Source organism: Sorex araneus, chromosome 2, assembly GCF_027595985.1.
Source record: "Sorex araneus isolate mSorAra2 chromosome 2, mSorAra2.pri, whole genome shotgun sequence".
Lineage (NCBI taxonomy): Eukaryota > Metazoa > Chordata > Mammalia > Eulipotyphla > Soricidae > Sorex > Sorex araneus.
In genome coordinates, this window is record NC_073303.1 from 280,706,078 (window position 1) to 280,850,256 (window position 144,179).

At 45.1% G+C, this 144,179-nt stretch overlaps 1 protein-coding gene across 2 annotated transcripts; it reads left to right on the forward strand.

The window, feature by feature from the left end:
* The first annotated feature begins 21,061 nt into the window (after positions 1 to 21,061).
* RYK (receptor like tyrosine kinase) lies at positions 21,062 to 103,699 on the forward strand. Of its 2 annotated transcripts, none has more exons than XM_055127231.1 (15): positions 21,062 to 21,308; positions 44,761 to 44,882; positions 57,820 to 57,919; positions 59,717 to 59,851; positions 62,824 to 62,877; positions 66,029 to 66,173; positions 75,646 to 75,746; positions 78,995 to 79,120; positions 81,668 to 81,754; positions 86,538 to 86,607; positions 89,905 to 90,037; positions 90,550 to 90,659; positions 90,817 to 90,976; positions 101,271 to 101,407; positions 102,641 to 103,699. In XM_055127231.1, the coding sequence occupies exons 1-15, from the start codon at positions 21,068 to 21,070 to the stop codon at positions 102,750 to 102,752; spliced, it is 1,833 nt and encodes a 610-aa protein (XP_054983206.1). In that variant the 5' UTR covers positions 21,062 to 21,067; the 3' UTR covers positions 102,753 to 103,699. The 2 variants fall into 2 exon arrangements, with proteins under 2 accessions (XP_054983206.1, XP_054983205.1); XM_055127230.1 differs by having other exon boundaries at positions 21,068 to 21,308; positions 78,986 to 79,120.
* Positions 103,700 to 144,179: the final 40,480 nt, after the last annotated feature.

The window sequence follows — 144,179 nt, forward strand, 5'->3', positions numbered from 1 at the left end:
ATCTGGAAAAGCTTGACAAAGTTAGTATAATACGTACTTCAGAAAATGGAATCATGCCTTCTTATAGAATTCAATGGTTTCATTGTATCCCATCTGTGTATCTGAAATATTGCAGCAACTCATCAAATGGCTCTGATCAGCAACATGGGAAGAAAAAGAAGGAGAAGACTAACTGTTCTCCACCCATTATAATGATATTACCATTCCTGACTGTTTGGTGTGTGTTATTCTTCCTGGGACACTGCCCCTCTCCTTCCCCAAGTTTATTCAACTGATCAAGTTGATCCTACCCCATTAATATCTTTCACTATGTCAGGCTTCCTGTTCGCATTTCACTGCCCTGCCCCATTCAATCCTCTCTCACCAAATCTAACTGGGAAAGTCACAGGGGCTGGTTTCTCAGCCTGGTTCTCTTCCCTCCTGTCCATCCTCTAGACCTTTACCAAAGTGGCCCAGTTGGCACATTTGTTTGACCGTGAGATCTCTTCTTGGCATACTTTCGTTTGAGAGCTGAATTATAATTGCAATTATAACTATAGCAGAGAGAGAGAGAGGGGGAGGCCGATATTAAAAATCCTAACAGACCGCAGCTGCAACTTCGCCCAAGGCATGCATTCCTCAGAGCACAAGGCTCCGTGGCGTAAAGCCCTGGGTGGAGGCAGACTGTGTGAACCAAAAGGAGCGCAACTCCTCTGCACGCCAACCAGCCTGCTTGGGGCTGAGAACGGAGGAAACCCCGGGGGGGGGGGTGTGCGGCATTTAGCTGATCAGTGATGTGCAGCATCTCAGAGCAGGGCTGGTGGGTGCGTGGCTGCCAGGCAATCGCCACTGTCGTCTCGAGATCTGGGCCATTCTGGGCTGTCCGAGCACCCCTCTACCCCGCTGTCCTTTTCCCCGTCACTTTTTTGTTGTTGTTTTTACTTTTTTTGGGTCATACCCATCAATGCTCAGGGGTTACTCCTGGCTCTGCACTCAGGAATCACTCCTGGCGGTGCTCAGGGGACCATATGGGATGCAGAGAATCGAACCTGGGGTCGACTACATGCAAGGCAAACACCCTCCCTGCTGTGCTATTGCTCCAGCCCCCCTTTCTTCGTGTCTCTAATGACATTCATTATGGGCTGGTACCTAGTCCAATTCCTGGCACTGAATGGTTCCCTAGCACTGCTGGTTGTGCACTGCCCCCACCCCTACCCCAACACTGTAGCACTGTAACACTGTCGCACTGGCACTGTCATCCCATTGTTCATCGATTTCCTCAAGCGGGCACCAGTAAGTCTCCATTGTGAGACTTGTTGTTACTGTTTTTGGCATATCGAATATGCCACGGGTAGCTTGCCAGGTTCTGCCGTGCGGATGGAATACTCTCGGTAGCTTGCCAGCTCTCCGAGAGGGATGGAGGAATAGACCCCGGGTCGGCTGTGTGCAAGGCAAACACCCTACCCGCTGTGCTATTGTTCCAGCCCCACCCCAACAATAAGAAAAAAATTATTACCACTCTAGTTGGCTTGAGACATAGGCTTGAGAGCAGAGAGGGGGTAATGGGCAGAGAACACCACTCCTAACCCAGAGAAGAAGGCTGGTCAGCTAGGAAAGAGTATCTGAAAAGATAAAAATAAAAATTGGCCCAACTGAGGTAGCAGGAGTACAGTACCACATTTGATGGGGTATAAAGTAGGAGGCAACTGATCTCGATCAAAATTTAAAAATATTAGCACACAAGGCTCAACCTGTAGACAACATGTTAGTAATCTCTTATACGAGAGCTTAATGTCTCTAGGGTGAGAGCCAACTATTTCCACACACTTTCCTCTAAGGAAACTTTTTTGGATCATTTTAAGCAGATTATTCATAACAAGTAATACAAAATAAATTATTTAGGATCTGCCTTTGGGGCAAGCTTGGATGGTTGGACGGTGGTGGAAAAATTTGAAATAATGGTGGTGGGAAGGTATAATCGTGGTAGGATTGGTGTTGGAATATTGAATGTAAAAAATTATTGTGAACAACTCTAGAAGAAAAATAAATAAATGACCCAAACGAAAGATTTTATTGGGGGAAAAAAAAGAGGAAAGCACCAGGAGTGGGGTGAGAGAAGCCAGGCCACTCTGCCCACATGTGTTCTTGAGAAAAGGGGGTCAGGTGGTTCCCCAGATGGAGCACAGCTCTGCCTGCGGGAACCCAGGAAAGACGCCAAGCGGAGCCTGTAGAAGCCCTGAGCATCTCCAAAGTGGCCCAAAGCCAGTAAAATAAAGGGGCTGGAGAGATGGTCCAGCAGGTATGGTGACTGACGGCCTTGCCTGCGGCTGTTGTGGGTTTGATCCTGGGACTCCCACGTGGTCCCCTGCACCCTGCACCCTACCAGGAGTGATCCCTGAGTGCAGAGCCAGGAGGAAATCCTGAGCACAGCCAGGTGTGGGCTCTGGCCCTTACAATAGAAGTGGTGCTCTGCAGGCCGGGGGGCATGCCCAGTGGCTCTCTGCCTGCCAAGCCTGGGGCTCTCTGTGAAGGCACTAGGATTCGGTATTGCTCAGGCCTCGCCAGTCCAGGGGTTACCAGGCCACCCTGATGGCACCAGGGTCTGGAGGCTGCACCCAGTGATGCTCAGGGGACCATGAGGTGCCGAGGACCCAAGCTGGGTCAGCTGTGTGCAAGGCCTGCTCCTTATCCCATACTCTCCAACCTCTCTCTGGCCCCTATTTTAAAAAATTATTGAAAAAGCTAAAGAGCATGGCACACCTAGCTCTACCTAACTAAGTAAAAGTACTTGAAAATAAAAGGGCAGTAATTAAAATAACTGAGTGAGACATTTTTCTACTCAATGTAGAAAGGAAAGAAAGAAGAAATTGGAGCTTGCAGAACCTAGCAACACAAGGTTTCTTGGTTTTGCAAACGCCCTGCCCGCTGTACTATTGCGCCAGCCCCTTTTTTCCCCTCTTTTAAGTTACCTTTTATTGGGGTTAACACTGGCTTCCCAAACTGGAAATGTTAATATGTTTTAGGAGCTCTGAATTCCAAAGATTGAGGGGAATTATGTTTTTTAATTTATTATTTTATTTTTTAATAATTTTTTAAATGGAATCACTGTTAGCTAGAACCTTACGGAGCTTTTCATGATTGAATCTCGGTCATACAGTATTCCAACAACCATTCGTCCACCAGTCTACATTTCCCAGCACCAGTGTCCCCAGTTTCCCTACCATTACCACCCCCCAGGCTGCCTCTATGACAGGCACTTTTCCTCTGTTTTTCTCCCTCTCTCCTTTTCCCTCTCACTCTCCCTCTCTCCTTCTCTCCCTCCCCCTCCCTCCTCTCTTCCTCCCCTTTTGGGGATTGTGGTTTGCAATACAGACACTGAAATATTATCTATATCCCTTTACCTACTTTTAACACTCATTTCTTTTCCAGTGTGATAATTTCTAACTATTACTGTCATACTGGCCCCTTTTCTATCTTAACTACTTACCTACCCTCAGGCCCACACACACTTTTGGTAGATTCCAACCATTGACCAGTCTTCCTAGCCCCTGTTTACCCTGACCTTGGGTATTAGTCTTCTATATATTTTTTTATGGTTATTGAACTTTTTGTTTTTGTTTGGGCTCTGTAATCAGAATTTTATTTTATTTTACTTTATTTTTGCTTTTTGGATCACACCCGGTGATGCACAGGGGTTACTCCTGGCTCTGCACTCAGGAATTACCCCTGGCGGTGCTCAGGGGACCATATGGGATGCTGGGAATCGAACCCGGGCCGGCCGTGTGCAGGGCAAACGCCCTACCCGCTGTGCTATTGCTCCAGCCCCTGTGATCAGAATTTTAAATAGAAATAGCTTTTAGCATTGATACTTATGCTAAGGATCTTGTCAGCAGTTGTGTTAGAGGAAGGTAGACATCTGCTAATGATCTTCAGTTTTTAACATTGTATTTAGAAAAGGAATGTGTTAATTAAATGTGTTAATTACAGCTAATTAAAGGTTTTTAATTTTTTTTGGTGGGTTGGACTTTTTGGGTCATACCTGGTGATGCTCAGGGGTTACTCCTGGCTCTGCACTCAGGAATTGCTCTTGTCATGCCCGGGGTACCATATGGGATGCCAGGGATCAAACCCGGGTGGTCTGCATGCAAGGGAAACACTTTCCCTGCTGCACTATGCTCAGCCCTGGCAGCTGTTAAAGTTGCTACTACCTTTAGTGAAACACACAGAAAGTGTAAATTCTGTGGGTCTTTTTTTTTTTTTTTGCTTTTTGGGTCACACCCAGCGATGCTCAAGGGGTTACTCCTGGCTTTGCACTCAGGAATTACTCCTGGCAGTGCTTGGGGGACCATATGGGATGCCGGGGATCGAACCTGGGTCGGCCGCGTGCAAGGCAAACGCCCTACCCACTGTGCTATCGCTCCGGCCCTCTGTGGGTCTTTTTTATATGATCTAATTTTAGAGATGCGGCAGCAATAATAACTAATGCAAGTGCCGTTATGATAAAGTATCTTGTAATCATTAAAATATTTACTTTGCAAAAAAGTTTTAAAAGTTTTAAAAAAGCTATAGAGATAGTGTAATGGTTTAAGTGCTTGCTTTGATTCCTGGTAACACATATGGGCAGGCCTCTGAGCACAGAGCCAGGAGTAAGCTGCTAAGCTGACCAGCTATATCCCAAAAGACAGAAACAAAAAAAAAAGGAAAGAAAAGAAATTGTAACTGTATTACATATCATTCTTTTTTGTGGGGGAGGGGGGCTGGAGATAGCACAGTGGGTAGGGCGTTTGCCTTGCACACGGCCGGCCCGGGTTCGATTCCTCCATCCCTCTCGGAGAGCTCAGCAAGTTACTAAGAGTATCTGCACGGCAGAGCCTGGCAAGCTACCTGTGGCATATTTGATATGCCAAAAACAGTAACAAGTCTCACAATGGAGACGTTACTTGTGCCCGCTTGAGCAAATCAATGAGCAACAGGATGACAGTGATACAGTTACAGTGTATTGTATGAACCTGATCAGAAGCAAAGGTAGTTTCAAATCAGTGACAGTTAAATTTTAAAGACTCTCCTCTCTCTCTCTCTCTCTCTCTCTCTCTCTCTCTCTCTCTCTCTCTCTCTCTCTCTCTCTCTCTCTCTCTCTCTCTCAGATTGTTCTCCATAGAACTTTTAAATCTTTCTCTCACCCTTTCCTATAATGCTAAGAAGAGTTCCTTTTAACCAGGAGCCAGTCACAGACGGAAGAACAAACTAAAGAAGTCTCGTTGAAGTGTTTTCGGAACCAGTCAGCGTGTGTGGAGATATCATCAGCCCTGACGTCAGCTGCCTGCCCCTGCCACTGCCCCCCGCCCCACGCCCTGCTCTGTCAGCCCAGGACTCTTTTCTGTTTGTGCTACTTCCGCCATCAGCTTTTAAAAAATTATTTTTTATTTTTTGCTTTTTTTGGTCACACCCAGCGGTGCTCAGGGATCACTCCTGGCTCTGCACTCAGGAATCACCCCTGGCCGTGCTCAGGGGATCATATGGGATGCTGGGAATCAAACCCGGGTCAGCCGCGTGCAAGGCAAATGCCCTACCCGCTGTGCTATTGCTCCAGCTTCAGCTTTTTTTTTTTTTTTAATGAGGGGAGGATACCCATATCTGGAAGTAGCTTGGGGGCTACTCCTGATTCTGTGCCCAGAAATTTTGATGCTGGGGATTGAACCAGGGTTGACCACATGCAAGGTAAAACCCTTAACCCCTGTACACTCTCTCCAGCTCCCACAGGCCCTTTTATTAAAAAAAAATTTTTTTTAAAGTTGAATCACCTTGAGATACACAACAACAAAGTGGTTCATGACTGAGTTTCGATCAGACAATGTCCCATCACCCATCCCTCCACCAGTGCACATTTCCCACCACCAATGTCCGCAGTTTCCCTCCTGCCTCCTCCCCACAATCTGCCTCTTTGGAAGGCACTTTTCTTCTCTCTTGCTCTCTTCCTTTCCCTCTCCCCCCATCTCTTTCTGTCTCTGTCTCTGTCTCTCTCTCCTTTCGGGTATTATGGTTTGCAATACAGGTACTGGAAGGCTCATCATGTTTGTCTCATTACCTACTTTCAACACGCAGTTCTTGTCTGGAGTGATTATTTCCAACTCCCACTAGCCCTTTTGCTTTTCAAACTTTCTTTTGGGGCCACACCTGGCTGTGCTCAGGAACCTCATGACATCGATGAAAGAACCCAGATCCTATACGCTCCAGCCCTTTGAGCTGATGCCCTGGCCCTTCCACTTTCTAGAGCCCCCAACTCCAGACAAAGATGGTTTTGGTGCCATAAAGCCACACCCTCATTTCCACCCTCTTATTAGCAAGGTTTTCCTGTTTTTGAACTTTTTTTGAACTGCTTTTCTTTGAACCCACTTCTGTCTCGAAAATACTGGCCTGTGCAGAACAAGCAACTCGACCTTGAATTCAGTAAGTTTTCTCACTAAGGCGGTGAGTTCAGAGCTGTTTCCTGCGGGCCAGCAGCTGGTGAGGTGCCAGTCTCCCACGCTTCGCTCCCAGGTCCTGCTGCAAAGCAGGTGCGATGCATCCTGTTGACAACTAGCGGCTGATCCCAGCCTGAAGGGCCAGGAACTGGGGCTGAGCGCGGGTCTGTCTCATGGCCACTCGGTCTTCTCTCCTTACTCCTGGATCAACTTTCCTGCCAGGGGAGGCATCTGGTTACTGATTCCAGTTTGACCAGTGGCTTTCCAGGAGCTAAATCAAAGCTGGGGCCAATCACCGAAGCCTAAGTGAAAACAGCGAGTCTTTCCATCTCATTCTGCAGGTTGGAAGAAATGCTCCAAGGAGGTACATACAGAGGGTCCTGGTGAGCAACCGAGCAGGTGGGATCCTCCCGTCCTGCCCAGGAGACAGCGGTGGGGCTGTCCCCAGGATAACACAGTCACTGGGCATTGGGACCAGAGAGGCAGAGGTTTGCCCTGGGGGTAAGCAGGTGGAGACGCCTCCTGACGAAAAGCAGGGGGACATAACCCCCACCCAGGGCTCCAGAGCCAACCCGAGAAGAAGGTGGTCAAGTCAGCAAACAGCAGCCACTGAGCAGCGAGGCTGAGGTGTGAGGGAGGGGAGGGAAGCAGAGATGTGCTGGAGTGGCTTAGCCTACGGCTTCTGGATGGTTTTAAGCTCATGGCACCAAATGAATAGAACCCAGTCCAGGCTCTGACACATTCCTGATGCTAAACCTATTGGCCGAGGCACCTCACCTATGCCTCTGCTTCCCGAGCTCTACAAGACAGAGTTCATTAATCCGAGCACCACAGGACTATTTAAGAATGGAATGAGATCATCTAAATAGAAATACTTAGCTCCGGGGGACAAAGAGATAGTATAAGGGTTAAGATGCTTACCCTGCATGCTGCCAGCCCAGGTTCCATCTCTGGCACCACATGTGGTCCTCCTTGCCCTGCCAGGAGTGCTCCCTTACCACAAAGTCAGGAGTAATCCCTGAGCACTGCTGGACATGATCCCAAACAAACCAAAATGAAACAAGAAAGAAAGCAAAGAAGAAAGAGAGAAAGAGAGAAAGAAAGGAAGAAAGAAAGAAAGAAAGAAAGAAAGAAAGAAAGAAAGAAAGAAAGAAAGAAAGGAAGGAAGGAAGGAAGGAAGAAAGAAAGAAAGGAAGGAAGGAAGGAAGAAAGGAAGAAAGAAAGAAAGGAAGGAAGGATGAAAGAAAGGAAGAAAGAAAGGAAGGAAGGAAGGAAGAAAAAAGAAAAGAAAGAAAGAAAGAAAGAAAGAGAAATAAAGGATGAAAGTAAAGAAAAGAAAAGAGAAAGAGAGAGAAAGAAAAAAAAAGGAAGGAAGGAAAGAAAGGAAGAAGGAAAGAAAGAAGGAAAGAAAAAACTTAGTGTGGTAATTAGATAAAAAAAAACCCTGAAGTATTAGAAAAAAATTATTACTATTACTATTTAAAATAAACGAGGCCTGACTGCAGTTCTTGGAGAATTTGTAAATTAAAATCAAATGTGTGGCAACATTTTAAATGAAAAAAGATGATTTGCAGAGCAAGATGCACATAGAGTGACTGGCACTCTGGCCAGTGTGCCCAGGGGGTGAGGCATGACACGACAAGCCCGGGTTCCTGAGCGGGCTCCCTTCCTCCCAGTCCGCTTCCAGGCACAGTGTTTTTGCTGGCATGCAGGCACGGGAGATGGGGTGGGGACTGGGGCGTCTGGAGCTGAGCTTTCAGCAAGCAGGGCCAACAGTTGCTTTCCTCGGGAAGCATATGCTCGTATGTGAGCGAATAACCAGACCCTCAGGAGATAATGGGAGCCAGGCCTCTTACTGTCGGAGAAGGGAACTGTGTGTAGGGAAAGAGGCAGGAATAGAACTGTGTGTAGGGAAAGAGGCAGGAATGGAACTGTGTGTAGGGAAAGAGGCAGGAATGGAACTGTGTGTAGGGAAAGAGGCAGGAATGGAACTGTGTGTAGGGAAAGAGGCAGGAATGGAACTGTGTGTAGGGAAAGAGGCAGGAATGGAACTGTGTGTAGGGAAAGAGGCAGGAATGGAACTGTGTGTAGGGAAAGAGGCAGGAATGGAACTGTGTATAGGGAAAGAGGCAGGAATGGTGTGTATAGAGACACACGTGTATGTCCTTGCTTTGCCTCCTGAGAGGGCCTAACACCAATTCCATGCACTATACCTAGCTTCCAAATCTTGGTTCCTAAAGATAGTATCCACTAAACAGAATAAGGTTTCCTAGGAAAAATGGCTGAAAAGTACAAGCGGAGGCAAGAATATTTTGTTCTTCCATAAAGTAAGAAAATGCTCAATGAAAGCTAAGAAAAACCTCTGAAGGATACAGGAATCAGCTGACGGGGCTTTCACTAGCCAAACTTCAAGCATTTTCTTTCGGTTTTGGGGCCACCCTGATGGTATTCAGGCTCTGTGCTCAGGGTCCCTGCCTGGCAGTGCTCAGAAGACAAAATGCTTGGTCTGGGATTCGAACCAATGTCACTGACTCAGCTGTATGCTAGGAGAGTGCTTTACCCTTTGTACTATCTCTCTAGACCTTAAAGGTTCTTTGAAAACCAAAAATATGTGGCTGCGGATGTGGCTCAGTGATAAAGTGATACTCTGCAAGCAAGGGACCTGAGTTGATTCTCTGAAAGGGTAGGGGTGGACAGGAGGGAGATATCTCAAAGGACTGGAAACCATACTTTGCATGCAGGGGGTGGGGGCATAGGTTTGATTCCTGGCAGCACCTGGTGCCCAGAGCACTGACAAGAGTGACCCCTGAGCAACAAGCTGGCAGTAGCCCCTAACTAGCAGGTGTGACCTTTCTCAAACAAGAAAAAATATATGTGCAATATATGAAATATTGAACATATAAAATGTATAATATTCTATATCTATATTATAAAGGGTTCAGGGATGCTCAGTAGACAAGCCCCTGCTTTGTAGACATCAGTGGCACATCTTCATATGCTTAGGGTGACTCTCATTCTTGTGGCACTACTATTTGGGGTCCCCAGTTCCATGACAAAATGTGCAATCTCTGGCCTACAGCAGCCAAAGCGTGTGCAAGAACAACTAAAGGATGTGTCAAGAGCAGAGACTGAGTGTAGGTAAACCCATGGGTGTATCCCCAATCTCTGTAGCATGAAATGAGAGGGAAGGAGAAAATTTAACCTAATTTTTATTTTTATTTACTTATTTATTTAAAAATACTTTTAATTTTATTTATTTATTTTTTGCTTTTTTTTTGGGGGGGGGGGGTCCCACCTGGAGATGCACAGGGGTTACTCCTGGCTCTGCACTCAGGAATCACCCTTGGCGGTGCTCAGGGGACCATATGGGATGCTGGGAATCGAACCCGGGTCAGCCGCATGCAAGGCAAATGCCCTACCCGCTGTGCTATTGCTCCAGCCCCTTAATCTAATTTTTAAAAAGGAACCTGATGTGCAGAAGCAGAATTCTGGCCACCTGGTTGAATGCCAACTACATATGGAAGTAAAAATGAAGTTAGAAAATCACCAATGGGCAATGCAAGTATCAGATAGAAGTTTGATGAGGAACAGAAGATTTATGTAATCTCAAAGGACGTCTTTCCAAATATCTTCTCAGTTAGAAAAGGAAATATATTTTAATGAGTGAATATGTTTACAAGCGAGGAAATGTATCTGAAAACACATTAACCAAGTGGTCATAGTTGATATCTGCAGTCATGGGTCCAACGAATATCAGACATTGAGAAGAATTCATCCTTTCCGTGGAATTCTTGCCAAAAGCGCATTACCTGAATCTAATCAGTAGAAAATAGGAGTTGACATACGGGGAAGACCTTTCTTCGAAATAACTGGTCAAGGGCAAGGTCAGATTAGAAAACTAAAACACCATAACAGATAAATGCAATGTGTAATCCTGGGTCAAGGAATAGTAGCTATAAAGGACTAGAAGCTACGCAGGACTTGACTGTTTGAATATGAGCTCTGGAAAGTACTGCTTGACTGAGAGATAGTACTGTAGATAAAGTACTTACTTTGCATGCGGCCAACCCAGGTTTGATCCCTAGCACCCCCTATGGTCCCTGAGTGCAGAGCCAGGAGTAAACCCTGAGCACAGCTGGGCATGGCCTCAAAACAAAAACAAAACAAAACAAAACTTTAGAAAACAACAGGGGCTGGAGCAATAGTACAGCGGGTAGGGCGTTTGCCTTGCACATCGCTGACCCAGGTTTGATTCCCAGCATCCCATATGGTCCCTCGAGCACCGCCAGGAGTAATTCCTGAGTACAAAAGCCAGGAGTCACCCCTGTGCATCACCGGGTGTGACCCAAAAAGAAAAAAAAAATAGAAAACAATAAAAAGTACTGTTGTTTAAAACTTTATTTTTATTTATTTATTTATTTATTTATTTTGCTTTTTGGGTCACAGATGCTCAGAAGTTACTCCTGGCCCTGCACTCAAGAATTACCCCTGGCTGTGCTCAGGGAACCATATGGGATACTGGGATCTGAATCCTGGTTGGCTGCGTTGCAAGACAAATGCCATACCCGCTGTGCTATTGCTCCAGTCCTATTTTCATTTATTTTTTATTTACATTTGTTTTGGTCACACTCACAGTGCTCAGGACTTTCTCCTGACTCTGTGATCAGGGATCACTCCTTGTGGGCTCAGGGAATATATGTGTGTCAGGGTTTTCTAACGTAAATATTCTATTGTCATTTTTTAGTCATTCTTCGTTTTGGCAGTCTAGTTCGTCCCTGAGATTTTATCAGCCTCTCCTTGCTCATCCTTCTTAACGCTGCCATATTGGGGGCTCTTTCGGTGTCAGGCAAATGAGGCCCATTGTTGTTACTGTTTTTGGCATATTGAATATGCCATGTGTAGCTTGCCAGGCTCTGCCATGCGGGTGGGGTATTCTCGGTAGCTTGCCAGTCTCTCCGAGAGGGATGGAGGCTTTTAGGGTGGCCTCCATTCGCCCTTACAGGTGTTCCCATGGTTCATACCATATTTGAAGCCCATCAAATATGGTGTGAAAATTATGGAAAATGGGTATTAAGTGTCCTATGCTGTGTCACGTGGGCACAAAGAAAACAGGATGAGAACGCTATTTGGGTATCCCAAAAAGGAATCCAAAGAGCCATGCTAGGAGTATCATGTTTCACTCAAGTGACAGAAGGAATCCGGAGTTCCGACCTCTGTCGATGATCAAGAATCAGGGACCCTGTCTTGTTTGCCAAAGCATCAAAAATCAGATGGGCCGGACACATAATGTGATTCAGAGAAGACCACTGGACTAGAGCTGTTACTGACTGGATTCCACAGGATGTCTAAAGACCACGTGGCCGCCACCAACGAGATGGTCAGATTTCTTCATCAAACCCTGAATGAACAATTTGAGGCTCTTACTGTTCCTGGAGCGAGCAGATTTCATTGGGCTACATTAGCACACGACAGGGACAAATGGAGATGCTACTGGCGCCTGCTCGATCAAATCGAGGGTCAATGGGATGACAAGTGATGCAAATGAAATATTCTATTAGCCATTCATGATCTGAATTCTGGCAAATGAGATGGATTTGAATATGGTACTCTGAGGGTAGAACAGAGGTGGGGGGGAGAGGGAGAGGGAAGGGGGGTAGAGAAGAGAGAGAGAGAGAAAGAGAGAGAGAGAGAGAGAGAGAGAGAGAGAGAGAGAGAGAGAGAGAGAGAGAGAGAGAACACCTGGGAACAATAAAGAAAATGGAACTGAGAATTTCCTGGATTTTTAAAAGATACCAGATTCAGGATCAGGAATCTCAGTAAGTTTCAAGACAGGTAAATGGAAAGATATTCACATTTACATATATCCCATGAAACTGAGAACACTGTTAAAATGTTCTCAAAAGAGTCATAGAGAAAAGACAGATACGTCAAAAGAGTGATTAGAGTTCTAGCTGACTCTGTGTGTGTGTGTGTTTGTGTGTGTGTGTGTGTGTGTTTTGGACCATATTGGTGGTGTTTGGGGGTTACTCCCAGCTCTGGGCTCAAAGATCACTCCCAGCAGTGCTTGGGAGACCATGTGGTGCCAGGGATTGAATTCAGGCCTCCCACGTGCAAAGCCTGCACTCAGCCCATTGAACTACCATTCCAGCCCATGACTTACTATTCCAAATCAATACTGAAAGGGACTTGGATGTGGTTAAAGTGGCGGAGCACAGGTCTTGCTCCTGCAAGATCCTGGATTCAATCCTTGGTACAACTGGATAGTGATCTCACAACCATTAAAATAAAAACCCAACGAAACATTGTAAACTGGAAACCAGAAGCCAGGTAAGGAAGTATTTTTTTGGGGGGCTTAGGGGACAAAATGGTCCCTTTTATAGAAAATCAGCAGATCCATGAAAAAATACTTGACAACTACTGTTCTATGTCTGTGATTGGTCTCGTGCTGGCAGTTGGTCTTTCTTACTCCATTCTGTTTTCTCTTCACCTTTAGCCAGCTCCTTGGCTTTCCTACTTCCTTTTCTTGAGGGGTGACCCCAAGCCTCCATTGCTAGCCTCTTGCCCCCGTGCCTGCCTGTCTTCACTGGGGCCCCTTAGAGCGGGCCAGGTTGAGTTTCCCTCCCCACCCTGAGCAGAGCCCCGGCAGCCGAAGACCTCTGGAACTCAGCCACAGCCATGCTCAAGACCCCTCTCCACACGTTCGGACGAGCCTCACGCATGAAGGAACCGGCAGAGGAACCCAGGTGTTCAGGACCCAGGGCTGATATCCCCATGCCTGCTCAGATCGGGACTAGGCCTCCTCCTCCTTCACCCAGACCCCCCATTTTCCAGTAGCTTGGCAGCCACACCCACAAACTGCCCCCGGAACCACGTAATCTCATCAACGGCCAAGATCCAGAGACTATAAAACCAAGCTCCTGGAAGCACATGGCTGAAAATGCAACCACGCAACCTCTTATAGCCTAGTTCTTTCTCTCAAAGAACCTGGCAAGCTACCGAGAGTTTCCTTCCATATGAGAAAGTCTGGCAAGCTCCCTGTGGCATATTCGTTTGCCAAAAACAGTAACAATGATGGGTCTCATCCCCTTGACCCTGAAAGAGCCTCCAATGTGGCACCATTGGGAAGGACAAGTAAAGAGGCTTCTAAAATCTCAGGGCTAAGATGAATGGAGACATTACTGAGACTGCTCGAGAAAATCGACCATCAACAGGATGATGATGATGATGATGATGATGATGATGATGATGATGATGATGATGATAATGATGTGCATATACATGCACTAGGAAAAATTCTTTTTTTCTTATTTCTGCATCATGTAACAATATGACGTACTCACTTTATATCAGTATTTAAGTATTGTTAAAGTCAGATCATAATATTTCAGCTACAGGCTATTAGGAAAAGAGTGAATACACTCAGGGCTTAGCCATCCTCAGCAAAGTGCAATTCTGTTGTCTACAGGACAATCGTATCATGATAAATAAAGCTATGACTTTGTTATTGTTTTTACTTAGCTTCAGTAGGGTTGAAGGAGAGGCATGTGGGAACCAAGTTTTAAGTGTTAAATATTCTTTATTTGATAATATACATGTCACACTAAAATACTTCTCATTAAGTGAAGATAACATTTTAATTACAATAACCTGTAATCAAACTGACATCATTAGTACCAAAAAGATATAGGGATTATTTCCAGCTCATTCTCAGCTTTTGCCTTTATGAGGCTAATGAACACAGTTTAAAATGCAGAGAGGAGCTGGAGTGATAGCACAGCGGGTAGGGCGTTTGCCTTGCACGCAGCCGACCCGGGTTTGATTCTCAGCATCCCATATGGTCCCCCAGCACCACCAGGAGTAATTCCTGAGTGCAGAGTCAGGAGTAACCCCTGTGCACTGCTGGGTGTGACCCAAAAAGTGGGGAAAAAAAAGAAATAAAACGCAGAGAAGTCTTCTTTTTTTCTACTCAGCAGTAAAGTGATTTCCTCAATATCAGATAAATGATATAATCAGTTGTAGAAATTTGGATAGAAACCAATCTCTCACAGATAGGAGATGGCATTCCCACCTCTGAAAAGGTGCATGTAACAACAGCTCAAGTCCAATCACCCCTTTTTGGAAGGGAAATAATTCCACCTGCGGCTCTGAAATTCTTTTTTATTTTCTTTTTGGGTCACACCAGGCAATGCTCAGGGGTTACTCCTGGCTTTGACTTAGGAATTAGTCCCCCCGGCAGTGCTCAGGGGACCATATGGGATGCTGGGAATTGAACCCGGGTCAGCCACATGCAAAGCAAATGCCCTACCTGCTGTCCAACCATCCAGCCCCTGCTCTGGAATTCTTATCAAAATTAAGAAAGCTGATCCTATTCACTCAATCACCAGCCAATCTTATTTAAGTCAGGACTTTCCAACATAGATATGCTATCAGCCATTCATGATTCGAATGCTGGTGGATGAAATGGGTTTGAATGGTACACGTGAAAAAGTCATGAGACATTTGTAACAAACTCATTAGCAACTATTTTGAGCTAAACTTCCAACTCTGCCCTTTCAGTATTCTTAATACTAGTAAAGATCATTTTTATTCCAGGGATGTACTTTTTGCAATTTTCTGAAATTCCAAGTTGGTGTAAGTGAGTTCAGGGCCTGCTCTATCTTTCTTCTAAGTGGACATTAAATCTTGCCCCCTAGTTTTATGCTTGCCTCCCTTCATAGTATGGCATCGTTTCTGGACAAAAAAAAACCACGTGTTTTTTTTTTTAAAAAAAAAACACGTTTTTTCCTTACCCTTCTCAATGGGCTTGAGTGATAGGACAGCGGGTAGGGCGTTTGCCTTGCATGTGGCCAACCCAGGTTTGATTCCTCCGTCCTTCTCAAAGGGCCCAGCAAGCTACTGAGAGCATCCCGCCTGCATGGTAGAGCCTGGTAAGCTCCCCATGGTGTATTCTATATGTCAAAAACAGTAACAACAAGTCTCACAATGGAGACGTTACTGGTGCCTGCTCGAGCAAATCGATGAACAACGGGATGACAGTGCTACAGTGCCACCCTTCTCAATATTACCATTTTAACTAATTAATTAATGGGGGTTGTTGGGTCACAACCAGTGGTGTTCTGGGCTATTTCTGGTTCTGTGCTAGGGAACCATATGTTGTGACAGGGATTTGAACCAGGGTGGCAGTTTATGCTACCCCATGCAAGGTGAGTGAGTGGCTTACCTCCTGTACTGTCTCAGGATCACCCACTAAAAAAAAAAATCTCTTCCATACATGTGACACTGAGGGTTACATGACAAGCCATGCACCATGCTCTTTAATAATGATAGTTACTTTTTAAAAAATTGCGGGGGGGGGCACTGGCAATGTTCAGAGGCTATTCTTAATACAGGGCGGGGATCATCCTTGGCTGTGTGCGGGGAACTATGTTGTGCCAGACTGAACTGGAGTCAGCCATAAATAAGACTAGTATATTAACTCTTGTACTACGGCTCGGGCCCTAACAGTCAATTTATTTAACCACCAGCTCCTCTGAGCTAAGAGATGCTGGAAGGGTGATTCCAGGAGAGATTAGCCTTTGAACTGGGAGGCTGTCCAGAAGAACAGGGCTAGAGACAGAGCACAGCAGGTGGGACACTTGCCTTGCATGAGACCGGCTGGGGTTTGATTCCCCGCACCCTTTGTAGTCCCCCAAGCACTGTCAGGAGTGATCCTTGAGCGGAGAGCCAGGAGTAACCTCCAAGCACTACCAGTGTGGCCCCAACTCAAAACTCAAATTTACCAGTAAGAAGTCACATTTACCAGTAAGAACCGTCATCCAAGTCAGCTGAGGGCCGCAACAGAACCTACAGCAGGAGTAAGGACAAATTCCCCCATAACCCCACCCTACCCCTTTTTTTCCCAAGAGACCAGACCAAGGTCTCCTCCCATGTACCTGGTTCTCGGGCCTCGTACTCACACCCTTGTCCCACCCTTCCTGGGCCTTTGGATCCTCACTGGACCACATACACCACCAGCTTTCCAGTTCTCCAGCCTCGAGAAAGCAATTTTGGGACTTGTTGGCCTCTATAATCATGTGAGCAGACTCTTAAAATAAATGTTCTCTCTCTATATTTATTGGTCTCTCTATAATTTCCTGGTCTGGTCTGTTTATCTCTCCAGAACTCTGACTAATATGATTGTTTACAACAACTTAGAATGTATTCAATACATACAGTAAATGGTATTTGGGACAAATGCCTCTCAATAAGGAAAAGATTAAACTGCATGATATGCCATATGTAACGATAAATTCCACATGGATTAAGGAGCTAATTTTTTTTTCTTTTTGGGTCACACCCAGCGATGCACAGGGGTTACTCCTGGCTCATGCATTCAGGAATTACTCCTGGCGGTGCTCAGGGGACCATATGGGATGCTGGGAATCAAACCCGGGTCAGCTGCATGCAAGGCAAATGCCCTATCTGCTGTGCTATCGCTTAAGGAGCTAATTTTTTAAAATATAAAAGCATGGCATAGTGGGGGGAAGGGTTTAATTGCAAAGCCTTTCTTAAGTTAGACACAAAATGCAGAAGATATCAAGAGGTTATTAGATTCATCTACTTTATGGGGGTTAAGGTCATTCTCTTGCATGTGGCCAACCCCTCCACCTTATATAGTCTCCTTATTTTCCTTTACCTTTTATAAAGAGGGATCCCTCGCTCCTGCCTGAGGCCATGGCTTACTCCCAATCTGGGTGGTAGGGACCAATTCCAGTGCCACGTTAAGACCTTATGTATAGGGTGACGGCTGCCTCATGGGCATGGTAGAACACTAGCATGCTGGCAGCGCAGGTGCTCGTGGCCGACCCCACCACTCCTACCCCCAACCCCCAGGCACTTTCCTGGGAAGACTTAGGTGGATCAGGCAGGAGGGCAGTAGGTCTCCATTGAGTCCACAACGTCCCTGGCTCTCCACTTACCCAACCAATATCACTTCATGCACTTTCCAGTTGACCTATGCTTGACTGGACAGGGAAAGAACCCCCCCCTCCTGCGATGGGTCAGGGGTTGTGAGATCTTTATGTCAGACCAACGAGAACTAATTTCTTCATAGGGCAGTTAAAGTGTGGGGAGTTTGACATTTTCATCTTAGTTAGACATTTGCAAAAGGTTGAGCGAGGAAACCGTGTGAACCCAGGGCCTGAGGTAGGAATGTTCCGGTACAGCAGGGAAACCGCAGTAGGGGAGGGTGGAAAGGTCACAAGGGAAGGGAGGATGGTGCAGGGGGTGACAGCTGCCTTGGAAAGGCTCTCTCGGGGAGCCTTTGGAGTCAGGGCATGACAAGGTCTGGCTGAGTTTAGCAGGGGCTCTGGCAGCTGGCAGCTGTGCACGGAAGAGACAGAAGGTGTAAGAGGCAAGCAGGGAGAGCAGAGGGATGACAACTACAGTAACCCAAGGGAGAGAGAACAGAGCCGAGAGTTTTATCTGCAGATGCCAGAACTACCTGGGAGGCTTGTGGTACCCTTTAGGGGGTGGGGGTAAGTGGGGAGGGACTCCCTAAATAAATAATGAAATGTGTAGACAGCATCTCTATGTATTTCAATCCCTTGAAACTGCTCCTTTTGTAGTATGGGGTGGGGTTCAGGAATTTGCTTTTCTTATTTTGTTTTTTGGACGCTACCTTGTGGTGCTAAGGGTTTTACTCCCGGCTCTGTGCTCAGAGATCACACCTGCTGGTGCTTGACGAATATATGGAATGCTAGGGCTTGAGCCTGCTGAACTATCTTGCTAGCCCAGGAAACTGCCGTCCTCCACGTTCCCTGATGCTGGTCACAGCCTGGCCTAGGAACTGCCTTTTGGGAGCCTTTGACTTTTGCTTTAAAGCTCTGATAAGACCACACATATTTATCCGCTGTCCTTAAGGGAGCCTCTTGCTCGGAATCCTGACCCAGAGTCAAGTGCTGAGATCAGGCATAAGCTTATTGAGGACCCGCTTATGCCAGGAAAGTTGCTTTATTTTTCTTTTCCCCAGGGGGTGGCATACTTAGCAATGTTTGCGAGCTGCTCCTGTGTGTGGGGGGGGGTGCAGAGGATCAAATCTGCGTCTCCCACATGGAAAGCATATGCTCAGCCTGTTGAGTTGTCACTCTCCGGCCTCTTTATTGGGAGAAGGGGGCACACCCAGGGTCGTTCAGGACTTAACTCCTAGCTCTGCACTCAGTCACTACTCCTGGCGGGCTCGGGGAATAAATGGGGCGCTGGGATGGAACCCAGGTTGGTGTCTTACAAGGCGAGACAGTACATGCTGTACTGTCACTCCAGCCCGTCTCTCCCATCTCTTGAGTGAAGTTCCTAAGGCTTCTGGAATCAGGAATACTTTATTAGTAATGGGTGCTGAAATTTACAAAAGTGGAGCTTAGAGGGTTAATAATAAGAACAACTGCATCCTATCTATTATTCCTGAGTGTCCCACCCTCACTCCTCCTCTGAATGGGGAAACCAAGGCTCGTGAGTTTAAGTAATTTTCCCAAGGTCGCTCAATGAACTAGAACCACAGCCCAGCCAGGCCTGACAGATAGCTCTGTGTCCTGTTCACATCAGATCGCCTCAAGTTGCTGACAAGAGATTCCCCAAGAAAACAGGGGCTGTGAGCCACCAAAACCACATTCCATCGCTTAAGAAACTTCCTGGCTGGGCAGATAACTCAAAGGGCTGGAGCGCACGCTGTGGGCTGCAAAGCGGGCTTACAAAATAATACTTTGCACACAATTGTGCAGCTTGGCTGACCGCAGGCACACCCCCTTCTCAGAACATCTTGCTACTCCGGGCAGAGGGCATGATGCCTACTGCGGGAAACCACATCGGGAAAATGTGCAGCAGAATCGGTACAACCGTGCAGCAAAGTCCCCGACAGCGCCACCTGCAAGCCACACACACTGTTCCCTGCTCTGAAGGCTCCAAGAGCCATCCCGGCTCAGATGCGCCCGCCCGCCCCGAGAGTATCAATAAATGTTTCTTACTTGCCTTTGGTAAATTTTTACCACTACTTACACCCCCCCCCCCCCCCCCACACACCTGCCAGATCCTTTACTTTTAGCTTTGTGGGCAGATTGGTGCGATTCCTGGCAGTGCCTGGTCCCCCAAACACTCAGGGAGTGACCCAAAGCATCCAGCTGGGAGTCACCCCCAGTACCACAGAGTGTGGTTCAAGAGTGAAAATTAGCAATAACCTCAAAAAAGCCAAAAGCCCTTTCTCTGGCTTGAGAGACTGGAGCACGCAGCCAGTTCCCAGCTCCAGGTCTGTCCGCAGAGCCCGGCCCTTTAATAACTTAGTAGCAGTGCCGCCTCTGATGTTTCTTCGTGCTGACTATCAAAGTTTCTGTCTGCTTGCAGGTGGGACGTTTTCCTTTGCCCTCACGCCCGGTCCAGCCTTCTCCTGATGGACGGGCTTGTAAGCTGGGGGATAGCTTATCTCTGATTGGAATTCAGCCCTGGGGAGTAAATCAAGTTCCAGGACTTGCAGCCCGCTCAGCCTCCCAGCTCAAGCTCCCCACAAGATAAAAATAGCCTCATTGCCAGGGCCTCCCCGCTGCGGGAGCAACTGCACAGGAGGGAGGCCTGGCTCTGCAGCTGCTTCTCAGGGTCTTGCCCAGGTCCCCGGTCCGCTGCCGCGAAGTGACCCGAGCGCCTGGGACTGGAGCAAATTTGACCATGAGGGTGGGTGGCTCGTGTAATCACATCCTGAGGCCAGAGGTCAAAGGCTGGGTGTATCCGGGATTCTTAACCTTTTTTGGGGGGTGGGGCGGGGGATAGATTTCCCCAAGTACACAGGAGACTCAGAAGTTTTTGCATATAATTGCAGATTACTGGCAGAGGGGTGTGTGTGTGTGTGTGTGTGGTGTGTGGGGGGGCGAGTGGGAGTGCTGTCAAAGCCTGGCCTGGACCCCAGGTTAATCACAGACCGACACACATGCATGCAGGGGAAAACGTATATTGGCTAAGAATAGGCTGCTGAAGTTTGCTAGGCAAGATCTTTTTTTGGGAAAATAAACATAGAGCGCGCAAATCCGCCGAACACAGAAATGGTAACGTCCGTCTCTCGCGCTGGGATAAAAGGCGATTTCTGTTTCTGCCTTTGCTCACTAAACAAAACGCAAGTTTTTTCTTTCTTCTTTTTTTTTTTCTAACAACTAGCGCGCGGCATCCTGGCATTTTATTTCCCTGCCTGTGGGAGCTCGCGGGGCTGCAGGCGCGGCCCGGGCGCGACTGCCAGCCCAGACTCTGCATTGGCGGGGCCGGAGCCTTGCAGACCTCGGGCCGGCCCACGCAGACCGGAGACGGCGCAGGCCGCCGGAGAGGGGGGGACCCCGGGTCGGGGGCGGGGGGCCCGCGCGCGCCGAGGCTCCGCCGAGCCAGCGCCGAGCCAGCCCGGCACGGCCCGCACCCCGGCGGGCTGGGCGTGCGTGCGCGGCCCCGCGGCGACGGGCGCGCGCACGGGCGCGCCCTCGCGGCCCGCCCCCCACAGAGGACGAGGCCGCGCGGCGGCGCGCTCGGGCGGGCTGAAGCGGCGCCATGAGCTGGGCGGCCGCCCCCGGCTCGGGGCTGTGAGGGGCTCGGGGCCGGGGGTGGGCGGCGGCGCGGCGGCGGCCATGCGCGGGGCTGCGCGGCCGGGGCCGCCGGGCCGGGGCCGCCTCCCGGGGAGCCGCGGCCTGAGGGCCCCGCCGCCGCGGCTGCTGCTGCTCCTGCTGGCGCTGCCGGCGCTGCTGCCCGCGCCCCGCGCCGCCGCCGCCGCCGCCGCCCCGGCCCCGCGGCCCCCCGCGCTGCAGTCGGCGGCCGCGGGGCCCAGCGTGAGCCTCTACCTGAGCGAGGACGAGGTGCGCCGGCTGCTCGGTGAGTGCGCGGCGCGCGCGGGCCCGGCCGCTTCCGGTCACTCGGGCTGCCCACGGCGCGCCGCTCCCCGCACCGCGTCCCTGCGCGTCGGGGTGGCCGCGGCCCGGGCCGCCGGCGGCCGTGCCGGCCGGGAGGTGTGGTCCCTGGGGCGGGGGGGGATTGTGGGGGTGGGTGGGGGTCAGCCCACCCGCACGCGAGCAGTGACCAGGGCTCTGGACCCCCCCGCCCCCCGGATCCCGGCTGCGGGGCCGGACCCAGCCCCCGCGGCTCTGCGCCCGTGCAGCTTCCCTGGCACGAGTTCTCGCCAGGTCCGTGCGAAGCGCTCCGGGGCCCGGAGTGTGGGGGGTTGCCCCCCCAAAAAAATGCACGTTTATGACCCGAAATTGCACGCTCCTGGCCGTGATTTCGATGCCCCCGGAAAGGCCACGCATCACCATGCACCTACTCTCTGATTTCATCCACCTCCTTCTTCTCTCCCCACCACCCCCATTTTTTTTTTTTTAACCCTTCTCAAAGTGCGGGGTTCAGAAGGTTCCGTTCGTGGCAGTCTCCAAATTTGGGAGCCCATCAGGGTGATGTAAGTGGGGACTGGATCTCCCGACTGTGGATTCCGGCTGCTCCTGCGTTTCTGGGCCGTCTGCGGCTCGGGATACCTGGCAAGGAAAGTTCGCTTCTCATTAGCTTTGTTGCCGTTCAGGGAGTCGATGTGGAAAAACGGTGGTGGGCTCTTGTGAGGACCTTGTGGGGCGGGAAAGGGTCCCCCCCACCAGTAGAGGAAGGTCTGATCGAAATGAGCCCCCAAATAGATTATTGAAGTGTTGCAGATGCTTGTATTCTATGTGCCAGCCACCCTCTCCCCCCCATCGTTTCGTCTGAGTTCTGGGGAGCATTTAAGTTGCTGAGGGGAAAAGTTCTTCTCTCGAGCACCCAATATCTGTCAGTTATACTTGGTTTTTTTAAAGTTGGTGAGGCTTCCTTGCCGTTTTCTGGAGGTCCACTCAGTGCTGGAAGGGAATGGCTTTTACTGTTCAACGTTGTTATTCCACTTGCATTTTGTAGTCCTGGGAATGTCAAGGCTTTCCCCTTTTTTGGTGGTGCTGGGGCGGGGGAGGTGCTTTGGGCCACTCGGGGAAGATGCTCAGGGGTTCCTCCAGGCTCTGCACTCAGGAGTCACTCCTGGTGGCGCTTGGGGGACCTTGCATGGGATGCCTGGGATCAAAGCTGGCTCTGTACCTCCTGTACTGTCTTTCCATCCTCCTGTACTGTCTTTCTAAATGCAATTTGCAGTTTAATTGAATTTAGTTTCTCCTAATTAAGATCCAGGGGGATTGGGTTGGTACTGGGACCATAGATGAAGGATTAGGAAGATGAAAATACTCACAAATGAACTCATAGCTCATTGATTTAAAAAATTATTAGTGTATAATGTATGGCTTTATGAAACTTTTTGCTTAAACACTTGTACATGTCATGACTTTGTTTACACGAAAGTGACACATTGAAGAAATTGGGGTGGGGGGCACTTATCTTGCAGGTGACCAACTGGGGCTTCACCCCTGGGACCACATAGGGTCCCCCAAGCCCCGCCAGGAGTGATCTTTGAGTGCAGAGCCAAGAGTAAGCCCTGAACCTGAGGCCTGGGGGCCCCCATCCCTCCTAGGAAATCAGCCAGAAGTAGGAGGAGGGAGATGAGGGAAAACCAGAGTCTGACATTGATTGAGTGCCTGCCCCGTACCTGCCCCAGCATGTTTTATGCACATTATTTCCTCTAATTTTCTTGTGACCCAGTGAGGTAGATATCATTATGCCCTTTGCAGAGATGGGGAATAGGAGATTTTTGAGTCACCTGTTTAAATCAGACAGTTTGCAATTTTTTTTTCCTCTTTGAATCAAAGTTTGTCATAGGCTGCAGGCAGCTTTTAAAATTGAAATGTTTTTTTTTCTTTGGTAATAGTATGGTGGAAAAAAATTACTGCTAATGAATGCTTGAAATGGTGTTTTTGTTACCTGATTGTTGAACAGCCAGTTTATTCCCCGGAACAGGTGGGAGGGGAAGGACTGCCCTCGCATCAGCCTAGTCCATCTCTGAGGAGAGGGCCCTCCAGCAGGGCTTTCTTGAAGGCGCAGCGAGTCAGGGCACCTGTTCCAGCGAGTCTCTCCACGGCCTCCGGCCAGAAGCAGGTCCTCTTCCTGTCTCCCTCCGACAGTCCGCTGGGAAAATACTTCTTAGCCACCGCTGGAGAAGGAGCAAGTGGGCAGAGGCCTGGCGGTCCCGTTTCCCCAGTACCTCTTCGAGAGTCTGAGACTTTTACATAGGCTTTGGAACGGTATTTTTGTGTTATTCGAGGTTTAAATACCTTCTTCCGAGTGTTTCTGTTCCGGGGTCTCGCTCAGCAGTGCTCAGAGCTCGGAGTCGCTCCCCGAGGTGCTCGGGAGAGCAAGGCTCTGCTGGGGACGGACCCGGGCTTCCTGCATGCCACGCGTGTGCTTCCCCGGCCCGCGGAGCTGCGCCTCTGATTAAATGCCTTCTGAGCCGGCGTAATGACCTATGATTATGTTTGCTTTTCCTGTACATTTTTTAAAGCAAATAACTGCCTCAGACTTTTTGATTCGGTTTTTTTTTTTTTCAAATGTAGCCATTGCTTCATTTCCTCACTCAGTCACATGCTGGATGCTTTTGGATTCTTCTTTTTTCCCCATCCAGGTAAAACATCTATCAAGCAGTTCTCTCGGTTTCCTTTCCATGATTCCTTTTATGGGGCCTTGCATCCAGTCTGCATGGCAGAGTTGTCATCTCCTGTCTGGACTGGCAGCCTCTGTCCCCTTTTCTTGGTTCGCGCTATGTGGCTAATATGCCCTCAGCAGCCTCGCAAGAAGAGGTTTCATGGGAAGTAAATTATTTATGCCCTTGCTTACCACAAGGTGTCTGGCCTGCTCTTAATGCTTTATGGATGTTTTGGCTGAATTGAGAGTGTTCGTTTGAAACAAAATTTTTCAGTTTTGATGACATTTTTACACTTTTCCTGACTTGAAGGATATTTTTTTTTTTTTACTTTTTGGGTCACACCCAGCGATGCTCAGGAGTTGCTCCTGGTTTTGTACTCAGGAACTACCCCTGGCGGTGCTTGGATGATCATATGGAATGCTGGGAATCGAACCCGGGTCAGCCACGTGCAAGGCAAACACCCTACCCGCTGTGCTATCGCTCCAGCCCCGGATTTTTTTATAAACCAAGGCCATCCTAGGTCTTCTAAATTAAGTTACATTAAGTGAATTTGTTTGATTTGGGGGCCACACCCAGTGGTACTCAGTGCTTACTCTTGGAAGGGGCTCAGGGAGCGTACAGGGTGTTGGGGATGGAAGGTGGTCAGCTGTGTGCGAGACAGGTGCCCCACCCATCCACCCACTATACTATCTCTCCATCCCCCCCATTCTAATTCTCTTAAGAACAGGTTATTACTATTATTATCTGAGAGTGTGGCGTCTTTTCCTCTGGTATTTGAAAATTTTATTTTATTTTTGGTGGGGAGGCTCCCCTGGCAGTGCTCAGGGGCTGGGGGTATTCCTCCAGCAGTGGAGGCCCAGTGGTTCAGTGCTGGGGCCCGGGATGACTCTGCCATGCCATCTGGGTCCACTGGTGCTGGGAGCCCAGCCGGAACCTGCAGGGCATGTGCTCCAGCCCTTGGCGCGAGCTCCTCGGCCCCTCTCACAGGAATGTAGGTCATTTCTGTCAGTGCGGGGCCTTTTCGTCTAGAGCCTTGCCCTTCAGTTTTCGAAAATGTCTGTACCTGCTTTGATAATTTCTCTTCTTTTTCTTTTGTGTTTAGACTACACCCAGTGGTGCTCAGGACTTAGTTCTGACTCTGTGCTCAGGGATCACACCTGGTGGGCTCAGGGACAAAACCTGAATCAGTCGCTTGCAAGGCAACCGCCCTATCCGCTCTACTGTCATTCTTCCTCCTCCCTTCCCTCCTTCCTTCATTCCTTCTGTTATGTAATCTTTAAAATTAATTTTCAGATTATAAGTTGCTTCTTACTTAGATATTGTTGGAGGTGGGGTATGATTTTTAAATTTCATCTTCCATAGAGCTGTTGTTTTAAAATTTTTACTGATGATTCTTTTTAATTTTAGTAGCTCCTTTTGGGTTCTCTTTCCATTTCCTTGCACTTTCATAATTACCCTCCACTTATCTTTGATGTGAATGTGTTGTTAGTGTGTGTATGTTTCAGTGCTGGGAATCTAACCCAGGTTCACACAAGAGCAAGGCATGTGCTCTTCTGCTGAACCATATCCCTTGTATGTTAGAGAGAGAGAGAGAGAGAGAGAGAGAGAGAGAGAGAGAGAGAGAGTGTTTTGGGAGAATGGGATGGGATTTGGGGCACACCTGATGTTGATTCCTGTCTCTGTCCTCAGGGATCATTCTAGGTGGTCCTTGGGGTTCATATGTGGTGCTGGGGATTGAATTTAGGTCAGCCACATGCAGACCAAGTGCCCTACACACAGTACTGTCTCCTTTGGCTCATATTTTTACTATTTCTTCTGACTGTTCATAATCCTTTCTTTCTTTCTTTCTTTCTTTCTTTCTTTCTTTCTTTCTTTCTTTCTTTCTTTCTTTCTTTCTTTCTTTCTTTCTTTCTTTCTTTCTTTCTTTCTTTCTTCCTCCCTCCCTCCCTCCCTCCCTCCCTCCCTTCCTTCCTTCCTTCCTTTCTTCCTTTCTTCCTTCCTTTCTCTCTTTCTTTCTATTGACATTATTATATATATGAGCCTTCTACCACTGAACTACATCTCCTCCCATTTCGTCATTCTTTTTGTTTGTTTAGATTGCCAGTATCTGGTGATCCTTGACTGTATATAATTAAGAGTGAGATGCTGGAAGTTTGATTAGGGAGAGAGAGCAGGTGTATGTGTGTTGGTGGTCTAGGGGCTTTCTCTGGAGTGTGGGTAGACTCTTCATTGGGAGCCCAGCCCTTCACCTTTGGGAGGAGTCTGCAGAGAAAACTCCTCCTTTCTCTTGGAGCACTTGGTGAGTTATGGCTGCTGCCTGTACTGGACTCTCTTGTGGGGGAGGGATGAAGATGCTGCCTTTTGGGCTATAAAATTTTGAACGTCTCTTGCACCTGCAGATCAGCTTCTTCAGGCAGAACTTTGGGTCTTTCCCTGTACTTGGAGGTCCAGCTGCTTTGCAGACCCCTTTATCAGGCCTGATGAGTCTCAGGTGGGTTTGATGGCTCTTGGGACTGAACTTTTCCACTCAGCCTGAGGAACTTGACCACTGTTTAACTATGTCCTATCTTAAATTTTTTTTTTTTTTAAGTATTTGGTCTGTTGTTCTATTCCTTTTGTGTTTGTCTTTTTTTTTTTTTTTTTTTTTTTGCTTTTTGGGTCATACCTGGCGATGCACAGGGGTTTTACCCCTGGCCATGCTCAGGGGACCATATGGGATGCTGGGATTTGAACCCGGGTCGGCCGCGTGCAAGGCAAACGCCCTACCCGCTGTGCTATCTCTCCAGCCCCTTGTGTTTGTCTTTGTGGTTTTATTGCCAGCAATTTAGAGAAGTTTGGGAAAGACATAGGCATAGGTTAGTGATTGTCCTGCAGCGTGTAAAGGGCGTGAGCATTGGGCTTTGCCTATTGAAGACTGTTGATATGTGTGGTATTTTTTAAACAATATTAAGAGTATCAGTGACAGTTGTAGGTGCTTTTGATGCTGATGTGTGCTGTCTTTTGCCTGTATCAGACACAGAGATAATCCTTATGCTCGATCCATACTGTTGTTTCCTTTTCTGTCTTGGACCATTCCCAAGGTGCTTAGGATACTCCCAGCTCTGTGCTTGAGGGTTGCTCCTGGTGGTTCTTGGGGCTGGGTGTGCAGAATGTGCCCTTTGGCCTGTCTCTCTGGCTGGTTTCCATGCTACAGATAAAGGAAGTGTCCTGGGGTAAGAATGTAACTGATTACTCAGTTCCTTGATAGTCAGGTTTGGAGTCTGTCTGTCTAGACTCCAAAAGTCTCAGCTGGACAGAGTTTGAGTTGGGTCTCTTGTCTCTAGAGCTCGCTGCTTGGCTCTCCTTTACTCCCCTTCGCTGGCTGCTCTATGGTTACTCCAGTTTACTGATGAGAAGTCTGAGTCAGAGCCTTTGGGTGGTGAGCAATTTGGTCTTCTTTGAGTCCTGAATCCAGGGTGCATCCTAGTGGGCTTTGGGCAGTTCTGATTGACCAGTGTACTTGAAAGAGGACAGCCGGTAGGTAACCTTTCTGCAAGTGCTCGTCTCGAATATCATGTCCATCCTCCTGTGTCCTCATCCCATAGATCATTTTGATGATACTGGCTCTGGAAGGCCAGAGCTCGTGAAGATGTTCTGCGGCTAGAGCAGTGCCAGAGGCCTGGGAGTAAAGTGCTGGGGTGGGGGGTCACAGTCTAAATTGGTTGGCCGTAGCAGTGATGGTGCTATGGGGTCAGGCTTGAGAACTGACTGCCTCCCACTCATTTGAAGCTCGCAATTGATATGATGTGCATCTCTTAGAATAAAGAGTGGGAAGGAGCTCAGCATTGATTCATCTTATTTCATTACGTCAATGCTGGTTGAGATCATGGAACGCCAATTTTGAACCCTAACGAAGCACCATACGTTGTGGTAGAAAGTGATGATTCATGGGATTCCTGTAGAGTGTGTGCTTAGCACAGGTGAGGCCCTGAGTTTAATCCCTGGTACCATAGTACATAAATAAATAAAGGTAAATATGGTGTTTCAAAATTATTAAATGCCTTTCCTCTGGAACTCAGAATTGCTTAGGGGAAATTACTCTAACACTGAGATAATAGTTAATTTAAACTTGCTGATTGATTTGTTATTGTACTTCTTTGGGGTGGGGGTGCACACCTGGCAGTGCTCAGGGTTTACTCTAGGCTCTGTAGTCCTGGCGAGCTTAGGGGACCATGTGAGGTACTGGAGATCAAACCTGGGTCAGCCACATGGCAAGACAAGCACCCCATTTGCTATACTATCCTGCCCCCCCGCCGCCCCATGTTATTGTACTTTTTAATTGTGAGAAGGGGGAGTCTTTAGAGTGGTTAGAGAAGCTGTTCCAGAAAAAATAAACAGTTTGAACTTTATTTTATTTTTTGGCTTTTTGGGTCACACAAGGTGATGCTCAGGGGTTATTCCTGATTCTGCACTCAGAAATTACTCCTGGTGGTGCTTGGGGGACCATATCGGATGCTGGGGATAGAACCTGGGCTGGCCGCATGCCAGGCAAAGGCCCTACCCGCCATACTATTGCTCCTGCCCGAGTTCGAGCCTTATTTTGAAGAATGGGTTTATTGGTCAGAAAAGCATTCATGTCAGGTGGGGAAGGTGGCATGAACAGTAGTCCAGGAGTAGGAAGTATTAGGGCTGGTGAGTTGATGCTGGCCTCATCCTCCTGACCCAGGCTTGAATCTCGGCACCACACGTGGTACCCTGGGCATCATCAGGGATTGCTCTTGAGTGCAGAGCCAGTAATAGCATGGCCTGGTATGGGCCCAGCTGCCTTGACACACACACACACACACACACACACACACACACACACACACACACACACACACACACACACACACACACACACACACACACACACACACACACACACACACACACACTCACACTCACACATTCCCTCCAAAGAAAGGAATAGGAAAAATCTGATGAAATGAGAAAAGTTGGCAAGACTGAGATACCGAAAAGACCAGCCAGTGAGAACTGGCCTCTGGTGACAGGACTCGGCTGGGGCAGTTAAAGGGGTGGAGTGGGTTTGTGAGGAATTTTTAGGGAGTTTAGAGAAGAACTAATGGTGGAGACCACAGTGTTAAAGGACAGGGAGGCGTCAGAGCAGTATCCAGGTTTTCAGATTTGGGCTGCTCTACTGAAGGGTGTCCTGCCTTTTGGGAGAGAAGGAAAATGAGATGAACCTTGTGTTCCTCCCTGCCCAGACCTCTCAGCTCCCAGGCTGTGTGCCGGAGGGGGAGGCTGGTAAGAGCGAGCTTTCCCTCAGTGTGCCTTGCAGTCTGCCGGGCCCGGACCCCTGAGGAGGTGGGGTGCAAGCGGAGGGGGGTTAGCACCTTGTAGCTGTCTCTTAGCCCTGGGCATTTTGGGTGGGGTCAGTGGCCTTGATACAACATTCATTTGTGCCCATGTGTTCTTCATTGAGAGAGCAAGAGAGAGACATTGTGCAATTGTGGGTTTCGAGTTTTTTCTTCTTCATTCTACACATGTGGGAGAACTCTATCCAATTATGGCTAAGCCTGCTCCCCATGAGTCACATCCTGAGTTGACTAGTCAGTCCTGGAGGTGCTGCCTAAAATACTGTTTGGGTTTGAAGGGTCCCTTTAGGAACAAATGGGCACTGGGTACTTTTTTGGGAGTACCTTGAACTGAAAAGTTTCAGAGTATTACTTTTGTGGTTTGGTTGCAGTTATTCCACTATCCTGAAAAAAAACTTGTCACCCTGTACCTACTAAAACAAAACAGAATAAAGCTTGGGCATAAAACAGCCACTACGTACCCTGAGATTATACTACATACTGTAAAAATCTGCTTTTTTTGGTGAGTTATCTTTGTTGATAGTGCTAACAAAATTTTTCGACTCAGAATGTTATTAAAGTTTTCATTTGTGTAGACTCTCAAAATGTGATGTGCCAAAACAAATGCAGAAAAAATACTGGGTGGTTCTTTGTACTCTGCCCATGAGTGACAGTGTGGCATGCTAAAGTATGTCTAAATAGGTTTCATAGGGTTCATTCTTCCTAGGGTAAATTTGATATGTCTTATTCATTTAGTAAATAGTTCTTCCATAATTATGCGTATGTTAGTATTCCTCTTGTTATGTATGTGCCAAGTAGTTCCCACTTATCAATCTCAGGAAGTAGGTGGCATTGACCCTTTTTTTGACAGATAAAGCTGAGCCTTGGGGAGGTTGCCAAAGTTAGTGGAGGTCACCGTAAGCTATGTGACTCTGAAGTGTACGCTTTCTGCACTGTGCAGTGAAATGAGCTGTTTATTTGGTCTTAATCTAACCAGAATCATCTGAGGAGCTTAAACGAAATACAGATTCTAGAACAACTCTGAGCAGCTCATTTAAGAGATCAGAGACGGGACCCAGGTAATAAACTGTTTGAGTGCCATGCTTTCTTGGTTCTAAGATGTCCAGTTTTTCCACTTTTAAAGCAAGCCACCTTACAAGCAGTGGTAAGTCATTAGTTAATTGACAGCTTTCTTAGTAACACATACTTTAGATGAAATGAAATATAGTATAATAAAGAGATTATATTGTTGCAATCTAAAGGAAATTTAGACATAGCTTGCCCCCCCGCCCCCCATTTGATGCCTTTCAACCACTTTCTTGTAGAGTTATAAAACTCCCTGGACATGTTTCTTAATTGCTTGTAATAATGGCTGTGCGGTAAAGTCATTTGCAGGGCAGATGATGGTAGTGAGATGCTATCATATTTAAGAGCAGTAACTTTTCAGCTTTGCCCCTTGGTAGTTGGGACAAAGAGAAATGTCAGTGGTTCTCAAAATGTCTTTTTTTTGTAGAAGCCTTAGGCTCCCAGCCCCCCCAGCCCCCCAAAAAAAGGCACAGAGACCCATATTTTAGAAGTTTTGCTACTATGTGTAGTTTCTTAGGCTTTGGGGGCCTTACTCAGACTTCTGATGAAAACTCATAGATACACCCGAATCCCACAAAAGATGGTTCTGGAAGGACACATCTGTTTTGTTGTTGTTGTTGATTTTGTTTTTTGGGTCACATCCAGAGGTGCTCCGGGTTACTCCTGGCTTTGCATTTAGGATCACTCTTGGTGGCACCAGGATCTACTATGTGCTTTACCTCTTTTTTTTTTTTTTGTTTTTGGGTCACACCCGGCAATGCACAGGAGTTACTCCTGGCTCTTCACTCAGGAATTACCCCTGGCGGTGCTCAGGGGACCATATGGGATGCTGGGATTAGAACCCGGGTCGGCCGCGTGCAAGGCAAACGCCCTACCCGCTGTGCTATCGCTCCAGCCCCAGTGCTTTACCGCTTGTAATCTCTCTCCAGCCTCCGCTTTTAAATCGTGCTAGGTTATAACTCAGGGCCACACACTTGCAGAGCAGGTACTCTGTCACTGAGCTATGTCCCAGCCCTTTTACATTCTTTCATCTAGAATTCCCTGGTGCGTACATTAAGGTTCACGCTGTTGTAGTATTGTAGTTACATAGGTTTCAACAGCTGTAGGGTCACTTACCACTGTATCATGCTGAATAATTTTACTGCCCCCCAAATCCCTTTTTTTTTTTTTTTTTTTGAAGCTCATCAGTTTTTATTTTTATTTTTTTCTAAATTATTCATTTTATTTTATTTTTTAAATTAATTTATTCTTTTATTGAATCACCATGTGGAAAGTTACAAAGCTTTCAGGTTTAAGTCCCAGTTATACAATGCTCAAACACCCATCCCTTCACCAGTGCACATATTCCACCACCAAGAATCACAGTATACCCCCCTCCCCCCACCTGCCCAGCCCCCCACCCAGCCTGTGTAACTGATAAATTTCACTTTACTTTCACTTTACTTTGATTGCATTCAATATTTCCACAAAAAAACCCCTCACTGTTATTATTTGGAGTTTCTCCCCCCTAAAGTCGGACCTGCTGAAAAGGAAGCATTTGATAATTTGTTTTTCATTGCTGAGAATGAAGAGATAAGAGGTCAAGCGGCTGCACTAGCATCTGCACGGTTTTGGATTTCTGTATTTTAGTATTTTAGTAACTAAGTCCAGAGAAATATCTGCCAGAAATTGCATCATTGCAAGCTTGTACCTCTCAGCTACTTTATATTCCACATATGAGTGCAATCTTTCTATGTCTGTCTCTTTCATTCTGACTCATTTCACTCACATGACACTCTCCATGTTGATCCACTTATATGCAAATTTCATGACTTCATGTTTTCTGACAGCTACATAGTATTCCATTGTGTAGATGTACCAGGGTTTCTTTAACCAGTCATCTGTTTTTGGGCACTCAGTTTTTTTCCAGATTGTGGCTATTGTAAACAGTGCTGCAATGAATGTAGAAATGCAGATGTCACCAAATCCCTTTTTTTTTGCTTTTTGGGTCACACCCAGCGATGCTCAGGGGTTACTCCTGGTTCTGCACTCAGGAATTACTCCTGGCAGTGCTTGGGGGACCATATGGGATGCCGGGGATCGAACCCGGGTTGGCCGCGTGCAAGGCAAACGCCCTACCCGCTGTGCTATCGCTCCGGCCCCACCAAATCCCTTTTTGAATGTGACATTTATATTCACAAATATCCCTTTTTTCCCCTTTATTTATTATTTAGTTTTTGGATCGGGGGCCATGCCCGTTCTTTATGCTCAGGGTGTACTCTGGGCTCTGTGCTCAGGGATCACTCCTGGTAGTGCTTCGGGGGCTGTTATGCCATGTCAGGGATTGAGCCCAGATTGGCTCCTGGCTGTGTAGGGGAAAAAAAGCAGCCAAACCTGGGGCCGGAGCGATAGCACAGCGGGTAGGGCGTTTGCCTTGCACGCGGCCCACCCGGGTTCGATCCCTGGCATCCCATATGGTCTCCCAAGCACTGCCAGGAGTAATTCCTGAGTGCAGAACCAGGAGTAACCCCTGAGCATCGCTGGGTGTGACCCAAAAAGCAAAAAAAAAAAAAAAAAAAAAGCAGCCAACCCACTGTATTATTTCTCCAGCTCCCCCAAATTAGCTATTATTGGAAAGTTCAAACGTTCAGAGGTAGGCAGAGCAGTGTGACAAGCTGCCCGGGACTCCTCAGTTTCAGCAGTCCCTCCTGGCCAGCCCTGCCCTCTGATCCCGTCCCCTGTTCTGACTCTCCCCCATCCCTATGTAGACTATTTGGTTTTAATTTTGGGGTTTTATTTTGTCTTTTGGGTTTTTTTTTGTGCCGCATTTGGCAGTGCCCAGTACCCTTGGGCTTGTGGTCAGGAGTGACCACCAGTGTTTCTTGGGAGGCAGCGTGTGCTGTTTGTGATTGAACCAGCGTCAGCCACTTGCAGGGCAAGAGCCTGAGCTCTGGGCTCTCTTCCCAGCCCCCGAATTCCTAATCTTTTATTCTGAAATCCTGAGGCTGCCGTTAATCTTGTTCAGTGTATGTTTTCCTTTCATACATTTTAATTTTTAATCCCTAGATATATGAGCCTTTTTATATTTTCCATGGTCTACTTAATTTTTTGACCATGTGTGATATATGTGGAGTACAGTTATAATAAATGTCCGTGTCTGCTAATTCTAACATCTGTGTTAGTTTTAAGTTGATTTTGATTTATTTCTCTCTCCGCTTTTTTCTTTTTTTGGCATGCCCGGTTGTTGATTGGATGGTAGACATCATTTTTAACCCTCTTAGGTGCTGGGTGGATTTGGATTCTTACAGAATATATTGATCTTTGCTCTCGTATTCAGTTCAATTACATGGAATAGTTTGTTCCTTTCACATTTTGCTCTAATCAGAGGTCAGCTGCATCCTGGGAGGACAAGCTTCTGGAGACCTGGGAAATCTTTTCTCTGTCCAGCTCTCTTCTCTCTGGGACTTTGTCCTGCACACTCTATTTCTGGGCTTTCAGCTTTGGGTCTTCAACTCCGACTATGGTTGTGGGTCTCATCCAGTTTGTTTGCTGTTTCAGAGATTGTTACCCTTTGCTACCATATGTTCAGTGTCTTAAACTGGTGTTTTCATATAGCGTTTTCTGTTTTCGGGTCGATTTCGAATAGAGGGTTAATCTGGTTTCTTGTTATTTTCTCTTGTCCATAAGTGGAAATGACTGAAGATTTTTGATTGTTTGCATATTCTTTGAAGTTGTTTAACGCCTTAAATTATTTGTTAAGGAGAAATTTTTAAAGAAAATTTTAAAAAGATTTTTCCAAGGTTTGTATATGTGTGTAATATTCATGTTTATATAGACGATACCATGGTCTGTACCACTGCTGGATTTGGAACTTGCATATTTGAGTTTTAATTCCAACTTCATATATAAGAATAGGCAAGTAATGTCTGAGTGGGGTGTCTTCACCTATATAAAAGGGAATGCTTTTCAACATTCAACAGTATTGGTATTATCACAGATGTTATATATGAAAATGCTGCATAGTCCAAGGACTAATTTATTTTAGTTCGTGATGGGGGATCTGCATGTTTTGGAATAGAAACCAAAGTCATTGGCTGTTAGAGGTAATTGAGATGTATGGTTGCTTTCAGTAGCGACATTTATCATTACTCGTTGAACCATTATTTATTGAGTCTATTCTAGGCCATATTTAAGGATGTGGCATATTTAATGAATAAAACAAAGATCTCTAGCTCCATGAATGAGCTTGTAGTAGAAGGCTCGTGATTTACCTCAGAAACCAGTTAGCTTTGGAACTACACTCAAAGTCAGCGCTTCTTTTGCATCCTTTTGCTGGCCAAGAGGGGTGATGAGTTGGTTCTCCATTGTGCCTTGACCCCTTTTGTTACTAATAGTCTTATGGCCAAATTGTAATAGGAGTATATGCCTATTATGAGTTGGGCATAAAGAAGTTGAATGGTGATCATGCCACACTATGAATTAGCTTCTCCCTCTCTGCTATAGGGAAGTATCTGCGATGCAGGTATGAACTCGGGGGTGGGAGGAGTTGAAAAGGGGTTTGGGTGGTGCTTGGGGGTTGCTGCCTACAGTATTCGGTGTGGACCAAAGTGCTGGGGAATGATCTGCGGTAGGCCAGTTTGGCAGGCGCCTTAACCTCTGTACTATATTTCTGGTCTCCAGATCATTTTATTTGTCTAATTGTTTTTGGTTCACACCTGGCAGTGCTCAAGGGGTGTCCTGGCTCTGTGCTCAGAAGTGACCCTTGGCTGTGCTCTGGGAACCATATTTGGTGCTGGGGATCAAACTGAAGTTGGCTCGATACAAGGCAGGAGGTGCCTTAACCCTTGCACTATTTTTCTAGCCCAGATAATTTTCTTTATTTAAAAATTAAAAAAAAAACCACTTTATTTTTTAAAAAAGTTGTTTATGATGATTTGTTACATATTCAGTATTCCAAACCAGTCCCACCACCGTTATTTCCAATTTTCCCAACCACACCTCAAGCTTGCCCCTATAGCAGCCCTACATAATTTATTTAATATTGCTTATTATAAATAATAAGCTAAAAATGATCCAAAAATGTTTCCTTAGAAGAAAGTGTGTGAAGATTGTTGTCTCTCACCATGGATCCCTTAAGCCCTTGTATAAGAGATTACTAACATGTTGCTGTAGTGTAAGCCTTGTATGTTTATATCTTGTTAATGGAGATTGGTTGCCTTCTACTTTATATCCCATCCAATATGGTGTGCTACTCCTGGTTTATCAGTGATGCAGAGTTTGAGATCCTATAGGAATTGAAAAATTTTGAATGCGGTGATACACCAGGAGTTAAATTTTAACTAGATTGTGACATTGGGTGCTCCGGGCGGCTCAGCCTGGTGTGGGGTCTGGAAGCATCTCTGCAACCAGATCTTTTTCTCTAAACAAAGCTGGAACCAGTAATAGTTATTGACTGGAGACTGGACGGCTTTGCACTAGCAGGACTTGCTTCATATTTTGTGTTTTAGCTTTAGAGATTGTGGATTGTATTTCTGCTATTACCCTTGGATATAGGAAACAACTTAATTTTTTGGGGGGGTGTCACTCCCAAGAGTATTCAGGGGGCCACTTAGGTGAGTGATTCTTGACTAATCAGACCGTGGCTCAGTGTGAAGCCTGAGGATGAAGTGCTGTGAGTGTCCTGGGATTGCCTGTACCACACCCAACGGTTCTTGGGGCCTCCAAGGTTATCCCTGGCAATGCGTGGGGGACCTGATGGTACTGGGGATTGGGCCCCGGCCAACTGAGTATGAGGCATGCACCTTAACCACGCTACAGCTTCCTCAATCTGGGAAGCTCCTTTCATACTTCTGCAGTTGTGGTACAAGTCACTTCTTTGGTGTGATTCTTTTATTAATTTGAAAATAAAAAGCCAAGATATTAATTGGATGATAAGACTTGTTTCCTGATCCTGTGTCGTCTTCTTCTTTTTTTTTTTTTTTTTAATGGGAAGTCTCCAAAACGGTGCTCAAGATGCCCAGGGTCCACTCCTGGGCCACTGGGTTGGTTGCTCAGTGTGAGTGAGTGGCCTGTGGTGCTGGGTCACTCTGGAGGTTCTCAGGGCTTCAGGGCTGCACCCAATGGTGCTTGGAGACCATATGGTGGCTGGGATTGAACCAGGGTCATCTGCAAGCGAAGCATTTGCCTTAACTCCTGTCCTCTCTCCACTCCCTGGTCCCGTATCTGGTGTCACTCTTTACAATTTCTTATCCATCTGCTATAGTATTTGCAGATGGGGAAGGTGACAGTGCATCACTCAAGTCCATTTGAAATCAGAAGTGACCCTCGTCTTCTCTTGATTGTGCTCTTCATGCAGAACTGATTATCATGGAGGTACTAAAGAGGCAAACCTGAACATAGCATTAGTAATGGGTAGCTTTAAATTTCCTTTCCTAGGGATGGCTGACATGGAATCTCCGGACAGCTGGGAAGGGGATTTACTAAGTGGACCCTGTAGTTGGCTCTGAGCAGTGCCAACTAATAGCCACTCCAAAGGGCTGTTCTTCAGGGAGCAGTCGATTTTGACCAGATGCCACATTGTCTTGTGCTGGCACAGTTCTTTGTTAAGTAACTGTAGGTGCCCTGTCTTTTCCTTGGGTGGGTCCCATTCACTCACATCGTTTTGAAGCTAATTCCATAGCTTCAGCACCATCTGTCACCTGTTTATTGCCATGGCAGGTGTTCTTCTCCGCAGGAGATGAGGAAGAAGGGGTGTGGGTGGGGGCACAGTCATATTCTAATTTCAACCCAGTTCAGTTAAGAAGCCGGAGCTTGCAGGAAACTTATTTGAAGAAAAAGTTGAATCAGCAGTATGACATTTAAAATCTTAATTTGGTTACATTAATTGTAGTTTATTGAATAACTGTGGGAATTAAAGCTAAAAAAAATTTTTTTTTGGGTGGGGGAAGTGGTGCTATACCTACGGTATGGACCCCTTGTGGTGCTTGGGGTTGAGGGATCCAACCTGTGTCTGTCACATGTGAGAGACATGTCAGGCCTTAACACTGTACTATCTCCTCAGCTGGGATTAAAGTTTTATATGCTTTGTGCTTTTATTTTTTTTTGGGGGGGGTGGAGGTTCACATCCATCAGGGCTGGAACTGTTTCTGGCTAGGTACTTGGAGGTCCCCCTCTGCAGTGCTGAGTACTTCCCATGTGGTCTTGGGAATCGAACCTGGGGCTCCAATGTGCAAAGACTTGTGCTCCAGTGTTTGAGCCACCTCTTTCACGATGCCCTTTCCTACAGTCTGGCGTTTGTAGTGCTCTGTCTTAGGCGGTTAAACATGATATCTGAGCTAATTTTCTAGGCAGAGTCTTTTAGTATTCCAAATTTTTCTAGGACTGAAGATGTACTCAGTGCTGATGAAAACATATTTTAATTGTGTCAATCTGCCCCCTTTACAGAAAATCATGTACGTAGGTTCCCCATCCAAATCGAAGTGAACCAACAGATAAGCATCTCCCAATTGTACCCCCATATGGGGACTTCTACCACCGCCGTAGATCATTACAGTGCCCCTTGGAGAATGTATTAACCCACTTTGGGAAACACTGGTGTAGTGTATTTAGTGACTGACTTTTTGCTTATATGCCATACTGTCCTTAGAACCTAGATTATTATTATTTTTTTAATTTAATTTAATATTATTTTGATTGCTTTTTGGGTCACACCTGGCAATGCTCAGGGGTTACTTACTTCTGGCTTTGCACTCAGGAATCACTCCTGGTGGTGCTCAGGGGACCATATGGCATGCTGGGTCGGCCGCGTGCAAGGCAAACACCCTACCTGCTGTGCTATCACTCCAGTCCCAAACCTAGATTATTTTTACAGAACATATTTCAGTTAAATTTTGACTAACATTTGCAAGTTGTTGATGATATCATAGAATAGTAAGAGTTTGGGCTGACATCTGGTAACCAGGAGTGATATCACAGAATAGTAGAATTGTGGGCCAAGAAGGGGAATGAACATCATCTTGTGTTTCCCTGTTATTAGTTGAGAAAATTGATGCCTGGAAAAGGTGACTGAATAATTGATGGCCAGTTAATTCTACATTTTTTTTTCAGACCTCTTGTTTTCTTTCCATAACTGATTGCTAATGCTATAAAACACTATTTTTCTTAAAATCCATCTTTTATGTAAGTTTTTATTGTTGGTATTTTGGGGTCCCACAGTGCTCGTCGTGGGGTTTGCTCTTGACGGTGTTTGGGGACCAGGTGGTGGCAAGATGAAATCTTTGACTCCAGTGGGCAAAGCATGTACACTTGCCCAAAGAACTATCTCCCTGGCCCTGGGATTTATTATTATTATTATTATTATTATTATTATTATTATTTTAATCAGCAGCCAGCCATTCATGCATTTAACTCTTTGAGTAGAGGTACCAGTTCATTGGCTGGTTGTAAATATTCTAAAACCTGAGCCCTGCTGTGAAGTGCCAGTGTCTTTTGTTTTAATGCTATAAGGGTAGGTCTTTTAACAAAAGGATGTCACTTTCACCTTTAGTGTTGTCACCAACCACTTATGTGACCTTGGAAAGTTGACAGGTTTAAAAATGATTTGGGAAAAAAAAATTGAATCAATGAGTTATTTAAACTTGAGTTGAACACAGGTGTGGTCATATAAAACAGGCCTAGAGTTGCATTTGAATTTAAGATTATGTAGGTTAAAACTTATTTTTCCCAACGGGTATTGAGTGTTTTGCAGTGTTAACAAACTTTTCAACTCAGAATTTAGGTTATTTAAAAATAAAATTGTGAGGGGCTAGAGCGATAGCACAGTGGGTAGGGTGTTTGCCAGGTTCAATCCACAGCATCCCATATGGTCCCCTGAGCACCGCCTGGAGTAATTCCTGAGTGCAGAGCCAGGAGTAACCCCTGAGCATCGCCAGGTGTGACCCAAAAAGGAAAAAAAAATAATAAAAAAATCGTGGAAAAAAATTTTTTTTGTTTCGTTTCATTTTGTTTTTGTTTCTTGTGGGGGCTGGGGAGTTGGGCCAGAAGCAACAGTGCTTAGGGGCTACTGTGTGCAGGGAATTGGATGTCAGCCTGGTGCAAGGTAAGAGCCTTACCTCCTGCACTAAATATCCTACACTAAATGTCTCCAGACCAAAAATGTCCCTATTTTCTAACCAGAGAGCAGTAACCTACTTTGCTGGAATTGGCCATGAGAAATTTAAGCCTGACTATTCTAATTGAACAGCAGAAGTGTTTTTCATCTTAAGGTAAAACAAAAATTTTCTGCATGTCTGAACAGAATGCTGCTGCTTTCATCCACGGCACTCTCGTCCCTCCAACTTCCAGAGGAATTCCTTTCTACCTCCACCCTCAGTTACCTTCTTTGCCATCATTTCTGGGACATTTCAGTCTATTTCCTACACCTGATTTTCTCATAAATGTTTCCTCATAATCTTTTCCAGTCCTGGGAAGCTATTTTTATTACAGTTCCTCCCAGTTCATGGGGCCATCGCTGTGGTCAACTTTTTATTTTCTTTGAAAGAAGTAGTAATTTGGGGCTTGGGTTCTATCCCAGGCACCACCTCCTCCTCCCCCTCCAAAACCACATATACACAAACATATACATACATACACACACACACACACACACACACACACACACACACGCATGCACACATACGCACACACACAGTTGAGGTGGGGATTGACCAGGAAGATTACTCAAATAGTAGAGCACGTGCCAACCCCATGCAAGACCTGGGATTTAATCCTCAGAGTCACATGACCTACTGAGCACCGATGGGTGTGACCCTGATGATGGCCACAGTACCACAGGCCAGAGTTGCATTCCTGAGCTTGAGGCCCAGACTGCTAGACCCAACATTGCCAGGAGAGGACCCTCAGAGCTCCACTGACCTCACAAGAAAGGTCAGAACTTGGTGAATTGAAACTTGTATAACATGAATTTATCATATTCAAGGGAACAGTTTAGTACTACTTTGCACATTTATCATGCTGTGCAACTATGTCTAATTTCAGAACATTTTCCTCACCTTAAAGAAAAACCCATTAGGCAGTTTCTTCTCATCCCAGTCTCCTTCCATCCCCTGGCAACCTGTAATTTACATCCCTATTGCTCTGAATTCTGTTCTGGGTAGTTCATATAAATGGAGTCATGCGACCCAATTTTGTGTTAATACAGTATTTTGGAAGGTTATCCTAGTATGGAATGTATTAGTACTTCAATCCTTTCTGGTTCCTATGTACAAATATAGATCTCTCCATGTAGATATCGTTGTATATTTGCTTTTTCATTTATCTGTTGCAGCTTTTTATCATTTGTGCCTTTTTCCACATTTATACTCTTACAGATAATGCTGTTCTGAATATATATGTACATGTATTTGATTGAGTACTTGAACATTTGATTGTATACCTGTTTTCTGTTTGGTATATATGCGTAGAAGTAGAATTATAGGAGTAGAATTACACAGTAGTTCTGTAATCATGTGATTCTGAGAAACCAAGAATAACTAAACCAGTTTGCATTCCAGCCAGTGATAAACAGATGCTTGTTTCTCCGCATCCTCACCAATACGTGCAGTGTTTTTAGTTTCTTTGTTTATAGATATCTCTTCCTCTTTTGATTTGCACTCTCTTACTAATTATGACCATATTTTCCTGTGTTTGTTGGCATTTATCTTCTTTGAAGAAATGCATATTCAAGTGCCTTGCCCATTTTTTAAGTTTGTTTTTTTTTTACTTTTTGATTTTGGGGTCACAACTAGTGATTCTCAGGTTACTCCTGGCTCTGTGCTCAGGAATTACTCCTGGTGGTGCTTGGGGGATCATATGGGATGCTGGAGAATCAAATCCAAGTAGGCCTACGTGCCTTGTAAGGCTAGTCTTTTAATTTGAATTTAAATAATATTTTCATTGAGAAAATTCGAATCTCATTTAGCAAAATTCCGAAGTCTTGTTTTCCATTTTTATTGAGGTATTGTGATTTTCAATACTGTTACTAATCCTTCCATAATACACTTAGACCAGAGTCACTGTCACTGTCATCCCGTTGCTCATCGATTTGTTCGAGTGGGCACCAGTAACGTCTCTCATTGTGAGACTTATTGTTACTGTTTTTGGCATATCCAATACGCAGGGGTAGCTTGCCAGGCTCTGCCGTGCGGGCTCAATACTCTCGGTAGTTTTTCTGGGCTCTCCGAGAGGGGCGGAGGAATCGCACACGGGTCGGCCGTGTGAAAGGCGAAAGCCCAACCGCTGTGCTATCACTCCAGTCCTTAGACCCACTTAAAATCCTTTTCAAGCAGGAAAAAAAACTGTCTTAGTTAACAAAGAATGCCGTAGTTCAAAACAAATATTTAAAAAGCTCTGGTCCGTAAAACAGCCAATGATCTTTTTTTATGATCATACAACAATTTTCATATCCCAGTCTATGGTAGGGAAATTCAAATTGTCAGTTTATTTTGGTGTCCATTAATTATTTATAGGTATGAATCTCTGCATTCCAAACTGTCAACAGCTATGAATATTCATTTATTTGAGAGTAGAAGTCCTAATTACGTAGTGAATCTCAATTGTGGGGATTACTTAATTCAAGGTTATACTGTTGTTATTATCGTCGCAGATTGCAGGGAAGGTTGAGAGTGGGGAATAAGAACTGAGGAGAGGGGAAGGTACAGAAATATTTCGTTTGTGTTTCCCGAGTGCTGCTCAGGGAACTCTGGGGCCATGTCTGGTGATTCTCTGTCGACTGGGCCAGAGGGTTCAATGTGATGTGATGCTTCTTGGGCCATGATGGTGCCAAGGGGCCACCTATCACACCTGGTGGTCCGGTGGTTTCCAGGGCTATGCCTGTTAGTGCTGGGACAGGGCCAGGCATTGTGGTCATGGGGATCAAACTGGAGTTGGGTACATGCAAATTATGCACCCTAACCCCTGAACTGTCTTTATTTTTATTTATTTTATTTTTATAAGCGTGCTCACAGTAATTTATTACATTCAGTATCTCAACATCAATCCCACCACCATTACACCTTACCTACCACCATTATTTCAAATTTTCCTAACTACCATCCAAGCCTGCCCCAGTAGCACTGTAGCATTGTCGTCCCATTGTTCATCAATTTACTTGAATGGAGACAACAAGTCTCCATTGTGAGACTTGTTACTGTTTTTGGCATGTAGAATACGCCACAGGTAGCTTGCCAGGCTCTGCTGTGCAGGCAGGATACTCTCAGTAGCTTGCCGGGCTGGCTCTCCAAGAGGGATGGAGGAATCGAACCTGGGTCAGCCGCGTGCAAGGCAAAAGCCTTACCCACTGTGCTTTCGCTTAGTCCAAGTAGCAGATCCGAAGTAATTTATTTTGTATTGCTTGTTATAAATAATTCTCTAAAAGTGATCAAGAAAGTTTTCTTTAGAAGAAAGTGTGTGAAGATTGCTGAATCTATCCCTGGAGCCATCGAGCCCTTTTATAAGAGATTACTAACATGTTGTTACAGGTTGAGCCTTGTGTGCTAATATTTTTTAAAATTGAAATTGGTTGCCTTCTGCCTTACATCCTATCCAGTGTGCGCTGCTCCTGGTACATCAGTGTTGTAGAGTTTGAGATATCACGTGACTGCGCTCCAGGAATTCTAAAATTTTAAATAGGGTGATAAAGCTGGACTTAAATTTTTAACTGGATGGTGACTTTGGGGTCTGAGGAACCTGCAGCTTGTTGATCTCTTCTGAGTTTATTTGTGAGTCTCTGGATCATGTCCAGCTAATGAGCTTATATGACACCAGAGGCAGTTCGGGGTGGGGAGGTAGCAGGTCACCCATCCCTGACTCCGTGCGAGCCTGGAGATTTCGGTTACAAAACCCACATACCTGAGTTTTTCAACAGATTCACTCATGGATGAGGCTTGTCCTAGCCTGTGGAGATCGACTGTGAACATGGCGGTTCACATGGCGGGTTCTGGGGGTATTCAGCTGCTGGGGCTCTGTTAGGGTGGTGGGCTCTCCCCGCACCCCCGCCCCCCCAGTGCCCCGGATATGAGGAACTATCTCTTTAACCTCATAACTCTTACAAAGTGGTTCCTGAGATCTTCATTGTTCTTTTTAATCCCTCAGTTCCAACAGCCACCTGTTCATTAAAATGACTCATTTCTATGGACAGAAGCTGTGTGAATTGCTCTGCCTTCAAGATCTTGAGCTGTGGTCGGTCAATAGCTGGGAACTCTTCTAGTACTGCTTAGTGTTAGAACAGCAACTCTCTGAGCTCATAAATATCTTCTGTGTCTACAGTTTGGGTTCTCCCATATTCTTCCTTCTGGCTATCAACCTCAATAACTTCTATTACTTTTTTTTATCGGTAACCTCAGTTCTCTTGTACTAGTGTATGTCAGACATGCATCCCCATCCTGAAACGGCCCTTCCTGCTCCCTGTCTTCTCTGTAAGTGGTAGGATGAGCAGTAGGACAGCACTGGAGATTGTGCTATGTCTTGGAAGTTGGATGTGACGCTGGTTGAGAAGTTGATAGGAGAATGAATGAAATTACTTTGCCAGCATTTCTTGTGCTATATCTGCAGGACTAACTTGTGTTTAACAGGTATTTATTGAGAGGCCAGAGAGATAGCTCGGTTGACTGTGCATATGGAGGCCCAGGTTCTATCCCCACTGCTGTCACCTGAGCACTTAACCAAGTGAGCATTTAGCCCTGGAGCACTAATGAACAGGGCCCCCAAAGCAAATGTGTTTTCTCAGCATATGTTTTGTGCACACAGCCATCCCCAGGACGTGAGGAGAAATATGGAATTTTCCACCTTTGCAGTCCTTTACAGTCTCAAGTAGGAAAGGGACAAGTGTGTTTTCATGGTGGCTGGTCAGGGTGCAGTATTACCTGTGCTGCAGACTTGCCAGGAAGTAAGTTACCTCAGGCTGGGGGTGACAGCCGTGGCTCACACTTAGGCTGTCCCCAAGGTGCCTTTCTCCCGTCCATATTCAGTCACTTCCGGAATCTTTAGGAGGGTTTCTGTCTGGTCCTCTGAAGGACAGAGGACCGGACTGCCCCCAGGAGAGAGAGGTCACCGGTGTTACAATCGCTTCCTTGTTGAGTTCTTGTTTCTTTGTGCCTTTGATGAATACGGTGTCCTTCCTGCTTCACGGAGCAGTACCTGTGCGGGGTCTTTGTGATGCCCACTCCCACACACCCACGTTCTCTCCCCCTCTATTATTAATGCCTGACGTGCTGATGGTTAGTATCTTGAAGGGATTTTTGGGTGTGCTTGCATGTGTTTAATTCCTGTTTCCTTTTTATTTTTTCCCCAGGTCTTGATGCAGAACTTTATTATGTGAGAAATGACCTTATTAGTCACTATGCTCTATCTTTTAACCTGCTAGTACCCAGTGAGACAAATTTCCTGCACTTCACTTGGCACGCAAAATCCAAGGTAAGAGAGTGGGCAACTGCGGACCCCAGGACAGGCTCTGAGGCCAAGGCCAAGTTTGTGTCTCAGGGCGGGCTGCTGTCCACCGTCCCAGAGAGTTGGTGTGGGGGGTGGGCTAGGGTATTCCAGGGTATTCCAGAGTTGTATTTAACATCTGTCACCATTCCTCGGGAAGTTCTGAGGTCCTTTACCGTGCAGGTAGCCTTCCTTGATGTGCGTGTAGGACGCACCCATCCTCAGCTGGAGGAGGGGGCGGCGGGGCCTGCTAGGGTCAGTGCTTTACAGGGGAGGCCCTGGGTGGAGGCTGGGGAGTGGTGAGACAGATGTCAGGCAGGTTTGGTTCAGCGCCTCTCGTTCTCCCATGTGTGAAGAAACGGTGAAGGAAGGTGCAGCACGAGCAGGCACCCGATGGGCTGTGACCAGGCGCCCCTGGCCGAAAGGAATCTGTGGCCTGGTTTATTGTTGCCGAATTCTTGACATATTTTCTGTGTCTGGGCTCCTTGAACCTGCTAACTTCTCTCAGAGGTCAAAGAGTTGGAAGCTAATACAGAGCCTCTCCTGTCTTTTATCAGCTTTCAGTATAGGTATTTGAGTAGAATTTCAATTATGGAAGTAAAAATATTTATTTATTGGCTCTGGAGATCATATTCATTGCCTCAAACACAGAGCTGTGTCCCTGACTGTAGTTCTTAGTTTTGTGTGTGTTTTAAGTATTATAAAGTATTATTGAGAGAGAGATAGACAGATAGACAGAGATGGAGACAGAGAAGAGAGAGAGAAAGAGGAAAGAGAGAGGGGGGAGGGGGAGGGGGAGAGAGAGGAAGGGGGAGAGAGAGAGAGAGAGAGAGAGAGAGAGAGAGAGAGAGAGAGCGCCCAGCAAGCCCCGTGCCACCTTAGCTCCCTGGCATTGTTTTATCCCTTTGTGCCATTGTGAGTAATCCCTGAGCGCAGAGCTGGGAGTAGCTCCTGGTGCCCCCAAACCAAATTAGGTAAATTAAGAAACAGATTTAAACTCTTTGATACAGGTTTTTAAAATGTTCAGTTTTGATACAGTAGTGGTCATTGGGAAAATTAAATTATTATGGAAAGTTTTAAGAACTGTTAAGATTTTGTCGTCAACACCCATTTTTTTCTAAATTGGCATAACTTCTTCAGGACTAATTTTCATTATAAAAAAAAAACGCAAAAAACCTAGCATTGGGTGGGGCGTGCCTCTGGAACATTTTAACTTTCCAACACTGTTGCTTTGGGTTATGTAGTGTTCTCTTAGTAGCTCTCTTTAGGGTGAAGAAAGAAAAACAGGTTGAGAGATTAAATTCATTCGAAACAAATAAATGGAAGCCTAGTTATGTTTAAATATCTAAAGGGTGTCATGTATCAGATTACCACTTTCCCTGGGTCCGCTGCATGGATCTGGGGCCAGTAGTCACCTTACGTGCAATTGGGTGTTATTTCCTGTTTGTCCACTTAAAGAAGATGAACGGGGGCTCTTTGATTTTTCTGTTTTTTTTTTTTCCTCCCTCCTGAAAACAGCTAAATAAGTTTGGGAAACCTCTGGTGTAGATAATTTAGGAAATGTTCTCCTGAGAGAAAGAATCTGAGCTCTATCAGTTTATGATTAGTGCCTGAACATACGTGTGTGTGTGTGTGTGTGTGTGTGTGTGTGTGTGTGTTGAGGTGGGGGGGCACAGCCCATGCTGTGAAACACTGTGGTTGATAAAGTTGTTCATATATACCTAGGGGCTTCTGATATTTGAACACCACCCACCACCAAAGTGAAGTTCTCTCCACATTGTCCCCCTTTACCAAACCACCAGGCAAGGCTACTCCCGGTATTTTATATTGCTTGTTGCAACTAAGTGGCCAAAGGAATTATCAAAAATACTTCAGTAAAAGAAAATACCTGAGAATTGCTGAATCTCACCATGGGGTTCTTAAGTCTTTGTCTAAGGATTTACTCTGCTGTTTGTTGCTAATTCACCCTTCAGTGTTACTGTTTTTGTTTGTTGAGTTCAGTTGCCGTAGATGCTACTTTCCCTTGTAATTTAGTGTGCTCCTACTGGAATTTCAGTGTTGACCAATTTGGAGGTGTTGTGTGGCCACATATGTAATCGCATGGTTCAGGCACTTTTTAGGACCTGTGGTCTGGGCCAATGGGTGAAACGTCCTCAGCCTGGATATCCGGAGTGCCTAAAATTTTTTCCATTCGGTGTCTCTGCAGACAGTATTAGTGAAGTGGTGATGCTGAGCAGTTGGCGTGGCTGCAGGTGGGCTATGGGTGCAGCTGCCGGGGCCTCTGCAGGGTGGGGATTTGGCCTCCTTCAGAGGAGGGAGATTTACCCCAGAGCTCACAGCAGGATTCTTAAAAGAACCTGAGCTAACGCATTTTTTCAGTATTTTATTTGACATAATTGGGAAGGAATAACTTTATTTAATTTTTTTTTCTTTTTGGGTCGCATCCGGCGATGTTCAGGGGTTACTCCTGGCTCTGCACTCAGGAATTATTCCTCGAGGTACTCAGGGGACCATAAGGGATGTGGGAATCGAACCCGGGTCGGCCACATGCAAGGCAAACGCCCTACCCGCTGTGCTATTGCTTCAGCCCCAGGAATAGCTTTTAATTTTGATACTATTTCAAGCATGAAGAAAAATGAGAGAAGAGTACAAAAATTCTCACATTCCCTCCCCCCTTTTTTTTTCTTTTTGGGTCACATCTGGCGATGCACAGGGGTGACTCCTGGCTCTGCACTCAGGAATTACTCCTGGTGGCACTCTGGACCATATGGGATACTGGGAATCGAACCTGGGTAGGCCACGTATAAGGCAAACGCCCTACCCGCTATGCTATCACTCCAGCCACTCTCCCCCTTTTCTTTACTGAGTTTAAATTTTATTCATTTGCTTACTTTTATCACTCATTCTCTTCCTTTCTCCATACCCCAATGCCATACACTTCCCTCTTCAAGCAATTTGTAGATGCATTATAAGCATCTTGTCCCTTTATCCTTAAATATATCAATATATTTAAGGATAAATATATATCAATATATTTAAGGATAAAGGGACAAGATACTTATTGTCACTTGTATATTACTTGATATATTACTTGTATATTACTTGATAACCTGGACAAATCTTAACTAACTTAAGTATAGTTGTCAAAATCAGGAACCTTAATATTGATACACTATTAATTAATTATCTATTATACAGTACTTATGTTTTACCAGTTATTCTAATTGTGTGTGCGTGTGTGTGTGTGTGTGTGTGTGTGTGTGTGTGTGTATTTCAGTGATTCTTTTTTTCCTGTGTGATTCAGGACCATGCAGTAACTTGACATCTCTTTAATCCTGTTAATCTGTAACGTTTTCACAGCTCTGCATTTCTTCACCCTAACACCTTGAAAACGTACTGCCTGTAACTTTGCAGAGTGCTGCTGGGTTTGGACCAGCTGAGGTTTCCTCAGGATTCCATTCAGGAAGGCCTTAGGCAGTGCTGCCGCCGCCCAGGTCTGTTCTTCACAGTGCACGTGTGGCAGCCTGTCTCACAGCTCGTGCTGGCGGCTCACCAGATTTCTCTTTAAAGTTTTCCTCCTTATGACAGATAAGTTATTGTGGGGCATAATTTGGAATTACGTCAGAAATAAAATCTCATTCCTCATCACTCTCTCAGCCACTGGTTTATGCATCTGAGTTGAGAAGTAGGTTTCACTTTTCATCTCCTCTCCTGGGGAGGAATGTTCCCTTGCGCTGAAGGACGGCATCAGAAAACCACTGGAAACTATTTGGCTGGGGGTGTTTTAGGTGGAACTCATGAGGTAGCTGCTCTTGAATTTTAAATGCCCTTATAAGTCTGAGATGCTGTGTTTCTGTGAATATCCCAAAAGAGAAGCTTCTCATGGTGTCTGAAAAAAAAAAAAAATAGGTAGTTAATTCTTACATCTCAAGAAGATTCTTACATTGTCTTTTAAAAAAATGATAGCTAATTCTTTGTTTTTCTACTTTAAATGTCAATGAATAAAAAAAAATAAACACATTTAAAAATCGTGAAAAATGAAATGAAATAGTAGATATTCTGTTCTTAATGCTCTACTGACCTTAAATAGGTAATAAATATTTCTAGGCCAACTTGGGAGAAAAGAATGATGATACATCATGAGAATGTTTCCTCGGCATGATGACTTGTGAATGGAAAGGAGTGTGTGTTCATTGGAGTTCAGTGAAATTAAACTTTCCATACTTAATTTCCCCTCTTCCTTTCTGAGGGTCTTTAGGCATTGGGGTCCCCAGGATTGCCTTGGTACATGAGCAAATAGAAGTTCTTATGGTTGCCCTAGGAGCCCTTAAAACCATCAAACCATCTTCCAAATCTCTACTCATTTCCTTTTAAAAGGAAACATACCATGGATGTTCTTATTTGTCACACCTCTTAGGGGTCTGACTTTGCTGATGACATGTGCTTGAGGACTTTTAGGAGCCTGTCACAGGAAGGGAGTAGGTGAAGGACCCTCTGCCACTGTGTGTAGAGTTGAACTCTTTCTACTTTGTAAAGGCTGTCCCCTGGGACTGGGGCGATAGTACAGCAGGTAGGGCATTTGCCTTGTATGCGGTCAAACCGGGTTTGATTCCCAGCATCCCCGAGCACTGCCAGGAGTAATTCCTGAGTGCAGAGCCAGGAGTAACCCCTGAGCATCGCTGGGTGTGACTCAAAAAGAAAAAAAAAATGAAGTGCTTAAAAAAAAAGACTGTCCCCTATAGTTGGTCTTGTACCAGTTATCATGTCATTTATGTCTATAACATATGGTCGTACTTTGGTTTATTAGTCAGTTACTATGAGAGGAAACTAGGAGTCAGAACGGGGGAGAGGGTGAGTGGAGTATGGGGGCCAGGAAGTAGCAGTGCTTTGCAGTAGGAAAGTCACCAGAGGCCCGGAGGTGTAGCAGAGAATTATTCTTTTGATCTTGTTGGCTCTGGGATGCAGCATTTCAGAAGACCGAGGCTCCCGGGCCCTGACACACAACCAGAAACAAAGATTTTGCCAGAAGATGAAATATTCACTTTTAAAGGACTTCGGTCCCCTTGGCATGTTGGTTAACACTGTGGGTATTTTAACATTAGTCTTCACACATCAAAGTCTTTGCCAGTAATGTTTTCCAGTATTTATACATGACTCTTGTCTTATCTTGCCAACCAGACTGTAGTCTCCTCAGAGCCCAGAGCTTTGTTTTGTTCTTGACATGTGTCACACTGCCTCAGTGAGGGTCAGTAAATGCCATTGGTTAATCGCATTTCCAGATGGGAGGAGAACTTTGGTCTGACTTCTCTTATAAGGCCACACACTCAAAAAAGGGCAACTACTGTGTGGTTTTAATAAATAGTTTCTTCTATATTCCAGAACTTTCTCCAGTATTCAGAAAAAAACATAGCAACTGTATCTGTTAAGTGTTAGTAGATACTTTTTAGGGTTAAAATACAAAGTAGATAAAAAATATTTGCCAGAATACTGCTTCTCCCCGCCCCCCCCCCTTATCTTTACCTCCTAGCTGTTCTCTGGTTTCAAGCATTCTCCCTCGTTGTCAGGAGGATCTGCTGGGCATTTGTCCAGAGACCCAATAGCGGCCCTTGGGGCCAGCCTGCTGTGTCTGTGTGGAATAGGGTTTCTGTGAGAAAGGCAGCAGTTCTGGTAACTTCAGATAAATTTAAAGGTCATTTGGCGGTAGGAAAGTATGTTCACTTTAAATCTTGACAGTGTTCCAGAACAAATTGGCTTTTACTCATCAGCCATTTGCAGTTATCACTTATTTCCAAGTACAGGAAGATTACCAAAAATGTTTATTTTTTAGCTTGTTCAAATATTTATATTTTCTCTAGTTTCTTTTCTGAAGTATTTGACATAATTCTTTCTTTTTTTTCTAATAAGCATCTGCTTAAGTTCCTTTTGTTCCAATAGATGATAAATTTTAGCCTTTGAACATATCTTTCTTCAAAGGATCATTGGTAAGTGAGATTTAAAAAAAAATAGATCTATTCATGCCAAAATAGAGAAAATTAGATTTTAATAACTGGCAGTTTTTCCTTTGACCCCAGAAACTTCAACTTAGAAAATTTCTCTCTGGGGCTGGAGAGAGAGTACAGAGGCAAAGGCACTTTCCTTGCATGCTGCTGGCCCTGCTTTGATGCCCAGCACTGAATATGGCTCTCCAGGTGCCAAAGGTGATCCCCAAGCACAAGAGTGTGATCCAAATACCCGACCTCCTGGGGCTGGAGTGATAGCACAGCGGGTAGGGCGTTTGCCTTGCACTCGGCCGACCCAGGTTCGAGTCCCAGCATCCCATATGGTCCCCTGAGCACCGCCAGGGGTGGTTCCTGAGTGCACAGCCAGGAGTAATCCCTGTGCATTGCAGGGTGTGACCCAAAAAGCAAAAAAAAAAAAACAAAAAAACAAAAAACCAAATACCCCACCTCCTGTCCGCCTGTCGTGCCTGGGTGATAGCTAAGTGACTCCGAGTCTGGCCTCACGGCCCTGTGTTTGGTCCTGGTGCTGCTGTATGTGCTGACCGCAGACCTGGTAGCTGTGCCGTTTGTGCCAGCCCCAAGGGACTGTGCCTCCCGTGACCGAGTGTGCAAGCTGTGCAGCCTGCCGTGTGATGCCCAGTGAGCACCATAGGGACATGCCAGCCCCACATGGGACTGCATGTGATCCGGATAATCACATCAGAGAAAAGGGAAAAGCTTGTTGCAATTGGCATTGGCATTAAATTAGCTCAAACAAGGGGGAGGGGCAGGGGAGACAGAAATTACCTGTAGATGTCTCACAAGTTTATTTTTAAAATCTTATCCTTAAAAAAAAAAAAATACATTGGGGGCTCCATGGCTGTGCTCAGGGCTGGGCCACTTAGGAGAGATTCAGCTCAGCAGAGCATCCTGGGTTGGTGCTTGGGCTTGGCAGCTGGCACTGCCCAGGCCGGTGTTCCATCCCTTCGAGCTCTCCCTGGCTCACGTGCTTAGACACCTGAAGGGCCCGGCTTCCATGCCTGCACGCTTCATGTTCCTCCAGGCTGCTGTTCCTGCTCATAGGATTTGGACCTGCTTGCCTCCTCCCAGCTCCGTCTCTGCTCGTAAGCTCAGGTTCTGCCCTGATTCTCAGATGCTGACCTTCACACCCTGTTGGCACTGCGGTTAGTTAGGACCTTTTGCTGTCCCGTTTGTGCTGTCCTAGTGACTGGTCGCTGGCGAGCCTCTGCTTAGAATCCCTGAGACCTAGAGTAAGGAGAGAGCAGATACGAGGAGCCCTAGGGAGTTTGGCGTTGAACCTGCTAAGAAGACGAGGCGACTTCTGAGGAAAGCTAGGGCGCCTGGGGGTGCTTGAAGAGAGAGACCTAGAGCAGTCGCGAGAGACCCCTGCTGCTTAAGTTTTTACTGAACCAGTCCTTCTATGTCTGCCCCTCTCTTTCTGACTCATTTCACTTAGCATGAACCTCTCCATGTCTACCCATTTATAAGCAGATTTGTGGAGTATAGAATACCATCACATGAGGCTGACACCCAAGGACAGTAGATACAAAGGCCAGGGGGATTGCCCCATAGCTGGAAGCCTGCTTCATGAGCGGAGGGGAGAAGGCAGATGGAATAGAGAAGGGATCACTAAGAAAATGATGGCCGGAGGAACCAGTTGGGATGGGAGATGCGTGCTGAAAGTAGATAATGGACCAAACATGATGACCTCTCAGTGTCTTTGTTGCAAGCCATAATGCCCAAAAGTAGAGAGAGAGTGTGGGGAATATTGTCTGCCATGGAGGTGGGGGTGGGTGGGAAAGGGGGGTATACCCAGGATATCGGTGGTGGGAAATGTGCACTGGTGGAGGGATAGGTGTTTGATCATTGTGTGACTGTAACCCAAACATGAAAGCTTGTAACTATCTCATGGTGATTCATTAAAATTTTTTTTAAAAAAGTATTTAGTGAACCATAGTGGTAGGGGGATCACTGACTCTTGCGGGATTCAGGTAGTGATGGGATCTTTAATAGCATGGGTTCTTTGTATCAGGGGTGCAGAGGAATTCTTTCGTATGTCAGTAGACTAAATACTGAACATTGAAGCTACCAGGAAGCTTGCAGGAGTCAAAGTAAGCCTCGGGCCAAGGTCTCTTGCCTGAGAAATAGTCACTTTGAGAGAGGTTGTGAGCTCAGAGTCCACAGGACATGCTGCCTAGGAAGGAACTTACGGTCCTAAAAGCATCGGCAGCCAACTCTGTTGTATAGGCCCTGAGCACCTGGTGTGGAGGGACGGGTTGGCAGAGGACGAGGCGACTTCTGAGGAAAGCTAGGTTGGCGGAGGTCGTGGGGAAAGTACTTGTGAAGAGGCAGAGAGGGCAGCGAGCAAGGCTGCCTGGAGCTGGGTTAAGGTGGAGGCCGGAACTAAGGGACTCTGGGCACAGGAAGGCTGGTGTCGGAATCTTGGGGGTCAGGGGAGGCTGCCGGGGTGGGGAGATGCAGCTGGGCTTTGGGCGGCTGCCTTGGAACATGGCTGAGATCCGTGGAATATCTGTATTTGTCAGAGGGACCTGTGCCACCCTGACTCGTGTGTTTCATTAGCCATTCTACTCCACCCGCACAGCATGTTGTGTTATCCTCATTTCACAAAAACTAAAGCTCAGAGAAGGTAATGTCCCCAAGGGCCACAGCGTCTCAGGGTTCCAGATCCAGATTGTGCTAGCTGCCCTTGGTGCGCTTTTCTTTATGCAGCGTCCTGCTCAGAGATAACACAGGTGGGTCGCCTGACCAGTGCTTTCCCCCAGTGCTCCAGTCACCGAGTGTTCCTGGGCTAGAGTGGACGGGAGGGGGGCCCCTGGCAGTTCTTGAGCCCAGGGGTCTTCCCAGAGGTGCTTGGACTAGACAGAGCTGAGGGGACCCCCAGAGGTACGCCTGGTGGTGTCGGGGCTCATACTCAGTGTCTCTCATGTGGCAGGTTTGTGCTTCTCTGGAGGCGTGTCCCTGAGACCGCCTCAGCTTGTGAGGCTGTGGCTCTGTAGCACTCCCTGGATGTGGTGACCGTGTTTGAAGATGCCAGGGTGAGAGGGAACAACCCCTAGCCCAGGGACCACAGTCACTGTGTCACAGCAGCAGACCATTTCCTCGGTATGAACGTGGCACTTACAAACACAGCCTTTAGTGCTGTTTGAATGCCTTATGTAATTTTGCATGGACCTACAGCCCTCAGGGACTTTAAAGGGTGGGGAAATTTAAATATTGGGTTGAACCTTCCTCTATATCTGTGGGTTAAAAAAAGAAACCCAAGGACCCTTCCTGTCTATGGTCCCAAGTGGTATCTGTCCTTCCCTTGTGTCTGGAATGAGACTTTTCTTGTTTTTTTTTTTTTCTTTGCATCTTTATAATCTCCTGTTTCATGAACTTTTCCCCTCCTATACATATAAACCTCACGCATGAAGCCTCACACATGAAGGAACCGGCAGAGGAACCCAGGTGTGCGGGACCCAGGGCTGAGATTTCCAAGCCTGCTCAGATCGGGACTGGGCCTCTTCCGCCCAAGTCCCCCATTTTCCAGTAGCTTGGTGGTCACACCCACAAACTGTGCCCGTGTAATCCCGTCAATGGTCAACATCCAGAGACTATAAAACCAAGCTCCTGAAAGCGCGGCCATGACATATTAAAGCCTAGTTCTCCCTCTCGGAGAACCTGGTAAGCTACTGAGAGTTTCCTACCTGCATGGGAGAGCCTGGCAAGCTCCCCATGGCATATTCATATGCCAAAACCAGTAACAATGATGGATCTCATTCCCCTGACCCTGAAAGAACCTCTAATGTGGCACTGTTGGAAAGGACGAGTAAAGAGAGGCTGCTAAAATCTCAGGGCTAGTCACAATCTGGAAAAAATTAGAGTGCCCAAAAACAGATGACTGGTTAAAGAAACTTTGGTACATCTATACAGTGGAATACTATGCAGCTGTTAGAAAAGATGAAGTCATGAAATTTGCATATAAGTGGATCAACATGGAAAGTATCATGCTGAGTGAAATGAGTCAGAAAGAAAGAGACAGACATATGAATCAAACCCAGGTCAGCCGCATGCAAGGCAAACACCTTACCCACTGTGCTATGGCTTTAGCTCCCTAAGGTGCTTTTTTTTTTTTTTTTGCTTTTTGGGTCACACCCAGCGATGCACAGGGGTCACTCCTGGCTCATGCACTCAGGAATCACCCCTGGCAGTGCTCAGGGGACCATATGGGATGCTGGGATTCGAACCCGGGTGCAAGGCAAACGCCCTACCCGCTGTGCTATGCTCCAGCCCCCTTAAGGCGCTTTCTTTTGCATGTAGCTGACCCCAGTTTGGGTCCCAGGATCATTATGGTCTCCTGAATACCACCAAGAGTAACCGTGGAGCAAAATAAAAAAAAAAAAAGAGACAGACATAGAAAGATTGCACTCATATGTGGAATATAAAGTAGCAGAGAGGTACGAGCTTGCAATGATGCAACTTCTGGCAGAAATTTCTCTGTACTTAGTTACTAAAATACTAAAATACAGAAATCCAAAATCTTGTGGCTGCTGTGTGGCCACACGACCTCATATCTCTTCATTCTCAGCAATGGAAAACAAATTATCAAATGCTTCTTTTCCAGCAGGTCTGACTTTGGGGGGGAAACTCCAAACAATAATAGTGAGTTTTTTGTTGAAATATTGCATGCAATCAAAGTAAAGAGAAAGTAAAGTGAAATTTATCAGCTACACAGACGGGGTGGGGGGTGGGAGGGAGGTTTACTGTGGTTCTTGGTGGTGGAATATGTGCACTGGTGAAGGGATGGGTGTTCGAGCATTGTATAACTGAGACTTAAGCCTGATAGCTTTGTAACTTTCCACATGGTGATTCAAGAAAATAAATAAATAAATAAATAAATAAATAAATAATAAATAAAATCTCAGGGTTGGGACTAATGGAGACGTTACTGATACCACTTGAGCAAATTGATGATCAACGGGATGATGATGATGATGATGATGATGATGATGCAGCATATAAACACATTTGAATTTCTCCCATTGAAAAAAGGAAAATCTTTGGAATACCCCTCCACACTCCTCCCCCCACACCCTTCCATCCCCACCCCCACGTCGTTTCCTAGTTCCGTTTCTTGAAGAATAGTTGCCAGACCCAGGTGATAGTTCAAGTGGTAGAGCACCTGCCTTGCGTGTGCGGGCCTTGAATCAATCCCTGGCACCACATGGCATTCTGAGCACTGTCGGGTGTGGCCGCCAAGGCCCTTCCAGTCACCGTACAACCCAAGCACCTTCAAGCTCTGGCAGGAGTGGACCCAGCCTCTGAGCACCGATGGATGTCACCCCTGTAATTAAAACCAAGGCAGAATAGTTGCCCAGTGGCTTCTGCTCTTCCTGTCTCTCTCGCAAGGCTGCCTTTGTGAGGAGAGAGGACTGTTAACTTTTATCCAGACCCTATCAGGAGGATAGAGTACCAGGAAGTGGGACGTCAAGATTTTGAAGGCGCTAGCCATTCTCAATCTTCGCTTCTGCCCTGGTTCGTGCTGTTTCTTCCACAAATACCTCTTTGGCACAGGGCCCTCCATTGGGTGGTGCTGGTTAGCCAGCGTCAAGCCACACTGTGGGCCAGGTTTTTTGATAGATCGTATTCGTGTTCCAGGGACATCTTAGTTTTCTGTTCTGAATTTGGAGTCATTTGAAAAGTACTCAAACCTGAACTTTTTTGTGTGGAAGTTTTATGTCCCCCCCCTTTGTTGTTGTGACGCCAGGGAGTCACGTTAAGTGGTGGAGGTACTTGTGCTTGGTTGAGGTTGGGGTACAGAGGAAGTCACACACTTGCTGTGGTGCTGCAACCATACTTGGCATGTGGGGCAGCTCTAGGATTGAATTTACACAGGTGAACTTTGCAGGGGGCGGTGTTGCGGGGGCAGAGAGCCATCGGGAGGTTGCTCGAAAGCAGGAAGTCTGGGGACCCCATCTGTGATCCCAGTCCCAGCTCGCTGGGTTGGCAGCCCCGTGCAAGGGCTGAAGAGACGGTGATGCTGCTTCAGCCGTGTGGTGTCGGGAACTCCTGAGCCGTCCCTCAGTGCTGGACACCTTCGGGGCCACCCCTGGCAGTCTGGAGTTGGGGGGACGGGAGGCTCAGAGCTGCACCTAGCGATGCTTGGGGGACAGGGTGGTGCCAGGATTTGAACCTGCACCAGGCACATGCTAGGCACGTGATCTAACCGCCATCCTGTCTCCCTACTGTGAACTTTCTTCGCTGTGAGTGCTGGACCGGGGAATGTGACTTAGCTATTCTGTGATAAACTAGTGACCTCAGATCTGCTTGTGAGATGATGGGTTTGTAGAGCAGACCTTTATCCAGTCGCACAGATCCTCAGAGCTCGGCTCTGTCAGCCAGGGAAGACAGTGGGTAGGGCACCTGCCTTGCACGCAGCTGGCCTAGATTCAATCCCTGGCTTCCCGTAGGATCCCTGGCCACTGCCAGGAGGAACCCGAGCATTGTTGGGTGTGGCCCCCACAACAGATTAAAAATTGTACTTCTCAACTTTCTTACCTCTCCAGCTCTCCTGCTTCAGGCTTGTTTGTCAGTGATTTTAGACTTCAGGATTTAATTTTTTTTTTTTTTAATTTACCTTTTCACTTTTCATGTAGGCACTGTGATTTACAATACTGTTACTAGTAAACTTTCAGGCATCAGCAGAATTTCTGAATCCTGCATGGCAGCCTTTACAGGATGCTGATGGTATTATTCTGGACCTGAAATTCAGTGTCTTTTGGGATTGAGTAAGACTCTGACAATGTGGATTTGTTGCTAACTAGATTACGTTTTATGTGTTCTTGGTTTATAAGGCAAACAGTAAAATCAAGCTGTTGTTACCCTCACTATTATCATGGAATCAAGTTTATTTTTCCTTTTTATAGGTTGAATATAAGCTGGGATTCCAAGTAGACAATTTTGTGGCTATGGACATGCCCCAGGTCAATATTTCTGCTCAAGGGGAAGTTCCACGCACTTTATCAGGTGAGTGTGAGACAGAGTACCTGTCCTCTACATCCCAGAAACAGCAGTTCATTCTCAGGGTGTTACTTTCTGGGCATAAGACGTTTAAGGACTTTGCTATTTTACACCACTTCCTCTTTTCTTTCTTCTTTTAAACGCCTCCCCAGGCCCCCGTGTCTGGTCTGGTTGTTCTTACACGGTGGCCTGTCTGACCGTGACACTGACCTATGACTGTGACATCCAGTGCCCCTGGCCCCTTGATGACTCAGCCAGCTCTCCAGCTGGTATCTAGCCACTGCCCTGCTCCCTTCTCGCTTGGTATTGCCTTGAGCCAGCTCGGAGACCCAGGCCCTTGCATGCAGTGCCTCCGTGTGAACTGTGCAGGGCGCTCTTCCTCTCTCCTGCCTCTGCTCAGTCTGTCCAGCTCCCGTCTCTCCCGTCTATCCCATCTCGAAGTCTCCTACCTCCTGCTCTCCCTCCAGCTGCTCTCCTCTTCCCACTGGCCGGTTTTCCTTTGACGCTCGGTCCGTCTCTCCCTGTGGCCACCAGAGGGCAGGAGCTGTCTCTCTAGGCTGGCTGAGACACCTCTGGCTAGCTGGGTTCTGGATTCAGGGTCCCTTTGCACATCTCGTGGTTCTGAGCCAGTCCTTTGAGAATGACCCCCCACTCTCACACGTGTGATTTTAAGGGAATGGACCTTATTAGAACTTGAAAGTATAAGCCAGAACAGTACTTGGGAACTTTTTCTGGTAACGATATTCACTGTCTATAGCGAAATATTAATCTGAGTGTTAAGGAAGTATAGGAAAGTTGATTGATTTCATTGATTTCTGTGGGTCACCAAAGAGTTTTGGAAATGCGCATATTTTTCATATGTAGATAATAGAATGCTGTAGATAGATCATATATTTCTATTTTGGGGGTGGATTTGGGTTATATTTTGCAGACTATATGTGGTGGCAGAGTTCAAACCTGAGTCAGCCACATTCAAAGCAAGGACCTTAATCCCTGTGGCCCTAGAATGACATTTGAATGGGAGTGAGGTGGGGGTTGGGGAAGCTTGGATGACACCGTGTCAGATGCTCAGGGTTTACTCCTGACTCTGCACTCAGGGATGGTGGTGCTTGAGGGACCAGGTGGGATGCTAGGAATTGAATTGGGGTTGGCCAATGCAGGGCACATAGCTTAACCCTTGTTCTAGCTCTCCAGCCCTAGAATGAAATATTTTAAATATATAGAAAAATAATCTTAAACTGTAAGTTTGAAAAAAATTGATGTGCACCAGTCTGGTACTCCATTGGCACAATAATTGATTAAAGTCAATTTCTGTTTAAAAGGTTTTTAAAAGTACACTTTAAATTTAAAATGGAGAATTTATCAAGTTTGTTTAAATATATAATCTCTTCACTAAGATCAGTACATAATTGCCTTTGAGTTATATTTTCTTTTTTACTAGTAATTTTTGTTGTTACTATTCTCTATGATTGGTAAGATAAGCAGGGTTTGCCTTACTGTCTCTTTTAGTAGGAGAATTTAGGAGATTATAAAATTTAAAATATTAAAAATTATAACTCATTAAAAATAACAATTTCATTATTTGTGTCTTGGTTTATTCTTCATTGCTTTTAGTTAACTGTAAAGCGTTTGCTCTGAAAATACGCTCTCTGAAAGTGTCTGTGTAGTAATTTATTTAAGTGATCACTTGTATCACTTTTAGTTTTATTGCGGCAAGAATAAATTAAATCATCTAAAGTATTTTATGTGTCTTAATGTTGATTTGTAGTAAATGAATTTCTTGTCTTTTTTTTTTTTTAACAGTGTTTCGGGTCGAGCTTTCCTGTACTGGCAAAGTAGATTCTGAGGTCATGATACTTATGCAGCTCAATTTGACAGTAAATTCTTCAAAAAATTTTACAGTCTTAAATTTTAAAAGGAGGAAAATGTGCTACAAAAGTAAGATATTTGTTTGTTTGTTGTTCTGGGGGGTCCAGTCCCGGGCCTGTTGCACCGAGGCCTGTATTGTATCACAGGCCCACCTCCCTGACCACTGAGATCAGGGGGCCTGATTTATCAAAATGTATCTCTATGATGCGTTGCCAAAAATAGATTTTGTCATCGTTTCATAGATTTACTTGTAACCAAATCTTATTGTTGCAAATGAGAAAATAATGAAATTCATAGGTTATTACTGGATAGCTCTGTGTATGTGTATGTGTGTGCACGAGCGTGCGTGCACTTGTGTGTGTGTGTACCACACCTGATGGTACTCATGGCTTACCTCTGTCTGTATCCAGGGATCATTCCTGGCAGGCTTGGGGGACCATATGTCTATGTGGTGCTGAGACTTGAACCCCAGGTTGGTGTGGGTAAGGCAAGTGCCTTCCTTGCTATATTATCTCCTTGGCCTCCCCTTCCCCCCAGTTAGCAGATAGTTTATGGCCAGGATTCTTTCTCAGGCCCTGTACAGTTCCTCTTTTCCCATAATCTTTTTTTCAGAATTGCTAGGACAGTTTTTAGTAGCAGTGTGAAGTAGTTGGCAGTGTTTGAAGAGTTAAGTCAGGTTGTTTCCCAAAGGAAGCCCCTGAATAATTGTTAGCTAGTGTTTCTCTTACAAAGATATTGTTATAGAGCATAGCCCTGTGTCTGGACTGCCAGCTCCCTCATGGCAGGATATTGGGGAACGCTCTTGAACAGCAGCGTCTGCAGCAGTCAGTACTTTTATCTGTAGAATGGGATTAATCTGTAGGATTTAAAATGGGAGTAGGTGGGCACTCAGTGATAGAGTGGGGGCCAGGCGGTGGTAGGGATTGTACCTGGGAATCCCAAGCTCAAAGCACACGTCCAGCTCTTGCACTGCTTTCCTCAGCCTAAAAAGACGCATACATATTTAGTTTGAGTGAATCTAGCCTGAAACTAGGGTACCTCTTGTGAGTACTTAACATATGCTAGTAGATTTCAAGTAATCTGTTACTCAGGAAACTACAGGAAGTTCTACCAGCAGGGTATGTATAGGTGCAAGAATCTTAGAGGTCTTAAAAGTTACGGAGGAGCTGGAGAGAACGCTCACATTCTTTGCACCTGGAGGTCCTGAGTCCACCCCTGGCACCACGTGGTTCCCCTGAGCACTGCTGGGAGATCCCTCTGAGATAGTAGTAGCTTTTGAGTACTTCTAGGCATGGCCCCAAAACAAAACAAACCGTTATTGAGTTACCCACTTTAATTCTACACAAGTAAAGTTTGTATATTCAGAAATTACAATATTCTTTGTGTATTTTGTAACTTTGAATTTATAAATGTTTTGTAACTCCAGTTTATAGTCATAGGTAGGGCTGACAGAGGTGAGGGCAGGGGAGAAAGCCAATCTCCAAACTTACTGAGTTCTCTTCTCCAAGTGTTTTATGGGCATTGCACCCATTTAATCCGTAAAAAAAATAAATAAACCTAGACAGCAGCTTCCTTGTTATATGCAATTTCTGAAGAGGAAGCTGAGGCCCAGAGAAACTAACCAACTTGCCAAGCTCAGATAGCGAAGTGGTGCAAACTGTCATCTGCCTCATTACTATATGCTCTGAACATGTTTCCTAATTGAGACGCTGAATGTTATGGAAGCGAGTAAGTTACAGTGGCTGACTAATTTTCAGATACTTTCCAGTAAGAATGCTGTACTGCATTGAGATGGAGTTTTGTTTTGTTTTGTTTTGTTTTTATGGGCTCTGCCCAGTGGTAGTGGGGATCGATCCTGGCAGGGCTTGGTGGGCATGCAGTCCTGTGGAAGGAGGGGCCTGTGCTCAGCGCCCCGGGGCAGTTTCTCTGACTCCTAAAATGGACACTTTGATGATGAAAAAGTAGATGAAGATTGAAATTATAGCTTAAGTATTTCAGTGACATATTTTAGTCTTGTAGATTTATGTAAATTTGACGTCAAAATACACTTAAGGGTTTCTACTTTAACTGATTCAACTGTGTGTAAAACTTTACATTAAAATCCTCTTTGGTGCAATGTCCTGCTTTTTTTTTTTTCTTTTTGGTTCACACCCAGCAATGCACAGGGGTCACTCCTGGCTCATGCACTCAGGAATCACCCCTGGCGGTGCTCAGGGGACCATATGGGATGCTGGGATTTGAACCCAGGTTGGCCGCATGCAAGGCAAACTCCCTACCCACTGTGCTATCACTCCAGCCCCTCCTGCTTTGTTTTAGACTTGTAGTACCACCCTTTTTATTTGGTGGTCGTGATTCTAGCTACCCCTGTCAGCCACTTCGTGTTTGTGATTCTAATGTAATCGTAATTAGCTGTCTATCTGGTTTTCCAGTCTACTACATTTAAAAAAAACTTTACGTAGTAACGTAACTTTAATAGGTGTACCGTTAATGCCCCATACTAATAAGAAAGGGGTCTTTATCACAAAAGAGGGATTATTGTTAGATTAGTTTAGAACTCCTTCCTTAGAGCCTTTACGCATAGTTAATGTATAGTGAGTGAGTCTCCATCGAGGTTGAAGTATTTGGACTTTTTTCTGACTTCTTATCAGCACAAATTCTTCTTCTTTTTTTTGATTTGTTTTGGGATGGTTCTTGGGGGTTCTCCCAGCTGTGCTTGGGGACCCTGCAATGGTGCTTGGGGCGCACCTGATGTTAGGATCAAACCCAGAGCTCTCACATGCAAAGCACACAGTCTGGTCCTTTGAACCATTTCCTTAGCCCTTTCTACAAATTCTTTTTCATTGAATCTCTATAAGGAACACCATTTGCTAATGCTGGCATGGACTATTGATCAGTGAATAAGAATAATCAGTTGAATAATAATGTAACTTTGTATTGCAAGAGTACAAATCTATGTTAGAGAAAATTCAGCAAGTACAATTATAAAAGGACTATCATTGCAAAGAATTTCTAACATGTCTTTTATCTCCTTTGAAATCCAGAACTTGAAGAAGTAAAAACTTCACCCTTGGACAAAAACACTAGCAGAACTATTTGTAAGTGTTACTCTTTTTTTTTTCTTCCATCATTAGGATTGAGAAATAATTAAAAATGGACATGATTTGTATGAAGCTTGGAAGCCTGTGGTTTCCAGTTTGTCAGAAACTAAATGTAATGGTACCATGTTATTATTTCACTGATATCTGTAGATTGTTGTCAGATGGAACTGTTAGACTCTTGAACATTTTATGAAGTAAAATTCATAAAGCAAGTGGTCTAGAAAAGTTTACAAGTAAGAAGAAAAGAAGTTTACAAGCAAGAATTTATACGAGGTGATATGTTGGGCCTCATTTCAAATGATTGTCTTTACAATGTGAACACAAAGCTGCGCTCAGCTAGACCGTCTTCTGTGTGGCCTGGACTTAACCCTCAGCTAATTTCATCTCAGTAAAAATGCAGCGTGAAAGAAAAGAATGTCAGGCTGTGGAGATGGCCCCATGGCTGCAGGCTTTGCCTCCGAGAGGCCCAAGTTCCAGCCCCAGTGCTGCGTGTTTTCCAGAGCACTGCCAGGAAGAGCCCCTGAGGACTGAGCCATGTGTGGTTCCTGAGTACCGCTGGGTGTTACCCAGAGAACAAAAACCAAATAAAATTATCCAAATTTCAGTTGGAGATTCCTTAGAAGAAGGAAATATCTCTGCTACCAATTTTAAAAATGCGGTGATTCCCAGTTCTTCAAGAGACCCTTCCCATGACCTGGGAGTTACTCTGCCCCACTCTCCCTTTCTGTTTCCCTAAACACAGTCTTCCACTGAAAAAAAGAAAAAAGCCCTGTGATTTTAACTATTTTCTACAGAAGGATGTTATTTGTCACAGAGTAGTGTGTTGTTTATTTTATTTTATTTTTTTGTCCCTGTCTCTTCCTTGATTCTTCTCTCCTTCCTTCCTTTTTCTCTGTGCATCTGTCCAGCCCGTCCTCAGACTTGGATGTGCTGAGTAGATGGAGGATTGAAGGGGGCAGAGCAGACCCTGCTGCCAGGGTTTCTGCTACATGGAGGGGCCGGGCAGCCCGGGGCAGTGCACATTCTCCACTGGTGTCCCCATTATACCCCCTCTTTCCAACCCTTCCCCTGCCTCCATGGCAGATAATTTCTCCCATACTCTTTTACTTTTGGGCATTATGGTTTGCAATACAGATACTGAGAGGCCATCATCTTTGGTCCTTTGCCTACTTTCAGCACACATCTCCCATCCCCAAAGATCCCTCCAACCATCATTGACTCAGTGATCCCCTCTCTATTCCAGCTGCCTTCTCCCCCAGCTCATGAACCAGGCTTCCAACTATGGGGCAGTCCTCCTGGCACTTGTGTCTACTGTCCGTGGGTGTCAGTCTCATATTATGCTATTTTATATTCCACATATGAGTGCAGTCCTTCTATGTCTGTCCCTCTCTTTCTGGCTCATTTCACTTAGCATGATATTCTCCATGTCCATCCACTTATAAGCAAATTTCATGACTTCATCTTTCCTAACAGCTGCATAGTATTCCATTGTGTAGATATACCAAAGTTTCTTTAACCAGTCGTCTGTTCTTGGACACTCGGATTGTTTCCAGATTTTGGCTATTGTGAACAGCCAAATGCACATACAGGTGCAGATGTCATTTCTACTGTGGGAAGCGGCAACCTTAATCTTTTGTTCTGACCTAACACCAGAACTCCAGACTTGTATTTCTTTCAGCTTGACACCTCCGTGTACAGGTGTACTACTACTTCAGCTTTACCTTGGACAGAAGGAAACTCTTAAACTTCCCTTCCTCCGAGCTGCATCTGTTTCGTTTTTGTAAGGGTACCATTGTCTCAGCAGTTCCTTTAGCCAAAACTTAGTTCTTTTTTCCTCTTCTACCTCTGTAGAAGAGAATCTGGTTCATTTGACGGATCTTACGGAACTGCTTCCCTTTCCATTAACTTCTTGTCTTTGCTCTGATCCCCTTGCCCAAGCCTCAGCTGTCTCATGGACAACCAAAGTAGCTTTCTGACTTCCTGTCTCTGCTCTCAGCTCTCCCCGTAGCATTCCTACCCAGGATGACTTTCCCCCCACAAGGTTGACAGTGTTTCTTGCAGTGCTTCCCCCTCTCGTTTAAGATCAAACTCAAATTGCACAGCTTTTTATTCAGTACAATTTTGATGTTAGTACTTGTTGCTAAAACTTACTTAAATCTCCTTGATTTTTTCCCTCTATTTCTCTCCTAGTCTTATGTTTCTGTGTTGTCTCTGTCTTTGAGTTGTTCTGTTGAATAATTGAAACAGGTTATTTAATGACTTGTCTTATTTTCCTATTTTATCTTTTAAAAAAGAGAGAGCAAAATATAATTTGCTACTCTCAGAAGCGAAAAGGAAAAAGTTGTCCTTTTAGCTTTGTTTGTATATTCCTTCTCCAGAGAGCCAGTAATCATTGGCAACAAAGATAACCTGATCCTCTACTCCAGGCATAACTGTTGACGACGGATCAGTATAAATCTGTGCTGGCCACCGTGTCACTGTGAGCCACGTGTGGCTGTTTAATTTTGATTAAAAATAAATTAAATTAAAACTTCATTTCCTTGGCTGCAGTAGCTACATTCCACGTGTGGATCTCACAGAGCCCCAGATACTGTGTTGGGCAGCACTCTAGAGCGTTTCAGAAACGCCAGAGACGGGGTAGGGCTACGGTGCTTGCCTTGGGCACGGCCAGCCCAGCTTGGTCCTCAGCACCACATGGTACCCAGGCACTGCCAGGTGTTTCTGCAGAGGCTCCCAGCACTGCAGGGCCGGGCACACAGGGCCATGCACCCTCACAGTGAGTGGCCGGCCCAGTTGACCGAGAATCCCTGAAGCCGATCCCGGGGCCCCTGTCCAGGAACATCTCCGTCTCTGGGAAGTCTCTGTCGGACGGCACTGCAGTAGTGACTCCTTACGGCTCTGCTATTTGTGACTACGTATTAGCCCAAGTACTTTTCCAAAAGAATACGACAAAAAATTTTTCAAGCTGTGTGAATCTTAACGTCAGCTGGAAACTGATCTTACTTGGATTACTGATTACTGGTCTTAGCCAAAAAATGGACACATAAAGCACAAGTGTTTCGTAAAGAACAAGATAATTATTCGGTGTATTGGGTCACAAAGCAATTGTTAATTACGAAGCTTAATATAAATTTTATTTTTATTTCAGATGATCCTGTACATGCAGCTCCAACCACTTCTACACGTGTGTTTTATATCAGTGTAGGGGTTTGCTGTGCAGTAATATTTCTTGTAGCAATAATATTAGCTGTTTTGCACCTTCATAGTATGAAAAGGATTGAACTGGATGACAGGTATTGTTCACATTCGGGGAAAGAAATTGAAAAGCAATCACATGGGAACCCACACACACCCACGCACACCGGGTGCAGGGGATGGAGGGAGGGTGATTAATCTCAAGCCCAAGGAAAAAATATGTCATCATGGTTATTGTCACTGTCTGCCTCTGCTTTAAAATTTTTCAGTTTGTGAAATGAAAAAAAAGTAACAGTATATTAGTTGGTGGAGAAGAAATCATCACTTGTTTTTTTCTTCTGTCCTTTTGACAAGACTCTGTTTCAGATTTTAAAATAGTCCTGTTTCTTCCTTCTAGTTTATACCTTCCTCAAGATTCTGATCCACTTGGTTTGGGGTCTTTGGGCGTCTGTATTTTTTTTTAAAAAGCTCTTTGGATGAGTCTAATGTGTAGCCTTAACATTGGGCTAGATATTATGCTCGAGGCTGGGAATAAAACAATTAATGATAGACCTTATGACTTCAAGTACTTCATCTTTGACGTTAGCCCATAATTATAAGAGGCAGTAAAATTGATGCTTGTGATATGCATAGTATAGTGTGGGAATCCAAGAGGTGCTTGTCCAGCCTAGCAGGACGAAGATGACAGGGAGGACAGGAGACCCGGGAGAGGGTGAGAAGAAAACTGGAGATAGTAGTTTTATTTTCCAGCCACAGTTCTGACTTTCCTCCTCGGTGAGGCCCAGTTGCTAATAGAAGACATTCCCTTGGGGCTGGGGCGATAGCACAGCAGAGAGGGCGTTTGCCTTGCACGCAGCCCACCCGGGTTCGATTCCCAGCATACCATAAGGTCCCCCGAGCACCGCCAGGAGTAATTCCTGAGTGCAAAGCCAGGAGTAACCCCTGAGCATTGCTGGGTGTGACCCTCCCTCCAAAAAAAACAAAACCAACAAAAGGGACATTCCCTTCCCTGCTCCGTGCTGGAGTTGGCTCTCACAGATCTCCAACACCTTTGGAACCTTGACTTGGCTCCCCTCACCCCTCGCCCCTTTGTTGTTGTGGTGACTGGGGTCATCACAAAGTCGGTTGTAGTGCTTGGTGGGGGTCATGCATGAGGTTGGGGTACTTGCACAGAGTACTCACTCAGTATGGTGCTTGCTGGGAGCTGCAGGCTCATGTGTTGGTCTGTAGATTGCACACTCACTCGTGGCACTGGGGCTTCCTGGCAGGAGAGTTGCCGGGATCATGCTTACTGCATTTAGGCAACGTGGAGAATAGACTCATGGCCTCACGTTTGCAAGGTAGGCCCTTTTGCCACCACGCCATCTCTAGGCCCTGACTTACATTTATTTTTATCCTCAGACTCCAGTCAAATAATGACTGTTTCTGTCTGCATGTGTATTTTTGGTAGCAATTTATATGCTTTTTCCTGTTGTAGTTTTTTTTTTGTGTGTGTGTGAATTTTTATCTTCCAAAAGATTAGAAGACTTTTTTTTCTATCAGGGTGCCGTGTGTCTTATGATTGCCCAGGTCCCATCCTTCCTCAGTGTTGCAAATACCATTGAGGTTGAAAATAGAAACATACGGAAGGGCTGAACCAGTCGGCATTCCCACCAGCAGTGAAGAAGGGTCCCTTTCTCCCCACATCCTCTCCAACAGCGGTTGCTTTTGTTCTTTTGGATGTGTGCTAGTCTCTGTGGTGTGAGGTGGTATCTCATGGTTGTTTTGATCTGCATCTCTCTGATGATTAGTGATGTAGAGCACTTTTTCATGTGCCTTTTGGCCATTCGTATTTCTTCCTTGGTAAAGTTTCTGTTCATTTCTTTGCCCCATTTTTTGATGGGTTTGGATGTTTTCTTCTTGTAGAGCTCAACCAGTGCTTTATATACCATTGATATCAACCCCTTATCTGATGGGTATTGTGTAAATATCCTTTCCCATTCTGTGGATAGTCTTTGTAAACAATTTGGACGACTCTCAAAAAATTAGATATTGAATTCCCATTTGACCCAGCAATACCACTGCTGGGAATATATCCCAGAGAGGCAAAAAAGTACAATCGAAACAACATCTGCACATGTATGTTCATCGCAGCACTGTTTACAATAGCCAGAATCTGGAAAAAACCCGAATGCCCCAGAACGGATGACTGGTTGAGGAAACTTTGGTACATCTATACAATGGAATACTATGCAGCTGTTAGAAAAAAGGAGGTCAAGAATTTTGTAGTTAAGTGGATGGGCATGAAAAGTTTCATGCTGAGTGAAATGAGTCAGAAAGAGAGAGACAGACATAGAAAGATTGCACTCATCTATGGTATATAGAATAACAGAGTGGGAGACTAACACCCAAGAACTGTAGAAATAAGTACCAGGAGGTTGACTCCAGGGCTTCGAGGCTGGCCTCACGTTCCGGGGAAAGGTCAACTCAGAGAAGCGATCACCAACTACATTGTAGTCGAAGGCCATGTGGGGGAAGGGAGTTACGGGCTGAATGAGGGCTAGAGACTGAGCACAGCGGCCACTCAACACCTTTATTGCAAACCACAACAGCTAATTAGAGAGAGAAAACAGAAGGGAATGTCTTGCCACAGTGGCAGGGTGGGGTGGGGGGGAGATGGGATTGGGGAGGGTGGGAGGGACACTGGGTTTACGGGTGGTGGAGAATGGGCACTGGTGAAGGGATGGGTTCCCAAACTTTGTATGAGGGAAGTATAAGCACAAAAGTGTATAAATCTGTAACTGTACCCTCACGGTGATTCTCTAATTAAAAATAAATAAATTAAAAAAAAAAGAAACATTAAAAAAAAATAAATAAAATGAACCACATTAAAATAAAAAAAAAAAAAGAAAATAGAAACATACGGAATAGGGAGCCTGGTTGGGTTCCTTACCTGTCCCCACTGTCTCACTTTTCACAACTCAGTATAGAAAGAAGAGAAAAGGGGTTATTATGAGAGAGATCCATGGGTGACTTGTTTAAGAATATGTTTTGTGTTGTAGTTACATTTAGAGTTTGAAGAGAAATCAATGGCATTTGAATTAGTTGAATGGAAAATGAGATAAAAGGAATATTTTGATAGAACTTTAGGAGAAGATAAAAGTGAGGTAGAAGTCGTTCATCACTGAAGTACATGATATTTAGAAGTTTGTCTTGGTATGGAACTGCATTATCCTTGAGTGCTTGGTATGTGTCTTATAAGGCAATCCACAGAGGCCAGAACTGTTCAGGTACTTTAGATTCTGTGGGGCTTAATTCTTTGCTTGCAGAAATAAGATCCCCCAGGAATTTTTTTTTTTTTTTTTTTTTTTTTTTTTTTTATTTTAAAAAGGTTATTTATTTATTCATTTTATTGAATCACTGTGAGAACAGTTACAAAGCTTTCAGGTTTAAGTCTCCATCATACAATGAACAAACACCCATCCCTTCACCAGTGCACATGTTCCACCACCAAGAACCCTAGTATACACCCCCCTCCAACCCCCCACCCTGCCTGTGTGGCAGATGATTTTCACTTTACTCTCTCTTTACTTTGATTACATTCAATGTTTTGACAGAAACCCCACTATTATTATTTGGAATTTCCCCCCAACAATCAGACCTGCCGAAAAGGCATCATTTGATAATTTGTTTTCTATTTCTGATAATGAAGAGCCTATGATGTCGCACGGCTGCAACAGTGGATGCAAGTTTTGGATTTCTGGTATTTTATTTTATTTTATTTTTTTTTTTTTTTTTTTTTTTTAAGAAATATTTTATTGAACCACCGTGAAAACAAAAAAAATACAAAGCTTTCAGGTTTAAGTCACAGTCAAATATTGATTAAATCACCATCCCTTCACCAGTGCACCCGTTCCACCACCAAGAACCCCAATACACCCCCCTCCCACCCCTCCCCCCATCTAAGTAGCTGATGATATTCCCATTATTCTCTCTACATATTGAGTACATTTCATATTTCCATACAGAACTCACTATTGTTGATTGGAAATTTTCCCCAACAATCAGGCCTGCTGAATAAGCATCATCTAATAATTTCTCTTCCTTGGTAAAGGTGAAGAATTTGAGTCCGCGCGGCCGCAATAGCGGCCGCGCGGTTTTGGGTTTCTAATATTTTAGCTCAGTTCACAGTCAAAATGGATGGCTGCAAGAATCTGCTCTGGTGCCAAAATGGGTTAGGAGACCTCAGGATCACAGTCAGTAGGCGGGAGGCTCTGCTTCTCGTGCCGCGGCTCTTGGTTCATCTCTGGGCGGAAGGCGCGCCGGGAACACCTCCCCTCCCAGGATCACCTACAGGCTACGTCACTAAAGAGAGTCCTACCTCCTGGTGTAGGGGTCTTAGAGGGTGGCTCTCACCGCGTGGCTGCTGCCGCTGCTGCCATTTTCGCTCAGAAAAATGGGGTGGAGAGGGAAAAAAATCCCTCCCCGGGCTGCACGAGGTTGTAGTTCAGTTTGCAGTCAAAGTGCATGGCTGCAAGAATCTGCTCTGGTGCCAAAATGGGTTAGGAGACCTCAGGATCACAGTCAGTAGGCGGGAGGCTCTGCTTCTCGTGCCGCGGCTCTTGGTTCATCTCTGGGCGGAAGGCGCGCCGGGAACACCTCCCCTCCCAGGATCACCTACAGGCTACGTCACTAAAGAGAGTCCTACCTCCTGGTGTAGGGGTCTTAGAGGGTGGCTCTCACCGCGTGGCTGCTGCCGCTGCCGCCATTTTCGCTCAGAAAAATGGGGTGGAGAGGGAAAAAAATCCCTCCCCGGGCTGCACGAGGTTGTAGTTCAGTTTGCAGTCAAAGTGCATGGCTGCAAGAATCTGCTCTGGTGCCAAAATGGGTTAGGAGACCTCAGGATCACAGTCAGTAGGCGGGAGGCTCTGCTTCTCGTGCCGCGGCTCTTGGTTCATCTCTGGGCGGAAGGCGCGCCGGGAACACCTCCCCTCCCAGGATCACCTACAGGCTACGTCACTAAAGAGAGTCCTACCTCCTGGTGTAGGGGTCTTAGAGGGTGGCTCTCACCGCGTGGCTGCTGCCGCTGCCGCCATTTTCGCTCAGAAAAATGGGGTGGAGAGGGAAAAAAATCCCTCCCCGGGCTGCACGAGGTTGTAGTTCAGTTTGCAGTCAAAGTGCATGGCTGCAAGAATCTGCTCTGGTGCCAAAATGGGTTAGGAGACCTCAGGATCACAGTCAGTAGGCGGGAGGCTCTGCTTCTCGTGCCGCGGCTCTTGGTTCATCTCTGGGCGGAAGGCGCGCCGGGAACACCTCCCCTCCCAGGATCACCTACAGGCTACGTCACTAAAGAGAGTCCTACCTCCTGGTGTAGGGGTCTTAGAGGGTGGCTCTCACCGCGTGGCTGCTGCCGCTGCCGCCATTTTCGCTCAGAAAAATGGGGTGGAGAGGGAAAAAAATCCCTCCCCGGGCTGCACGAGGTTGTAGTTCAGTTTGCAGTCAAAGTGCATGGCTGCAAGAATCTGCTCTGGTGCCAAAATGGGTTAGGAGACCTCAGGATCACAGTCAGTAGGCGGGAGGCTCTGCTTCTCGTGCCGCGGCTCTTGGTTCATCTCTGGGCGGAAGGCGCGCCGGGAACACCTCCCCTCCCAGGATCACCTACAGGCTACGTCACTAAAGAGAGTCCTACCTCCTGGTGTAGGGGTCTTAGAGGGTGGCTCTCACCGCGTGGCTGCTGCCGCTGCCGCCATTTTCGCTCAGAAAAATGGGGTGGAGAGGGAAAAAAAATCCCTCCCCGGGCTGCACGAGGTTGTAGTTCAGTTTGCAGTCAAAGTGCATGGCTGCAAGAATCTGCTCTGGTGCCAAAATGGGTTAGGAGACCTCAGGATCACAGTCAGTAGGCGGGAGGCTCTGCTTCTCGTGCCGCGGCTCTTCCCCCCAGGAATTTTTGTTCCACTTCTCTTTAGTTTTTAGGCAGAGGTTTCCAGACATTGCCCGAATCCCAGTATTACTTGTCAGGTATATACAGTATAGTTTATGTTGGCCCAGGTCATGGGCATAGATTCTCGAGACAGCACATTTCTCTTTGATTCTTTTTTCTTTATGATCTAGAGTAAATTGCTTGTGTCTTCGTTTTTTCCACGTGTAAAGACAGGATAATGAAATCACACAGGGTAGGGCTGTTGTGTAGTTTGGTGAAGCAATACTTGAATTCTTAGCGCAAAGCTCTGGTACACTGTATATGCATAGAGAGGAAATGCCTTTTAATTTTTGTTTTCAGAAAGGTGCACTGGCCTCATAGTGACAGGTTAACTTCTTCCTCAGCTCTTCCCTGTTCTGTTAGCCGCTGTCTGCTATGAGCCAGGCACACTGACAGTGCTGGCCCCAGTTTCTGCCCTGGAGCCTGCTGGCATCTGACACCTGCTGCTGCTCTGTCCGCATGCAGGCACTGGAGGACAGCGGCCGCCATTTGGTTGATTGTTGTCTGCCTACCAGTACTGTAACAGACACAGTCCCTCTGTGTGTTGTGTGTTAAACTTTCTGACATAGGCTCCTCCTTTGGGTATGAGACTGCCCTATTTAAAACTATAAAGAAGCCAGCAAGTTTGACGAGTTCAGATAACCTTTTCAGGATTGCCCTGCTAGGACCAGGGCAGAGCAGCAGGGAGGACTCATTCTAATAGCTGAGAATGACTTACTAACTTCATCTTCTCAACTATTTGATAGAACTCAGCACTTTAATTTTATGAATAGCTTAGTGCTGTAATTGTGTAAAATATTGCTCTGTGTTGGGCTGTGTTCTGTGGTGCTGTACTTTCATTCTTGCTCTTAGCCCTCACGGCTATTCCTGGGTGAGGTTGGATGGAACTCTTGGCTCCGTGGAATTTTTTTAGACAGAAGTTGTAAAGTTCTTTTATTCCAGGTACTTAGAGGAGCTGGAGACCTGTTACGTACAGCTTGTTGTAGAGGCAAAGAATAAAAATGCCTGCGGTGGGGATACCAGGCCATGTGTGTGGCTTGCTATTCCCTGACACCAAACGACTCTGTCCCATCTCTCTGCTGTGTCAGGTGCGTTGGTCCTGAGAGGCTGGGCTTCTTTGGCATTCACTCTGAAGTCTTGCCACAGAGGGATTAGTCCGCAGCCTATTCATGCTGTAGTTTCCAGTTTGTGACTGTAGGAAAGTTTATTCCTCTTTCGTGGAATCCTTGAACTTATTTCATAACTATTTTCCACAATCTCCTCTACCCAGCCGTCCTTGTCATTACAGGTGACAGGTTCTCTTCTCTTTGTTTCTAGTGACCTTGTCTAAGAGGTGTTGGTTGAGTGGGTGTTGAATAAAGAAGGAGCAGAGAGAGAGACCCAATCATTTTTACACCAATAATTCTTTGCTTCTTTGAATATGTATATATATAGAGATATAGATATGCATATATGTATCCGTATCTATATATACATCTCAGGAGCTCAGTCAGAAGCAGCTGATCTGTCTGGCTTATGTCTATCTCGAGGAAGTATGGCTTCCTCTGTTCATTGATTGAATTAGTGTTAATCAAGCTCTCGTGTATCTTCGCCGAGGCTTACGTGGGGCCTGCTGGAGCAGGCACTGGTGTCAGTGCTGGGGAAGGGGGAGTGAATCAACAGGCACTTTGTTTTCTTTCAGGGAGTTTATAAACGTCTGCCTGGGCGAGACAGACATTAAACAAATTCCCAGTTGGAACACAGGCTTCCCCAGGACAGAGTCTTTGTTACTTCCTACTGCAGCCCCGCAGCCAGCACAGTATTTGGCAAGTAGTGGACACTTGCTAAGTGGATAAATAAATAAATGAGTGACACACAAAAGAAAAATACAAATCAGAACTAAGTGCTCTGAAGGGGAAGGATGATCTGAGCCCAGAGTTACAGGGTTAATATGTTCACAAGTACTCAAATTTGCTTATGAAGATCAAGTGGATTTATTTAGTGTGGTTTTAAAATATTTAAGCACTAGCAAATGTCTCTTTTTCTTTCATTTTCTACTTCCTGTGATGTAATTTAGAGTGGACATTAATAGGTGTCAGGAGTAGATCCCTGCCTGTACCCTTTTTCTCTTATTACAGCAAATTAGGGATTTCACAGATTTATTCTCTGTTCAACATTGTACTTAGCTTATAATGTCTTTGTATATGCTCATAATCGTTTAAAGAAGTCTAAAGTACAGCCAGGAATGTAGTTTAGTGGCAGAAGACTTGCCTTATGTTTGATCCCTGTAACCAAAATAATAAAGGGATTAAATTAACCCCCATAATGGTGTAACAGTGCCACCTACTGTGACTAGAGAGAAACAATAACTCATAAATAAATTGATGTCTCTGCACTTAATCCAACCATCAGTTGGCTACAGATAATATTTATGTAGTGCTTTCACATACTTTACCCATGGTTTTTTTTTTTGTGTGTGTGAGTAATTTATTTACCAGTTTTGTCACGGGGTAGTTTTACATTCCTTCTGTCTATGGGGAGTTTGAGGCTTCAGAAGATGAACTTGTCATGATCCTATACCACGCAGAGCTGACAGTTTTAATTTCAAGTTTATTCTTCCCATCATTTTATTGCACTGTCTCATACATGTGTAGATTCATCAAGGTCATCGTGGAGTATTTTTTAATCACCAGAATTCAGAATATGTATGTGTGTGTGTGTGTGTGTGTCTGTGTGTGTATGTGTGTGTGTGTGGTGGCAGCGGGAGGAGGGGGTGAGTCACTGATAAGATTTTGCATATTCAGAGGAGTTGGGGGGTCTCCATTGGGCTCTGTTCTGATGGGGGATGGCACCCTGCCAAGAGAGCCACTCTCCCTGCTAATTTCTAAATTCCTGCACCACCCCAAATTTATAGGCACTGAGACAGACTGAAATATGCCCTTGGGTGGGGTGTAGCCCACTGGAAGGGCATTCATTTGTAGTCATCTTGAATGCAGGGTTTGTCTTCTGGGTCTTCTTTATTATTTTAAGAATAGGGTGCAGGGATTGAGGATGTGACTTAGTTTGGTAGAGCATGTGGCTTTCGTGTTTGAGGTCCTTTGGGTGATTCCCACCAGGTATTGGAGATAATATAGTCTATCTAAATTCTTCAGATAGGATGGAAAATAGAAGTAGCAAAATGAATGTAATCAAGCAAACTTGAAACAACTTGAACCTTCCTAAACTCTTAAGCCTGTTGTTACATCTGGTTAGATTTGATTTGATGTTTCTTCATCTGCGGGCCATGATGTTGAATCATTACTTTAAATTTCTTGGCGCTTTCTGAAAACCAGTCTACTTCTTGGGATTGCATCTTCTCCCGGGAGATGATTCAGATTTCCTTAGTGAATCACTGTATGAGGTTCAGGACTATTATCAGTGCTGTACGACGACACTGCTTGATTATTGTGGAGGTAGAAATAACCACTGTATAGTATAAGGTAGTTTAGATTTCAGTATGCAGCATGGAATTACTGTGATCTCCATCAGGATTTTGGAGTGGTTATAATGACTCTATGCATTTTGTACTTGTGGAAAACACTTTCTCATTGAAGTTGACCCGCCAAATATTTTCTCTTGAAAATTGTTCGCAGCATCAGTGCCAGCAGCAGTTCTCAAGGACTGTCCCAGCCCTCAACTCAGACGACCCAGTACCTGAGAGCTGACACCCCAAACAACGCAACTCCTATCACCAGTAAGAGTCAATTTAACTCTAACGCTGATTTCCACCGTTGTCTCCAGTTGTTAGGGCTGCTGCAACAGTAGGGCACGCACCCTGTCATACTTAGATCGTGGTATCTGAGCTCAGAATTAGTATTGGTCTGCAGCCTTGGCTCTGGGACATTGAATGCAATTTAGGTTTAATTGGGGGCTGGAGCGATAGCATAGCGGATAGGGCGTTTGCCTTGCACGCGGCCGACCCGGGTTCGATTCCCAGCATCCCATATGGTTCCCCGAGTGCTGCCAGGAGTAATTCCTGAGTGCAGAGCCAGATGTAACCCCTGAGCAATTCTGGGTGTGACCCAAAAAAGAAAAAAAAATTTAGGTTTAATTGCTCTGATTGATTTTTATTTGCGATTTCCATAGATTAATTTTATTTAAAGGGCTACAGAATCACTTCTTTAGAAACTTTGAAGGAACATTTCAGGTAGTTGGATAGAACTCAGCTGTTGAGCTGCCTGAAAACAGAAACTCTGGGCTTACCAATAGGTTTGAAGGCCTTAGATAGTTGCACTGTAGACATTGTTTCCAGTTGTGGTAGGAAAGAGGTGCCATTCTCATGGGATTCCGTTTCCTGTGATTTTTTTTTTTTTAAATGTCCACACCTGGCTGTGCTCAGGGCTAACTCCTGGCAGGCTCTGGGGGACCACATAGGGTATAGGGTAATTGAACCTGGGACTGTCTGCCACGTGCAAGGCCAGTGTCCTAACTGCTGTACAATTGCTCCAGCCCCTTCCTTTGCTCTCTGGAGCAGGATTTTAATGGAAGTTTTTGCAGTATAGCATGTCAGTATCAGTTATAATGAGAGATCACTAGCCATGCATGTAAGAATATCATCAGAATAAACAGTAGGCTGTAAGTCAGATCTCAGCCTGGTGAGATTGATTAGTTTTGCTCTTATAAGCCATTTACCTATTGTGTTTCCTGGCTGGCATGTGCTTTTTAGTAAGATAAGATTAAGATAAGGCTCTTACCTTGCACACAGCCAACCCTGGTTTGATCCCTGGCTCTGTATATGATCCTTCAGCACTGGCAGAAGTGATCTCTGAGCACAGAGCTAGAAGTGAGTTCTTACTCCCCCCGCCTCCGCCCTCCACTAACCTCCCCCCAAAAAGGAAGGATATCAACCTGTTCTTTACCCAATGCCCTGTTGTCCTTTAATACATTTTCACATTTAAAGGACCTGGATTTGAGCCAGGAATGCAGTTCAGTGGCAAAGCACTTGCTTGGGATCAAACTCAGGGCTCTCTGCTCACGCTAAGCAAATGCTTTGTTGCTGAGCTGTATCATTGGCCCAAGGTGGAAATAAATCCTTTGAGAAGAGGGAGCAGTACTGGGAGTTGAGTCCAAAGTCTCTCACATGTGACACAAGTACTCTACCACGGAGCTCTGTCCCTGGGCAGCCCTCAACCCCTCCCATGATTGCTCCTAATATTTATTTGTTTTTGCTTGAGGGCCTAACCCAGCTATGTTGGCAGTGCTTGGGGGAATTCTAACCCATGCTGGACAGTGGATGTGGGTTGGCTGCATACAAGGTGAAGCCTTACCTGCTGTACTAGCTCCCCGCTCCTAGATTTGATTCTTGATTATGTAGATGGAACCATGTCCATATCGGGGTACATCTGGTGGTGCTCAGGAGGCTATTGGGACCATGTGCCGGGGATTGAACCCAGGCCTCCTGCATGTGAAGTATGCACTCAACCCTTTAAGCTTTCTCTCTGGCCTTATTTATATGTAAAACATAAAAAGGAACAGAATAAGAAAATACATGAAGACATAATGGCCAAGACTTTTCCATATTAAGAGCCAGGAGACGGTTATGTGCCTGGCCTGGGTTCAATTCCCAGCATCCCCTGGTCCCTCCAGGCATCACTGGGTACAGCCTCGGGGACCCCTGTGCACTGCTGGGTGTGGCCTTGGAAGCCTCAAGCACTGCAGGGTGATCCCTGAGCAGCATGTCCTTGAACTACAACCTCGCCAAGAGTCACCAGCGGGGCCTCCACGCCTTCTGAGCACGAGTGGGGAGGCTGCCTCCTGAAAAGAATCTTCCAAAATTATAAAACAGGAGTATCACGGATCCAAGAAACTCAGAACCCCATGAGGGCTAAGCATACTCAGATACTCATGTATTTGTAGTACCTCTTGACCTCTATGGTCACACAGCTGCTCGGTGGGTTCAGGTGTTACCGGTTTACTCCATCCATTATAAGATAATCCACAAAGTGTTTTATGTAATTCTTGGAACAGCCATTGAGGATTATTGTCCAGGTGCAGTAATTCTTTAGGCATTTTCCTTCCTAATAGCTTCCAAAGTAATAAATAATCAGAGAGGCTATTCCAATTTCTGCTCCTCACATTGGATCTTTATTTTATTCTAACATTTTTCTTAGAATGAAAACTAAAAATTCATATATTTTGTTAGAGTAGATTTTTTCTTCAGATATCATTTGAACAAAAGTTCATTTGTTGAAAGACTGTATTTGAAAATCTTTGGGGAAAAATACATTTATAAGAAAGATTAAGATTGTGCTGGAGTGATAGCACAGTGGGTAAGGTGTTTGTGTTGCATGTGGCCGACCCAGGTTCGATTCCCAGCATACCATATGGTCCCCTGAGCACCACCAGGCATAATTCCTGAGTGCATGAGCCAGGAGTAACCCCTGAGCATCGCTGGGTATGACTCAAAAAGGAAAAAAGACAGGAAAGAAAGATTAAGTTGGGGCCCGGAGCAATAATACAATGGGTAGAGCGGCGTTTGCCTTACATGAGACTGACCAGTCCGTTCTCCGGCATCCCATATGGTCCCCCATGCACCACGAGGGGTAATTCCTGAGTGCAGAGCCAGGAGTAGCCTCTGAGCATTGCTGGGTGCGACCCAAAAAGCAAAGGCAGATAAAGTTAAATCCTTTGAATCAAAGTTTATTTCATTTGGATGAAATGGTAGTAAAACTGTTATTATTCTTACTCTTAGTCATTATTTAATTCTGTAAAATAAATTTCTTTAAAGCAATAGTAGAATTGCTATTAATTATAAGTATGGCCTTCGTAGCACTTCTCCTTGTTCATGTGTGAACATGAAAACTTCTTCAGAGTTTTGATGTTTATTCCCCATGATTTGATCCCGGGGTTCTAAGAAAACTGGTTTCTTAGAGACCTGTGCTGTTCACCTATGCCATTATAAGGGTATTTATATTTCTTGGTTTGGCTTTGTTGGCTCCTCAGGTTATCCTACCTTGCGGATAGAGAAGAATGACCTTAGAAGTGTCACCCTTTTGGAGGCCAAAGCCAAGGTGAAGGACATAGCAATATCCAGGGAGAGGATAACTCTAAAAGATGTACTTCAAGAAGGTATGTATATTTCGAGAAAGGTTTTGTGTTAACACTGTAACATTTTTGTTTGTTTCAGGTTGTAAGAATTTCTTTTATCAGATAGAAAGCAGTTACAAAACTGATACTTTCTTTTTTTTTTTTTTTTTTTTTTTCTTCTGATACTTTCTTTTATCTTAAATGTTTAATGTAGCCTTGGTGCAATTCTTGATTTTTAAAGTGTATTAAAAAGCGTGTTTTTAGTATCTGTCTTTAAATTTTTTTCTCCTAATTCTTGTTTGAAGATGATCAGTACTCAGAAGATCCTCTTTTGTGGGGGGGCAGCGGCAGGAGGGCAGGTGGGAGTTTGGGTGCAAAGGGCTTAGAGAACATCAGTTTTAGACCTGCATTAGCCAGGCTGAGAACTGCCGGGGGTCTCAGCGGCACAGCACCGTGTGGGCAGCCGAAGGGAGCCACAGCCAGTACAGTTGAGACCATGGCTTGGTCCCCACTCACTTGCCTCCAGGGCTCTCGAGAGCCCCGGAGGAGTTCCTGGTGAATGAGCTTTTCACAGGATTCATCTTTGTATTGGATATCCCAAGCTGCAGGGACTCAGGACTTCTTTAGCCCAGCAGAGGGTAGTGTGGCCACTTCTGGCCCAGGCATGGAGCGAGCAGCTGTCCCCACACTGGCTCCGAGCCTTGGCTCCAGCCAGCAGGGGCAGCCCCACCCTGCCACACTCACAGCCTCAGCTCTGCCCCAGCAGGCCCCAGCCTCCAGCTTCCAGCCGCAGCTCAGTCCACAGACTTGGAGAGGCAGTTGGCACCAGGCCGAAGGGAGCCCACCTGGACTGGGCACGCCAGGCTTCATTTCTGACCCAAGTTGCAGAGCACTTCATGCAAAGAAACCCAAAAGATTCCGAATGTTTTTGTCCTCGATGACAGTATAGACAAGGTACAGCTTTCTCAGGTGATACACGGGAACATTGCTCAGAAAGCAACTGGAGCTGCCATCTCGGAGTCCCCAGAAGTGAACCCCTGTGAGGTGTGTCACTCTCGTTCAGGGCAGCCGTCACCAAACTGGTACCTCGCCTCCAGCCTCGCACCTCTGTGCTGCAAAGCTCAGTTGGATGAGCATCTGTGATCGTGAGCAACATAATCAGAAGCCCCCATCGCTGGCCAAGTCAGTGGCACCCGAAGGAGGGATGCCTGAGCATAGAGCCAGGAGTCTGCCCTGAGCCCAGCCACCCTCATGAAGAAGGAAGGGCGACAAAGAGTGTGTGATTATTTCGAGTTAAGGTGCTTGCTTACATGCAGCCGGCCCTGGTTTCATCCCCAGCACCACATACAATCCCCCTGAGCACCATCCGGAGTTACTCCTGAGCACCAAGTGCAGTATGCCCCCTGCTGTGCCTCCACCTGTGTGCCCCCAGGCCCTCCCCCCCAACAGAAAAGAAGGAATAAAGAAATTTTAACGGATTCCATGGACAATAGCAAGAGAAACAACTTACTTCCAGATCATAGGTGTTCCAGGAGAGGAAAGAGTGAAAGGGGAAGTCCGTGGGTGAGGCCTTCACCAGCCTGAGGAGCGTGTACTTGTGCCCAGATAGGAGACACAGAGAGCACCAGCACGGGGCACCAGGACTTGCTCTAATAAATGGCGAGCACCGAAGAGAGAGAGACTTAAAGCAGCAGCTCAATGCAAGGGCAACAGCAGAAGATTCAAACCAGGTTTCTCACATGAAACCCTGCAAGCAAGAAGAGAGGTAGAAGGAGAGATTCCAAGTACTGAATGGAAAGAATCTGCCGCCGGGAATTCTCTGCCCTTCAGGGTTATCACTCTGATTTGAGGGGATGCTAAAAACATTCTCAGAGAAACAACAGCTGAAGACATTTGTTGCAGATAAACCAGCTCTGTAAGCAATATGAATGGGTTGCCTTTTTTTTTTTTTTTAAGCACCAAATGTTGAATGACAAAAATGACTGAAATCCACTTGGAAAAGTGTGGCATATTCCTCCATTTGGTAATTTCTTTAAATGTTAGTGGACTGAACTCTTTTAGCAAAAGGTACAGAGTGGCTGGTTGGATCAGGAGCAAAAATCCAACTTTCTTTTGCCTGCACAGGACACATTTTAATCTTAGAGGGAAGGCTTTCATTTTTCACTGTTTATGATACTGTTTGCATTTGCAATTCTGTTGGTCCGAGAATCTGTCTTTGTTCCCCCTCATTGAACTAGCTTTCGCCCCAGTCTTCGAAGCTTCCTTCCTAAGCTCTGCAGCTGGAGAATGAGTTTTTCTCATTTGTCATTCTGTGAGGTTAAGCCTGTAAACTTAGCAACTGTCAATGGGTACCTCATTACTGTTTTCCTCAGTGTATCATGAGTTTGTTTTGGGTAACTCAATTCATGTATGGTATTTGTGAAAATAATCTAAGATGGTTTGCAGTTACAGAGAACTTCAAGCAGTCATTAGAAACAGATATTTGAGTGTTTTACTCTAGGACTAGAGTATGCCCTTATTGTTTAAATTATTTTGTGCTTATAATTTCATGAGCATTATCTTATAGACTCATTGTTGTTTTTTCATTAGGTACCTTTGGGCGTATTTTTCATGGGGTTTTAGTGGATGAAAAAGACCCAAATAAAGAAAAACAGGCGTTTGTAAAAACAGTTAAAGGTATGATCTTTCCCTTTAGTAATTGTATAGTTTTTTCCTAAGATGAAACAGATTCTGTTTGTCTGTCTTTTAAGTCAGATCTTGTTAAATGTAGCTCATATGAAGCTGTTTAGGAGATTTAAGAGGTTCCCAAACTTTTTTGGCCTACTGTCTCCTTCTCTATCCTCCCCCCACCAAAAAAAAAAAAAAACAAGCCAAAAAACCACAACCAAACACCACTTTAGCTGAGTAAATAGAAGCAAAGCCCTCTTCTCTCTCTCCCCTTGTACCAACCTGAGGCTCCTACCGCCCTCCCACCCCCCAGTCCTTCTGTGCCCCTCTAGAGGGCAGTGTTGACCACTTTGGGAAACACTTAGAAAATGAAGGTCCCCTAAATGAAGACAGACTTTCACTTTGAAATTCTCAGGCAGAAGCTCTGGTTAAACTGCCTTCACATGATATCACTGATGCTGTGTCTAATAATCTGTTTTCCTTAGTTCAAAATCTTTGGTAGTCCTGGTTCCCTTTTAGAAAACCTTATTTGACTCCCCCCCCCCCCCCCCCCGCTCCAAATATTAAGGACTATAAAGAGAAACAAAAGATTTCACTCCTAAGCCCATGTTGCCTTATGTGAATAGCTACTTTTTACTTTCCACAATCGCCTCCTTTCTTTTGCTATTATATATATAGTGCTGTAGAAAATATCCCCATGTGTATATATGCAGAAATATATATAGGTGTAGTTTGCAGATATAGCCATAGTTGGAATTGCTGTCCCCAAAAGTACTTAAAATATTTCAGATTTGATATTATCAAAGTGTTACCTAACAGGTGATACAAGTTTCTTTTCTTGCACATACTGTTGCACAGTATGTTGACATTCCTTCACATACTCTGCCTTGGGGTCCCCTTTTAAGATATGACTAATTTTCCTCTTGTTGCGCTATACACATTTTTAAATTAATGTTTTCTATCAACATTTTCCAGTAGAATATATGACTTACTCCCTAGATTAGAAAAAAAAAAATTTTTTTTAATTTTTCCCCTTTCCGATTTTGGAGTTATATCTGGCTGTGCTCAGGGATCACTCCTGGCTGTGGTTAGGGAAATGTATGCATTTGCCAAAGATCAAGCTGGTGTCTGCTATGTCCAGGACAAGCACCTTACCCACTATATTTTGTTTTCAGACCCACCAAAAATATTTTATTTTCAGTGATTTAACTGATGTTCGTAAATATCTTAACTGATAAGAGCTTAACTGATTCTTAAAGCATTTGCTTATTTTAAGAGAAGAAAAAAATGTAATTTCTAGAGTATTTAGTAGCCAACTATCTGATATAGTTGAGATGATTAAAAATAGTAATTTTGGAAAACATACTTATTAGCATTTTAGAGAAGCTGATGGGGAAATTGAATTTAGCTTTTTGAGTAGGAAGTGACAATTTAGCAAGGTTTACAAAATCAGTTTATAGAACTTATGTTTCTAAATTTACTTAAAGAAGTTCGTGCACAGTACAAAGAGCTTAAGTTTATTCTTACTAAAAAGTTAGGCTGTAACAATCTAACAAAAACTTTTGGAATTTGCCTTTAATTTAGAAATCTGCTTAAGGATGCTACAGGTTTAGGTTTGGTCAGGCATGCCTCCGTACATACTTATCTTTTCTAAAGTAGTGGCTTAATTAACTGTAATTAAAAAAAAAACACCTCTGCTTCTCTTAGACCCCTCTACAGTCTTGAAGGTTAGTATTTAACTTTGTTCACACTAGGTTTTCAGCCTAATTTTGAAGGAAATTTATATTATTACTCTGTAGAAGTAAAATTTTACCCCTAAGTTTAATAATTACTGCCTTTTCCTGGAACTTCCCTCTCTTTTGAGGGCCTCTCAAGCAGTACTCAGAGGGCTGTGGGGTCGTTTCTGGTGGGAGTCAGCCGGGCAGTGCTAAGGGGACCTAGCAGTCCACGGATTGAACCCAGGACCTCTGCAGATGAGGCATGTGCTTCAGCCCTTGGAATTCCCTGGCCTCTCCCCATTTCCCTTTTATTCTGTTTGTTCTGGAACTTACACACATTCTGTGGTCAGTGTAGAACTGGACTATTTTTAATTTGTTCTGAATGAATATTGAGTTAATAAGAGGTTTCTATACAGAGCTGAGTTGATTTATGGTTGGAAGTGGGAAGAAACGGAAATAATAGTGATAAGGAAACACAATGCGGATACTGGACTGTTTTGCAAGATAAGATTTCTCTTTCCATATACACTTGCATTGTAGTCCCTTGGTTGTTCCTATGCCTTACTTCTGTAATTGTAATGTTCTCCTTGAGGTAGACGGAAACGAGAGAAAGTACAGCGAGTCCTTAGCCAAGATTTGGTCATAGTTTGCATAGGAAACAGGAAGTGCCCTGACCGCAGTCCTGCCTCAAAATTGTTAGGAAGATAGCGCACATGATTGATATTTCTGAGGTTTATTCTTTTGGAATGTTATTTTAAACTGTTAATTGAAACTATGTAGAACTGACTTTTTTTTTTTTGCAAGTCTGTATTTACATGCTACACAAAAGTACAGTTTAAAATGTAAAATTATGAATTTTCAATAGCTATAAAAGGTTTTTAAACATCATCAACCTTTACTTTTAAATCTAAGCAGAAATAAGAGTTTTTACCTTCTTGAAAAGATCTAGCCAGTTTTGGGCTAGAGAGACAGTGCATCGGGTAAGGCAGTTGCCTTGCATGCAGCCAACCTGGGTTCAATCCCCAGTATCCCATAGGATCCCCCAAGCAGGAAGAACACTATTCAAAAAAAAAAAATCTTCCCAACCCTCAAATAGTCCTGTCCATGATTTGTCTAAATATTATTTAGATAATGAAAAATATTTAAAGACACATTCTCCCATTTGTAGGGAGCTAACACTTATCCTTCAATACCGGTGAGAAATGCCTTTTCTAAAGAATGACCATGTGCTTCCAAGCCTTGAATTTGTTCACGCTTTGACAGTTCCTATAAACGTCACATTCAGTCTGGAAAGAGGGCTCTTCTAAGGACTGAATGTGACCTATGAAGATTGTGCCTCGTTTGTAGATCTGTGTAAACACCTTCTGGCTTAAGAATTCCTTTGGAAGGGCCAGAGGAATGGTCCAAGCGTGACTAACTCTGTTTTGATCCCTGGCACTACCTGGTCCCCCAGGCAGCACCAGGTGTGACCCTGCAGTCCCTGAGCACTGCCAGGGTAATCCTGCCACCTCAGGGCTCAAGCAGCATTGTTCTTGGACCCTTGCCTTCACCCACGAGCCCAGTTGGCTGAGACTTGCCATGAGTAGCTCTGAGGCCCGAGGAACGCTGCTTGGAACGCCCAGAGATTTTTCTTGTAGTGTATATATGGTGTATACTAAATACATTGCTAAGTTTTGCACTATAATGTTTCCTTTTCTCTCTTTCTCTCTCTCTCTCTCTTTTGAAGTGTTTTTTGTTCTGTTCTGGGTTTTTTTTTGGGGGGGTAGATTGGGCCACAGTTAGTGGTGTTCAAGGAGCTTCTCTGTGTTCTGTGTTGGGGGTCACTCCTGGGGGTGCTTATAAACAACCGTGTGGTGTCAGAGATTGAACTAAAATTGGTCACTGCGAGGCAAGTGCCTTAGCCACTGTTTTATCTGTCTGGCGCCCTCTTTCAAAGCTAAATTGTGCCCTTAACAGTATAATAAATTACAGTTTCTTAATCAATTAAAGAATAAGTAAAAAACTAAATTGTGACTGGGAGCATAGCTTAGTTCTTAGAGCACTTGCTTTGCATTTGTGAGACCCTGAGTTTGATATCTTGTACCATATACATACACGAAACTAAAGTTGATTTTTTTTGGGGGGTCTGCACTCTGGAATCATTCCTAACAGTGCAGTGCTTAGGGCCAGTATGGGGTTCCAAGGATAGAATGTGGATCGGCTGCATGCAAGACAAGTGCCCTACCCGCTCCACTATCTCTCCAGCCCCCTACAGCAAGTTTTAGAGGGTTTTGTTTGTTTTGTTTTGACCCAAAACCATGGAAGCTTAAAAAAAAAATGGAATACTCATTTTAGCTATTGTAATAACAAAAAAGTTATATTTTTCTTCTGTTGAACTGAGTTCTTTGGGGGCACTTCCAAGCATGCCCAGAGGAGCCCAGGGCCCCTCCTGCTGGCACTCTGCCTGGCTGTGCCACCCGCACTGATGCTTGGGCCCGGCAGTGTGCTGCTCTGCCTGGTGGCACTGGGGCTGGGAGGGCCCTCGGTGCCAGGTCGCGCCCGCCTTGTACGTGCCAGGCATGCACTTTGACGGCCCTTTGAGCTTCCCCCCCCCACCCGTGTTTATTTTTAACCACAGAGAGATAAGGAGAGAAGAAAGTCAGATGAACTACAGTTTCCTGTGAGTTTTTTATTTCATAGTTGTATATTTGAACGTATAGCCAGCTGTTAAGGTTGACCTATTAAGTGAGAGTATTGAGTTGCGATAAAATTCTAAGCTGAGCCTGCTTACACTTACCCCCTGCTTCCCTCCAGTACTGGGGATCAAACCAGGACTTGGTGCGTCCAGAGCACGTGCTTGCTCTACCAGAGGCTATATTCTGGGGCCCTAGATTTATTCACCTGTAACTTTTTTGATGTGCGGTACCAGGACCAGACCCAGGGCCTCCCACGTCAGTTGCTGAGCTGCAGCCTACCCATAACATTCAGTGACAATTTTCCTTAGAATCTATGATAGTGTTTTGCTGACAGCAGAAAATAGTAGTGTCACATCGGTAGTGTCATCATTCAACATCGTGTCTCTCTTTCATCTGTAGATCAGGCTTCTGAAATCCAGGTGACGATGATGCTCACGGAAAGTTGTAAGCTTCGAGGTCTCCATCACAGGTAAGAGTCACCTGGCGTCTCAGCTCCCTCTGGCTTACCCACAGGCTTCTCGTGGCCAGTGTTGTTTGTTTTTAAGAACACGTGATAAGTTCTGAATTTAAAGCTTCTTCAGTGTAACTCCTTTTTTCTGAATGTGAATGTGAAAGGTGTACCCAACTGCCTATATCTGTTCACCACTGTAATCTTTGAAAATTATTTTAATTGTATGTTAAAATAACTGTATAAGAGTTACCAGTTTATTTTCATTATAGAAGCGCTTTATATCTAGATGCTCGAGGTATTTTTTTCTTGTCGTTTGATTCTCCATTGGTCCAGGAGTTCTGCTCAGAACTGTGTCCCGGGCTCACTACTGCACACAGTAAAGCCAGTGAATGTGGGTCTTGGGTCAGACCCCCTGCTGAGCCCCTGTCCCCTGCTTCTTCACACCTGCTCTGCCTTTAGCCACTTTTCTTCAGACTCTAGATCGCTCTCTTCCTCCTTTCGTTTATAAACTAAACAGAATGAAGAGCCACTGTTTTCACTTGGAAACATTTTCAGGCAGTTTTATTTTGTTTTACCTCTTCCAGATGCTTTTCATCCTTCAGTGATCGCATAAAAGATTTGCCCTCTTGCAGCAAACTCAGTATGCCTGGATGAGATGCTTTATCTCTGTTCAGTGAATTTCAGTCCTGAGAAATGGAGCAGAGAAATCATTTGGTGGGGGGCAGGGAGGTTAAAGAGATTGGCTTACTTTTCCAGTTACCTCTGAAATGATACTCAATACTCTGGAATGCAGACCTGCTGTGGTAATTTGAGTGTGCATGGGACTTGGTGTGAAAAGTCTCCATCCTCACCTCTGTAATTCCTCAGGTGCTCCTGAACGGAGAACAACTAGCATTTTTTTTTAACGTGGAAGTACTGCTGTTTATTCAACCATTGGTTAAGCTGATTGAATTGCGCATGAACTCCACATTACTTTTTTTTTTTTTTGGTTTTTGGGTCACACCCGGCGATGCACAGGGGTTACTCCTGGCTCTGCACTCAGGTATTACTCCTGGCAGTGCTCGGGGGACCATATGGGATGCTGGGATTTGAACCCAGGTCGGCCGTGTGCAAGGCAAACGCCCTACCGGCTATGCTATCACTCCAGCCCCTCTCTCCCTTTTTTTTTTTTTGGTTAAACTCCACATTACTTTTTAAAAAAAATTTTTAATTGAATATTTGTGAGATAGACCATCACAAAATGTTCATAACTGGATTTCAGTCATACAGTGAGCCAGCACCCATCCCTCCATCAGTGTACATTTCCCACCTCCAGTGTCCCCTGATTCCTACCACCATTCCCCAAACCCCCCACCACCCCCCAGCCCAGTCTCCCTCTATGGGAGGCACTTTCCTTCTTGCTCTCTCTGTCCTTTTCCCTTTGTACAACTAGCATTTTTAAGTCAAGTGCAGACTAAAATATTTTCAGTATTTTAAGCAAACCATTAGGAAAATTAAGTACCAAACAGTGAAGTGAAACAATTAAATGCTTTATTGTTTGTCCTCAGCTGGTCACCTAACCTCTGTGCATGAGTTTCCTTCCTTGTAAAGTAGAAGTAAGCATCACGGCCATTCTCAGGTGACAGGCAGACGCCTTACAGAGAGGCCGTGCGGTGTCGAGTTCCTGAGTGCTCAGCTCCGTAGTCCTCAGATCAGTGCTTTTCCTTTTTGTAATTCGATGACATAGAGGGAGCCCACAGCTTTCACTTGTGCAGGGTTAATCCATATTTGTGTGGCTGTTGTTTTAGCAGTGGTACATAATGACTGGAGGGGGATGTGGGTTATGGTAGTTCATTCCATACATGTGTGAGGCTCTGGGTGTGATCCCTGGCACCACACGTACACACAAAAAAGAAGGGAGGAGGATCATTCGAAGTAATCATAAGGTCTGGGAACAACCAGGGCTGGAGTGCAGTGAAAAACGAACTCTCATTTACTGCTGGTGGGACTGTCATCTGGTTCAGCCTCTGGAAGACAGCATGGAGATGTCTCAAAAAATTAAAAAATAGCACTGCCATTTGATGCATAAATTGGCATCTATCCCAAGAACAGAAAAAAACACCTTAATTTGGAAAATTATATGCATAACTATTTTTATTGGAGAACTATTATAATGGCTACAGTCTGAAAATAGTCCAAGTGCCCAGTGAAATATAAATGGATAAAAAAAAATTATATACACAGGGAAATACTACTCAGCTATAAGAAAAGTTGAACTCTTAACTTGGCTAGATTTTTTATCTGTAGACCAAGATGAAATATATGCAGTTGAGTATGCCTTCAGATGGAACATGAGGATGTCATGTTAATCTAAATTAAATCAAGCGGGAGAATTTATTAAACACTTTTGAAGTAGGACTCGCTCTTTTACTTAATAAGTTTTACTTAAGGCTTTAATTGTATGTGTATCAAATATTTTATTAAATGCTTATTGTGTGTACAGAATACAAAGCATTGTATATAAAATTAAAAATCCATCTTGGTGTTTGCCTTCCAGAAATTTTCAGCTTAGTAGAGAAAATTTGGTAATTATGTAAAAATTTGCATGATGTTGGGGAAAATTAAGTTTATTCTTAGACACTAATAGAAGAAATACCATTCTTTAGTAGAACGAAATGTGTATAGATCTGCTGTGGAAGTTTGAAAAGGCACAAGATTATTTACTTCAGGCTAGGCCTTATTTTGGACCTTACAGCAAATTTTATGGTTGGTGAGATCCCCGTGTCAGCTGAGTGGAAAGTAAGGCCACAGGAGATGGTTCCACAGATACTGAACAGAAATTCAGGAACTAAAAATCAGACTCTAAGCTCATGTGACCAGCTACAGTTTTCTTTGGCTTTTATGGCATTTTCAGCCTGGAAGGAGGCTGTTGTGGTGATAAGATTCTTTTCCAGTCTGCCTTGGGGCCATTATTGTTTTTATGGACTGAGTGAGATGCTGTAATACATTTGTGGTCAAGCCGTTTAGCATCTCTGCTTACCCTTTAGCGGACATTGCATGGCTAAAGTGTATCTTTAGAGAATCGAATCCACAGTAAACGGCTTTGAGCTTGTGATTTTTTTTTAATAAAAAAAATGCATATATACTCATATAAGGGAAATATTAAAACCTAGTTTCAAAAAGCATTTCTAACTTTACAGTTTAAATGGTAGTTATGTTTTAAGTATATATTTCATTTTGTTTTAGATTATATTTGCCATTACTTTTTATTGTAAAAGCTCCTGAGGTTTTTTTTAGACTTCACTTGTCTCTCTTCCAATTTTTTAATATTCATAGGAATCTTCTCCCTATTACCCATGTGTGTATAGAAGAAGGAGAAAAGCCCATGGTGTTACTGCCTTACATGAATTGGGGGAACCTCAAATTATTTTTACGGCAGTGCAAATTAGTAGAGGCCAATAATCCTCAGGTGAGAAACATTTGCTTAAATATTGGGTATTTACTGGTAATTTCTTTTAAAACCCTGTGAAAGTAGGTATTGTTCTTCTTAATGATAAAATCTGAAAAAATGAGACCTGTTAAATACTTGGGAAAAAGAAAATAAAAATAAGGGTATTTGTAGCCTATTAACATAGAAGGAAGATGCTTATGATTACTGTCTTCCTGTGGCCAACCTGGGTTCAATCCCAGTACTCGTCATGGTCTGCCTCGTGCCACCAGGAGTGATCCCTGAGCACAGAGCCAGGAGTCAGCCCTGAGCACCACCAGCTGTGGCCCAAAATGAAAATCCAAAAGATACAATAGCAATTGAGGAAGCTATGGGAACATATTCTTGGTCAAAAAGGTACTTTTGTGAAACTTTGATGTGGAGATATGAGGAGTAATTGGGGATGGAGTAAAATTGTGGGGTAAAATAGAAGTCGCTGGCATCCTGATGTTTTTGTTGCTAATCGCAGATATCGTTACTTCCTGTTACTGCAGGCAATTTCTCAGCAAGACCTGGTCCACATGGCCATTCAGATTGCCTGTGGCATGAGCTACCTGGCGAGGAGGGAAGTCATCCACAAAGACCTGGCTGCCAGGAACTGTGTGTAGGTGTCCCGAGCTTGTTGCTGGGGTTCCATGTTTAGTGCTTCCTGGATCGGTTCTTTCCAGGAGTTCCAGTGGGAAGGGTGCTGCGTTTAAGGACCGCCGTGACCTGTGTTCTTCGTACTCGGTACTTTTGACGGTCATGTTTTTGCTTTTCAGCATTGATGACACACTTCAAGTGAAGATTACAGATAATGCCCTGTCCAGAGACTTGTTTCCCATGGACTATCATTGTCTGGGAGACAACGAAAACAGACCCGTTCGGTGGATGGCTCTTGAAAGTCTAGTTAATAATGAGTTCTCCAGCGCTAGTGATGTGGTGAGTACTGAGATGGTCGTGGTTTGAAGGGTTTTTCTATTTTTGTGTTTTTAAAGTCTAATAATATTTCTCTGAACTTTCTCACCAAGAGAGCAGTGTTAGAAAGAAGCTGTGACCCAAAGCATACTTTGTGCTGACTTGATGTTAATAAACAGTTTGCTTACATAGTTGTTTTTTACTTTTGCTTTTGTGAATTAAGGTCTTTAATTTTGCATGTGTCAAAGACACTTCATTTTAAGACCAGCTACTGTAAAAAAAAAATACATACATACATATATATATATATATATATATATAGTACCAGTTGTACAATTTTGTGTGTGTGTGTGTGTGTGTGTGTATACATATACATAAGGTAAGGTGTCGTATATCTAAGCTGTTACTTGTCAGCTCAGCAGAGTAAATATGAATGAGGAGGAGGCGGACTCCTAATGCTTCCAATGGAAACTCGGGTGCTGACAGGAGGCAGGAATTTGTTGTATGTTGCCACCACCATTTCCATCCAGGCCTGGGTCGTGTCAGAGCATGGGTGCGGGTGGGAGACTTGTCCATAATTGTCGATGCTGAAGGCTGAGTGGTCGACTTGTGTAGCACTGGGAGACATTCTGGTCTTGTTTTCAGGGATATGATGATAAAACTCTCTAACATTAGTGTCTAGAAGTTAAAGTTACAAGTAAAGCAGTACAAATAATATACATCGTTTTAAGGTTTCCTAGAGAACCTGGACTTTTCTATCTGGGAAGGGAGAGAGGTGTGTTTTTGATTTCGATTTTTTAGTTTTGATTTTTCTCTATGAAAAGGGAAGCCAGAACTTGATTTTAGGGCTGGCTTGTTGAATAATAGTAATAGTACCAATGGTATTCTGATAAGCACTTTTTTGAAGGGTTGCCAGAACCATCTTTATTCACACCTCCCAAATTGTAGTTATAATTCTTTACTAGTTTCTACATTAAGTGAAGCTGTTTTTTACGGAGGGCAGGGTGGGAAATGGGTTCACCTTTGACTTTAGAACGTGGTTTTTAAAAAACAGTATCCAGGGTCCCGAGTGATAGCACAGTGGACAGGGCGTTTGCCTTGCACACGGCTGACCTGGATTGGATCCCTGGCATCCTGTATGGTCCCTGAGCATGCCAGGAGTCATTCACAGAGCCAGGAATAACCCCTGAGCAGTGTGGGTGTGGCCCCAAAAGCCAAATAATAAAGGAAAAGCAGTATTTAAGGTCTGGAGCCATGCGGCTCAGATAGCCAGTGTGCTTGCTTTGCGTGCTGGATGTCCGGGTCCGCCTGCACTGCATGACCCCCAGGAGAGACCCCAGAGCATCATCAACTGTGACCCAAAAACAGGATGCCCGCTGTCCTTTCCATCTGGTTTCAGATCCTTCTCTTTCATAGTAAAGCCTCCTCTGGACATTTTTGAATTTAGAAAAACTAATTTGATATTTTTCTTGAAAATTTCACTCCATCATTGGCTTTAAAGATTAAGCCACTCATCTTTTGAAGGTGTTCATTTATTTTATAGTTGTTTTTATAAATTGATTTTTTAAACCATTGGATATATAATGGAATTCATACAATCAGTGAGTTTGCTAAGTAGAGATGAGGCAGCAATTGCCATGAGCCCAAAACTAGTCTGGTAAGCAGGAAACAGATGTATTTTGCAGATCACACTCTAATACTAGGCCATCTCATGCCAAGGGACTAGAGAGCTGTGTGAGGAGTCTCTGAGAAAAGGCAGTGTTGAGGGGCCAGAGAGGTTTACAGCAGATAAGGCACTCATGCATGAGCTAACCTGGGTTCAATCCCTGGCAACCCATTTGGTCCCCTGAGCCCTGCCAAGAGTGATCCCTAAGTGCAGAGTGAGGAGTAAGCCCTGAGGTATGTCCCCAACCACCAGGTATGTCCCCAACCACCAACCATCCTCCTACCCCCCACACACACACAAAAGGAAAAGGACACAGAGAGAGAGAGAGAGAGAGAGAGAGAGAGAGAGAGAGAGGGAGGGAGGGAGGGAGGGAGGGATGGACGAGGGAGGGAGAAAGGGAGGGAGAAAGGGAAGGAGGGGGAGAGAAAGAAAGAGGGAGAGAAAGAGAGAGAGGGAGGGCCAGAGAGAGCACTGATAACAGCTAATATTTCAGAAGGGCAGCAGGATGACTGGTACCTGTGTATGTTTGCAGATGGAAGACGGGACATAGGCATTTCTTAGCTTAATGTCCTTATACAGTTCTGTATACTTAAGGCATGATGGAAAATATTTTGGTAACGTTTATGATCGAATACTTCATAGTGAGTAAAATTTAGGTGATAAACGTCTGCCAGTAATCACAGCTTCTCTGAGTAATCTGATCTGCTTAAATCCGCTGGGTATGCTGCGCTGTACTAGCAGGAAAGTTTCTGTTGAGGATGCGTGGCTTCATTAAGAAGCTATTTCAGCATCACACTAGAACTTAGGGGGCTGGAGTGCTAGTCCAGCAGGTAAGGTGTTTGACATGTGTGTGGTCAAACTGGATCGACGCCTCGCACCCCATATGGTCTCCCGCATGCCCCAGAGGTAGCTACTGGGGGATTCCCAGCATCGCATAGGATCCCCTGATCCCCACCAGGAGTGATCCCTGTGTAAAGCCAGTAGTAAGCCCTGAGCACTGCCAGGTGTCACCCAAAGAATAAAGTTAGCTTAAAAAGTTAACTAAACATTTTTAATAAAAAATTTATATTTATTATAAAATAATTTTTAAAAAGTAAAAATCAGAAACTTTATGGTGGCTCTTAGAATTACTTTTGGGAGTTGGGAAGTCACCGTGTTGGCTTGGAGGTCCTAGCCCGGGTTCTGGTGCTGTGTGGGAGCAGTGGTGCCAGGATCCTCAGAGGTGCGGGGACTCTATGTCTGTACCTGGCAGTACTCAGGGGACCCTGTGGCACCAGGAATCAACTCCGGTCTCTTAGTTACTTTTTTTTTTCCTTTGGGTCACACCCGGCGATGCACAGGGGGTTACTCCTGGTTCTACACTCAGGAATTACTCCTGGCGGTGCTTAGGGGACCATATGGGATGCTCCCGCTGTGCTATCGTTCCAGCCCCTCTAAGTTACTTTCAAGTCATAATTACTTTTAGTATATACTGGCATAAAGTTGCCTAGAATGTCTGTGACCCAAGTGCTTCTCAGCTATTCCTAGACTGTGATGATGAGAATACCGGTTGATTTACACTTAATGAGGTTAACTCTCTAAATGTTCATGTTCTTCTTCTTTATGTTTTCATTATGTTGTTTCCATTTTGGGTCAGACCTGAGAGTACTCGGGGCTTACTCCTGGCTTTACTCAGGGATCACCTCTGGCAATTCTTGAGGACCACATGCGCTCTTCTTTAGAGTTATATAAGTTTATTTATGTATATAAATTTATATATGTATGTAAATAGACACATATATATAATTCTCTAATATCTTTTGCTGGATGAATGAGATTGAAAGAATTAGGAAGATCCTTTTGTTTCCTGTGACTTTGATGTATTAATGTAATAATTCTGCCTTTCCACTTTGTGGAAATTGTATATTTGTTGAATTCTTATAGTAAGACACAAGTGTAATATATTTGCTCTTTTACATTTATATTAAAATTTTGTATGCATAATCATTTATTCTGGTCCCATTTTTCCTGTATGGACAGAGTTGGAAGTCTAAAACCTACATTAGGTAGAGTTGTAGACAAAATAAATAACCCCCCTGCTACCAGGGTCTCTGTCTGTGTAAAATGCACACTTGTATTTAATAACAGATGATATTACTGTCTTGGATGGGAAATCTCTTTCCAGTAATATATCCTTCATTTTCCTACATTTCTTTTTAGTTAGAAGCTTTAATGATATGTTATCTGAAAACCTCATAAAAATAAAATAATTTGCATCTCTGGGTCTTCTCACAATTTCTTTTTATTTTGAGTTGAGGAGCCCACACTGGCCCTGCGCTCAGGACTGACCTGTGGGAGTGCTCAGGGGTCCCAGGCCCTGGTGCCGGGCCGCCTGGAGAGCAAGCAAGCGCCGTACTTCCTGTGCTGCCTCTCCTCTCTTCTCACAATTCCTCTCTTACTGGAAGGATTGAGTGCTTGAGTACGCTAAGGTTCTGGCAGTGTTGATAATCAGCCTTTAAATGTTGGGCTGAGGAAGCATGCACGGCTATTCTGACTTGTTATAAATCTCTAATATTATTCCAAGATACAACGTCATCAGAGGCATTCTTAAGAATTTCTGGATATTGTTTTTATTCTGTTTTCATCAGATGTGGAGACCACCATAAATCTTGTTGTGTGTGACGTTCTTTTCCTTTATTTGAAAATAGGTCCTTGATTTATATCTTCTTTGAATTACTTCACTATAGTAGCTAACATAATTCTGTTAAGAGACTACCTTATAAGAGATCAAATGCAATCAGGAATGCAGTTAAGAGTTTCTTGGTGGCTTTCTTGTCTTTATGGAATTACATTGTGCTTTAAAAATGTTTTCTGGGGGAAAACAAGTAAAGGAAATGATGGCCATGTTAATTTTATTAATGTGGTTTAGGTCATCGTGGAGATGTTTTAAGGTATTTGAACAGTTTTCAGAGTGCAGAGTAAACAGTACTGTGTGCTCTGCGCTTTTACATTATTTACTTTATACCTAGAAGGATTTATGAACTTACCTCGCAGAACGCATCGTCCTACTTTTGGTTGTGCTGGGTCATGGGAAGCCAACCTGAATAGGAGAAACTCACTTTCGGAATAAACTCCTGAATAAAGAATTTATTCTTCAGGAGTTTATTAACAAATTACCTTTAAACATTAATAACAAATTACCCAGAATATCACGAGAGAGCCGTGATAATGAGATAATCACTATTTTGAAAGTTTAGAACATTTTTCCTCTATTAGACTATTTCTTCATAATGTTAGAATAATGTTCAGACTTAGTTTGTTTTTATTATAGTTACATGTTTGTCATGTAGATAAATATTAAACATTAAAACATTAAGGCAAGGCTGGGATGCTGGAGAAGTCCATCCCTGGGTTGATCTCATGGTCCATCATGAAGTTTAGTCATGGAAGCCTGCCTGGTGGCTAGTGACCCTGATCGATCAAGGAAAAAAGGAAAGTTGCACATTAATAGCAATCATGAATGAGAAAAGTGATTCTCACTTATTTTTAAGAATTTCCACTAAATTGGGGGCTGGAGCGATAGCATAGCGGGTAGGGCGTTTGCCTTGCACTCGGCCGACTCGGGTTCGATTCCCAGCATCCCATATGGTCCCCGAGCACCGCCAAGAGTGATTCCTGAGTGCAGAGCCAGGAGTAACCCCTGTGCATTGCTGGGTGTGATCCAAAGAGAAAAAAAAAATAAAGAACTCCCACTAAATTCATACTGGTGGAATTCACAAATGCTTTGGGATACAGGATTTTTCAGGGCTGTTTTTTTACCTCATTGTGTCTGAGGAAACCCGGCAGACCGCAGCCGCTCTTTTGAAACCGTCTGAGAAAATCTAGTGAGAGATCTAGCTTTGGCCACATCTGCTCCAACCATCGTGGTCTGATCTGGAAATAAACGGCCTCCGAGTATGCCCCCGCTGTTTTTGTCATTATGTGAGGTTGGGGATTGAGTGAACTTCCTCTCAGTGATCATCCAAGATCCCTGCCTTACAGAACAAACAGTGCTGGCTCTCTGTACAAAACAGAAAAAGAAAATACTTAAAACAGAAAACCCCAGAATTTTCAAAGTTCACTCGAGTAAATCATTGCAATAAATCATTGCAGTAGCTCTGTTACCTATTGACGATTGAGTTTTCAGTTAAAGCCTACCCCCCAAAAGAAATTCCACAGTCAACTTTGGGATGCGGATTTTCACTAGACCTTTAAGGATGAATATATTTCAGATGGTAAAATAGTAAAAACTGTGATGAGACAGATACTGATTTATCATATGAAGTTATTATTGAAACAATTCCAGGAAAAGATAGATAATTTTCTCTCATCATACTTAAAAAAATTTTAAGCTAAAGTATCACTGTCATCCTGGTGTTTGTTGATTTACTGGAGCGGGCACCAGTAACATCTCTATGACACTCAGCCCCGAGATTTTAGCAGCCTCTCCTTACTCGTCTTTCCCAACAATTGGAGGCTCTTTCAGGGTTAAGTGAATGAGATCTATCGTTACTGTTTTTGGCATATCGAATACATCATGGGTAGCTTGCCAGGCTCTGCCGTGCGGGCAGGATACTCTCGGTAGCTTGCCAGTCTCTCCAAGAGATATGTATATACCTTTTACTGTATTTGAGATATGCGTACGCCATGGGGAGCTTGTAAGGCTCTCCCGTGCGGGCAATAGACTCTTGGTAGCTTGTCAGGTTCTCCAAGGAGAACAAGGCTATTAGATGTCACGCGGCCACAAGGCTGAGAGCTTCCGGGAGCTTGGTCTTACAGCAAATAGAATTTTTAAATGTAATTTTAATAAATGGCAGAGTCTGGCAGTCTCCCTGTAGCTTATTGGATATGCCAAGGACAGTAATAATAACAAGTCTCATTCTCCTGACCCTGAAAGAAGCCTCCAGTCGTTGGGAAATGGATAAACATCTGTTTTTACCGGACACTACTATTCTGCACTGAAATCATGAACTGTAGATGAATGCTACATCAAGAATGTATCTCGGTGAAGCTAAAAATGGACAGTTTGAATTGATCAGGTTTGTGAATCACTCTAGAATATGCAGGCTACTTTCTAGTGACACAACATCAGTGGTTGGGGTTGAAGCAGGGAGGGTGTTTGCCTAGCATGTGGCCGACCGAGGTTCAATCCCTAGCATCCCACATGCTCCCTAGAGCACCACCAGGAATGGTTCCTGAGCACAGAGTCAGAAGTAACCCCTGAGCATCTCTGGATGTGACCCAAAGACACCCCCCCCAAAAAAAAAAATAAAATTAGTGGTTGTCTAGCAGTGATGGGATGGATAGGAGGAAAGAATTTTAGCAGGCAGAATCTTTTGGGGTGTTGTTCATTTTTCTTGGCTAAGTAGTTTCCAAGCTGTGTACACATCTCAGAACGTACCAAGCCAGAGTCTTTATGTATAGTTTATTATATGTCAGCATATGACAGTAACACTGCCCAGAGAGATAGTACAATGGGCAGGACGCTTGCCCTGTATGTAGCCAACCCAAGTTCAATCCCCAGCACCCATTCTATCCCCTGAGCATCTCAAGTGTAATCCCTGAGTGCAGAGCCAGGTTAAAAGCCCTGAACACAGCTGGGTGTGGCCCAAATACTAAAAAATAAAACAGCACTTGGCTATCCTACCATGGTCATTAATGTATCTAAGAATAGTTCCTTTATTTGCTGGATTTTTAGGACCTAGGACTCTTGTTAAAAATATTGAGTTGCATACTTGAGAATTATTAGGTTAGGAGCAGGGAATTAGCTTTTGGCAAACACCCTAGATGGTTCTTCTCATTAGTCTTGCTTGGAAAACACTTGATGCAGATTACATTAATAGCACTTACGCCGTCAGAACACATTTCCCCACAGGAGAGATGTTCTGTTCCTCACATTCACCAAAGACCTACGTATGGAACACCTACTGGTGCTTTTACTGTGGTCAGATAAAATCGTTGAGAATTGGACAAAGTGTTCTCATCAGGGTGTGCTGTGCTGAGATCCGTATACGTTCTGAACTTATTGGCAATTTCTTAATGGCCCTAATATTAGTTAACATTTCCTTGAAGAGCGAACAGAAATGTTCTTCATACCTTTAGGGGTGGCAGGGGAAGGTTGAGGCCCCCAGCAGTGTTCAGGGATCGGACCCATGTTCCTGAGTGTGACTCATGTGCACCAGCCCTCTCAGCTCTCCCCCAGCCCCTGCTGACGGATCATATCAGTGCATGTTGACGGTGGCGGGGAAGTGTTTTACATCCTCACGTTAAGAAGCTGTGGAACGATACGGCGGGAGAAGATGAATAGAAGCATGTAGTTATCCTCTACAGGTCCCTTAAATGGAAATAGAAGGCAGCTTTCCTAAAACTGGAAAAAATAGCTTGACCTCATTGTTCCCTTTCCAGCGACGTCAAACAAGGAAATAATAGAACACGTCTGTCAAAAGTGTAAATGGTTCCGTTATCAGAAGCCTTTAAGGGCAAGTTTTCTACAAATCATCCTTGAGCTCTTTGCTCTTGCTTGGATTTTGGTTCTTCCCACCCCACTCCCCACCCCCTACCACCCCAAGGGTTGGTGACCCAGCAAGTAATTAATCACTTCTGTTGGCTCTTAAATAAAAGAAATAAAAGCTCAGTGTACTCTTTGACTTCACTGTTTTTGGGGGTGTTTATTAGTGTGCAGTATACACTGTGAGACCCTTGGCTGGTGCTCCGCCGTAACAGTGTGCAGGTTACAGTGTGAAGGATGGAAGACAGTCTGCCAACATAGTTGTTATGGTGTCTGTGTCCCCTGTGTCCCTCTGTAGTCAGTGAATGGGCTATTCCCTTGTCCCATGGGACAGCAGCTCCCTTGCTCCCAGGTCCTGTCGTATCTTCCTGCAAATTCTGCTTTGGACTGATGACCCCTCACCGCTGCTCTCGCCTGGTGAGAGGGAGAAACACCTTTGCTACCAGTTTCACGTCTCCGGGCTCTTGTTCCACCTGTGTAATAAAACCTTCCCCGTGGAAATTGGACACTACTTAAAACCTCAACATTAATAAACTAAGCCCTGTCATCATTAAACTTTCACATCGAGCAAAGTTTTAAAATGGATACCTGGGTATAAGCAGGCATCTTTCTTTAGATTTTATTAACTTAGAAACCTGTTTTCATTTGTAAGCAGAATAGAACATCCCCCTGCACTAGCAGGCTTAAGGGCAATGCCCGAGGCTCAGGTTTATGTCTTTAGGTTTACGCGTGTCGTTGGTGTGTCTGCAGTACCAAGTTTGTCAGCTCCTGGGAGGAGTGTATCGAACGCAGAGGTTCAGGAATTAGTGTGCTGCGCGTAGATACCTACAAGCCGACTTGTTTTTGTTTGCTTTCTGTGATAGGTTTTTTTGGTTTGTTTTCTTTTGGGCTTTACTCAGGTCTTACTTCTGGCTCGATGCTCAGGAATCACCTTGGTGATCCTTGGGTGCTCATATCTGGTACCCGGGATCAAACAGGTTTGCATGCAACGCACCTTTCCCCCATACTGTCTTTCCAGCCTGAGACTTGGTTCCCCCCCCATTTTTGCCTCCCTCACTTAATTCATGGCGGGACTCCTAGGCGCTGTACATGTTCTGCAGGAATCCCCCGCCAGCTCCCGCTGTTCCAGCGTAAGAGTTACACATTGGACTAGACCAGCGGGTGTTCTTGGCTGAGTACTTCCCAGCCAGGTGGCAGCAGCTCGGTGTAGACGAGTTGCCAGGAGCCATGGTATGGCCAGTATTCTGCCCAAGTGGGGGCCCAGCGAAGGCACTGCTATTGATTTCTGTCCCTGCCCATAGTTCACATTGATTTTCATTTAATTTGCTCTTTCACTCAAGCAAGATTGGGAGGTAGACTTTTAGTTTAAATTACTTAACTACAATAGAAATCCATGACATCTTATATTTTATATAATTTGCATATTTGACTTAGGATATTTTTCAGTTTGTTTCATTTGGGGGCCACACCTGGCTGTGGTCAGGCTTTCTCCTCGCTCTGTGCTCAGGAATTACTCCTGGTGTGCTTGGGGGACTTTATGGCCTGCCAGGGACCAAACCCCACTGCATGCAAGGCAGGCACTCTACCCACTGTACTATCTCTCCGGCCCCTCGTTGTTCAGTTTCTAATTGTGCAGGCTCTCTTTTATATTTAGCCATTAGGGAGATCTTAGAAATAACAGTTTGGGTTAGGGCAGAATTACAGTCAACAGCTAATATTTGTTTACTAACAATTCTTGCCAACATATATAAGTGCCTTAAATATAGAGTAATGATAAAAGCACAGTAGATAATACATCCATCTGTTTCTTCTCCAGCAAGAGAAACTTACTGGGCATGGCACATTTCTTTTCGTAGATAATATTTTGTTGTCTGGGGAGTCACACCCAGCAGTGCTCACAGTTTACTCTTGGCAGTGCTTGGGGAACCGTCCATGGTGCTGGGGATGCAACAGGGCCTGGCCTCGTGTGAGCATCACGCCTCTGCATCTTAACTTTGTCTCTCCGGCCCTGGCTTCTGTGTTGCATGTGTGAGGTTGGCTGTTCTGCTGTTTCCGGTCCCTCTCTGGTCAGAGGCTCTCTTAGAGCTGTTTGAAATGCTCCCTCCTGATCTCGCTTCTCTTTCCAGTGGGCCTTCGGGGTGACGCTCTGGGAGCTCATGACTCTGGGCCAGACGCCCTATGTGGACATCGACCCCTTCGAGATGGCGGCCTATCTGAAAGACGGCTACCGAATAGCCCAGCCCATCAACTGTCCTGACGAACTGTAAGTTTCACAGAGTTGGAAGGCGCGCGCTTCGTTCACCGTGTTAAAGAAGAGCGGGCGTACACATTCACAGACTTCCTCGTTTGAGAATGTGTCTTTGAACTTGAGTTAAACCCGAAGAGCCACCCAGTCGCCGAAACGCATTCACTCTTTAATGCACTTGGCACACTAATGTACATAGTGAGGAGACTGCTGACTGCCGTTTGGTTATTCTGTGTAGAGTGAGGGACCTGGCTTTTATTCATGCAAGCTTAAGAACACCCTTGGTTACAACAAATCTTCATTGTCATCTTGGCTTCTCAGCTGTGGCCAGCTGGTGTGTAAGGAAGGTGCTGTGGGCTCGAGAGGAGGATGCGCCTGGCTCCTGCTCTGTCACGTAGCTGCCCACGGCTGGTCTTTCCTGGGAATGGGGCTGGGGGGCACAGTGGGTGTGATCTGGGTTCACAATCCTATGCAGGATTATGCATGCCTAGAAAGCCGTGGCCAAGTGGCAGTCTTGACATTGATGTTACGGCCGATCCAGGGTTCCTGGTGCTAAGCTAAAGCTTCCTGTTCTTCCACGTTCTTTGACTCAGATCTGAAATACAGGAAGGAGAACACTGGGTTGTTTTTTTTTTTTTTTAACTTGCTTTATGTATTTATACGAAATCCTGTTATTTGATGGTATATATTGATATACTCAAGAATATTTAGATCTACACACAAATTGGAGATCATCCATTTTTCGCTCCTTTTTTATAAATTGTGGAACTGCCAGAAATATATATATATATTATCCCTTCCACACCCACATTTTTTTGTATTTTAGGTGTGCTTTATTTTTATTTTTATTTTTTTTTTTTATAATTTATTAATTGGTGAGTCACAATGAGGGTACAGTTACAGAGTCACACATTTTCGTGCTTGTTTTTCCCTCATGCAATGTTCGAGAGCCCATCCGTCCACCAGTGTTTATCTTCCACCACCAATGAACCCAGTATCCCTCCCACCCACCAATCCCATCCTCCCCACCCCACCCCGCCTCTGTGGCAGGGCATTCCAATTTGTTCTCTCTCTCTCTCCTTTTGGGTGTTGTGGTTTGCAGTAGGGGTATTGAGTGGCCATCATGTTCAGTCTCTAGTCTACTTCCAGCGTCCACACCCACATTTAAACAAACCTGACTAACATAAACTGAGCAAAAGGTCATGCTAACTATTGTCACTAATCAGATTGTTTTGTTTTTGTCCCTTTCAGGTTTGCTGTGATGGCTTGTTGCTGGGCCTTGGATCCAGAGGAGAGGCCCAAGTTCCAGCAGCTGGTGCAGTGTCTCACCGAGTTCCATGCAGCCCTGGGCGCCTACGTCTGACTCCTCGTGGTGCCACCACTCCCAAAGGAAGGTTCCTGGGGACCCCACTCGGCTGGGCACAGGCGCTGTTCATCCTGAGGAACCCGTGGCAGTACATCTGTCTTCCAGAACACCGTGCCTTAGAATGAATGCTTTAGAACCTGAACTCTGAGAAATGGACTTCATAATGTGGAATATTTTCTAGATAACAATTTTATTAGATTGAACTGAAAAGGGTTTTGTAAATTTTTTGGCCAAAAAAATTTTAAAACATAGTTACTTTGGATTAGGGGTACATTCTTAAAAAATAAACAAGCGTTTTGTTTTTTGGGTTTTTTTTTAATTGTTTAAACAGATATTTTGAATAGCTATCTTAGTGCCAACTGCTTTTTACTTTTGGACTTCATCAAGATAATGTAGGTGATTCACCTTTAAAGTTTTCGTAAATATTTAACACTAGTCTTGGGAATGGTTTGTCTTCAAGATGCAGTACTTTTCTTGGAGGACGAAAACAAAGAAAAGTTAGAGAACAAAAGAATTTTAATGATTTCTTAGAGATAGAAACTTCCCTTTCGCAGAAAATGTTTCTTAAAAAAAAAAAAAAGAAAGAAAGAGAAAAAGAGTCCTGCTTTCTTATTTTAGGGAAAGTAGAAATTTTCTAAATTTGGTAAATTTGCTTTCCCATGAGACAGAAGTAGGTCTGGGATGTCAGCAGTAAGCAATGAGATTTTATTTATTTTTACTCTCTGGAAAAAAGAGATAACAATTCCAGAACGTCAGATCATATTTCTAAGGTTAGGAATCACTTTTATTGCACCCGGAATAGTGCTATGCACAGAGTGGGTGCTTTTGTTATTGTGGGTAAGGAAATGTAAACTGATGAATTTTGTGCTTATCTTCAATGCTGGCTTAAGTATAAAAATTGTTTTTTAAGACACTTGAAAAATTAAAGGATTTGTTTTATATTATGACAGTACTGAAAAAAATTGTTCGTAAGAACAGATGTGTCTGGTAAGTCTTTGAACAGCTGGATAGAGCCTTTGGAGGGGGTGGGGGGGTGTGCTGGGCTGTATCTGGGGGCTCTGTGCTCAGGAGGGAGCCCTGATGGTGCTTGGGGACTGTATGTGACGCTGGGGGTTGAACCTTAGAAATATGGACGGGCGGTGGGTAGCCTGGTGGAAATCCAGGCCCCTGCCACTGACCTGGCCAGCAGGGCGGTTTGGGCACCTGGAGTGCCTGCTTCCCTGGCCCCAGGGGTGCACCGTCAGGGCAGTGTCGGCCCGGTCACCGAAGGTGCCTAACTTGGCAGAGGTCATGCACTTCACACGACCGATCACGGTGGTTTCCGTGCTGGCACTGGGCATGCACAATTCAGCCAAATTAAGTGCCAGTGGCCCATGGTGGCCCAGGCGGAGAGGTTTTTGTCACCGGCCCTGGGTACCACAGGACAGCAACATTGTATTTCATGTGATCCTTGTCCAAGCTCACAAGTCCTAGCAGACTCTAGCTCTGCTTTTATTACAAAGATGTGCTCCAACACTGAGACTCTCGCCAGAGCCAATTAGAGAGAGCTTTGGATTTGTGCTTGGTTTTTGAAGCCTCCTCCGTGAATAGGGGCTTGTGTGTATATGTGTCCAGGTAAGTGCAGTGTTTATAAATCACAGTTCTAGGTACAAGATTAGTTCAGCAACAGTGCGGAACTCGACTGGCAATTAGTAACAGGGACTCTTAAGTTAGTTGGCATGTTTATGCTGTTAGCCTTATCTTTTGTGTTTATAAGCTTTTATGCCTACATATTTGCGGGTGGTTTTGAGAGTTCAAATATATTTTTCTTGCTGAGCCACATGGGAAGATAAGAACAGTTATTAGGTTCTGATGGCTGATCTTTCATTGGTTTTGTCATAAATAATAGAGAACACGTTTAACAGAAAATGTGATTTTTCTCAAAAAATATTGATATGATAATATAAGATGGCTGTTGTAACAGTGAGTTCTGTTAGATTCTGTCCTTTCCATTGTGAGAAAATTTTATTTGTAGAAATAAGGAAGATTGGGATATTCACTCCATATACACTTGCTTGGATGCACTCTATATCTGCTTATAAGACATGCAGGAACAAGATGGTGAGTGCCCTCTAAGTCATGCATTTTAGTTAGATGAAGCAAATCATGTCATTAAATTTTGGTGAGTGCTATGAAAAAATAAACACAGTGGTATCAGAGAACACATTTAGATAGTAATATTTAGCCAGGCTTCCAAGCAGGTTAAAATATGAATTATAGGAAGCCAACTATGAGAATATTGAACACAGTAACATAATTTGGGATGCCTTAAGTCAAACAAACTGGCCTTCAAGTCACCCCTACTGTCTCTTACTTTGCAGCAGCTTCTTTTGGGAGAAGAGGACATAGGTGAGTTTGGCTAGAATGTAGGCTCGGAAATACAGATACCAGTTGGAGTCTGGTTGGCACAGGAATGGAAAACAAGCCTTGGGACCCGTTTGTATTTTGCTGTAAGTCTAGTGGGTTTTCACTCAGGGGGCAGTGGGGGAAGCTCTGGCTGTGTCGGGCTTCCCACTGGCTCTGTGCTCAGGGATCTCCTTGAGGACGTGGGGACCCATATAGGTGCCAGGGATCTAACCTGTTCCGGATGCGTGCGAGTGAAGTACCTTATCTGCTGTACTAACTTTGGCCACATTGAGGATTTAAAAAACATTTTTGTTTTATAAATTTTTTTTTAAATCGTTTTTGTTTTTTGTGCCACATCTGGCAGTATTCAGGGCTTATGCCTGGCTCTGATCAGGGGTCACTCCTGCAAGGCCCTGGGCACCATATGCAGTGCTGAGAATTGAACTGGGGTTAGCTGCATGCAAGGCAAGTGCCCTACCCACTGTACTATCCACTCCCCAATCAACAATTTTTTTTTTTAAAGGGAGTGATGTGAATTTTTTTTTTGAAGAGTTTCTTTAAGAAACTTACACAGTGAATTTGAAAAGAAGCTGTTACATAATCTAGAAAAGAAATGTTGTATACCTGTTCGGGTAGTATGAGATTGAAAGGGGTAGACTGAAGATGTATTTTTTGGTTTTTAATTTTACTTAGGCTCCATGGTTTACAAAACTGTTAAGAACAGGCATACAATGTTCCACCTCCAATGTCAGTATCCTTCCACCAATGTCCCAAGGTTCCCGCCCACCAGCCACCCTGCCTCTTTAGCAAACTTTTTATTTAATTAATTTAGGAACAAGCTTATTAACCGTATTGACTCAAGGCATTAAAGTGCATGGTTATCCATGTCTGCACCACCAAAGTATCCTTTAGCAGTCTGCCTCATTACTTCTCCCTTCCTCCTCATTCCCCAGAAACCCAGGGCCAAGGGTGTATCATCATTTAGTACCTTCTATTCCTTTGTCTCCTTCTTCTGGGTACCATGGAGATACCTTTTAAAGGCAACAGACAGGATATGGATCCACTGGGTGTTGAGTGGTGGATTAGAGAAGGAAAGAATACTCAGGAGAGCAGGAAAGAATAATCAGTGATGACTAGTTAGTTTAAGGCTGGAGCATCTGGTTGGATGGCCACACTGCTGAGATGGAAATAACTAAAGCAAGGAAAATCGATTTTTTTTTTCTTTTTGGGTCACACCCGGTGATGCTCAGAAGTTCCTCCTGGCTTATACACTCAGGAATTACTCGTGGCGGTGCTCGAGGGACCATATGGGATGCTGGGAATCGAACCCGGGTCAGCCACTTGCAAGGCAAACGCCCTACCCACTGTGCTATCACTTCAGCCCTTTTTTTTTTTTTTAAGTTTGTTGATTAGGTTGTTTATGTTTTCGGATAGTTAGAGCCAGAAGTCCAGGGAAGAGGTCTCTTTGAACATAGATATATAGGAGCGTATTATATAGAGTCTATTTCCAAACCTTGGTGCCGGAGGAGAGAGAAGAAATGAAATGGGATCCTAGGACATCGTGTCACAGAGTGCAGCGGAGGAATAAGAGAAGAAAGGGCCTCCAAATGGTTGTGAGGTGGAGAAAGCAGCAGCGAAAGCAGTGAGGTATCATGGAAGGTCGAAGAAGAAAGTATTTCTAAGTGAGCAAGAAGCCTGAGTGGCCACTGGCTTTGTGGGGGTCATTGGCAGCAGATCTCCGGATTGAGACGGTTGAAGGATGAACTCAAAGGACTCCCCGGGTCAGAGCTGTGTTTCGCTGGAGGGAAACGGAGCAAAGAAGTCTCTGGATGCGGACCTGGAGAAGGAGGAGAGTGTTGGTTTCTCACAGGCTAAGGAATGATCCGGATCCCTCTGGAATATGGCGTACTCCGCGTCATTTGGTCTGCAAGCATGAAAATCTCTCCTCACCCTCGTCCCTTTGGGTGTAGTAAAGAGTGTGTGTGATAATGCTTTTGTTGGGGGAGAAATGTGTGGGTAGTGAAGGTGGTGCACACGACTTGAAATTCCCATTTTATGGAAACTGTCTCTGGAGCTGACTACGTAGGTGTCTGCTCATCCTCCTCACTACCTCCTCACTGCCTCTTTGCTGGCAAACATGTTAAACTTGTAACCCAACCCTCCTGCCTCGGTCAGGCTAGGCTTCCTAAAACTCAGGCATGTCCCTGCGTCCCTGCGGTCAAACCATCTGGTGATTTCTCAGTGTCAAGGTTGAACTCAGCCTCCCCCATCTCTGCAGCTCTGCCTCCTGTCCTTTCCCACTGCACCTCTTCCTGGCTGGACGCATCCTGTTGTCCCCCCAGATCTCTGCTCCACCTGAGACCCCTCACACCTCACCCCCTCCCTAGCTCTGTGGCTCCTTTTCAGCCTGGCTTCCTGGGCTTGCACCTCGCTACTGGCCATTGTGTTCCGTGGACAGAGGAACTTCGGTGTAAATCTTCATTGGGTGCTTGACACAGGATAGGTTTGGATATATAAAATATTGGGGAGTAAAAAAAATCTCTTAAAATTGCACAAAAGAGCAATTGCAGAAGCTTTTTAAAATTTTGCTGACTTCTAAAGCATTATCTCGTGAAATATTGTTATCGATTTGCTATTTTTAATTCAGATTTAAAGAGTTGTAAGTTTTATTTAATATAAACCACGAAATAATAAGAGATAGTTGGTTAGGGGAACCCAGCCATATCCCACTGTCAGCACCTCCCTTTCCAGCCACGTTTTATTTTTGTATTGTAGTTAAGCAACTCGGGTTGGCTGCGTGGTGCCCGCTCAAACAAATTGATGAGCAACGGGATGACAGTGACAGTGACAGTTAAGTGACATGAGTTCAGTAGCATGTGCTATCGTGGATGATTTCAGTGAAGTTCTACTGCAACTTCACCATCAAAGTGCTGAGGGCCTTCCCCCTCTGCCCTTATGCCACCACTAATCCACCTCCTCCCCCACCCCCCAATTCTTTCACCTTCCTCCCCTGCCCCCACTTCTTGGTAACCTCAGTTTTGCAATCACAGACCCAAGAGGTTGTGCTCATTCATCATTGTCCATTCCCTGGCTTTGTTCTGCTGTAGACACGGGTGGATGGGATCATCTGGTGTGTGTCCTCCCTTTGACTAATTAGCGTGGTGCCCTCTAGTACCACTCAAGCTGCAACAAACTGCAGATTTTACTGCTTTTCCAAGATAGATTGTAGACTCATCAGTGAATCTCAGTGAGCAGCTGGCTGCAGGGGTGGCTCCAGACCGTGCCCCAGGCTGATTCCACCGGGGCCCCTCAGATGGGAGCAGGCGTCCTCTCCCCGCCTGCGCCAGATGAACCCTGGGATCTGCAAACCTCCAGAAACCAATCACCACCGCCCTCGTGGCCCATCTCCACAGGCTCGTCCTGGGTCCCCCACGTAAGAGAATAAGTATGCTGGAAAACACAGTTATATGGGACCAGTGACTGAAAACGCCGGGCCTCAAGGGGTCGGGAGTGGGCTGTCCCTTCCGGGGTCCTGGCTGCCACACCCACAAACTGCCTCTGGGTGCCATTTAAGTGCATAACAGCCATGATCCAGAGACGCACCAGTGAATCTTGGAACCCAGCAGCTCGCTGCAGAGATGGCTCCGGACTCCAATTATTTAAATTTTTAGAATCCCAGGAGCGCACGGCCACATGATAGCTCATACAATTTTTTTTTTCTTTTTGTTGAATGACTGTGAGATAGATCCTTACAGACATCTTATACTATTCATAACCAGCAATACAAAGTGAATTATTTAGCACCTGCCTGTGGGGCAGGCTTGCCTGGTTTTGGGAAACTTTGAAATAATGGTGATGGGAAGGTATAATGGGGGTGGGATTGGTGCTGAAATATTGAATGTAATCAATTATTATGAACAATTATGAAAATAAAGTTTTTTAATTAAAAATATTCGTGTGTGTGTGTGTGTGTAGCCTGGTAGCAAATTATTTTTCCTACTTCTATAAGGCCAACTTAATTTGGAGTTACACATGAAAATGATGGCCTCTAATAAAGTAATTCATTGAAAGCTTTTTTTTTTTTTAAGTACTACTCTGTTCACCTCACCTTGACCCCATACAGTTAAAGAGAAGGTGATATAATTTATGGGCTAGAGAAGTCAACTTTTCTGTTATCACTCACTTGGTGATAATTTTGGTTTCTGGGACCCAAAAGATGTCTCGGTGGCTTATAGAACCCTGATGCTGCCCACAAACAAACCAGGTGTTGGGACCCCCAGCAATAAGGGATGGCTTAGATGCTTGAAAGCTCTAGGCTAGCACAAAGTGCCATGCTATGTGGGAAATAAATAGGATAATGACTTTTTGTTTCTATATTGATTTTTCCCCCCCACTTAGTATTTCAGTATTTCAGCTTACCATTAATTCTCTGGGACCCAAGAACAGTATATTTAAGTGACTGCGTAAAAAGAAACAATCTGTGGTTGGTCCTATTTATTCTTAGAGTGCTGTTTAACTCATCCATGCAAACCAGGCCTAGCGTGCTAATAGGAGTTACCGCCTAAACCTTCAAAGAATAGGTGTTAAAATCATTTTATAAAAAGAAGAAATGGTTAATAAGGAGCCGATATGATAGTGCAGTGAGTGGGTAGGGCACTTGTCTTGCACACCAACCAGCTAACCCAGGTACCGTCCCCTGAGGCTGCCGGAAGTAAGCCCTGAGTAAAGAGCAGCAGTAAGCCCTGAACAGAGCTGCGTGCAGCACACAAAAAGAACTTTATAGAAAGAAAGAAATGGATAATGATATTAAGTATTCCATGAGCCTGCAGTGCTAACGGGCATACCTTGCATGGATTCTGTCCCTAGCACCTCAAATATTCTTATATATAAAATAGATATAGGGGGGTTGGAGTGATAGCACAGCGGGTAGGGCGTTTGCCTTGCATGCCGACCCGGGTTCGATTCCCAGCATCCCATATGGTCCCTCAACACCGCCAGGAGTAATTCCTGAGTGTAGAGCCAGGAGTAACCCCTGTGCATTGCTGGGTGTGACCCGAAAAAGCAAAAAAAAGATAGATATACACACAAGATTCAGAAGTCTAATCTTAACCAAATGCGGGTTTATTTAAAAACAAATAAACCAGAGCTGCAGCACCCCAGAATATCGTCACTGCGACTCCTCCATTTACTACAGTGCCACCTCTAACTTTGTTTGTAGGGACCCCCAGGCCCTCTGACTTTAGCACGCAAGAACAGAGGGAAAAGATACAAGGCCTGACTGGGTCCTTTTCAGTAGGAGACTTCCTGTCTTTGCCATACTCTATGTGTGTTTGCCAGAACACACAAACACCCCTATTAGGCATCTTGAATATAAGGGTTTCTGTTTTTTTCCAGTGACTAGCGATAATTAACACATTATCCATTTAAAATGTACAGTGGAATATGGTTCTCTATATTCTGACTTGTGCAACCATCACTGAAATTCGGGGTTTTTTTGTTCGGTTGGTTGGTAGGGTTTTTTGTTTACTGACTCCCACTCACTCCTTGGGCAACTGCTATTTTGTTTTTGTTTTGGGGCCACACAGGTGGTGCTCAGGGGTTACTCCTGGCTGGGTCGGGGGACCATACGGGATGTGGGGACTGCAGACCCGAGCCCTCCTCACTCTATTAGCTCTCCAGCCCCATCAACTGCTATTTTCTGTCTCTAGATTTGTCTCTTCAACCTTTTATAAAAACAGACGGTATCAAATGTGACCTTTTGCACCTGACTTTCATTTCGTGTCATGTTTTTGAAATTCCTTCATGGAGCATCTCTCAGTATTTAATGTTTTTAATTGGCAAATCATATTCTGTACCGGTACATACTATTCATCAATATATGCATACTTGAGAAATTGAGCTTTGAGTGCCTTTCTGCAGGGGGCTTGGGGACCACTCCCGGAGACACTCAGCCCTTCAGGACCAGAATTGATGGTGCTCCAGTGACCAGGCAAGGCCAAGGACTGAACTCAGGGCTGTCTGCTTTAAGTAAACCAATTGGCCCCTAGTCGGGTACATTCTTGCCCTGAATTAAACTGGGCTTCCAGAAATAAGGAACCAGGGAGGGAGTTTAGTGGCGCTAGTGTAGCATTATCTATCTGTCTCCATGCAGGATGGGGTCATGACAGGCAGTTAACTAAGTCTGAATGAATGCAGGCAGTGGCCAGTTCACTTACTTTCAGCTTAGTGACTACTGCAATTATTTTTGGAGGAAACCTTATAGGACTTACTGACCTTCTAACCTCAAGTCCCAAAGAACTTTCTCATGGCAGGTACTCTGGACTCTGGCTCTACTGTTTTCCACCAGTTCCTAATCCTGCCACCACTTTATAGATTGGGGACTGCGAAGGTGGTTCTTGTCCCATGATTTAGCCTGGGCTGTATCCCCCCACCACCATGATTTAGCTACTGAAGTCCTTCAGAAAGAGTCCAGAGTGCTGATGTGAGTAGTTTGAATTCTCATTAAAAGAGCTTTAAAATTGTAGTCATTTCATCATCATCATCATCATTATCATCATCATCATCATTCCATTGATCGTCAAATTTCTCGAGCGATCTCAGTAACGTCTCCATTCGTCCAAGCTCTGAGATTTTAGAAGTCTCTCTCTACTCATCCTTCCAACGATGCCGTACTGGAGGCTCTTTCGGGTCAGAGGAATGAGACCCAGCTTGTTACTGGTTTTGGCATATTAATACACCATGGGGACCTTGCCAGGCTCTCCCATGTGGGCAGGAAATTCCCAGTAGTTTGCCAGGTTCTCCCAGAGGGAGAAGTAGGCTATAAGATATCTCCGCTTCTGGGAACTGGCTTTTAAATCTCTGGATGCTGGCCATTGACAGGATTACACCATGCCAGGGGCAGTCCCTGGGTGTGACCACCTAGCTACTGGGAGATGGGAAATCTGGGCGGAGGCGGCCCAGTCCTGATCCAAGCAGCCTTGGAGGTCTCAGCCCTCGGTCCCACACACCTGGGTTCCTCTGCCGGTTCCTTCATGCGTGAGGCTCGTCCGAACGTATGGAGAAGGGCCTTGAGCATGGCTTTGGCTAGGCTCTGAGGGTCTTTGGCCACCGGGATCTCTGTTTGGGGTGGGGAGGGAAGCCCATCACCTCCGAGGAGGCCCCGGGGAAGACATCCAGGTGCGCGAGCAAGAGACTAACACTTCATCACATAATTTTATTAGAATATAATATTTTCCTGTTTTTTTATAAATTATTTTTCTCTTTCCTTTTTTTTTTTTTTGGTTGTTGTTATTTGGGCCTACTTCTGATGTTTTAGGGATTAAACCCAGGGCTCCCAAAATTAAAAAAAAAAAAAAAATTCAGTCCTGTCACACCCACAGCCTGGGCACCATCTTAGCACAACAACAGCCCTGGTTCAGAAACTCCCAATTGAATCCCCAAATGGCTCAGTGCCCTACAGAGATGTCCCTATAACCCAATCATTTACAATCTTAGGATTCCAGAAGCACGTGGCCGCTTTCACGGTCGCACAACCTCTCATGATACTCAAAAAAAGCAATGGAAAATAAACTATCTAGCATCTGCCCCTGGCAAGCAGGCTTGAATGGTGGTGGGAAAATTCAAGCAAAACATAATCCCCCAAAGTAGAGAGAGAGTATCAGGGAAATTGTCTGCCATAGAGGCAGGGTGAGGACTGGGATTGGGGGAGATATACTGGGGACACTGATGGTGGAAAATTTGCACTGGTGGAGGGATGGGTGTTTGATCATTATATAGCTGAATCTCAAACATGGGACCTTTGTAACTATCTCATGGTGATTCAATACAAAAATTAAATTTTTAAATAACTTTATTATTATTATTATTATTATTATTTTGCTTTTTGGGTCACACCTGGCGATGCACAGGGGTTACTCCTGGCTCTGCACTCAGGAATTACCCCTGGCCGTGCTCAGGGGACCATATGGGATGCTGGGATTTGAACCCGGGTCGGCCACGTGCAAGGCAAACGCCCCACCCGCTGTGCTATCTCTCCAGCCCATTTTTAAATAACTTTAAAAAATTTAATAAAGAATAATAACTTCAGTCCTCTGAGCCATCTCCATGACCCTGGAATATATTTTCTGTGTCTTTTGTTTATACGGTTTGCATTCAGAGTTTAATTTTTAATTGGAATGGTTCCATCACCGCATTAAAGTACATCAAAAAGCACCTTAACATTGCCTGTAACCCAGAGTGAACAGGATTCTCAGCAGACTCACTGGCCTTGAGGAGAAATTAGTCATGAGCCAAGTCCAGAGAAACATCAGGGTTAATATTCTGAATAGTTTTTCTAACTCTGACTTTGCTCAAGACAAAATAGCTCTGGCTTAACCATTTCTTTCTGTGGATGTGAACTGTGCCCTTTGCAAATGCCTGAGCAGGCATTCCTGGTCAGCTCTGCCGACTTCTCTTAATGGCCAGTCCTCCCCAGGGTCCTCCTGGCCTCTTCTGGGAAGTCAGGAAAAGGAAGAGGCCGTGGAAACCTGGGGTTGTCCACCTTCCTCTGGCCCCGAGGACCTCGTCTCTTAGCATCACTTCGTGCCTGTCCCCACCCTCTTCAAGTGCATTTAGACAATATCCTAAGACTTAAAAAATAGGTAGAGGGGCTAGAGCAAGAATACATCGGGGAAGGCTCTTGCCTCGCACATAGCCAGCCTGGGTTCAATCTCGGCATCCTTGAGCCTGCCAGGAATAATTCCTGAGTGCAGAGCCAAGACTAACCCCTGAGCCTTGCCAGGTGCGACCCAACAACCGGAAAAAAAAAAAAAAAAACAACAAGAAACACCCCTCCAAAAAATTAGGTATAGATTGCTTTCTCCTCCACAGCCACGTTAGCTTCGTGGAGCTGAAAGTAGGGCCATCTGACGCTATTTTACACATAAAGCTGAATTCACTAGCGCTTCCGGGACATGGTAGAGATCGGCTGGCTCTCAGGCAGACACTTTAGGGGAAAGGGGCTTCCTCTCCTGGGCAGGGGGGGGTGTCAGAGTAGTCAGAAATACTTTACAAGAGGGTCTTTTAGGGTGAATCTGCCAGTGAGTAAAAACCTGCGGGCAATTAGCATTCTTGTGTTCAGGGCAGAGTGAAAAGTGCAGATTCAGGTGGCGGTGGCAGATGGAGCGACTGGACTTTGTTCTGAAGCTGCAAACAAACAAGGTGAGTGTGCCGAGAGGCTCTCGGCAGCGCCTCCTTGGGGCCTGTGGCTCCCCGCGGCCCGGTCTGCTAGTTAGATGCAGCTTCCGGGGCCTTCTGCCTTTCTCAACCCTCCACACCCGGTATCTCCTCCCGTCACCTTTTCAAGATAGGCGGCCAGGCCCGACTGTCCCCTGTCTCACCCGGGCCTTGCCAGTGGGTCCTTCACCGCCGTGGTCATCTCAAGGGGCCTTTCCCGGGCCCCAAGGCTGTGGCTGCAGCAGTGCGGGGAGGAAGATGCTGCCAGCCCTGGGTGTGCCTGGGTGTGCCCAAGCCTCCTGTCGGCTGCTCCTTCTCCTGACCCGAACAGGGAGCTGGTGCCCTCCCCCAGGGGCTGGTGCGGCTGCTGAGGAGGCAGCTAGTGACCAGGCTGCGCATTCGGCTAGAACAGCTGTGACGCTCCGTCAGGCCCCGGGAATGGAGACGGAGTGACGGCCACGACCAGGCTCAGTCTGGGGGCCCAGCAGAGGGCACATGCCCGGGCATTCGCTGGAGTGCACTGTGGGAGGGAGGGAAGTTTCCGACGCTCGAACAGCCTCAAGGCTCCAGCCCAGGAGCCTGGCGTGGGGCCTGGTTAGACCTTGGGAGCTGGGATGCTGGGGAGAGACAGGCTGAGCCCGCAGGGCCCGGACCCTCTCGGCGGGCAGCAGGTGTGCCCCTCCTGTGGGCTGTGATACGACGGGTTGTGTGCCCTCCCCCCCAGGGCCCTGTGATACAATATCCTAAGACTTAAAAGTAGGTCGAGGGGCTAGAGCAAGAATACATCGGGGAAGGCTCATCATGGACCCGTGCATCAGTGCTCTGTGCGACCGGGTCTCGTCTCCTTCACCCCCGTGGTCTCTGTGCTTCTGGGTCACATGCCTCCCACCCCTGTGGTATGTGTGATTCTGAGTCACTGTGCCCCTTCCCAGTGGTCTGATTCTGAGTCACGTGCCCCCCCCCATGGTCTATGTGATATTTGGTCACGTGCCTCCGCACCTCCGTGATCTGTGTCATACTGTGTCACATGCCCCCCAGGGTCTGTGATGCTGGGTCACGTGTCCCCCATCCCCATGGTCTGCGTGATACTAGGTCACGTGTCCCCCTAACCCCATGGTCTGTGTGATACTGGGTCACGTGTCCCCCCATCCCCGTGGTCCGAGTGATACTAGGTCACGTGTCCCCCTAGCCCCATGGTCTGTGTGATACTGTGTCACGTGTCCCCTCACCCCCATGGTCTGTGTGATACTGGGTCATGTGGCACCACCCTCCCTGGATCTGTGTGAGAGTCCAGGCATGTGTGGCCTCGGTCCATCCGAGCAATGTAGATGTGACACCCTGTCATTTCCCCCCAGTCCAGCTTTCCCTCCCCTCTGGCCTCAACTGTCCATGACGCCAGTGTCCGGAAGCCCGGCTCCTCTGGGCGCACCACCCACACAGCCTTCCACTCTCACCCCCACAGCAGGGGGATTCCCAGGGCCCATTCTGTCTACTCTCCATCCTGTCCCTTAGAGAACCCCGAGGCACCCCGCATGCTCATTCCAGGCCTGTGGGCAGCCAGTGACCAGGGCAAAGGGGCTGGGGCTGAGGGAGAGCGCTTTCCTAAGGCTTCCCCCAGGGCCGCGCTGAGTGTCCCACTCACATGATCCTGTCTTTTTTTTTTTTTTTTTGTCACACCTGGCTCTGCACTCAGGAATCAACCCTGGCGGTGCTCAGGGGACCTATGGGACGCTGGAAATCAAACCCCGATTGGCCGTGTGCAAGACAAACGCCCTGCCCACTGTGCTATTGCTCCAGCCCCCACACGATCCTGTCTTGACACAGCCTGAGCTTATGCGGGTACATGTTCTAGCCAGAGTCCCTGAAGTTATTTTTCTGGAAGCGGGAACAATTTGGGCGCAATAGCCCTGACCTCTGCACCCAGACCTGAGACCTCATTGCACCTACTGGGCTTGGACCCATGGCCATGAGCCACTGAGGAAGTGACCCATGATCTGGACATCACCAACTCCCTCCCAGCACAAACATCACTGAGAATGTCGCCCTGCGGAGTTGACACTGTTGGCTGGCCGACCATGGAAGGGTGGCACCAGCCACTGCCACGGTGGCTCCATGAGAAACGGCCTTACCTCATTCCTCCCCGCTCCAGGAATTCGGTTCCTTGATTGCGTTATTTTCTTAAAACAAAAACAAAAACAAAAAACCACACCTCTTTTTTTTTTTTTACAGTGACATGTTAAAAATGGGACTTTGTTACAAATAAATTTTCTGGTCTAGTTACAGGATACTGGGGAGTGGCTTTGAAATTGTTTTGGAAGATCTGAGGGAAAAAAACATTTTTATGACAAGTACACTTGCTACAGTAAACATTAGATTCATTTCCTTTAGTCTGAGAGAAAATGTCAAGCCTTGGGCATGGGGCTGTATAGAATTTATTCTGGGGTTAAATGAACCCCAAGAGGGTTGTTTGAAGGTTCTTCTTCTTAGTCTACCTTCCGGAAACGTCTCTTACCATCTCTTTAATATTTTTCATTTCAGCTTTCTGTATTGCACTCTGGGTAACTTTTTTTAAAATTTTGATTCACCAGCTCTTTTTAAATTTGTTTTCAATTTGTCGCTCTTCTTTTGGATATAGGTTTAATGAAATTCAGTGGCTGTATTTTTCATTTTTAAAAGCAAGTTTTCCTTGTAAATTTTATCTTTCTTACCCAAGTAGTTGTTTGTGGTTTTTTCATTGCACCTTTTGTTTCTTTAACTACTGAAAGCAAATCCTTTTAATAATTTAAATCTGTTGGTTCTGTTTTTTAAGGTTCTCTAAGTCTCTACTTTTATGACTTGTTTATGGGGCTGTCTCCTCACAAAGTATATGTTATTGGTCAGAATTACCAATTATCAGTTAAGGGAGGAGTTAAAAGTATTTACCAGAGCCAGGAGATAGTACAGTGGGTAAGATACTTGGCTTGCTCACAGCTGACTGGGGTCTGATCCTTGGCATCTCATCTGGTCCCTGAGCACCGCCATGCATCCTGAGTGCAGAGTCAGGAGTAACTCCTAAACATCACCAAATGTGCCCCAAAACAAAAGTTACCAGCGATGTTTTATAAACTTCCTGCAAAGTACAAGAGACTGAACTGACAATTGGAACAAAATATTGGGACTAATAAAAACAGAGGATGCATAATAAAGACAAACTTATTAAATGAAACTTTCAGTAGCTTAAGTAGCCACCAGGATTCTTTTTTTTTTCTTCTCTTTTCTTTATTTTTATCTTAAAAATACCTGTACAGTCAACTATGTACTACACTTAGCAATGAGCAGGCAGATAAGTTCGCAAGACTCTGAAAGATGATCGGAATTATTGAGCTTATCTAAAGCAATCCTGACCATGTCGGGGATGTCAACCGTGTCCCTGATACAGAGGTCCCAGGTCGCACATGCCTGCTTTTGCCAAATGAACTCATCCCTTCAGTGCTGTTATCAGGAAGGTTTCTAAAATCCCCCGCAGTGGGGACTTTCAGTTCTTCCTGTGAGGGCCTGCCAGTCCATCCTAACGAACGACCAGGGGAAAACGGAACAGACAGACAAAACAGCCGTTCTTCTATCTTCAGTCAGAGAACCGAAGGCCCAGAGCAGGCCTCTGTGTTAAGACTCCGCAGAGTCAGGGCGGACACCCAGGAGTTTGGAAAGCACCCTGGGGCCGTGCAGGGAGGCGGGCTGGGGAGAGCTCAGCTGCCTTGAACAAACTCCTACAGGCTCAATATGGACAAGTAGGGGAGTTGACAAGGCCTGGCCCTCAAGCACTGCCGGGGGTGAAGATCTGTGACTCCAACTCTGGGAGCTTGACAAGGTTCTCGAAGCAAATATTAGCCAAGAATCCTTCTTTGGAGGCTCAGGGTAGCATGGGCTACACCCAGCAGTACTCAGAGGCTATTCTTGGCCTGGGTTTGTCATATCTCAGTGGTCTCCTGAGCACCAGACAGGGATTCGAACTGGGTTCAGCAAGAGGCAAGGCAAATGCCTTAAGCCTGTGCTATTCTCTGACTTTTCTGACCTGTGCTGGTATAAGCAGAAAGAGACATCATTTTCTTAGGCTCTTTCCATCATCTTTAGCAGCCGCAGCACCGTCCGCCCTGTTTCTCTAGTGGGGGGTGGAAGCGAGCTGCGAGGGAGAGCAGGGTGCTCAAACCTCGTCTGCAGGGGCAGCCAAGGGTGGGTTTGCCTGGCTTTTTACCAGGCCTGTCTTGGGAGACATACACGGGAGCATAACCAGCTGGGGTATTCCAGAGCTGAACCAGCCCTAAGAGGAGAGAAATGCTCAACTCCCTTCCACTCTCGCCATCCTGTTCTTCCTAGCGGGGCAGAAGGGGGGGCGGGGCCTGGGAAACCTTTGTAAAGTTCACAGTCCAAACTTAAAGAATCAATAAAAGCCTGAGACCTAATTATAGGACTCTAGAATGCCTCCCCCACCCCCTGCCACCTCACCGCCACAGAAAGCCTAGTTATCACAGTTCCTTTGACCCAGTACATCATGTCCAGCTATCAGGAAAAATGACATAGCCTAGTAAGTGGCAAAGGCAATTTAAAGAGACAGAACAAGCAACTGACCAGGACTCGAGGGCTATTGCAATAATAAGGCCAGAAGCAATACTGCAGGGAATGACTTAACCCAATCTCCCTCCTCCAGAAGGTCTTCTTAACATGGGCAAACCCTTTACAGCAACTGTGATACCTATGTTAAAGACTCTCATGAATCTCATGAAAGAACAGGTGAGCTTATCAGTCAAGAAAGAAATGTCAGCTAACTGAAGCGGAGGGGACCTTCTGTGGGCTGAGGGAGGCATCTCGGAGGCTGAGGATGTCAAATTAGAAAACTCCAAAATTTGGGCTGGTGTGGGTAGGGCGTTTGCCTTGCATGCAGCTGGCCCGGGTTAGATTCCTGGCATCCCATATGGCCCCCTGAGCACCACCAGGAGTAATTCCTGAGTGCAAACTCAGGAGTAACTCCTGTGCATTGCTGGGTGTGACCCAAGAAGGAAAAGAAAACCTCCAAAATTGAACATCAGAGAGAAAAATACTTTTTTAAAAAATGACAAAAGACTATCCAAATACTGTGGGACACTGACGAAAAGGCAATACACATAATGATAATTTTGGAGAAAGAAAGGAACAGAAGAATTCCTGAAATAACAATAAATTAATGCCAAACACCAAACCTCAGATCTAGGGAGCTCAGAGAACATCAAACAAGATAAAGCTGAAAAGACAAACAGAAATGTAGACCTAGGCATATCATTTTCAAACTATAGAGAATAATTTTTGAAAATCCTAAAAAGTCAGAGGAAAAGCATCCTGCCTGTGGAGCAAAGATAAGAATTCTGTCTGGGGTGTAGAGAGGGGGTATCGAACTGACAGTGGTGTAAAGGGAAAAAAAAGTCTGGAATTCTGTATAAAGGGAAGTATTGTATCAGACAAACCACAGTAGAAGGAATTCGTTGCCAGTAGACCTGCTTTACAAAAAATATTTTTTTAAATGTTCTTTAAATAGAAGGAGCATCATAAAGGTCAGAAACTGAGTTTTACAGAAAAAAAATCAAAGAAGAAATCAGTGGAAATAAAATAAAATGAACCAGGCAAGTTTGCTTTAGAATTTATCTGGAAGAAGAAACATACAAGAATAGGCAAGAGAGGCTGGAGTGCTAGCACAGCAGGTAGGGCATTTGCCTTGCATGCCGCCGACCCGGGTTCGATTCCCAGCATCCCATATGGTCTCCCGAGCACCGCCAGGAATAATTCCTGAGTGCAGAGCCAGGAGTAACCCCTGAGCATTGCCAGGTGTGACCCAAAAAGCAAAAAAAAAAAAAAAAAGAATAGGCAAGAGTATTTTGAGAAAGAGACAGTGACAGTCAGTGATGGTGGGGCAAGCGTGCAGATTTAAGGACATCTTGGGGCAGAGCAGAGACCTCAGAAAGCCCCTTTGCATCTGAAATGGGGAAATGCTTTACACGAGATTTTATTTTTTTTATTCTTTCTCTGGGGGGAGGTGTTGACCACACCCCACGCAGTGCTCAGGGGCTCATCCTGACTTTGTGCTTTAAGGACCATACATGGTGCAGGAGTTGAACTAGAGTCCCAGCTGTTGCAGCAGAATGTTAAATATATTTATAATAAAGATTAAAACTTTTGGATGTATTGGTCTTTTTTTTTAATTCTATGTTATGATTTTCTGGTTAAAATGAGATTTTCTGGGCAAAAAAAATAGTGCAAGCAGGCTCGGATGAGCCTCCTGCACGAAGGAATCTGCAGAAAAACCCAGGTATGTGGGACCCGTGATTGAAATTGCCAAGCTCACTCAGAGCAGAAATGGGCCTCCTCCCCCATCTCCCAAGTTTATCAGTAGCTTGGCAGCCACACCCACAAACTGCCCCTGGTGCCATATAATCTCATCAATGGCCAAGTTCCAGAGACTCAGAAATAAAGCTCCTGTAAGAGAGCAATGTAGGCCTCACTCATGAGTGAATCTGTTGTATAATTGTATTCTAAATTTTAGAATTCCTAGAGCGACCTCTCATACTCTATACCACTATTGTACTAAGAGTAGTACACAACATTTGATTGGGTTAACAAACATGTTAGTAATCTCTCTCTCTCTCTCTCTCTTTTTTTTTTTTTTTTTTGCTTTTTAGGTCATACCTGGCAATGCTCAGGGGTTGCTCCTGGCTCTGCAGTCAGAAATCACTCCTGACAGTGATTACTCAGGGGACCATATGGGATGCTGGGCAATCAAACCCGGGTCGGCCATGTGCAAGGCAAACACCACCCACTGTGCTATCGCTCCAGCCCCAAGTAATCTCTTATATAAGGGCTTAATGGGCTGGAGCGATAGCACAGTGGTAGGGTGTTTGCCTTGCGCACAGCCGACCCAGGTTCGATTCCTCCACTCCTCTTGGAGAGCCCAGCAAGCTACCAAGAATATCTCGCCCACACAGCAGAGCCTGGCAAGCTCCCCGTGGTATATGTGTGATATGTGATATGCCAAAAACAGCAACAAAATGTCTCACAATGGAGACATTACTGGTGCCCGCTCGAGCAAATCAATGAGCAATGGGATGACAGTGACAGTGATACGGTGATAAGGGCTTAATGGCTTCAGGATACAATGCAACAATCTTCACACATTTTCCTCTAAGGGAACTTTATTGGACCATTTTTAGTAAATTATTCATAATAAGCAATACAAAATTAATGCCTTTGGTTCTGTTTTGGAGTTTGGGGTGAAAACATTTGAAATGTGGTGGTGGTGGGACTGGAGTGATAGCACAGCGGGTAGGGTGTTTGCCTTGCACGCGGCCAACCCTGGTTCAGATCCCAGCATCCCATATGGTCCCCTGAGCACCGCCAGGGGTGCAGAGTCAGAGCCAGGGGTAACCCCTGTGCATTGCCGGGTGTGACCCAAAAAAGCAAAAAAAAAAAAAAAAGAAATGTGGTTGGAAGGTGGAATGGTGGTGGGATTGGTGTTTGAATAGTAAATGTAATGAATCATTGTGAACAACTTTATAAGAATAAAATTAAATTAAAAAAAGAAATAGTGCAGAGTACAAGGTGATGAATTGCCTTGCACGCAGCTGATTCTAGTTCAAACCTCTGCACTACATAAGGTCCCCCAAGCACCACTAGAGGTCACTCCTGAGCGCATTTAGGAGTAACTCAGGGGAACTGCAGGGAATGACTTAACCCAACTCCCCTCCTTTAAAAGGTTTTCTGTTTTCTTTTTTTTTTTTTTTGTTTTTGGATCACACCTGGCGATGCACAGGGGTTACTCCTGGCTCTGCACTCAGGAATTACTCCTGGCGGTGCTCAGGGGACCATATGGGATGCTGGGATTTGAACCCGGGTCGGCCGCGTGCAAGGCAAATGTCCTACCCGCTATGCCATCACTCCAGCCCCTAAAAGGTTTTCTTAACACGGGAAAACTTTCTTCAAAAGCTGGTGATAAAAATAATCTATGTGGACTTCAGAGCCTAGGGGTTAGGCACTTACCTTACATGCGACAGACCCAGGTTGGATCCCTGGTGCCACTTATGGTGCCCCAGATTTACCAGGAGTGGTCCCTGAGTGCAGTCAGGAGTAAGACCTGTACAGAGCTGGGCGTGGCCCCAAACAAACAAAAGTATGTTATAAAATGGATTTTAAAAAATTCAATAATAGGGGCTGGAGTGATAGCACAGCGGGTAGGGCGTTTGCCTTGCACGCGGCCGACCCGGGTTCAAATCCCAGCATCCCATATGGTCCCCTGAGCACCACCAGGAGTAATTCCTGAGTGCAGAGCCAGGAGTAACCCCTGTGCATCGCCGGGTGTGACCCAAAAACCAAAAAAAAATAAATAAATAAAATAAAAAGAATTAAGCTCACTTTATGAAAAGATAAAATTGTTCAATTTGCTGCTATATTGATGAAACTGGCAGAATCTTGCGCGGCAGAGCCTGGCAAGCTACCCGCGGCACATTCAATATGCCAGAAACAGTAACAATAATGGGCCTCATTTCCCTGACCCGGAACGCAACAGGGACAAATGAAGACGTTACTGGCACCCGCTCGAGCAAATCGATGAGCAATGGGATGACAGTGATACAGTGATGAAATGCTGAGGAAATAGCTACCACACACTGTTGGTAAGACTGAAGCTCAGCTACACATTATTTTAATTGCAAAACAAACTCCCAATGGGGCAGGTGAAGAAGTCCAGGCACTGAGCAGTAATTAAGTAAATCTGGGGCAAGTTGCGGGTTGCAAAGTGACTACAAAATGATGCTCTGTGTGCGGCTGTGCAACCTGCCTACTTTGGGCTGAGGGAACAGTGCCTACTGTGGCAAATGGCACCAGGAAAGCCATCTCTTTACAACTATGCTGCAAAGTCAGCCTGCCAGCGACATGCACTGTCCTCTCTGCTCTGAGGCTATTGAAGTCTCCATTCCCCATGGCAGCCTCTGACGGCTCCTACAGGGCATTTGCCTTTTGTCTTTTAACTGAATTCTTTTATCTAGGAGAAACCAGCCACAGAACCCTCAGCCTGCAGCAAAAGTAATGTGGTGCAATTGTACAAGGTACAAAAACAAAGTTGCAAAATTATTATCAGTAATGTATTTTTAAGGACTGGAGCGATATAGCACAGCAGGTAGGGTGTTTGTCTTGCACATGGTCGACCCAGGTTTGAACCCTTCGTCCCTCTCGGAGAGCCCGGCAAGCTACCGAGAGTATCCCGCCTGCACGGCAGAGCCTGCCAAGCTCCCCGTGGCATATTCAATATGCCAAAAACAGTAACAACAAGTCTCGCAATGGAGACGTTACTGGTGCCCACTGGAGCAAATCCATGAACAGCGGGAGGACAGTGCTACAGTGCTAATGTATTTTAAAATGTATTTGTTTGTATATTGGCCTTGGGGCCATACCAAGCTGTGCTCAGGGCTTACTCCTGTGTCTGCACTCAAGGATCACTCCTGGCGGAGTCCGGAGGCCATATGAGGTACTGGGGATCGAGCCTAGGTTGGCCAGATCCGTGAAGGTCAGAGCCTTAGCTGCTGTGCTCTCACTGCAGCCCCACATCTTTACTGTTTAAAGACAGCAAACAGGACTTTCCACATGTCTCTGTCTCTTTAGCACATGCCCCTCTGGTAGTCCTCCATCTATGAAAGGTTTGAGATCATACACGCCAAACACAGAAACAGGGGCTGGTAACAAATTACTGAGTTCTGGCTTTGTATAACGAGACGTTACAGGTATTAACTTTAAAGTTCCCAGTATTGGGGGCTGGAGTGATAGCACAGCGGGTAGGGAGTTTGCCTTGCACGTGGCCGACCCGGGTTCAATTCCCAGCATCCCATATGGTCCTCTGAGCACCAGCAGGGGTGATTCCTGAGTGCAGAGCCAGAACTGACCCCTGTGCATTGCCGGGTGTGACCCAAAAAACAAAATAATAATAATAATGATGATGATAATAATAAAGTTTCCAGTAATTCTGAGGATAAACTGAGACAGATCTAAAAATTTGTATTTCGTTGTTGTTTTTGTTTTTTTGCTTTTGTTTTGAGTCCCACCTGGCGATGCTCAGGGGTTACTCCTGGCTCTGCACTCAGGAATTACTCTTGGCAGTGCAAGGGGGACCATATACGATGCCAGGGATTGAACCCAGGTCGGCAGCACAGCATGCAAGGCAAATGCCTTCCCTGCTGTGCTATCACTCCGGCCGCAAGATTTGTATTTTTTTTCAGTCCAAGTGTTACAGTGCAAATGTAATCCAGTGCAAATTCTGGAATGTTGTAGACAGCAAGTAACTTTATAGCACCCCAACCACCAGATCTCTTTAGTGTTATAGCCCTGTATTTACAGGTCTCAAGTGTCCAGCAATGACCTCCAAGCCTCGGAAAGCCATCCCAGCAACTCCCTCCCAGCAGCTTACGACCCGTATTTATACACTCTCACAACTCTGCCCTTAGCTGTTTCTGATATCTGATTAACAGTTAATTCTTGTGTAAATAAAGTTTTGAAACTCTAATAAGTCTGATTGGGTACAAAATGACCAGCCTGCCTAGATAACATCCAATCAGATCAACTAGATAACAACCCATCAGTTCAATTAGATAATGACCAGACTGACTCTGACACAGCCCCTATGATGGCATAGACAGATGTGCCTGCTTTCCTCACTCCCGATATCATACAAGGGCATTTTCTTTCTTTCCTTCTTTTCCTTTCTTTTTTTTTTTTTTGGATCACACCCAGCGATGCTCAAGGCTTACTCCTGGCTTTGCACTCAGAAATTACTCCTGGCGGTGCTTGGGGGACCATATGGGGTGCTAGGGATTGAACCTGGGTCGGCCTCGTGCAAGGCAAATGCCCTACCCGCTGTGCTATCCCTCCAGCTCCATACACAAAGGCATTTTCTGAAATGATGAATTTGATTGTTTTCTCCTGTTAAGCCCCGCTTTCCTTTTCCTTAACTCTCCGAATTGATTCTCTAGATCTTTTATATTTTCTTTCCAATTTCTCAATTCTTTGTCTCTTTTTTTTTTTTTTATATTAGTGATTTCAACCCATTCTCCTACGAAGCTTTGGAAACACAGATTTCTGACCTTCCCACATTTCACTCATTCCTTTCTATTGCTAATCAAATGCATCTACTACCTCTGGCTGGAGCCCAGAAAGTTTCACCTTTGTTGTTGTTTTGTGGTCACACCTGGCAATGCTCAGTGCTTACTCCCGGCTCTGTGTTTAGGGATCACACTGGGAAGGCTGAGGGACTCAAACCTGGGTCTGCCACATGCAAGGTAAGCAAGCACCCTACTCACTATACGATTGCTCCAGTCTCAGAAAGTCTCCCTTAAAAAGTCCCCAATAATTCCTGAGTGCAGAGCCAGGAGTGACTCCGTGCATCACCAAGTGTGACCCAAAAAGCAAAAAAAAAAAAAAAAAAAAAAAAAGGTCCCAGATGGTGCTGTGTTCCTGGTTCTTGATCACGTGTTCTGGAACCATTGCTCTCAGCCATGGCTGTGAGACAGTTCTTTCACATTTTTGCAAGTTTTAGCAGACAATTGCATTTTAAATTTCCAATAACATTGTTCCATAGTTTTCTTAACTATTTTTTAAGTCTGTGAGAGGTAAAACCTTCTAGACTCCCACTGAGGCTATTGAGTAAAAGCTTTTGGTTAATTCCTATGCCCTGAGCAATTTTTGTCCTCCTGAATTCATTGCTTTACTTGTTTACATTGGCTCAGTTTTGGGTGCTTTCCTATTTTTATTGGGGAGGGGCTCTCAAAGTAGTGCTCAGGAGGCCAAGAGTGCAGACAGCAATGTCCGGGGGGACCAGGCATTGTTGGAGACTCAGCCAGGGTCAGCCCATGTGCAATGTGAGCACCTTAGCCCCTGTACTATCTCTGTGACTCCTGGCTCTTTTGTTTGCTTTTTGATTTTGGTCATACTGGGTAGTGTTCCTGGCTCTAAGCTCAGGGGTCGTCCCTGGTGGTGCTCAGGGGACCCTGTGTGGCACCAGCAATTGAATCCTTGACTCTCTGTTGTCTCAGAAAATGGAAGATTGGGGCTGGAGCGAGAGCACAGCGGGTAGGGTGTTTGCCTTGCATGCGGCCAACCCGGGTTCGATTCTCAGCATCCCATATTGTCCCCTGAGCACTGCCAGGGGTAATTCCTGAGTGCAGAGTCAGGAATGACCCCTGTGCATTGCCAGGTGTGACCCCCAAAAAAAAGCAAAAAAAAAAAAAGAAAAGAAAGTGGAGGATTTGTGGTTTAATGGAGGGATTGATATTGATCTTCTCAACGATAATATGAATGGACTTCCTCAACAGCTGTCTGCGAGCAGGACTCCTGGGAACGTGAGCTGGTGGTTCTTCCCACTGGGCCAGTATGGGGAGCATGAAGGAACTTGCCCAGAAAAGGACTCGTCTCATGGGGCATAGCCCAATCAGGAGTCCCACACTGATCAGCCAAATCCCACTGCCGAGAAGGAGCTGAAACTGTCATCGGTTAGGTTTTAAGTCTTGGCGAGGCTTGGCATAAGTGACTCCTTTTTGGACACGTTGTTTCTATTTCTTTTTTTTTTTTTTTTGCTTTTTGGGTCACACCTGGCGATGCACAAGGGGTCACTCCTGGCTTTGCACTCAGGAATTACCCCTGGTGGTGCTCAGGGGACCATATGGGATGCTGGGAATCGAACCCGGGTCAGCCGCATGCAAAGCAAACGCCCTACCCACTGAGCTATCACTCCAGCCCCTCTATTTCTTTTCTTTTTGGAAAAATTTTGGGCCGTACCTGGTGATGGTCAGGTATTACTCCTGCCTCTGCACTCAGGTTACCCTGGCAGTGCACAAGGGCTCATACGGGATGCCAGTGGGCCACATGCCAGGCAGATGCCTACTCGCTGTACTACACTGTCTCCAGCCCCCTGTGGTGTCCTTTTTAACACAACAATCTTTAATTCCACAGGTTCACATCTTGTGCAGGAGGCACGTCCCTCTCATCCCCTCCAAGGGGTAAGTCAGGGGTCCTGGGGATAAACCAGCCAAGGGAATTTTACAATTACTAACTGACCTTCAAATGCTTCCAGGAACTAGGCTTGTTCCTCAAAGTGCTGTTTACTTCTGAACTTACACTCATGTGGGATAATTTGACCGCTAGGCAGGCTGGCTGGATTCGATGAGCAATTACAGGTGTGGTCTTGATAGTTCTCATGAGAGGTCATCATTCTTATCCGTTTAGTAAGTCCTCGTAATCTTTTCGGGGATTTTGGTTTTCCTTCAGGGTTGGGGAGACATTTTATGGTTTTGATTTTGGTCCACACCAGTGATGCTCAGGGGGTGCTCTTGACTCTGTGCTCAGGAATTACTCCTGGCACTCCTGTGCTGGGGGCGGGGGTGTGTGTGGGGAAGGGGGACCATGTGGGATGCCTGGGATCAAACCTGGCTGCATGCAAGGCAAGCACCCTACCCACTGAACTATCTCTCCAACCCTGCAATGGAACCTTTTCACGTCTACTGTGAATTACCTCTATAATAGTGTTCTTTTTTGTTAGTTTGTTTTGGGGGGCTAGACCCAGTGGGCCTCAGGGGTTAGTCTCGCTCTGTGCTTGGGGATCAATCCCAGATCTCTATTGGGGAGATCACACAGTTCGGACATCAAACCCTTTCTCCTGCTTGCACTTAGCCCTCTGGTCCATCCCTTTGGCCCTCAGGATCTTTTTTTTTTTTTTTTTTTCAATCTCAATGGCCTTGCGAAACCAACGTTTCAACCAGACAGTTGGGGAAGAATAGTAGAATAGTGGTATTACATCATGGTGACTATTCATGAACTACTAATGAAGTTGGATATTTTTAAAAATTTCTTTATTAGTCGTTGGACTGTCCTCTTAAATACTAATTTACCCCTTTTCTCATTTTTCTATTACTTGTTATTTTCTTTATGGATCATAGGAGTTCTTTACATATATGATGTACAGCCTTAGTCAGGGGCCCGGGGGAGATACTCAGCCTGGTGTACAGGCCTGACTGTCAGCGCCTGTCGCTGGGGGCCTCCAGGGCCACACCCCGTGATGCTGGGGGCCAGGGGGCACATCACATGATGCCGGGGATTAAATTTGAGGCTTTGCACATGCAGGTGGGTGCTCCAGCCCTTTGGGCTATATTGTGACCTCTTTGCTTATCCAGTACTCTCCTGGCAGTGCCTAGGGATTACTCCTAGCTCTGTGCTCACTCCTGGCAATTCTGTGCAACATATTTTGCAGTTTACTTGAGATAGGCAAAACCTACAGATGTAAAATTTAATGCGTTAAGAGAATTAAGAAAATTTAAATGGGAAAATATAAATAGGCCTTTAATATTACAAAATGTTTCTCTTCAGAATGGAAATATTGGTTTTATATTAGAAAATATTTTATTATAGAAAATGTTTAAGTTTCTGCATTAATAAGTAAAAGATTGCGGGGCTGGAGCGATAGCATAACGGGGCTGGAGCGATAGCATAACGGATAGGGTGTTTGCCTTGCATGCTGCCAACCCGGGTTCAATCCCCAGCATTCCATATGGTCCCCTGAGCACCGCCAGGAGTAATTCCTGAGTGCAGAGCCAGGAGTAACCCCTGAGCATCGCCAGGTGTGACTCAAAAAAAAAAAAAAGGTAAAAGATTGCAATAAAAATATCCATTAAACAAAAAAAACTGATCAGACATAGGACAATATAAATGAGACATTAATTAATAAGTAAATTAATTAATTAAATGTATAAAGTCCCTTAGCAAGTTAGGAATAAACTAACCTTCCTTAATTGAGTAGTGGGCAGCTATAAGCGCCATGAGTGACTGAGTGCCATACTCAATGCCACACGCTGGAATTTTAAAGAAACTCCTTTAACAGGTCTTGCTAAACTGGTTTCAAGGCTGTGAATGCCCTAAGTTGTTGCTGTCCATAAACTCTGTCTTGTTCCTTCAAATCTGAATGATATGATAGCTGCCTAGAATATTCTCGTTGAGGTGTTCATTTCACTGAGTTTTTGTACTATATCCCTCCGCTCTCTTCTGGCTCACAGGGTCTCATTTGGTAGGCTGTGAATTTTATGGGCATTCTTTTTTTTTTTTTTTTTTGCTTTTTGGGTCACACCTGGCGATGCACAGGGGTTACTCCTGGCTCTGCACTCAGGAATTACCCCTGGCAGTGCTCAGGGGACCATATGGGATGCTGGGATTAGAACCCGGGTCGGCCGCATGCAAGGCAAACGCCCTCCCCGCTGTGCTATCGCTCCAGCCCCTTTATGGGCATTCTTTGTGTGTATTTTTTTTTTTAATCTGGCTGCTCTCAATATTTTGTCTCTATCTTTGGATTTTGTATGTGTCTTGGAATTTTCCTACTTGAATCTGTTTCCACTGGGACGCTTTGGGCTTCTTGGCTCTCAGTACCTGTATTCCTCAATTCTGGAAAATTCATATTGGTGATTACTTTAGCTATTGTTTCCTCATCAGATTTGCCATTCTGGTTTTTTTTTCTTTTTGGGTCACACCCAGCGATGCTCAGGGGTTACTCCTGGCTCTGCACTTAGGAATTACTCCTGGCAGTGCTTGAGGGACCATATGGGATTCTGGGGATCAATCTCAGGTCGGCCTCATGAAAGGCAAACGCCCTACCCGCTGTGCTATCGCTCCGGCCCCTTGCCATTCTGTTTTTCAGAGACTCCGATTATTATATTGGTCCTCTTGAATTCATCCCATAGTTCTCTGGTATGCTGTTCATTTCTTTATAGACCATTTCCTACTTCTGTTGTTTTCTAGCAGTTTTCTCCATTATCTTGGAGTGCCTGGATCTTTTACTCAGCTGATATTAATATGTTGTTCAGAGCTTTTATTGACTCTTTCTATCACCTACCATGTTCTTCATCTCTGCTTGTAATGTTTTCATTTCAGTCCTCATATTTTCTTGTGCTTTGCTGACTACCTGTGCCATTGTTTCCTTGAGCTTACTAAAACCCTGACAATGGTGTGATTAAAGTCCTTTTCTGAGTATCTACTCAGCTGGTTGGTGTTGTTTGTGCCTTCCGTGTTATCATTTTTGCTCACCGAAGTTGGTGAGCTTCTACATGTTTTTACCATTGTTTTTCTAGTCCTTCTGCTGTGCTGGGTTGAGTCTTCATGGTCAGATCCCCTGAAACACCCAGAAGGATTAAACTGTGGTTTGCTCTTTTTCTTCTCTGCCCATCTTCACCAAATGACAGGAAGTGTAACTGTGAGCTGAGTCGACCTGCCATCTGGCCACGTATTCAACTGACCTGCTTCTGGAGCTGTGGTGTGGGCCCGTTATTATGGTGGAGGTCAGGTGTGGTGGCTGCTGGGCCCTCGCCCAAAGGAAGGGGCTGCCTTCTGTCCTGAGTTGGACCAGTGATCACCAGAGATTAATCTCACCTGGAAGGGCGGGGCACCAAGCAGAGCAGCATTCTATATATTTTTTTAATTTATTGAATCACCATGTGGAAAGTTATAAAGCCTTCAGGCTTATGTCTCAGTTATACAATGCTCGAACACCCGTCCCTTCACCAGTGCACATATTCCACCACCAAAAACCCAGTATACCTCCCACTCCCCATCCCCCCAACCCCCACTTGCATAGCTGATAAATTTCACTGCACTTTCTCTTTACCTTGATTACATTCCATATTTCAGCACAAAACTCACTATTGTTGTTGGAGTTTCCCCCAAAAAACAGCCCTGCTGAAAAGGAAGCATTTGATAATTAGTTTTCCATTGCTGAGAATGAAGAGATATGAAGTATCGCGGCTGTGCGGTTTGGGATTTCTGTATTTTAGTATTTTAGTATCTAAGTCCAGGGATATTTATATTAGAAATTGCATCATTTCCCTTCCTGGGGCAGCATGGGGCTATGGCTTAGTTCACAGTCTAGAGACATTTCTGCAAGTAGAGCAGCATTCTATTTTAATCTCACTTTAGTTGCGTACAAACATCTTTTTTTGAGAGACTCTAAACCAGTGCTCAGGGAGCCTGGGGGCCAATCTGGTGAAATTTAGAGAGCTGGGTTGATGGAACAGCACTAGTGCCTGAGGATGCTGCTCAAGCCCTGTAATGTGAGGCATCACGAGGGTCCCCCTACCAGTGCTCAGGGTCCTCCAGGGCCACACAGTGATTCTTGGGTCTCCTAGAGATACACCTTCGTGATGCTTGGGAGGCCACATGGTACTGGGGCTTGAGCCTGGGTCAGGTGTCTGCCAAGTATGTGACCTAACTGCTGTACTCTGACCACTCCCACAAATCTTTACAGCATCCTTCCCCTTTTCACCACTGATGTCACAAATCACATCATTAAATATGATATGCCTATTAACAGAGATCTATAGTATTAAAAATTATTTGTTTCAATCACATGCACATATAAATTTTAATGCATCTGCACACTCATACAGATTACCACATTATTCCATGCGTGTATTTTTACTGAAGACAATTATATCTTTGAATGGCTTTACATTGATGTATATTATTCTTCTGTTTTCACTTGAAGGGCTCTCGTTAGCATTAGAGCAAGTATAGAGAAAATGAACTCCTTCTCTTTTGAGAAAGACTTTATTTTCTTTTACTTGAAAGACAGTTTTTTCCATATATTCAGAATTCTCAGTTGACTATTTTTTTCCTTTCATCACTTTAAATACATCAATCATCATAGTCCCTTCTGGACTGCCTGTCAACTAGCCCAGTTCTCTTTAAAAAAACTCCATGACAAGTTTAAGGAAGCTTCCTTGTATGTAACAAATCACTTTTGTTGTTTTAAAGGTTCTCCTTCTTTTGGGGGGTGATTGCTTGTTTGTTTGGGGGCTACACCCGATTCAGGGTTCTACTCCTAGCTCTCTGCTCAGTGATCATTCTTAGTAGATTCAGGGGAGGCCATATGGGATTCTGGGGATCAAACCTGGGTTGGCTGCATGCAAGGCAAGTACCCTAATCTCTGTACTATCACTCCAGTCCCAGATTCTCCTGGTTTTTGATATGAGGTAGTTTGGTTATAATGTTTCTGTGTGGCTCTCTTTAAATATTGCCTAGAGTTCTTTGAGCTTCCTGAATCTTTGTGTTAATTTCTTATCTCAGAGTTGAGAAACTTCCAGCAATTACTTTTTCAAATATGCTCTTTCATCCTATCTGTCTCTCTCCCTACTCCTTCTATACCAATAAGTATATTGGTCTACCTGAGAGTATCCCATTAATCCTTTAGGTTCTATTTGTTTTTTCCCTCAGTAGCTTTTTCTTTCTGTTCTCAGAGTTGATGATTTAAACAACTTTTCTTCAAGAAAACAACTTTTCTTCAAGTTCACTGATCCTTTCTTCTGCCTAATCAGGTCTGCTCTCAAACTGTTTCATTTTAGTTGCATTTTTATCAGTTCTGGAATTTATACTTGATTCATCTTTAAAATTTTGTTGATAATCTCATTTTGCTCATGTGTACTCTTAGATTTTTGTTGTTGTTGTTTTCCTGTGTTCTCTCTGAGTTCATTGATCCTCTTCTTGACATTTATTTAAAACATATGAACCACTTCCTAGACCTGCATTTTTTAGGGTATCTGAAGTTTTATTTTGTTCCCCATTGAGGCATATTTTCTATCTTTGTAACTCTTGTAATTTTTACCTCTCTGGGATTTGAAAAAGCAGCTGCCGCTTTCATCAACCACAGTAGTTTTATGCAGAAGACCAACAGTTTGCTTGCTTGAAAATTCTAGGACCGCTCAAACTTCTTTTGATCTCTTGCTCTCTCTAGTGTTTACCAGTGGAAGTACAGTTCTAATTTGCTGTCTCATTTTTCAGTGGTTTCCAAACTCTGGTGCCAGTTTGTTTGTGCTCCGAGCCAGACTCAATAGAAACCAGTCCTTGAGAAGTTCCCAGAGAACTGGTCAAATATCCTTGTTTTGTTTATGTTCCAAGGTAATAACTTGGAATAGTTTTTTTTTTCTCCTGGTTGCTACACACAGAAAGAGTACATGATCAAATGCTACAGATTTTCCTATCCTTTCACTGGAATCTCTTTTAGATTTTATGATAGGTGCTGTAACTAAAAAGCAACTCTTTGATATCTGTATAGGTATTCTGGTCCACACATTGTTATTAATTTTCAGTTTCTGTTTTGTTGTCGTTGTTATAGGGGTATGTAAGCTTAATGCCTTAATCCCTATACTATCTCTCCAGCCCCACTTCTTTTTTTTTTTTCTTGTTGGGTCACACCCAGCGATACTCAGGGGTTACTCCTGGTTTTTTTTTTTTTTTTTTTTTTTTTTTGCTTTTTGGGTCACACCTGGCGATGCACAGGGGTTACTCCTGGCTCTGCACTCAGGAATTACCCCTGGCTGTGCTCAGGGGACCATATGGGATGCTGGGATTTGAACCCGGGTCGGCCGCGTGCAAGGCAAACGCCCTACCCGCTGTGCTATCTCTCCAGCCCCGTTACTCCTGGTTTTGCACTCAGGAATTACTCCTGGCGGTTCTTGGGGGACCATATGGGATGCCGGGGATCGAACCTGGGTCGGCTGCATGCAAGGCAAACCACCCTACCCACTGTGCTATTGCTCCGGCCCCCTCCAGCCCCAGTTCTTGTTTTAAACAGATGATCATCCAGTTTATGAGGGAAATTTGTGAGACATGCACAAATGTTTCTGATTTTTTTATAGTTACCAGTTTTATTTTATATATTTAAAACATGTTTGGTTCACAACAGCTCATAACTGTGGGTTTTATTTTACAATAAAAGATATTGGTATTTTGAGTATACCTGTAGCACTGTAGCACTGTCATCCTGTTGTTCATTGATTTTCTCAAGCGGGCACCAGTAATGTCTCCAGTGTGAGACTTGTTGGACTGGAGCAATAGCACAGCGGGTAGAGCATTTGCTTTGCACGTGGCTGACCCAGGACCCAGGTTCGATTCCTCTGCCCCTCTCAGAGAGCCCGGCAAGCTGCTGAGAGTATCCCACCTGAATGACAGAGCCTGGCAAGCTACCCGTGGTATATTTGATATGCCAAAAACAGTAATAACAAGTCTCACAATGAGTATACCTATTTTTAAATAACCACTATTTGTCACTCATTAAGTGTCCTTCTCTGACTGAGTTTGTGACTTGTAACAGAATGAGAAAAATAAAAACACAAGAGATATTTTAGACTCCATCAGAAAAACAGCCTCAGAATCACAGGGATTCCAGGAACAGAAGGAGGAAAAAGGGAAAAACAACTAGTTGAAGAAACAATAGGTGAGAAATTCCCATTCTGACACAGGAGAGTTATGCAGTGGGTCAAAGACCAAAAGTAAAACAAAGTAAAAATAAACAGAACAACGTTATGATACAATCTAAATGGACTGAGCCAGAGAGAAAGACTCCTTAAACCAGTAGGAGGAAAGCAAAATCTTATATACATAAAATTCACATTTGATTTCTCAAATGATACTCTATAAGCAAGAAGGGAACAGAATTTCTTCTTGCTATTCAAAGTACTGAGTGGGAATAATCTCCAACCAAGAATTCTGTACTTTGCAAGGTTATCACTCAGATTTGATGGAGAGATAAAAACATTCTTAGACAAACAACAGCTGAGGTCATTAGTCACATCTAAACTTGTTCTGCAGGGAACATTGAACGTGCTCCCCTAGGAAAAACAAAGTTTAAATGGCAAAAAAGAAGAAGAAGCCTACCAAAACCTTCATAGAAAATGATTAAAATTCATATCAGTAATTTATCTAAATTTTATGGACTAAATTCTCCCAACAGACGGAATTTTTGGAATTTCTGCCTCCTTCAAGAGACACTCTGAAAATCACGCTCTTTTTTTTTTCTTTTTGGGTCACACTTGACAATGCACAGGGGTTATTCCTGGCTCTGCACTCAGAAATCACCCCTGGCAGTGTTCAGAGGACCATATGGGATGCTAGGAATCGAACCCGGGTTGGCTGCGTGCAAGGCAAACGCCCAACCCGCTGTACTATCGCTCCAGCCCCTGAAAATCACACTCTTAACACAGACTTTGAGTGAAAGATTGGGAAACAATCACATAGCATAATGGTGGATTTAAAAAAAAGCAGAGATGGTGATACTGGGATTAACAGATAATATTCAGTATTCAAAAATTAATAAGAGCTAGGGATAGATAGAATGACATTATTATTAATATATATGCACAAAATGAAGGGACAGCAAAGTTTATAGAGCACCTGCTAATAAACCTGAGGAGATGCATTGATGGGAGCAGAAGAGTAGTGAGAGACTTGAACATTCCACTCACACTTTGGACAGATCAACTAGACAGAACATCAATAAAGAAAGAAGAGCCCCAAATGATAAACTGAAAGCACTGAGATTCATAGATATTTATAGCACCCTCCACCCTCAAAAAATCAAATCAAACACACATTCTTCTTCAGTGCACAGGAAACATTATCCAGGTGGACACATTTTAGTGTTCATAAAGTCACAAAATGGAAATCATATCAGGGCTGGAGTGGGGAGGGTGTTTGCCTTGCACGTGGCCAACCCTGTTCAATTCCCAACATCCCATATGGTCCCCTGAACATTGCCAGGAGAAATTCCTGAGTGCAGAGCCAGGAGTAACCCCTGTACATCGCCAGGTGTGACCCAAAAAGAAAAATAAGACACAAGCTCTTTATTAACTAAAAAAAGTTCAAATGTTATATTAGAACAACATTCTATTAAACAACCACTGGGTAAAAGATGAAATAAAAGGGCTCCTTGAGGGGCCGGTGCGATAGCACAGCAGGTAGGGCATTTGCCTTGCACGTGGCCAACCCGGGTTCAATCCCAGGCATCCCATATGGTCCCCCCAAGCACCACCAGGAGTAATTCCTGAGTACCAAGCCAGGAGTAACCCCTGAGCATCACTGGGTGTGACCCAAAAAGCAAAAATTTTTAAAAAAGGGCTCCTTGAAATGAATTAGACTGAGAACACAAACTTCCAGGTTTTCTGGAGAACAGCAAAACAGTATTAAAGGAGAACTTCACAGGTTTACCCTAGGAAATGAGAAAAAGTATGAATAAACAACATATAACATATAACAGTGTATTGATTTAGAAGAAGAACAAGAACAAAATCCTAAAGAAAGTAAAAAGAAGGGAATTTTTTCAAATTAGAGCAGAAATAAATTGCAGAGAGGGCTGAAGAGATAGTACAGTGCATAAGGAACTTGCCTTGCATCTGGCCTACCTGGGTTTGATCCCTGGAATCCCATGCTTCCCTGAGCACTTCCAGGAATAATTCCTGAGTGCATAGCCTGAGCATTGCTGGGTGTGGTCCCCAAACAAACAAATAAACAGACAGAAATCAAGAAGACAACAAAAGGTAAACCAAGCTAGAAGCTGGACTTTCAGGAGAATAAACAAGCCTGACATATCCCTTAATTAGGGTCATGGGGGATAAAGAGATAAAGCCCAAAGAATTGAATTTGCAGTGAAAAACTAAAAATTCCCTCAGAAAGACAAAGGATCATGAGGTCACTATGAACAATTTTATGCCACTAAACTGGAGAACCTAGAAGAAATGAATGAACTTTTTAGAATCATTCGCTCTCTCAAAGCTGAATCCAGAGGAAACAGAAAACACAAATAGACCAATCACAAGTAAGACAATTGGAATAGTAATTAAAAATTTCCCAAGAACAAGAACCTAGGTCTAGAAGGGGTCACAAGTCAAGTCTACCAAACTTTCAAATGTGTTATGCAACTCAAACTCTTTAAAAATTGAGAAGCAAGATTTCTTCTCTTCAAATGTGTCTTGTTACCGTTAAGTCTCTGTTCCTATTTTTTTCTATTCCCATAAATCTGTTTCAATTCTGTTATACACACACACACACACACACACACACATACACACACACATACTTCTTTATTTCATTTCGTTCAGCATTGTCCAGAACAATGCTTATTCCTTTGAGACCAGAAGGAATGGAGATGCGAAAAGAGAAATAGGAAGGATTTTGTCTGAGCACAGCTGTTTCAAGAGTTTTCCTCATGTGGAAATAATGAAGGACCACATTAAGCAACACCTCCCATCTTGATTTTTTTTTTTTTTTTGGCTATCTGATGCCTCTGTAACATTATGGGATTACTCATATGCTTGCTGTTTGGATTATTATTAATCTATATATTGAGGGTAAAAACAACATTTTGTTTGTTTGTTTGTTCTTTGCTTTTGGGGTCACATCTGGTGATGCACAGGGTTACTCCTGGCTTTGCACTCAGGAATCACCCCTGGCGGTGCTCAGGGGACCATATGGGATGCTGGGAATTGAACCCGGGTCGGCCTCGGGCAAGGCAAACACCCTACCTGCTGTGCTATTGCTCCAGCCCCAAAACAACATTATTTTATGCTTTCTTTCCCATCTCCACTTCTTTCTACAGCTCTAGACCCTGTGTTACAGAGTTGACATGTTTACACATGATCTTAAGAGCAATATTTGCATGTTAAATGAGCAGAGGCTTGGGCTGGGAAAGAAGACACTTGGAGAGATGAGACCAAGGCCTTCAGCCCAAACCAAGGTCATTTATTAAGTAATTTACAAAGGGGTGGACCTCTCCTGGAAGTGCTCAGGGCTTACTCCTGACTCTGTTCAAAGATCAGTCCTGGCAGTGCTCAGGGACCTTATGGGGTGCCAGGGCATGACCTTGCATTGGCCACGTGCAAACGCTGTACCCACTGTACTATCTCCTAGGCCCCTTCAGCCCAGCACTTGGCTGAGGTGGATGGCGGCTGGCTCGGCTACATAAGAGAAGAGAGGTAGCCGGCAGGATGGGGAATAGCCAGTAAATTTGATTGTCTGATCCAATTTTCTTTATCTTCTCTATACTCTACTCAAAAATGCCTTCTCTTTTTCCTGATAGACTAGCTTGGTAAGATCAAAGGTCCAGTAGAGAAGAAATTTTGCTTCCAGTTCAGGAAGGGGCTGATAAGAAAGAAAATCCTTCCCATTTGCATAGAACTTGCCACTGGAGTCATGTAGGAAGCACAGCATTCCGTGGACTGTCATACTCTCTATGACTGATTACTCATTGGCAACTAACTGGAAGGTTCATGGAGATAAGCAGCGCCCAAGCAGATATATTGAACCCTCTGTACCCAAAGGGTGGCCTGGCACATAAAGTACTCCATACATACGGCAGTGACTAGTCATGGAGGAAAGACTTTGTGTCATGGGTGATCTTGGTGCCGAAACACAGAGGAAGGAACCGAGGGGGCACTTCTGCTCCAGCCATTGCTGCTCGGGGTTGAGAAAGACCTATGAGAATTTTGTCCGTAGGTAAGTAAAGTCTTGTATATGGCAAGTCTTGTACACCCTTGCCAAGTCACATATACCCTTGCTGTGTACGAGACTTTGCTTAACAGTCTTTGGGGCCTCCTTCCCCCTTCCCATTATCCTGGCAACATGGACCTGACCTGCTCCTTCTAGGTGACTAGAACAAACAAGTTGCATCCTTAGCCACAAGGAAAGAGTCCTGCTTGTGTGGGCACGGACACTCCTTCATGTTTTCAAATAATATTGAGCAGGATCGCAGCAACGAACCCTCTCTAGAGAGGGACAGATGAGGCTCCCTCTCTGTCCATGGGGGTTGCAGATCTGCAGAGTGGGATGGACAGGAGGCTGGGGGCCACGGTCCTAGTACACTGTCACTAGGCTGAAGCACAACCCCACGCCCCAAAAGCTGTGCTGGCTACAAGGTGGGGCCAGTATTAGCCATAGTGGAGGAAGTGGGAAAGAAGGCAGCAGGGGTGGCTGATTCCAACAGTGCCAGGTAACAAGAGGCAAGTCCAAGAGGGTTTTGTGAGTGCCCTCTGGGAGTGAGAAGCTGGCTGTGACTTTTACACAGAGGATATAAAGCCCAGCTCAGTGTCAGGTTGCAGTGGGCATGGGCAGACTTTATCTTCTGGTACCTTAAGGTTCATATAACCTCTCTCCTCTCAGTGTGGCAGAAGGGAATTAGTACCGAGATGGAACTGGAGGTGAAACGCCTCAACTGATCCCAGTGACACAGGAGTGACACCTCGTGTCTGAGACCCATTTCACACCCCCCTTCCAGGGTGAAAAGGCCTAGGAACAAAGAATGCAATCTAGACAAGTGTGGTGCAGGAGGGTGGGGGCCAGAAAGAGCAGGACACTCCGAGGGGAGAGATGTCCAGGCCTGGGCAGCGGGCAGATGACAGTGCACAGGAATATGCCGGGAACCCCAAGTCCCACCCTCTGAGGAGAGTCTGTACTCTGCAGGTCAAAAGACAGTTGTAAGGAGGTAGGAAAGCAGGTAGATGGAAGAGGGGGAAGCGGGCACAGGAGCAGTACTGTGACATTACCAAGCCAGTTATTTTTTCTTGCAGGCAAACAGAAAAACATCACTTCCCGTTGGGGCCATGTCATCCGTTTTGGCGAATGGAATGCTACTTCCGAGTTCCTTGCCTACATGAATTCTCCATCTGCGGGATGGTTGTCTAAACGCAGAGGACCTGGCCAGGGCCTGCCAAGGGCTGGAAGAGCCACAAGATGGAAGGGGCTCCCCAACCAGAAGCATCCACTTTTTTAATGTGAAGGGTGTGGGGGTGTGGGCACCTTTGCTCTATTAGATCACTGAGACGTGGGCTTCTTGCAGCTGTTGGTCCGTCTGAAATAGAAATTGGTACAGGAAGTATGGCATTACTAAAATAAAGTCCTATAATAAGTCACTTTGGCTTGCCTGGTAGGAGTTGGCAAATAATCGGAAACTATACTGGGGGGGGGTAGAGAAATAGAGGACAGTTTTAATAAAAGGATTACTTTTTGAAATATGGAAGAAAGACCAGAGGCCTTGTAAGTCCTCCGTACCAGAGTTAAGGATGGGGACCAGACAGTACCCCTAGTGCAAACCACAACATCCAAAAGGAGAGAGAGATATCAAATTGGAATGCCCCGCCACAGAGGCGGGGTGGGGTGGGGGGATGGGATTGAGGGGGTGGGAGGGATACTGGGTTCATTGGTGATGGAGGAATGGGCTCTCAAACATTGCATGAGGGAAAAACAAGCACGAAAATGTGTGAATCTGTAACTGTACCCTCACTGTGACTCACTAATTAAAAAATAAATAAGTTTAAAATTTAAAAAAAAGGATGGGGAGCAGAGTCTGAGTAGGGGGTGTGGATGATGGTGGGGGTGACGTTTGTACTAAAATTGCATGTTCAGGAAACATTCAACCCGGGGAGAGTGGAAATGCAAGGGAATGGAGAGCCCAGAGACCTGCACTCCTTGGCCCCAAGTAGAAAGCTTATTTTGAGGAAAACTTAGCAGCTGAATAAAGCACTTGGAACAAAATTATTAATTTTGGTCTTTTTAACTCAATTTGGACTGGAGCGATAGCACAGCTGGTAGAGAGTTTGCCTTGCACACGGCTGACCCGGGTTAGATTCCTCTGTCCCTCTTGGAGAGCTCAGCAAGCTACCGAGAGTATCCCGCCCGCATGGCAGAGCCTGGCAAGCTACCCGTGGCGTATTTAATATGCCAAAAACAGTAATAACAAGTGCCCGTTCGAGCAAATTGATGAACAACAGGACGACAGTGTGACAGTGCAGTGCAGTGCTTATTCAAGTTGGAGAGAGAGAGGGGAGTAGGAGGGGTGATGATACACTTTGATATTTATTTATTTATTTATTTATTTATTTATTTATTTATTTATTTATTTATTTTCCTTTTGGGTCACACCCGGCGATGCACAGGAATTACTCCTGGCTCATGCACTCAGGAATTACTCCTGGTGGTGCTCAGGGGACCATATGGGATGCTGGGAATCGAACCTGGGTAGGCCGCGTGCAAGGCAAACGCCCTACCCACTGTGCTATTGCTCCAGCCCCACTTTGATAATTGAGTATTAAGACCAGGTAAGTCATTATGATTAATACATGAAGCTGAAAGCTAATAAGTTGGCACCCTTGGAAGTGTTTGGAGACTTCTCCTTGGTAAGCTACCACAAGCCTGGACAGAAAGCAGCTTTGGCTGTTTGAGATTTCGAACAATCATCAGAGTGCCAGGGGAGGGCGGTGGGAGCAAGTCTGGACCCCGCAGGCCTTCTTGAAAACAACATCCTGGGATCCTCGTGTCTGTCAGCAGCCCAGGTGCTGGCAATGGGGCGAGAGCAGCAGATACGAGGGATTGAACATGTTCTTTTCCAGAGTCTTTGACTCACAGACTCCTGGGTCCCACAGTCCCGCTTGGATGACTAACAGGCATTTTGTTTATTTTCCTATTTAGCAACATGCACTTTATTGAAGATACATGCACTCATATTTTAAGGGACTAATAATTTTTTATAAAGTATTGAGATTTACAAAGTATTGAGTGTTCCAGAGGTTAAATATCAAACTCACTAGTGTCAACTAAGTCTTACTTGTCAGTCCCTGGACTTATATCACACATCTTGAATGATACCTTGCTCCTGGTGTCATCCTTTCACCCTTGTCCCTGGGTGCCTTGTTGTGTTTTTTTTTTTTTAATAAAACCACATTTTGGGTTGAAGAAAGTACAAAGGGTAAGGCGCTTGCTTTGCACATGACCAGGCCAGGTTTGATCCCTCGCACTGTATATACAGATCCCCATATCCTGCCATGTGATCTCTGAGTGATCTCTGAGTGTAGAGGCAGGACTAAGCCCTGAGTCCTGGGTGTGGCCCTAAACCAAAAAACGAACACAGAAAAACAAGCCCACATTTTATTTGATCTGTTTTTTTTTTTCACTGTATCATTGTCATCATTGATTTGCTCAAGCGGGCACCAGTAATGTCTCCATTGTGAGACTTGTTACTATTTTTGGCATATCAAATCTACCACGGGGAGCTTGCCAGGCTCTGTCGTGTGGGTGAGATACTCTCGGTAGCTTGCTGGGCTCTCTGAGAGGGGCAGAGGAATCAAACCTGGGTCGGCCAGCGTGCAAAGCAAACACCCTACCCACTATGCTATCGCTCCCAGTGTAGTAGCTTCAAATTTTATGTTGAATAAATCTCAGGCTCTTTCTAATGTTATCCCACATTATGTCACTGTTAGATCACATTAGCTTTCCCTTTGAAATGTGTCTGGAGCCACGAGCCCTGCATGCACTTTATCTCTAGTTGGAGAAAATCTCAGAGGCTTCAGAGCCCGGAAAAGCCTCTGGGTTCAAGTTTTGACTTTATCAGTTACAGCCGTTGGACTTGGGCAGTTCTCTAACCTTTTGATGAATCTTTCATCTCTATAAGGAGTGTCGAGTGAATCTATCAAGGGTGACTATAGAATTATACCGTTTTGGTGGCCTTTTGTTTTCTTGTGATGATGAACCTTGTACAAGGACAAGTTCCACTTCAGTCTAGTCTCAACTGCCTGCCAGGTGGATGCTGTTAACAGGAAATCAGTGGGTGCCTCTCCAATCCGACACCCAGAGGTTTCCATTTCATGGAGGGAACCAACAGAGGTCTTGTAGGAGCCTCTGACTTGAACTCAAGGGGCTCCGAAAAAGTCCCCTCTCCCTCCCAGGATACCCCCCTCTCCATGAAGTGACCCCTAGAAACACAGCCATTTGGCCAGGAGGCTGTGGAAGTGTCGGGGACAGGCCTGGATACCTGCCCTCTGCCACAGCAGGGTTAGCCCTGCCTTCTGGTCAGTGGGCTCTTGCCATTCCAGACTTCTGTTCCCTCCCTGAGATAACAGGGCCAGTCTCAAAGTGGTCGTAAAACTCTCAAGGCCAGTCCAGTGAACAGGAGTCCTGGACAGCCTGCAGTGAGGACGGCCCTCCAGCAGCCATGGTGGATATGTCTGGGTGGTCCTAAGCTTAGAAAAGCCCAGTGACAGCCTCCTTGGCTTTGAAGGGAAGCAGGGTCACTTGTGCCCCTTGGAGCAAAGATCTGCCTGGGCCTTGGGTGTTCTCACTGCGTGCTTGGGTGGACAAGCGGCCAGGCACCTGTGCTGGGTGCCAGCGACACAGGACCCCTGGCCCTACCCCACAACCCTCCATATCTGAGTGGGAAGACAGACATCGTAGATGCTCAGTGGACCAAGTGAAGGAGCAGCAGAGACTCGGAAGGAGGCTCCTGTTCAGCCAGAGAAGCATCGCCTGGACGCTCAGGAATAAAGTTGCAGAGGTTGTCACCCATCATTTCAGGGAGGGACCTTCTGACGATTCCCGTCCAGCATTTGTTTTATTTGGGTTTATTTATTTGTATATTTGGCTTTTTGGGTCAACCTGGTGATGCTCAGGAGTTATTCCTGGATCTCCATACAGGAATTATTTCTGGTGGTGTTCAGGGAACCATATGGGATGCCAGGGATTGAACCCAGGTTTACAGCACGCAAGGCAAATGCCCTACTCGCTGTACTATCTCTCGGCCCTTCCTGTCCAGCTCTTCTCATGAACCGAGTCTGCCACCCACTCTTTGCATACCTGCCCCCATATCGTCTGGCCACTCGGTGTGAGTCACTAACGGCACGTGGGCGTACCATAGGCCCAGAACTCAGTTTCTACAGCTGCCCTGGGAGTCAGCATTGTGCCCACCACTGGTGAGGAGCAAACAGAGACGCAGAGGGGTCCCTTTGGTCCTGGCCTTCAGCAAGACAGATCAGAACCCTTCTTTCTGCTCGCTTGGTCCCCGCCAGGCGAGGTGACATTTGCAGAAAGGTTGACAACAGCGCATCTGGACAGCCTAGGAATGCCCGAGGCCTTTGCTTTCCAGCCATCTGGACAGAAGCTGAGCGTGTCCTGGGAAAACGAATTCCTGGCCCCGGACAGCCTCTGCCCCCTGGGGAATCT

What these genes read in the sequence shown, in the direction of transcription:
- RYK (XM_055127230.1), top strand. Translation starts at nt 21,068, where the DNA reads ATGCGCGGGGCTGCGCGGCCGGGGCCGCCGGGCCGGGGCCGCCTCCCG. An exon ending in AGGATTGAACTGGATGACAG is followed by an intron (nt 66,174 to 75,645) that starts GTATTGTTCACA and finishes AATTGTTCGCAG; the next exon opens with CATCAGTGCCAGCAGCAGTT. An exon ending in CAACGCAACTCCTATCACCA is followed by an intron (nt 75,747 to 78,985) that starts GTAAGAGTCAAT and finishes TTGGCTTTGTTG; the next exon opens with GCTCCTCAGGTTATCCTACC.